The sequence below is a fragment of the Strix aluco genome, chromosome 3 (genome assembly GCF_031877795.1).
Source record: "Strix aluco isolate bStrAlu1 chromosome 3, bStrAlu1.hap1, whole genome shotgun sequence".
Taxonomy (NCBI): domain Eukaryota; kingdom Metazoa; phylum Chordata; class Aves; order Strigiformes; family Strigidae; genus Strix; species Strix aluco.
Window position 1 is genome coordinate 82,725,852 of NC_133933.1, and position 144,179 is coordinate 82,870,030.

The 144,179-nt window shown below is 43.1% G+C and overlaps 1 protein-coding gene across 5 annotated transcripts; it reads right to left on the reverse strand.

The window, feature by feature from the left end:
- Positions 1-2,034: 2,034 nt before the first annotated feature.
- PRDM1 (PR/SET domain 1) lies at positions 2,035-67,234 on the reverse strand. 5 transcript variants are annotated; one of them, XM_074819423.1, is made up of 7 exons: positions 67,043-67,234; positions 25,225-25,473; positions 18,375-18,494; positions 14,930-15,182; positions 6,029-7,137; positions 5,593-5,721; positions 2,035-5,178 (listed from the first exon to the last, which is right to left on the reverse strand). In XM_074819423.1, the coding sequence occupies exons 2-7, from the start codon at positions 25,405-25,407 to the stop codon at positions 4,603-4,605; spliced, it is 2,370 nt and encodes a 789-aa protein (XP_074675524.1). In that variant the 5' UTR covers positions 25,408-25,473; positions 67,043-67,234; the 3' UTR covers positions 2,035-4,602. The 5 variants fall into 5 exon arrangements, with proteins under 5 accessions (XP_074675524.1, XP_074675525.1, XP_074675523.1 ...); XM_074819424.1 differs by lacking the exon at positions 67,043-67,234 and adding an exon at positions 66,347-66,518; XM_074819422.1 differs by lacking the exon at positions 67,043-67,234 and adding an exon at positions 35,754-35,832.
- Between the last annotated feature and the right edge of the window lie 76,945 nt (positions 67,235-144,179).

Genomic DNA, 144,179 nt, shown 5'->3' on the forward strand with positions numbered 1-144,179 from the left:
GTTAGTGCTGAAGTCACCAAAATTTCCATCTGTGCCCACCACATCCCAGCCCAGGCAGCTACCTTTTCCCTGCCAGCCTACCCTGACCCCACACAGAAGAGGGAGACCTCTGTCTCAGGGCCAGGGCAGTTGCCTCAACACCATCATGAGTTTTTCTTAGGCCACCATGATGGCTTGTGTTTTGCAGATACCTGCCCTGTGACGGGCACATTCCTAGGCCGCACCGCATCCACTCAGCCCCAGCTCACGCAGTAATTAGCCAAGTGTTTCCTGGCTGCCTTTAATTACAGCCACAACTATTTCCCTCACTCTAACGTAACGCCTCTGAACGACAGCGAAGGTTTTGAGCTGCATCCCGTGTGGAGCGCGGTCCCAGCACGTGTCGGGATGCAGCCGTGCACCGGCTCATACCCCCTCAGTGAGTCATGTTTTTAGTTTTTAACCTCAAGATTGTAATTGCCTGCGCTGGGAATTAGCGGTGTCTCCCCCAGCACCCAGCTGAGAGACACCGAGCTTTATAAACCAGTCAGAAGGGCAGGATCCTCCTTAAATCTGTGTTTGAGTGTATCATCTCAGCTGTAATTTGCTCCATCCTGCGGCAAAGCAGCTCAGCTGGCAAAGCCATGGAAGGAAAGTGCACGTCGCCTTCCTGGGCTCATGCTTAGCCCCCCAGCATTTTCATGCCGATGGCAGCAAGGTGGGCATTGAGCCCGCCTGCCCACAGGCAGCCCGTGGCTCTGTGCTGGGGGCGCATGGCCTTGCAGGGCTGCGTTCTATGACACCCCCAAAATGGCAGGGTTTTCCCCCCTGCACCTTGCTAACGCTGTTGCAGTTAGCCGACCTGGTGGTGGTGGTGTTGCCATGGCTGAAACCCGCCGTAGTTCTGGTCACAATGCACGCCTTCAGTGGCTTCCAGCCGGCTTGGGGGCTGCCAGAAATCAACGCAGCAGCTGCTGGGCTCGGCCTCGCAAGGCTGTGATCTATAACGTGCATTGTCTTTTTATGTAATGTGTTTTATTAAACATCTTCTAAAGCTTACAAGTGTCCCCAGGACATAACTCTCCAGCACAACATAATGCTTTGCCAAGTAATGAAGTATGATTTATGGCGGTAATGGTTATCCTATGGTTTTTTTAAAAAAATTATTACAGCAATAGCTCTATCGAATATAGGAATATAACATGCTGCATTTGGCACGTTTATGACAACAGTGCTCTGGTTTTCTTAACTCCACAGTTTGGTGTTGGCAGTATTTCAAATTCTTGAGACAGATGTTTAAATGAATTTTTTAAGAGGACAGTGAAATACTTTTAAAACATCATACGGTGCTGAGTGTCTCAATATGAGCAGGAACATTATCTCTTTAACGTTCAGGTAGGGAAGGGCAGCACATGGCCTCTCTGGTTTAGATCTCACAGTAAATGATGGAAGTAGCAAATGTTGAATTAGCTTTCTGGGGCATCCTGGCCTGCTGTTACTTTTTGGCTGAGGTGGTGGAGGAACGGACACTTGACCTCCTGGATTTAGTTCGCATTCACATCTCCTTTGTGAGCAGTGAAAACAGATCCACATTTGTTTTGAATGCAGTTCCCACCACATTGATATAGGACTAAGTGGTCTCACGCTGACATTTTGAGTGTGTCATTGTGGTCCCAGTGGTTAGGGTTTCAGGCCAGAAATGATAATCATTTGGAAAAATGTAAATGAGAACCCTGGTCACATATCGGCGAGGCAGATAGCATTCAAGTATTTCCATTGAAACACTGAAAATTCTTGGGTTTTTTAAAAAAATTAGTGGGTTTTTTTAAAGGTATTGTCTAAAACTGATGAGAGCACTGTAAATAACAAAGCCAGGGTGTTCGGCTCTGGCATTGCTGTTTGCAACTTTCAGTCGTGGAAAATCAGAGCCCGCAAAGGCAGAAGTCGGCATTGCTGGGGACATCATCCCCCTTTGAGGCTGGGAGGGGAAGGCGCCCCGCAACCAGGCTGCACATGCAGTCGGTGCAGAGAGATTGAAGACAAGGGAAGCATCCGTAAAGCAATGAACACTTATATTTAATTTACATTTGACAATTTGCACATAAATAATGATGTAAACCAATACGTAAACATATGATAGTTTGTTGTTCTAGCAAAGTAAAAAGCCTGTTAACTTTGGTCAGAGTCTTTCTTAAGAGAGACAAAAAAACCCCAAAACACTGTTGATTGTTGCTACATTCACATGTAAAACTTCTAAGGGAAGGGGGGAACAGTAAAGAGAAGTAACAATTCTTAAAGCTGATGCATATAAATTCTTGTAAAATTTGTATCAAATACAAGAAAGCACTACAGGCAAATAACAGGAAAAGTGTGTGTCCAGTGACAGAGTAGTGATACTTTGGTTTATCCTACAAGTAAGTACTATATTATGAACTATTGCTACATTTAAAAGATGTCAGCCTCACAATTTGCAGGAGTGGAAATGTAATGAACTGTAGTCCTTCAAAAGCTGTGTTGACAGACTTGTATTTCAGGATCGTTTGGTTTTTAACAGAAGGCATTGAAGTGAAGTTTGCTGAAAAAAAGATCACCAAATCCTGGATTGCTGAAGTGGGCTATTTTAAAATTTGTTAAGAACATAACCAGACAGAAAAATATACGTGGAGGGGAGGTGTGTAATAATGCTATTTGTATTTATGCGAGTTGACCATGCAACTTGTTAATGGCAGGGTAAAACGAGACGAGGGGCTCATCCCAACTACTTTCCATCCTGCCCTTCACGGTCTTTTGTGAACACACCACGCACGGGTCGTATTTGGCTTCTTTTCAAGTTCTTTCAGTTACATTTTCTGGCTGTTTGCTCACTGACCACCCGCCTCCTTCTGCCCAGTACAGACTGCCGGGAGAACAGGGGACCGGTGACCCCCATCCTGCAAACAGGGTCATTCCCACTGAATTCGCCGAGTCACCACGTGTGGGTGACGTTATTCACATACGGTGTTTGCAAGTTCAGGCTTCAGCTGTGGAGCTGCGCGTGCGTACTCGCAAGCCATAAATGCCTTAGTACAACCTTCTGGTTTTGAGGTCACTGGTAATATGCAAAACTGGATAACATTTGATTTTCACACTTAGATGAAAAATAGGTTTTATTACATGGTTTGGCTCACAACTTAAGTGGTATAAATATATATACATATACATATATAGTATAGTGGTATAAATATATCTATAAATATACATGTATTCTTTGCTACACCTCAAACATCACCGTATCATCTTTGGGCTTAGCAATACAAAAAGATAAAAGGACGTGCATTCTATCTTTCCCTGTGCACATTTTGGTTTCTTCTCTAAAGTAGCAAAGCATTTAGATAAAACAGCATTGTCTGCACCACTGGACACAAGCACTGAGGTAATTGTTGTTCAACAACTTTGCAATGCCCTTTTCTTCTTTAATTAAATTAACCACAAAATGTACAAACACAAATACTGAGAAAAATCTGAGTCGTACAGGAAGGAAGAAAAAAAATGTATGTGCCAGGAAAGGACTTTGTTCCCCACTTCTACCCAGGCAAAGTGGGAGAGGAAAATACAAGTAAAACCGAACCCCTTCTTTCTCAGAGAATCTGACCATCTTTTTTATATCCCTGGAAGGCTCTGGCCAAAAAAAAAAAAAAAAAAAAAACCAAAAAGAAAGAAGTCTGCCAAAAACCTCCTTGTAGGCAGAATATTAAGAATATTTGTGTGTTTGCTTTTAAACTGCTTTTGGAAATAAAAGAATGTAAGTGATATTTTATTTTGGAAGAGCCACTTTAAGCTGATGCATTCCTTTGGTCATAAAGTTATATGACAATGTGTGGGGCTAGAGCTGTTTTCTAAAAACCTGTGGTATTGTCCACGGCAGGTAGGTGTGTGCTGTGCCACATCTGTTCTGGGTAGAGCTGCAGGTAGAAGAATCTCTCTCCTATCCTCAGAGAGGCAGGAGTAGCAGTTTCTTCCCTGCTTGCTGCTACTCTGGGTTGGTTTGTTTGGGTTTTTTTTTTCAATTCCCAGTGGGGTGATTTGCAATAAAAGTACACAGCATTTTTTTCAAACCAACGGATCTAGGATTCTGTATGTCAAATGTCCAACTTTGGCAATATGAAAAACCACATTTGTTTAAAAGACATTGGTACATAAAACATTTACTGAAACCCCAATCTTAGGTTCTTAAAACAGATGTGCAGAAAAAAATATCTACAAAGAATGGCCATAAAACAAAAAATAAAAACATTTAAAGTAAAAATTACAATGAATTTTCCAGTCATTGTAAACATTTTCCTAATTATTGCTTTTAGAATGATTAATTGCATAATAAATTATGAAGTACTATCATTGAAAAAATAATTATGGATAGATGATTGTCTTTTAGTAACTGGCGAGGCAATGCACAGTCCTTTGCCCCTTTTTATGCCCTGAGAAAACAGTAACTTTGGAGTTCCTTCTTTCAGCTGGAGAGCGTAGGGAAACTACTGTAAGCCAAGATTGCTTTGCAGCATTGGAACTATGTACAAGCAACTGCTACAGGCACCCTGACTTGCCAAGTCATAAATAAAAAAAAAAAAATCACTTTGCCAAAAAGTCTTAAGGGTCCATTGGTTCAACTGTTTCTTGCTTGACCTTTACAGGTAACAGAGGTAGTGGGTGACCGTGAGGCAACTTCATAATTGACATATCTGACGACTCGTAAAGGTTGCATCCTGAGGAGATAAGTCCATTTCCCAGGTTCCTCTGTAGAGATACCTTCAGATTAGCTCCTTCCATTTCCCTCCTGAGCATGGTCAGTATATCCTTCTCCACAATCGATGTTAAGTCGATATTGTCCTCCACTTCTTCCAACTTGTCAGCATTGTCACTGATGTCGAACTTCTCGATCTCCTCGTTGATTCGATTCAGGTCCTCCATGGAGAGGCCGGAGGCAGGGGCGACGGGGCAGTTGCCCTTCAGGTGGACCTGGAGGCTGCAGAGGTGAATGTAGCTCTTGTGGCAGTGGATGCATTTATGGGGACGTTCGCGGGTGTGGAGACGCTTGTGCAGCTTCAGGTGCACAAACTGGGTGAATTTGGCCGGGCAGAGCTTGCACTGGTAAGGCTTCTCTCCAGAGTGGAGCCGCAGGTGGGTTTTGAGATTGCTGGTGCTGCTGAACCGCTTGTGACAAACCTAATGGGGGGGGTGGCAGAGAAACAGTGAATGAGTGGGAGGGGATTTTATGGTTTAAATCGCAGACACCTAGGAGGAGACGGCAGGATGAAGCAGCAGCTTTCTATATCTTCACACTTTCTCACAAAGGGACAAAAATCCCCACCTTTTTTATTTAAATATCGATGAACAGCATTTTGAGTACGGCCGATGGCAAAACTGTATCAGGCAGATGTTGCTCTAGCAGGCTAAAGGGAACACTGCTGTCTCACAGGTGCTGCTGCACGAGGGCTGGAAACAGCTGAGATACAGACTCCAGCCCTGAGCAGCCACGGGTTTGTGACGCAGCTCCCCCCACACGCTGTACAGGGTGTGCACGAGCCCTGCTGTCCCTTCGGCCTCCAAGGGGAGTTGTCTCTGTGGTGTGTTACATACCTGACACTCGTGGGGTTTTTCTCCCGTGTGTACCAGATAGTGCTTCTGGAGGTGAGCCAGCTGCGTGAAGCCTTTATTGCAAGTCTGGCATTTAAATGGTCTCTCTCCGCTGTGTACTCGGAGGTGCACCTAGGGAGAAACAAAGCAATTAACAATTTGCAGTTTCCAGTACTGTAACAAAAGTACTTTCAGATGTTTCCTAAAGTTAGCAGAGGATTCCCATTGCCAAAATACAATGTTATCTAGTTAATTAGGTGGTGTCAGTATTAAACACTGTCTTTACAACCATGCTTTCTCGCTGGGGGGTGCCATGTTAAGCCCAGACTGATAAATAGCCTAACAAGCAAGGGAGGCCTGTCCCTACTTTTCCTAGATAGCCTATAGGGAGAAACCAGAGCCTTCCAAGAAGTCTCATGCCCTATTCTCCACTGCCTACCTTCAGATTGGAGAGCTGGCCAAAGGTCTTGGAGCAGACATTGCATTCGTACTTGATCTTCCCATTCTGCTTCTTCAGTGGGTATGGGAGGGTTTTGTAACCGGTCACATTCCTCTTACTTTTAATGAGATTCATGGCTTCTTCACCACCGGTGGCAGCCAACACCACTGAGGTAGGTTTAGGTTGCATTATGTGTTCTGAACTGGCTGCTGTACCAGCTGTGGGTGACCCGCTGGTAGGGCTGCATGGCTTGTCCTTCATGCTGGCAGCAGCGCCCGTGATAGAGAAGGCACTGTTAGGTGCTGGTATCAGGAAGTCTCTTGGATGATCAGGCTGCAGCAATCGACGGCCTCCTTCACTGGGCAATGAACTGGGGAGCGTGGTGGGGTTCAACATGTGGTGGGAAAGGCTACCTCCGCTGAGCAGGTTGCCATAAAGAGGATACATCCTTGGGAAGAGATTGAAATTGTTGATGCCATTGATATTGTTCAAAGCGCTCAGGTTATTACAGCTCATATTGAATGGAGGTAACAGGAATTTGGGGTAGTGAGGGTTATAGGACGGTAGAAAGGCAGGTGGGATGTGGCCAGGGGGTGCATATCCAGGATAAGACCCCAATCCTTCTGAGCCATACGATCCATTCAAGTAAGAGTACGGCTCTCTGTGCTCTTGGGAAGGAGGTGCCAGAGGTGAAACCGTGACCCCTGGACTGCTGTGAGGGCTTGAACTTTTTAAACTTTGGTCTGGGCTGCTCCTCCCAGAAGGACTCGGCGTAGTAGACGTCTGGATGGGTGAGTGAGTAACGTAGCTGGGTCTGTCCATCCCGTATGCTAAGGAAGCTTTCAGATAGTCTTCTGGAATGTGAGGTCGGATCGGGTAGACAACTCGAGGGAAGAAACACCTCTCCGGGCTATAGTTCTTATGCAAATCATCCAAGTCTTTCTCTGGAGTAACTGGTGAAATGTTGGTCTGGAAGAAGTCTTTTCCTTTTGGATGACTGGATTCCATTTTCAGGATTTCTTTCACACTGTGCTCCTTCTTTGGGATGCTTTTCTGATAGAGCTCATCTTTATCAGCACTGTGCTGCTTTGGATTAACGTGGGTTTGTGCTGAAATACAAAGGCAAGGTAATGATTATTTAGATATGCCACCGTCATTATCTCTTTTCAAAACACAGTTGAACTCCTACAAGTTTAATGGGAAGGAAAGGCCCCTCTTGGAGACGAGCAACCACTTAACTTGCCAAAAAACTAATTTCTGTGTGAAGAAATGCTTTCTGGTGTTAAGTGTTAATAAAAAGCACTGTTAATTTAAGATTTAATTTAAGATCTGGATGATGATTCAGTTGCAGAGTGCTAGTCTCCACTTTGCAAACTGATTTCACCTTTCTTTCCCCTTAAATTTGACTAGCTTTGCTGTTGAATGTCTATTTAAGCAGTATTTCTAATAAATGCAGTAACAAGCATTTGTTCACAATACAGGTTTAATAGAAGAACTTTGCAGAACGCAAGCTCCCAGAAATGTTCCTCAGTAAAATAACAAGGCATGACAAATCGGCTTTTGCCAAACCACAGCAGTCACTTCACCAGCCAGTTCAATTACTTACAGTACCAAAAAAACCATGGCTGGCTAGGATGAAAGCCTTCTTCAAAGAGAAGGTATTCTCCATCAGTAAACAGATCATTACTCATTAAATATACTGCTTAGGAACATCTACAACAAAGCAGACTATTTACTGCAGATTTCTGTGGCATTCAGTCTGTGCAAAACTCCCCTGCTTACAGCTGTACTTTATAAAAAAAATGCTGAAGCAAAGCAAAAGAAAGCAAGACTGGTTGGCTCCAGCTTAAGTTGAAATGTACTTTAAAAAAAAAAAAAAAAAAAAAGGAAAAGAAATATGTATTTACAAGGACAGCAAGGACATAGAAGCCAGCATCCATTCGGTTCAGTCCAGTGCATACACTGTTTATTTGTATTCAAAGACTCTACCTTGTTATCTGGACATAATATAATATAAACAGTACACTGAAAGATGTCTTCAATAGAAAAAGATGTCTGCTTTTATCTCATCTCCCAAAGTTGATAGTTATATAATCTTGAAATTATGAATTCTAAGATAATTTTATTATAGGGGAAAAACTACAAGAAGGTTTCATATTTGTGGTTAGCTCTGTGCAAGGTTTTCCATCAGGAGGTACAAGTCAATGCCAGTAGGTGTGTGACTTGAAAGTATTGCAGCCCTTTAACCAAGTTTCTACTTTTGTGACTGAGGTGAGAAACAGTTATTTCTGATTTTTGGAGGACCAGCTGAACCCAGTGAGGAAGATGGGAACAAGCAATGACCACGCCGCTTCCAATGTGGATTCTTTGCTTCACTATTCACTACCCTGACAGAATCTATCATTTGGCAACATTACCCTATAAGGCAAAGAACAGCCATTTATTAAACGTATCCAAGAAAACAGCTGCTTTCAAAGCATGCTCCTACTCATAGCAACCCACTTTTACAGCAGCATCCTTTTTCAAACAGCATTAGACTGGTAGCAAGCAAATTTAGTCTGAGATACGTGGGCAGTTTGTGTATTTTCAAGTTGCAATGAAATGTAATGGAACACAGTTATGTTCAATTAAAATACTTATGATAAAACATAGGGTGTGTTGTAGAGCAAGCACGTACACACAGAAGCGCGCAGATACTTCTCTTGATGTTAAAAGTTTAATGCAGAGCTCTTTCAAAAATAAACTAATAGCGTGTCACATTGTCTGGCATTAAAAATCATCTACTTTATTTGGTCATTTTGTACTTGTGGACTGGTAACTCATTTTCTAAACGCCCATCCCGATTTTTGAGTATAACATAGAATTCCTACTAGGTTCAAGAAGTGGATAATATTATGTACGTCTTCTTATCAGCTGCCTGTCACCACGCCAGCGTCTCAGAGCAAATATTCCCAGTGACGCTATCAGCACTGGGAAGTATCGAGACTGGGATGTACTGAAAGCTGGGCGGGGGGGTGGGGGGTGGGGGGGGAGAAGCAGGACTTGTGAAGCCTTGCAGCAGGAAAAATAAATAAATACCACCTTATCAGGCCCATATCAGTTTCTCAGTGGGGTCTGTCGAGCAGGAAGTTCAAATTGACACTTTTCTCTTTTAAAGAAAAAAATCCAGGGGGAGGGGAAGAGGAAGGAGAAGTGCTGGCACTGCTGGAAAAGTGATAGACAAACCGGGGCTGCTTCAGCTGGAGGAATGGCTCCTACTGTCACAAGGTTAAAAATCAGGGTGGGGACATATGAGCCTTACGTGCCAGAGCAAGCCCGTGAGTGACAGAAAGGAAGCTCACAGTGAGAACATAACTTTCTTTGTGCAACAGGCCCATGTCCCTACTTGACAGAGTGAAGACAATTGCTCTTTCCTTCCCTTCAAAGTTTTCCTGGTAAAGCCTTTCCTCCTACTAATTTCCATTTGTGGACGGAAGTTGCAATGTTTAAAGATAATTTTTCAAGTCTGTGACAGCGCTCTTTAGTTTGCAAGCTACCTTTCATCCATAAATGCCCTCTTGGTTTTCTCCCCTATTATCTGAGCACAAGGGACACTTGGGAACACCACAGAGATAAAAACATAAACAAGTGTGTCAGCACTGTGTAAAATAAGAGAAGGTAATGTCAGGGGCCAAGGAGAGGTTCTTATGTTTTATACTGAACGTGGATTTAAACCAGGACTGAAACTGATTGAAAGGTTTACAGCCATTCTTGTTACTCTTAAAGGAGTCATAGTTCAAAGTTAGAGGGAGGTATTTCTTATAAATAGATTTTTTTAAAACTTGTGATTTTAGACTTAGGTTCTTACCGATCACAACGTCTCCCTCTCACTCTTGAAATGCACTTCTCCCTCCCACCCCCATATACATACATACACTAAATATAGCCACATACTCTTCCAAGATCTGTCTAGTTTCTGTGGTCAGAGACACACACAGAAAAGAGGTTCATGACAAAACAAGAACAGTGCAGCTGCATTTGTAAGTTACTGATCGGAGGGGAGAGGGGGAAAAAGAAAGAAAATAACCCAGACGTGCCTCTTCAGGAGCCTGATCCACTTCTAACTAAGGTCAACAGATTATTTGCTCAGATCTGAGCTTAGTGAGTGTGCACAAGAGGAAAAGAGACAGAACTTCTGATACTTTTAAGCATTAATAAAACTTGAGCGGAGGGGCTGCCTGAAGTCACTCCAATGTGGGTGGTGTTCCAGCTACAGACTGCTGCATAGCTCTAGGCTTTGCTCTCATTTCTTTTGCTCCCAAGCTGTAGCCTGAGAAAGACTTCATAAAAACAATGACCTGTTTTTTTCTAAAAATTTGAAAAACGGTTGTAGGTAGACAGTAATTTCAATAGTAATTTCAGGAGTGAGATGGTACTGAACACTTTGAGAGTGGTGGAGCTTAATTATGCCGATTCACATTTTCGATCTAAATTAAGCACCTCTTTTGCTAGTAGAAAGAGAACCTCGAAGTTGTGAAGCAGGCAAAACAAAGAGTGTTTCCACTCAAAATGAGAACAGAGACCAACATTTAGAAGTATATAATTTGATCATCTGTTTTCTAAATGTGTCCAAGGCAGGGTCTTGTCTTTCAAAGTCCAAGACATGCCTTTGAAAACATTTTGCTCAGAGAAGGTCTTTAAGAGAGCCTTCAAATAATCCTCAATATTAAGTCAACTTTAGCCCCCAAATTCTGGTTTTGTGAAGACAACCTTTCATATCATTTCAAAATCATTTTCCTGAGCTCTTTTGAAGATTCCAGGAGGCATTTTTTTTTAAGCAAGTGCAGATGTTTCCTCTCAACCCAAACAGAGAAGCTTCAAAACCAGAAAGTGAAACTGCCCATAAACAAAAGGGAAAGCGAACGGCAGGACTTAGCTAACGGCCAGCGTGTCAGGGCCAGCAGGAAGAAGAAAAGAGAAAAAAAAAAAATCACATTTAAGAAACAAGTATTAAAAAGTTTATCTTCATAAAATCCTAAAGATTTAAAATAATATCTTGTTAAACCTATTAATGAAACAAAAAGATTGCCAAGTGTTTTGTAAATATGCAAATTGTGTTCCCTCAACTCCAACTTTTTTTCTTAAGCTTGACCAAAAAGATGTCACCTGCCCATACTTGACTGAGGAGACAAACACAACATGAGCAGCAGGAAGTTGCATCATATGATTGCAATACATGAACATTATTATCAAATAGTCATGTCCTGAGTCAATGTAATTGTTTGGGGGGGGGGGGTGGGGTATTTTTTTTTAAACTGTTACCTTCTACACCCTCCGTCCTCAAATAATCCCCCTACAATGAGGTACGAATGAAATGCTAAACTATGTGGGACCACCAAAGCAGATTTCCTCAGTCTGTTCACTAGTCCAAAAATAAAGTATCACAGACTAAAGGACAATCTGACGGCCCAGTTGAATGAGTTTAAGCATATTGAAGAAACTACCGAAAATTGATTTTTGGCCAGCAGAATATCAAAATCTTGTGCCACTGCACTTAAAACCATTTACTGGACAATGGCACCATCTGAAGGTGATGTATCTCAAATCTTCATAGAAAACAACATCAGTGGCCTTAAAACAGACAGAAAGAAGGGGATCGTTCAAAACGAGACTGTATTTGCACCTCTGGGATAATGCAGGAGTCTTGCCTCTACCACTGTTGTGCAACTCCTTGCAGGCACTTCAACATCCACTTGAAGTTACGTAGCTCCACTCGGAGCTAATCACGGCTGTGAAGGTAGGTGTGTGCTTCAGCGTCTGAAGGACTGGGTCAAAGGCCCCAGTTGAAGAAAACACACAGGACAGGGTTAAACCCATAACTAAGCACATGCCTAATTGCTGCCTTGAATCTGGATGCTTTCCTTCTACAGCGCAAACGAACTAACGCTGGAGAAGTTACCTTTAATTTGAAAGTTTGCTGTTACAGAGGCAAGTAGATGTTATATGTGGATGTGTAAATATATTTATGCTCTAAAGTGGTAGTTCTCTCATTTTTGAGGCCACTAATTACAGGAAATAAAGCCAGAGAAATTCCCTGATACATTTTTCCCTGGAGGCCCATCCCGCCCGGGTGCTTAAAGAGGAACTGAGGTGTTGAACTCCAAGACCGTGATCCCAAAACCCCTGAGGCACCTAAAGCAGCTGCCTATATTTTAAGTTGGCAAGACTGAAAGCTCTCCGTAGGTGTGTGTCCCAGGTGGCCTCTCCTGTGCCGGGCTGGGCAACCAGCCAAGGCACAGCTCTTCCAAAGCCTCCTGCGGGCACCGGCATGCTCTGCACAGCCAAGACGTGGTGGAGGGAGGGAGCTGGGCACAACTCACCACGACCATGGGCTGGCAGTGCTGCTGCCCCATGCTTGTGCCGGCATGTGTCCCAGCAGGAGGGAGTCCTGACTTCAGCCTGTGGTGGGACCTGGGCTCCAACTTCCCCTCCCTATTCCTCAGAGGGTGCCAAAACCTGCAGCCAGGAGCTGGGAGAGGCAGTGAAGCTCACCTGCTCCTCTGAGGGAAGCTGTGCCACTTTAAACAGAGAATTATTAGCAATCTGTTTGGCTGGAGAGGGCTTTCCTGACTTCCTAGCAGGTGGAGGAGGTGACTGGTGGTGGGTCCCCCCAAGCAAGACTGTGTTAAGATGTTTTGATGGGGCTAAGCCCCGCATCTGCAGCAGGCAGCAGATGAAGGATCCAAGCGATCTGGGGAGAAGCCTTCTGCACTTTATTCATAGATGAACACAGTGTGAGGGCACCTTGGCCAGGTTTGCGATAGAGAGAGGCTGGAGAGGCAACAGGACACTCGCTAATCTTAGATTTAACTAGAAGTGGCCTAGGAAGAAGGAGGAAACTGAACAGTTTCACTTTAAACTCATCTGGTTCCAGTACTATGCTGGAAAAACCATCCCTGCTTGCACTGTTGCTACAGGGCCTTCAGCAAATAAGCATCTTTGGGAGACCTCTGGATTTTTTTTCCTGTACTTTTCAAGAAAGGGCACTGAAACTTTAAAAAGCCTCAGTCCTTACAGTACCTGTAGGGTTTCTGGCCCAACTGCAGACTTTAGGCCTGAATGTGTTTGTCACAAAGATGAGTAGAAAAGACAAAAAAATTGAGCACTTTTTCTCATTTTTCTGAACTGCTATTTTCTTTAGGTGGAGGGGGCTAACATAAAATTTCTAAATGGTTTACACAGAATTATCTTTAAAAAGAAGAAAGGATATTTCGATCTCAGTGTCTGGGAAGATTGTTTTTTTGAATGTTAAGGCTGAACTACACAATTGTTGCTCAAGATCCCATTTCTTTAAATCCAGATATTGAGCCTACTTTTACTAAAATGGATTATTCTGCACATGTCCAGACCCTATTTTTGACCTGAGTAAGACTAACCAGGTAATTATTGACACTTGACAAATACATTCCTCGCTACTTCTGCAAGGCAACCTAAGATGCCAGCAGATGCAGGAAACCGAGGCTGCATTTGTGTATCCTCGTAGCTCGTGGCCAAATGTGTCTGGCTGGATTTTTGCAAACTCCTCATCCACAGGAACCCTTAATGCTGTTATCTCATCCCACCTGCAGGTCCCACTGAAAAGCCAACATTTCATTGTATCATAAGATGAAACTGCACAGCGAGTGGTGAAATGACGTATGTGCACAGATGACAGAGTCAGTGAGATTTTTTTTTTTTGAATAGAGAATATAGCAGCATAGGACATTCCCTCCCTCTCCCCTCTGCCATTAGAATAAAGCAAATTTTCTTCTATAATTTTTAGTGACAGACCAAAAAATGGTGAAAGGACGACATCCACAGAGGATAGATGTACTTTTGATTAATCTCAATTTGTGACATCATTTTCATGATGTGGGGATACATTTTAGCTCAATGACCCCCAAAGTAACACTCGCATTTTATAACCCATTATTTGTTACCAAATAACAGCAAATAGTCCTTTTTGTAAAAAAACCTGCCTGCCATTTTTCCCTCAAATCTCAGTGTAGACTCTGGCAGAAGGACAAAAGAATGCTCTGCTCTATCTCAGAGCAGCTAGCAGGAGGGGAGGCAGCCTAAGAGTTGAACTGAGAAGTCAGCAAGAATCTCTCCCTCCCTCCAAGGGGCTCTGGGTGAGGTGCTAGGCAGTGATTAAGCTATGAGTAAAAAGTGCTGAGGCTGGAAATGGTCAGAAACCACAGAGGAACACAGAGATGAACTCCTGGAAATACCTCTTCCTCCTGTTACCAGTGCTATTATTTTTGAACAGAAAACGAAAGCTGTGCTATACAGCCAAGAAACAGGGACAAAATACACTGAGCTGAAAAAACAAGTAACCAGATGAGAAGACCACAGGAGGTTTGCTCCCATACGATAAGTAAGCGTAGATGCAAGTCTCAAAGAGCATTAGGCAACAAACACGTATTTTGTCAGACACCTAGACAGAGTCATGGCACATGGCCACTTCCTTGTACAGCGAGGGCAGCCTTTTGGGAGCATGACTGGACAGCCTTTAGTATGCGATATGAAAGCAGACTTTTGCTCAACGCACTATGGGAACCGGACTTGTAAAGTCCGAGAGTAAACCAACATCTTTGGTTCTGAAGGCAGAGGATATATTCAGGTTGTCTGTCCAGAATTTCATCAGATAAAACTCAGATTGTAAACCAGTAACTGTTCAAATTTTTTATAATCTGTTTAAATTTGAACAGGCACAGGGAACTCGTTCTGTTGTGTTGAGTTTTTTAATTCCCCTTTTCCACTCCGAGCTACCTACTGTGACACAACAAACGATGCAGCTGTGTAATTATACTACTTATTATTAGATCATATAGGCAGAAGAGACATTACTAGCATTCCTCATTTATACTGTAATCCACTTACTGAGGTTCATCACTGTCAGCTCTCTGGAGGAGGGATAGTGCAGCCTCTCTGCAAAGTCTCGGCAATACCACACAAGCAGCTCTTGGTTGGCAGGGATGGGCTTTATGGTGTAGAAGTAGATGTTCATTCCATTCTGACAAGCAGCCAAGTTCTGTTCCTGAACAGAGTAGCCGGGGTTTACATAACGCATCCAGTTGCTCTTGTCCTCGTTAAATCCGTCAATGAAGTGGTGAAGCTCACCACTTGAATAGATCTGGAATAGAGAGGAAGCACTTACGAATATATATATGCACAATATGCAACACGTGCGCACAGAGTCCAGAGGGGAAAAATGATAAGCTGCCTTTTTTTTTTTTTAACAAGCAGATATTACTCAAATAAGAATTCAAGCTGCATTCCCCCCTTTCCAACTATGATATCCTCTGCATTAAGAAAAGAGATGCTTACTGAAAGGTAAGTGCACAGTCACCTTTTCCATTTCTGCTTAGCCTGTGTCTCTGCTAGTATGAACAAATCAGACCCAAAATCTGAAATGCAGAGTACTCTCCCTGAGTGAAGTCTACCTTAGAGTCCTTTTCCTGGTGCTATGATCAACAAGTGGGTGATGCTAATGACTGCAGGTCTGAGTGCATGCTTGCATTAATGCTTTGAGTCACCCCTGTATAAGACTGACTGGCTGTGCTACGTCAGAGTCTTTCTCGCCTTTTTTCTATGGCCTCTGTACTCGCAGTTTCCTACCACCTCCACCCAAAGGTTTAAACTATGCAAACATCCTCCACCCCCCCCCAGAGTCCTAAAGCAACACTTGCTCATAGTTAGACTGTAACCCTTTTGTAGAAAGGCTGGGTGAGGCAAAGATGAACTTCACCTGCCATAACTTAAGACCTGGAGAGGGGCCAGTTGATGAGAAGTCACTTTTCCTATTGAGGGACACGTTCTGGCTTGTCCACAGAAGGGAAAGAAAACATGAATCTAAAAGCTGCCCAGCAGCTTGGGGGTAAAGAAGTCCCAATCACTGACAGAAGCTATTGTTTCTTAAAGTGGTAAGAATAAGAGAATTATTTAAAAAAACCAAAAAAACCCACCACCACACCAAGAAAAATCCAGGAGACACGTTTGTTAAAAACACACCCCTTACTCTCAGGTGGAACTAGCTCCATGCTGGATGAAAAGGGGTTCCTGGGTTTCACAAAACAGATGACCGGGCAAAAGCCAGACCTTGAAGTGGAAGCAGCTTGCACCAGCAACACACCTCGCTGAGCAGGAAATGCCTTTCCGAAGGGGAGACAGAGCTTATCTCGGGGAGAAAACACTCCACAGCATGTTCCTGCCTTTGTGTTCACACCACTGTCTTTTGCACCTACCTGGCCGGGCAGTGCACCCTGCCAGCGCCTGCCGGCCAGCCAGGACCTCTCCGGGACCTTCTCCCTTCAAGAGCCGCGGGCAGAGAGGGGCGAGGCAGTCTGGCCCTTTAACGCTGGCCGTAAACACCAGAATCACTTTCTTTAAGAGTAACTTCCTGTAAACTGAGAAGGGGGAAATACATGTGGCCTCATCAAAGCGGCTTGCGAGAGATTTTGCGGTGTGTTTGTTATGAGAAAATGGAAGGGAGCCTGGCGAGTTGTGCTGCATCAAGAGGAGCCTTCGGGTTTCTCTGCTCACTCCGGCTCGCAAACTTCCAGGAACGCAGGGCTCCGGCGCTTGACGCCTGCCACCGCTTCCCAAACCGGCCCTCCACCTCTCCCACGGCAGGGCCACGGATGCTCCGGCTCCGGGGCAAAGGCACCCCACCGGGCTCCCACCTATTCTGGGGAAGGCGAGACCAGATGTGCTGAGTCATGGCGCGGTTCCCAGAAATGACGCTGGCCCCGGGCAGCCCCACTCCCCTCGCGCGGGCAAGGCGCAGGCAGCGTCCCCCCGCGCACACAGCAGATGTTCCCACTCCTGCCAGCAAGCCCAGGATGCCTTTAATAACATGTGGGAAGTTATCTCCCACAATTTCCTTTGCATATGCAAGCCTGTGTCAGACCCCTAGGAAGGAATTCATTTTCAGTGCAGCAGCCTGTCTTGAACGAATCAAGAGATTATAACAGGGAATTTAACGATGCTTAGATGGCTGCTAGGATATTATTTCTGAGGATCCCTCCACATTAAGGCTTAAAATCACATCATGGGAATGATGTCATCTTTCTTGCTGCAATATATGAATAAAGTCCTGCAAGACGGTTAGCAGCCCCTCCTCCCAATGTCTGCCATCTTACTAACAACTGGCAGGGCTAGGGCCAACGTGCCAGTCTCTTCCTACGCTGGACACAAGCTCCCAAAAAATTCAGCTGAAGGAAACATTTTATAGCCTTGTGAATGTGAAAACAGTTGCCTGCTTTGTAAAAATGCTCATGCAGATAACTGCCTGTGCAATGCTGTGTTACATTGCACAAAGATGATCTGAGAAAACCAAAGTGATGCAATTAGGTAGGAAGAAAGGGGTGTGGGGAACGTTGGTGCTTGCCCTGGGTTTCACCTGGATATGAGGTTGGAATATTGCTAAGGCAGGCAGGCACCTGGGCACTGAGGCTTGGATATACTCCCAAATCCACCGATTTAGACACAACCTAAATGACTAGAAGGCAGCAAAACAAATCCATGGAAGGAGATGGGGCTGAAGGAATGTTCTCTAACAATTAATAATGGGTCTGTAAAGGAAACTGAGGATTATGTCAACTGATAAACTGGAAGCATATTCCCCAGCACAGACTCCCCAAGCCAAAACAAACTGGCTGGTGCTCCCTTCCAGCTTATACTATGGAGTAGAAATGAGGCATCACCTCTAGCGTTTGTCTGGTATTAATGGATTTTTCCCTTCACTAAGATCTGTGGGCTGCTCTTTTAACACTTTCTGAAGCAGACTTGAAAATCTTATGACTTGAATGATATACTCTGAAGACCACCACCACTGTGTTATAGCAGCTCTATTCAAAACCCAGGAAAAAAATGTCACAAAATTTGTCGCAATCCCAGAGTAAAAAATGATGCAGCACTTTCACAACTTCTTCGTAGCTGGGAAAATCAAGGATACATGATATTTGCATAAACAAGAATGACTTTCCGCTGTGAAGAAATGCAAAATAACCTGCCCCTACAGCAAGCAGCAGAACTATTTCTTTACACCATCAAGCACTGATCCATTTTGGAAGACAGAGTCAGGAAGGGCTGTGCATCTCCCCCGCTCTCTCCACCCACACAGTCCCTACACCCAAGACAGTCAGGCTTTTACTCGGCTTAGTTCACTCCACTGCTTGGTTTGCTCTGTTCGTGCCTGGCAGTGTAGAGAAGTTGCCCCCTGCATTCACACAGGTCTGAAGCAGGAAGTGACCCAGCTTCTTCAGCTGTACTCATTTAGTGATCTGCTTACTGCAACAACATGGTGCTGTTTTTTCCTGCTTACCCGCCAAAAGTATTTTCTGTTTGCATTCTTGGGAACCGTATCGCTGGTATAGATCTCTCCTACCAGGGGTCCAAAGCGCGTTCCTTTTGGGATGTACTCTTTGCTTATAACTCCAGTGACCTACAAGAAGAGCAGCACAGGATCAGTCCATTGCCAGTAGAGATCGAAAAGTCTTCCTTCCTCTCCCCTGTCCCCCGAAACTTAACAAGGTAAAGCAACCGATGCAAGAGGTTTTTAGTGACAGGTCAGCAAAACAGAAATAAATTGGCAACCGTGCTGGATACGATATGACCAGCTTTGTTAGGTACTAGCATCTTACCGAGCATACGGAAGCCAAAGATGAACACTGTCTGAAAAACGCATTTTGTGGAAATACATTTACAAGAAGAAACAGTAAGCGAAATGTACAGAGACTGTCAAATATCTTCAGAAGTTATTTCTCCCACCAAAGGCAACCCGCAGAAGTCTAGTTCCAGCAAACAAGAATATTCAATAGCTATCAATCACTTCACTGCTACAGAGCTCACTTTTCTAATAAGTTAGGAACTGGAATGACTACTCCTCCAGATCAAAATGAAACCTTCCCCCCACCTCCCCCCGCTTCTTCACTCTATACCCATCCTGATAGCTAAAAGGAGAACAAAAAAAAAAAAGACAACCTACAATTCTCTCACCAGCATACAGTGGCATACAAAACAGAATACGAAATGGCTTTGGGACATGTACTCGCAGATCACCCTCTTATAAAAAGGAGTCAGCAGTTCCGGTAACATATGTCAAGTGGGTTTGGTCAGAAAGGCGTAAAGATTTTGATGAAAATGCTCCACTATGCTAGGTCTAAGAAATGTATTCTAGTTGTTCAGCTTCCTTCTTGACAGTAATTATACCAAAAAAAGTCACTGACCACAAATCAGGAAGCAATTCATCATTATTCAGAAGAACGTGCCTTGGAGTAACCCTTTGCAAAACACTGCTGAGTTACTGGTTTTGTCTCTCTCTGTTCCTCACCAATCTGCTTAAATTTAATGTGTCCGAACAATGTTAGAAAACCAACAATTTTGTAAACCAACAACCCCAAGCCTTTGCAAGGTTGATCCTGCTGCTCAGAGAGCGGGAAAAAAAAGGAAGGTAGAAAGCCCATTAATTTGGTATTATAACCAGACTTTCACGGCAAAATGTATTAATAGTATCCCCTTCACACATCTTGTCTCTTGTCTTTTTGTTCATCAGGACTTCAGAACAAGACAGGAACAGCAGAAGTGGTTGACAAACACTGAGAGTTGGGATTATTGCTGTCTGTACTCCACAAATAAATGTTCTTACCAAAGCAGATTAGCACTCATTAGACCCTGCAGATAGCTCACTGAAGGGAGCATTTCTTTTTCTTTGTTAACAGTCCTTCACAGTAAAGGAGGCAAAAACCCTGGACTGTAGACAGCACTTCACAAGTTAGTTAAGCCTTGTGATTTTCTCATGCTACATTTTCTTTTGTTGTATCATCCTTGGTGTGAGAGAGGGAGAGAGACAGACAAATACTTGCCTGTGTATTGGTCAAGATTAAAACTCCCAGTAAACAAACTAATGCCTAGCATAATTTGACATTAAATGTCAAAATAAAGGTGACAAATAACAGCCATGGAATCGAGGAGATAATCCACCCGGAAACAGATTTCTGGGTGTACGTGGTGGCTGTTTGTGCTTGTCTGTGTTTCAACATGTGTTTCAGCACACTACAAAAAAAATTAAATGTCAACAGTAGAGGTAGTTAAATGCTCCATTGATCTGTGCATCTGGACTGAAGAGAGAGAAAAGGGACTTCCAGAAATTTTCCTACACCTACCACAAGCTGAAACAAGCTCAGTGGCTCAGTTTTATTTTTGTCTTGCTTGTACATTTCTCATAGAGAGCTGAAAAAGGCAGATGTTCTTCTCATCTTCCCCATATATCTTCATTTACATCCATCTGCCCTCTCAAGAAAAGTTCACAACCAAGCTACAGCACACCCTACTAGTTTTACTGCATGGTAACTGGAGTTTTTTCATGGTTTTAAAATATCTTGGTCTTAATTAAAAAGACTTTAATGAAATTCTCAGAATCTCTAGAAATCACTCCTCGAACTAGTCAACTTGAAACACTCACTGAACTGGTGTCTCTGACACAGCAGATACTTTTTGATATCCACCTTACATGCAGTCTTTGCTTCTCCCCCGGCACAGCTGAACACAAAGACGATTTCTCACCCCGTACCAATCAGAAGGTTATTTTGGTGGAGGATGTTCTGTACACCCGTGTGTGCCAACACTGAAGTTTTGCTAAATCGGACTAAAGCTGTCCAGATGACTTTTAATCGAGGGTGGCTTTCGCCTCCGTTGTGCCCCCACAAGCTCAGCTGCTGTGGTTCAGGAGGGGTACCCTCCAGGAGAGGGGTGCCGGCAGTGCCAGGACAGACTGGCTCCAGGCTGCCGGCAGCCCCCTGGCCGCAGCCAAAAGGGGCTCCTGCCCTGCCGCTGCTTAAGGGGGGCGGCTTAACAAGAGGCCACAAAGTACAGAGCTGCCGAGGGCTTGTAGGCAAAACAGCGAAGGAGCTCCCCGTCCAGAGCAGAGGGGAAGCCGTCTCCGGGCTGCCGAAACGCTGTGGCAGAGGCATTTCAGAGTTATGTCCACCAGGTGTCCTTCAGCACACTGCTGCCTCGCGGCGACGGGACCTTCCGAAACAGCCTCCTGGCAGGGAAGCACGGGAGCATGACCCGAGCTGGCTCCCCGCAAATAAAAACCTACTGCCCTTGTGCAGCCTTCTGGGTCTGAACCGTGCCGTAAGGGAGCACCGCGCTCGTTGCAGAACCATTTTTTCTCTTAAGACACTTACCCCCTCTCCCTTCAAAGCTCCAAGTTTCCACACTTGCAAACGGGCCGCTAGCACGCTTTTCCTTTCAGCGAACCAGCATTTCCCGCACGGAGAGGCACTCAAACGTTAGCCTGAAGCCGCAAGGCCGGTTCCCGGCGCGGTGGGCAGCCGTGGCTCCTGCCGAGGCCGGGCCGGGCTCACCCGCTCGCTCTGCCCTGGGCCGGAGCGGGCCGGGACGCGCCGAGCGGAACGGAGCGGAGCGGAGCCCGGCTGCAGCCTGGAGGCGCGGCGCTGCCGAGAGCCCGGCCGGGCTGGCGGGGGGAGCCCGGCGGGAGCAGCCCGGGGCCGGGAGCAGCCCGGGACGGCGGCGGCGGGCCTGGAACTGACCAGGGTCCTAATACGGCGGCGGGGGCCGGGCGGCGGGCGGGGGCAGGGCTGGAGGCCGGCAGGCCCGGTCAGCAGCCGGTGGGTGGCGGAGCACATCCCGCCCCGGCCGCGGCCCCCTGACGAGAGACCGATGGGCTCCGGTTCCAAACTTGGTACCAAAAGGCGCTTTGGAACACCAACACTCCTAGACCTTTGTCTGGGGAGAGGGCGCTGGAAGTATACGACCATCCCTCTTAATTCTGCAAGGGGAGGATGTTTTGCAGTGGGACCGTGGAACTGCTTTAAAAAACCCCAAAACGCCGAAAAAAAACTCCTATTGGCTTCAGTGAAATAACAGCATTCTCCAAATGCAAATAGGGAAGGCCATCGTGTGTCCCGGAATAACACTGGTTTATTTATTTTTTTAACTACCAGTTCCACAGTTACATAAGCCCGCACAAATTTTACCCCTTCGCTCAGTGATCAGTTATCTAAAAGAGATGCCACGAAATAAAACGCTCTCAGACCACTTCCTCAGTGATCATAAGAAACAGAATAAAAGCAACAGGGGAGAGCAAGTGTCTGAGGTCAGCAAGGCACACTTTCTAACAGCTCAAAATCACAGCTTTCATCCAAATCACTGATTCGGGGTCTGTCTCTAAAAAATGGCCTTATCAGAGAAATGCAACAAGGAATGGGTTTGCTGAGGTAAGTTTCTCTCTGTCAGGCTCATGGACCAGTAATATTCAAGACAGCAGAATAACTGGCACTTTATATCGCGTAGGGCTGTTTGGGCTTTAAGAACTAAGACCAATGGGAAAAATTATTGAAAAAAACGTTTTTAAACATGTTCATGAAAAGAACATTCACATATGGCCTTCTAGAGCGTGATTTTGGCACTGCGTTTCATCATTTTTTGTCAATTGCTAAAACTGGAGGAAAGGGTAAATAATTCACGCACAGAAATAAATAATGACTTCATGTAAATCTAGCGGCCTAAAATGTTACGAGCAGTAGTAATTCATTTTTTAAAATGCTGACACATACTGTGAACTCATAATGAAAAATGTGTCCTTCAGAAAAATCCCCGATCAAGATCCAAGAATAAACAAGAGTATGATGTGTCATAGACTCCCTTGCAAATTCAATAAACCTTTAAAGAGGAGCTACTTGCTTCACAAAGCAGGCACGGAAAAGAAACACAAAAAGCAACCCTCCCCAAACAACAGCAGTTGTACTTCCTCCCTCCTAAGCAGGCAGGCAGTACTTTTCCTACTCCAAGTGGAGATAGAATACTAATCATGACAGCACTAGGATTTCATGATCTAATCATGACAGTATTAGCATTTCACAAGCGATGTATTATATATGTTTTTGTCAATAAACTGACTCAGCATTTAAAACTCTCAGTCTGATGAAGCCACAGCTCTCCCCCAAGTTAACAATGAAGACAGCTCACTTCTGAAACCCACTGGCAAGCATGCATGCATGCATCCCCCGAAGTCTTACCTCATCCTTTCACAAGGGAAAAAATCCCACCCTATCGAGCTGTCAGGACTCCAGTGGTTTTCCATGAGGTCAAAACCAGAATCAGGCTCCCTTGCTGACCCCACAGACACTGATGTGCGAGAGCAACACGCACCCAGTCCTGATCCCGCTGAACAAAATCAAACTTCGAAGGCAGAGAGAAAAATATAATGTTTCACGTCAGAAGTTGCTAGAATGCAAGCGGAATTATGCCATTTACAACTCTTTCACCCTGCAGACAAGCAGCAAACAAGTGACCTGTCCACACATTCATAGGACTGTAGCTTTCACAGAAGGTGGGGGAAAAAAGCATCAGATCGGCCCTTTCTGTCAGAGCTACCTTAGAAATAGTCAGGGTTCGAAAGTTCCTACTGCTCCTTACAGTAGGTGCTATTCAGCGCAAATAAAAGACTGGGGGGAACTCTGGAGAACAAAAGGAGGATGTCCTATATTCAGACTCCCACTAGCAAAGAGCTGCACGGGTCACATTTTACAAGGAAGAACCAGGGATCTTTCAACGACTTCTCTCTCCCCCCACCTCGTATACCGAGATGGCAGCAATCCTCCTACCCCGATTCACTGATCTGAGCTATAGTGTATGGATATTACACCTTGGTGTTTCCAAACACAGCGCTGGGAATTTTGAAAGCTCCTCGGACGTCTCCTGCTGCGGCAGCAGGACTAAACGGAGGCAGAGAGAGCAAGCAGCCTGGGCAGCCAATCAGTCACCAGTCGGCTGCCGAGGATCTGCCTGAGCTGTCGTGCTGCAGGCTCATCCTTCAACCAAGAAATCATCCCGTATCACGCAGCGGAGTGGCAGCTTTATCTCCCCCCCCGCCGCTCCACCAAAGCACGACCTATCTAATGATGCAGTAATGCAAAACAAGGTTTTGCACCTTTTTTCTGGAGCGCGTCCTTTCTCTGCCAAAGTTCTGCAGGGCAGGGCAGGGCAGGGCAGATGGGAAGAGTGATTTTAAGGAGAATTTAGCTTTAACTTCTTACCAAACCTACTAGTCGCTGCCAAGCTACATTCCACAGTGCCAATACCCTCCAGCTGGGGGTCCGGACCTACTTCTGTACGCAGGACTAAACAAGTACCTACTTTGGAAGGAAATATTTGATAGGCACGGATGAGTGTACCTCTTCTTTTCAGCTCTGTGGTCAGTGTGTTTAGCCAAAGTAGAAGCACAGGTAATAGCTGCTATACCGCAAGTCTCAGCACAAGGAGAAATGAAGGGTTGTCCCTTGGGTTATTACCCTGCCGAACATCACACCTAGCTATAATAGCTACTCTATATGAAGGAGTAAACACAAAACCAAATTGCTCATCCGGGCTCATTTCTTTCCAGCCCTTCTGAAACAACAACAAAGAATGTACCCACTCCAGGGACAAGGATAGGACAGACTCGCACGGCTAGCTACCAGTGAAGATACTGTCCCAGATAAACAAAAGTTAATTTAAGGTACGGCCACCCTTCTGTCAAGCCTGCTGCAGTTCTACCATCACTTCCTTAACCGACATGCCGGAGTTTTTAAGAATCTAGGAAGTCAGGAATACAGCAAGCTCACGAAAAGAATAAAGCAATTTCATAACCAAAGGGAAAACAAAAAGAAATAATTAAACACATTTCCAGGAATTTGTTTTTTTTTCCCTACTCTACTTTTTTTTTTTTTTTAAGTTATTTATTGGACAACCGAGGCACTTTAATCTCTGAGCCAGAGGCAATGAATGGTCCTGGCAAACAGCAGTCTAGAAATTGGCACAGAGAACTACCCCACAGTTTAAATATGCTTATTCAGATGTTGTTCAAATTGTGTGAAAATTTAACTGTTTGCGAATTGGTACAAAACCGGTTTCAGGGATAGGCTGGCTGTGATTTCCAGTGAAAATATTACATGACAGATGACCATCTCACAGTTTCTTAAAAGAGTTATTAGGGTCCCATCTTAAAAGCCAGCGGGCAGCATTTATTGGTGGTGGTGGTGGTGGTAGGGGGTGTGTGTGGGGGTGTGTGTGTGTTAAAGAATGGAAGCCAGGATGAGCACACACTTTCCAAAGCGCTGTGATTTGGCTTGTCTGACTCCAACCTTCCCCAGAGCATTGCCGCTTACCTCTTTGCAGTTAGATGCGTATTTGAAAGTCAAGTTCCTTGGCAAGGAAGCCTCTGCCTGAGTTAGGGTGCCTCCGTCGGCACTTGGATCCAACGGGTGATCATTTACAATATACGTGCACTTCTCTTCAAAATCGGCTTCCGTCCACAGAGTCATGTCAGCATCCTCCATGTCCATTTTCATTGTCCACTCTCTCCCTTTCACCAGATTCTTGAAACTCACAGCGTCCGAGCTACACTGTGTAGCAGCCTGGAAAATAAGAAAACAGCCTTTAATCCTCATTGTCCTTCAGTGTTGTGGTTTCCGTTGAGACAGCGTGACTAATACAGTAGTCTGTGACACTTTAAAAGCATATGCAGGATAGTTGGTACAGTTGAGTAATAGCCAAAAAGCAGTGTAAACGAAGCTGCTCTGACTGAAGCAGAGCCTTAAAACGCCAGCCTCAGTAATAATAAGGAGGGAACAAAAACAAAGAGGAAAAAATCCCTAGGCTGACAACTGCTTTACCTTTTTCAGACCCTTTCCTTAATGCCTCTGAGAGAATAAAAATATTCCATGCCGAAGAAAACGTGGGGTCATGGCCGTGAGACCACTTAGTTGCCTGTGGAAAAGCTGCCTCAGAAAAGTGTCACAAACAAGGAGAGGAAGAGGAAAGGAGCTGCTGTCTGCGTCTGAATGAAGCTAAAAATGGAAAGCGCATGTTGGAAGAGCGGAACCCAGCCTTGCCTCTTCCAAATGGGGAAGCCTGAACTTTCCCACCGGCTTTCAACACACAAACAACTTTCAAAACAACCTGGCCCCCCGCCTCCTCCTGACGTCCCCTTATCCTTTGGCATGGAAGGCTGAGACAGCCGACATCCTGCCAGCATCACTGCAGCAGCCCTGCACAAAGCACTGCAACACGTTATCGGGGGCCAAAAAAAAAAAAAAAAAGGGGTGGGGGGAAATAAATAAAATAATATTTAAAGAAAGTTTTTCTATCCCTTTTGATGGTACCTCCGAGAATTCCTATCTCAAAGCACTGGGCAGGAGCCTCGCAGGACAATTCCACCAAGTCCTTCGCCCCTCTGTCTATTCAGGACAGAAGCGCTGTTATCAAACCTATGCCCAAACAGGTACTAGGTCGGGCTCTTCCCGTGAGGTTCGCTAGGGACCGAAATCTGTGCCTACGCCGGTAGCTGGGAATGACGTTCAATCCCGGCGTAAAATCCCTTCGTTTTTCCTTTTCAGATACGCAGCTACTGCGAAATTCACACCCTTCCTCCGGGAACACCGAGACGCGACGACTGAAACAGCATGATCTTCCGAGGAAGAGATGAAAGGCTGCCGGACTCGGGGTTAACAGGGACCCCCGCCGGGGAGGCACGGCCGGGCCGGGCCGGGCCGGGCCGGGCCGGGCCGGCGGCAACTGTCGGGAGGCGCCGAGGCGGGGGGTGGAGGCGCGCAGCTCCCCCGCGGCCGCCTCGGGGCCAGCCCCGCGCCCCGTCCCGGCGCTGCCGTCGAGGGAGCTCCCGGCCCTCGGCATGAGGAGAGGGGGAGAGGAGGCAAACAGCGAAACTCGGGGCGGGGGGGCTGACGGCTGCGCGGCGGAGCGAAAGGGTTAAGGCTGATCCGAGGAGCGCTCCCGACCCGGGAGAGGCGGCGAGGAAACTTGCGCTCCGTCCTCCGCACGCCGGCGCGACCGGGGAGGGCGAGAAGAAGAAGCCGGGGAGGCGGAGGAGGGGGGAGATGAAGTAAGGGTGAGGGAGGCACCGCGCTCCTTACCGGGGCACAGTCCGCGCGCGTTTCCACACCGAAGCCCACCGTCGGCGGCAAACCTGGCTCATCTCTACAGAGTAAACATTTCTCCTTCCTTCCAGCGGCCGGGTCCCCGGGAGACTGACTCACACCTCCCGCCGCCGCTCCCCGCCGCCGCCGCCGCCGCTCCTCCCCCCTGTCAGACAGGTGCTGCCGCGCGCCCTGCTCTTGCCGCCGAGGAACGCTGGGGGGCCGCCTGCCACAACGCCGCGCGCCCGGCCCCGCGCGCGCCCGCCCGCCCGCCTGCCTCGCTCCCCCCGCCCGCCACCGGCCCGGCCCCTCCCCGGCTCCCTCGCCCCACAGCGCCGGAGGTGGGGCTCCACCTGCCGACCCTCCTGCCCTGAGCCCTGCCCACGCCCCCCGCAACACACCGCGGTTTAAAAAAAAAAAAAATTATTAGTAATAGTTTTTTTTTTTTGCTGCCTCCCCTTTCGACTAAGGTGGGACGGCCGGGACGGCCTCTGCGAAAAGAGGGAGAGCGGCGGCCGCTGCCCCGCGGCCTGGCTGTGGTGGGCAGGCACCTCCGTGCTTTGTGGGAAGCGTGCATGAGGCAGTTTTTACTAGGAATCTATTTTTCGTGCTATTTTAAGCTCCACAGGTCGACACGTACCCGCTTTCGTCCTCCCTCAATTTGACTAGATGGAACATCATAACAAAACGACCCCCGGGTTCCAGAACATCCATTAAAGCCCGATTTAAAGTGCTTACTCCCAAACCTTAACAAATACAGTACTTTATTTGTACTTGACCAGTTTGGGAGTTTCAGAGTTTTGACTTTATCCCTTTCCAGAGTCTCTTTCTAATCAACTCTTGTAGAAGGAATTAGGAAAAGCATTTCTGTTTCTTCCTTTAAATAAAATCTTCCCCCTCTCCCCAAGTAACAGCAGGGAAGCTCACAAAAGCAGGGCAAGGCAGGCAGCATTTCCAAACTCGATGCCTCTTTCACAGCGTGGTAAGAAAACAAGCACTGATCTTGCGCAGCGCGGTACGTAATCAGCCGTCTGGGAGCACGCTGGTGATGGAAGGAGGCTTGGTATAGCAATCAGCGGACCATGCACCCAATTTTTTTTCCTCCGATCCAAGCCAGCGTGCTGGCTGAAGGAAGGACATCCTGTGATGATGGCATACAATGTCCTGTTTGTTTATTATTAAGAGCATTCCTGCTTCTCATTACAAAACAACCAGATGCCTTACTTCCTTCAGTGGTCCTGTCTCTTCAGCGAGGCGTCCTCGGGCTCAGAGGAACGGTGATGCACAATTCCATTTATAGCCATCTACAGCCCAGTGCGAACACTAGCTGCTTCGCTGTGAGGCAACCCTACTACTTTTCCTTTTTCTCACACGTCTGCAAGCATATTTCTCATTGCTTTCCCGGCACTTTACGTGGCAGCTAGTTTCACATTCTTCTTCTGAACACATGCGCACTTATATTTTGGGGTGATCTGGGTGTTACGTATTTCTTCACAGGAAAAAGGGAGAAAGAGGGGAAAAAAAGGTTTTATGCAATTGGATGCCTGTCTGTCTCTCTGATGGGTGTACACACACCCCTTTCCCTTAACCTGCTCCTCCTCCCTCTTGATAAAAAGATGTGTGGAAAGGATTACTTGCCATTTTCGGTCTGCGATGTCGAGAATAGTATATCTGTGTAAAGACCTTCCGTATGCGCTAACACAGGAGGGCTCATGGCAGCAGACGTAAGTAGGGCAACTGCTTGCAAGTGAGTGTCCTGGCTTAACTTCCACCACAGCATAATTCCACAAGAGAGGTGGCCTGAGCACTGGGCTGAAGGATATAAATGTAATTGGATATACCCGGTAAAAGCGAGGCACATCCAAAACGAGGTCTAGGAAGGCTCTGAAGTAGGAAGAACCATTCATTAAAGGAGAGAAATCCGGCCTACTTGATTGGGTTAATTAACTGATGCTGAGTCACACCGCATAGAACAGAAAAACAATGTAGTCATACTGAAGGTGATTATTTTACCGAAAAATAGTCTCACTCTGAGAGGCAGCTGTTTCAGAGCTTTTCACTTCCCTGTTAGCTTGAAAAAAAAAAAAAAAAGGGGGGGGGGGGAAGGGTTGATGTGTTTCCTTCAGGGGCTGATCTTCTTAATGTGAAGGAGAGCAGGAGAAAAGCAAATCTGCCTTTCAAGGAACTGAGAACGCTTTTGGGCTGGAGAAGAAGAGGAAGCAGAGATTAGATCAGATCAGATGAAGTGAAATATTCGTCAGGACAACAGGAGGATGCCAATATCCCAGGTCAGTGCAGCTCTCTCCCGGGAGCCTGGGGAGGCGAGTACAGCCTGTGAAGCCTACGGACTTCAAATAACTCCGTGGCACACTCCAAGGCTATCCTGAAATTAGCTCCAGGTGTCTCAGCGAAGCTGAGCCCAGAACTACTGTAGCACAGGAGAAAGGATTTTGCTGGTGTGCAGGTCTAACCTAACAGTGCCTGATCTGAAATAAAACTTAAGTTTATCAAGAAAGAAGAGACAGAAATAAATTGTTAAGAATGTGTCCTAAAGTAAGAATAATCACAAAGGAAACTCTGCCATTAAAAAAATATATAGACTGACCTTCTGACCTTCCTCCTTAATAGAGAAACATAAAAAGACGCCCTGTTCAACCAGAAGTTTTCTGCTCTTTTATAGAAATCTTTCATACCAGTAGCTGCTATTGTCTGGAATGTGCAATTTCAAAATGTTGTTCATTTCAAAAAGAACATTTTTAGTCATATTTTCATTTTTTCCTTCTCGCTCATAGAAAACCTCAATTACTGTATTAATCAGCATTTCTCAGGCAGCTCTCTCTGCAGCAGCTTTCAGCCTGGCAACAAATCATGAATGGCCCTAACAGCTCTGATCTCAGAAATCCCCATCCATTTCCTTTGATGCTATCACCACTTCAGCTCAACAACAAGCCTGCGCAACTCAGCCTCAGCTGCTGCTGCTGCTGTTCTCCCTGCGCCTCCTGTAATTGTAAGGGGAAGAAGGAGGGAAGGGAGCTGGCTCTAATAGTTGAAACTTCTTTAGAAAGTTGGAGGGGAGATAAAATGCACACAAGAGATTAAAGCAGAGTCTCATTTTCACATCCTCCCCTTCCCCTTACTCAAACAAGGTCAGTGGCAGATTGACCACATCAAGAGTAACTACCAGACCCACCCCCATTTCCCACTTCCTGCATGTAGGCATCCTTGTGCTGGTAAACATTTGGGGACCAGTTGTGGTCATTACTCGGAGAAGGTACATGATGTAGTTGCACGACTGCACATCTTTTAAAAGCCAACTGAGAAATCAAACTCAAAGAAGAACTTGCTTTCAAGTTCTGCTGAGATACACTCGTGTTTTGGGGCCACGTTTCTGAAAACGTGGTTGCTGTCAGATTCAAGGGAGAGAGAGAGACCCAGCACGCTCTAGTGACTGTGCAACAGGAAAAGTTACAGCCTTCTTCTCACAGACTGGCCTGACCTTTGCAAAACACAGCCTATAGGCTTCAGATACCATCTCAGAGGCTTTGTATGCCCTAGACAACTTTAGCATGGTATTGCCTATAAGGAGAGAAATTAAAATTGCACTTGAATCTACATGAAGGTTTTTGCAAGGGCTTTTGGGGTGGTGTATGCTGTAGCCAGGAGGCTTTTGAATTAACACGTGCAGCTTTCAGGGACTGCCTTTAATTACAGAGCACCCTGGTCATTGCCTTGTAGCACTTCCAAATGCCTTTACGTTTATTTTTGTCTCGGCTGTGCAATACCAAGAGCAGATCTCTTGGCTGCACTCTCGGCTACTACTCAGTGCAAGCCTTAACATCTCTTGACTTCTGTTGTTTCATCCTCTCAAGAAATTTTCCTTAAAAAGATAAAAAAGGATTCAAACTAAAACACCATATCCCTTTTTGTTTCCAGCTAGGCCTTATTAAAATACTGCTCAGATGACTTATGAATAAGCCAAAACAACCCTCCTCCAATGGAAAAAACATTCTTGCAGCACACAGAAGCGAGAACTAAGCTTCAGCCATTTCCTCTTGCTGAACTCGAGTTTGAGAAGAAGGAGCCGAGGCTGTCCGGGCCTGCTATCAGAAGAGCGAGAAGTCATCGTGAGAAGGTGGGCTTCTCTTTGCTGCGAATGCAGCTGAACAGCAATGACAAAACAGTCTGAAGCCGCTCACTCTTTGTTTCCCCGGAAGCAAGCTGGGGTGAAGGTGTTGAGAAAGCAGCAGCAGAGGCTTTGTCACTGCACTTCTTTTCATTGTGGGAAAAGGCAGCAGACTTCAGTCTGGACTAAACATGAAGAGCCACCTCCTTGTTCCTTATGAGAAGGGAAATGCCTCACAGCAAAGACCACAGATGTTCCCCTCTTGGTTATCATCAGCCTTCTCATCACACTTCTGAGTGACAGCGGTCTTGGGAAAGGTAGGGATGACAGCCAGGAGCCCATACAACAACTCTTATATTGTCTTTGCATGTTTCTACCAACCCAAGTTTCTATTGGACAAGAAAACCTGAGCACAAAAATCAACCTTCCACACCCCAAACATGGGCTTTTGAATATTCTATCCATAGCAACCGAGACTCAGGAAAAATGAATTAAAACAAACCAACCCATTCCAACCACTTTTCAAACTTACTGATGACAGAAACCTGAAAAAAGGGTGTGCTCTGGGAAATTTTTCTTTAAAATAGTCTGATTTCCAGGCTGTTACAGATGAGGGATGGGATGCTATACATTTATTAGAAGGCTCACTCCTGTGAATAGTTCGAAGACATCATCCCCGCAACAAGCTCACAACAATCTGAAATAACAAAGCCACCTCAGAACTAATTGCATTCATTCAACTTCCAGGTCTCTTCCCAACTTGGCAGTCATGACACTTTTTGGGGTATTCTTTCCTCAACCTGCCTGGTAAGACATAGTGATATGAAGCATGGCGAAACTTCGGACTCTGTTCCTGCACAATTCAGTTTTCATTTCAGATACTCTCCAGGCTGCCCAATCTCGTGGAGCTGATGAACACAGCAGAAGGAGGGGGAGATCCATGGGTGGAACCAAGCCACTTTTCTCAGACAAAGAACTGGCCACGGAGTGCATTTCAAAACAGATTAACCAAAACAACAGCTACACACCATGACAAAGCACATATGGTGGAAACGAAAATATTTACCCACAGATTATCACAGATCCAGCAATGCGACTACCGTGCATCTAGGACTAAAGTATTCGAAATAGTGACTGTATGTTTAATGCTGACTAGGGAATCTGGCAGGAGTGGGCTGAAGGACCACTTTTTAAGCCTCTAAGAGTACAGTTGTCATTTCTTCACCTTTCCTACCCCAGGGTGGTGAAATAACAGTCTTTTCATACCTGTGTGTTGGCTGGGGGAGGGAAGAATTCCTCTGCTATTAAACACAACTTCTCATTAAATAGTTGACACCTTATCCTTCTTTAAATGTTGTAATGTTTACTTTGCAAAACCCAGGAAAGCTTTTAAAACAAAGATAGCAGAGGGATTCTTAAGCCGGGTGTCCTTGCTTATCTGCTCTTTATCAACCAGCTATTGTTCCTGGAGGAGCTCGTTGGGGAAGGTGGAGCAAAGGGGGTTAATGTTCAATAGGTATCTATTAGTTCCCCTGAAGGAATAGGGCTGCTGACAGAAGAGCAACACTGGGTTCTCAGCTACTTCCTGCAGAATGTGACAAACCAGAGAGAAAAAAAAGACAAGACGAGGACTGAAGCGACTTCTTTTTTTTTCTTCTGTTCCGCCCCCCCCCCCCCCCCCCCCCCGCCTTCCCTCTCCCAAAACAAGTAGTTTTAAGAAAGACATTGTCCTTAGGGGAGATAATCCCACAATAGAGAGTCCATTAGAGGTATTAAAGCATTGGCAGCGCCTGATCTACAAGAAGGGCTCTGTCCTGACAATAGACAATTAAAGCTGATAAATCTGCACTACTTGTTGCCGTTCTAATTCCTCGTAATTGTATGCTACTTGTCCCTGCCTCCTGCGTCCAGGGATGAAGCATGCTTCTTTAATCTCCAGAGTACCTGACCTAGTTCCTATGTGGTCCTTTCAGGACCTGTTTTCTTCCCATCTGGACTTCTTCCCTCCCACTCTCCTTTCTTGCTTCCCTCCCCTAAGCATTAAGAAGAGGTTACGATAGAGGGCACAGAAAACACCAGAGCACAGCACCCGGATCAATAATTCTGGAGCCCCAGACAATGCACTAATCTGCAATAACAGCTAATCATGGTCAATTTGGCACACCAGTGATTAAACTGTACTTTTCATTAGGCTCAACAAGTAGAGCAGACGCACACTGACAATTCAAATTGCCCTATCAGTAAGGGCTGCCAAACGCGTGTGCGCTTCTGTGTTTGTAGCTGCTGCATCACTAGTCTCGCCAGACTAGGCGCTTTGTGGGGGCTTATCTTTCTTCTTTTGGCGTTTTACAGACTGGGACTCTTAGCAGGTTTTTCTATAAAAAGCAAGTCCCTGCTTCACTTTACTAACATAAGTTCTCCTAGTTAAAGGGCTCAGTGGGTGAAATTGTGATGTGCTGTGCAGGATGCTGAAAAACGATTGTCACAATTACATGCGCTAACAATATTCTCGGTTTTATTTTACATCTCACAGATATTTGGTGTTTTTCTCAAATTTCATTTTTTCCTTTTTTTGAAGAAAGCTTGGAAGCCTGCTGGTGACAGACCAAAAGCATGAAAATGTGCATCACAGGACTTAAAAAATGGAAACCAAGAACAAATTACCTTAGATCTATTTATTTTTCAAACTGAACTGTTTAGCCAACCTCACAAAACATTTGGAGACTGAAGAATGGTTTGGATTTTCTTTTTTCACCCCTGAACTTGTGAACAAGCCACTACTGTGTCCACCTTAGAAATCTACACAGATATTAACCCTTACATGCCATTTTGATAGTGACCTTCCTGTCACCCTCACAGAACAATTTCTTTTGGTTACAATCGTACCTAGCGGACCCCTTTTGCAAACTGCCCTGGAAGCCTCACCCAAGAGTTTACCACAATCTTTCTCTAAAGCACAGCACCAAATTCCAGGACTCCTTGAGACCGACCTCACACACTCAGGGGTCTCCTTCTGTTTAACTTTAGCTTATCATCCTTGTATTAACTTGAATAAGCGTTAAAACTGCACTCCAAGTTGCTCTTAAAAAAAAAAAAAAAAAAAAAAAGGAAAGGAAAGGGGGGGGGGGGGGGGAAGAGTGTGGAAGATGTCAAACGAATGTAGGAAATGTCTATTCTACTATTAATATTAATGAATTCCTAATGCATTTACAACCCACTTGAGGTAAGTCAGTAGAGTTCTCCTCCTGACAGCTATTCCTCATCAAACTACCACTGTTGAAGATGTTGATGCTTTCCCTTTTGCTTTGTAATCTTTAAACCAAGTTTAAATCACACCAGAGCCTACCACAAAATAATGTATTTTATCCTAAGTGAACACAAAGCCTTGGAGACAGAGGTTTAAGACACCGCACATGCCCAATTTATCATTTTAAGATAGGAAGCTGCCGCAACAAACAAAACACCTCCTTGAAAGTGGGACAGCAGCAGATTGCGGTACAGAAAGCTCTGGGATCTTTTGTTTTCCTGGAGAGCAACAACGGGGCTTTGCAGAGAAAGACAACAGCCTCCCCTTGCTGAAATCTAAATCAGTTCTTATAGGAAAGCCTGCCAACTGCTAGATGGTAACAAAATATTGCAGATAATTCACTTTTAACGATAAAGTAGGAACAAGCAGGCATGCAGCACCCAGCAGGGGCTCAACTGATAAAACGGTGTCAAACTCAAACCATTTGTCAATTGGGCGGGATGAGAGCAAGCTGAAAGATGGACTCAGGAAGTAGATTTATCTAGTGCGACACATTAACTAGTATAAATACTAAGGAAAAAGTAAACACATTTACCCAGCACTATCTCCAGCCAGCAAAGAAAAGGCTTCTGAGCCTCAGACCCACACTGGCCATCTAACTCAGCTGTCAGCTACAACAGCAGTAGCATTTTTCTTCTTGTGCAGGGCTGCAATGCCATTTAATTCATGGTGCTAAAAGGTTTTATTAAAAGCATACATTATAATTAAGCAAAACAAAAGCGTGACTCCTCTGCTGTTCTACCCTCCTCCCTCCACCCAGTAGCCAAAACAATAAAACCACCTTGGCAGCAAACAAGTCAGGTAACATACCCCAGAGAAGAGCACAGATTTGTTATATGATCATTTACTTTGCGTCTGGCTGGCTCAAAACTGCCTTATCAGAAACTTCTGTCCCAGAGGCTCCCGAGGCAACGGAGGGGGCTGACAATGCAGGTCAGGCACAGTAAGTGGCCAGCAGCATAATGTGGGGCACACAAACAAACCAGAATAATGAAGGGCAGAAGGGCTCTTTTGATGTATGCTTTCCATTGGAAAGTCTAAACAAGTAACACAGTTTGTGGGCAGCACGTCTCTGCTGCAATCACCAGGAGGAAGGAAAACCGTTCAAAGGGATTTAGGGTGCCAACTTACAGCTACATGCATGCACCTTGTGCTGGCAACCCATAATATCAAAGGATGGCACATCACATCATTAAACCATTCTAACACTCAATCTAACATAAAACTCAAAAATTAACAGCAAAGTAAGTAATCTGCATCATGCCTCCCCCCCAAAGATAAAGGAGTTAATTCATAAAGCAAAATACAGCACAGTTCTTTGTTCAGCTGTACCTTCATGTGTCCACACAGCACAGGTTCCCCACCTCCTGCTCGTGCATCTCAGGATTTTAGTCCATATGGAAAGTCTGTCATTCACTCTCACACCCTTACACACACGCACGCATGCTCGAACACCCCGCACACGCACACCACACCCGCGCTCTCGCTCCCCAACACGCACTGCCTGGAACCGCTCCGAGGATTTTAGGATTTCCTCTTGCTAGCAGATTCCTCCCTCCCCTCGCATCCACTCCACCCCGTTCTGTAATTAGGCTTAACAAGAGCAATTAACAAAACAAACTCCTCTCCGCCTGGTGGCCTGATAATTCTGATTGTCATAATGTATTAAGATGTGTAAGCCAGTTTAAAATAAAGGTAAATTACAACATTGCACAAGAGTAATTTTGCACGTATTTTTACTGCTTTTATCATAGGGATAATGAACATCCAGCCACGCCTTTAATTTAAAACACAAACCCCAAAACTCGCGTCTGAACAGCAGAACCCAAAAGCGTCGCTTTTGGACCAATGAGACTATTTTGTTTTTTCACTAGCTTATTAGAGGGCAGCTCCCTCCTTCTATGCACAGCAAACTCCATAGAAACATATTTTTCTTTTTAGAATTACTCTGTGACCCTAAAAATCTAAGATGTAAAATCAAGTTTAAATGCATCTTCTGGCTTTACAGATGTCCATGAATAGATTGTAATTGTTCCTTTTGCCCTGCCCAGTGTCTAACGGCATGACACAGGGGACCAAAGTCTCAAAATTTTTCTGATGGTTTCTTCATCCACTTTCAGATCACTTCAGCAATCAAATCAAAGAAATTTAGTGTCAGAATCATCAAAAAACCAACAACTGAGGACTAACTGATTTCAGGTGGTCAGTGGAGAAACTCTGATGTCCTTTGATTTCAGTGAACTATGGGTCCAACCCACACAGAAAATTTACACGCAGCCTGGATTCAACTGGAAAACATCTAGTTCTTGTTCTGCTTATACACTCTGTGAGTGTGTAATTAAAACTGTCAACATAAAATTACCAAACATATCAAAATCACAAGCACATAGAAAATTCATGAGCAGAAGACCAGAAAATAAAACCAGTTTGGTATGTGACACAGATTTGAGTTCATATGAACTGAAAAAACATTCTGCTCTCTCAAATATGTATAACCTGACTCACAATACCATCTGCCAACTAACCACAAACAATAAAAAAAAAAGGAAAGAAAAAAAGAAAAGCTGGTGTATTGTTGGAATCCTGCAGTTTCTGACAAGCTAGATATGTTTTCCTAAGTCAATGATTTCATCTCTGCTGGGTGTCAACATTTGCACAAGAATAATTTTGGGGGTCAGAAAGACATTAGCAAATGAGATTTCAAAAGGTTTCATAAGAGCACAGATTGCTCAAACACAGGGAAAGGAGGGTTTCAGCTTCCAGAAGTTCACTCTTCTGCTTCTTCATTCCTCCTTCCCTGAAGCTGAGTCAAAGTTCTGTAAAAACCTACAGCAAACCATCAGATTTGCAAGAAAACAGCCTCACATAAAAAGCCACATACTTTGCACTGAAACAAATGCTCCAAAATGACAGAAAGCAGAGACTATTATGGTGCAAAAATCAGGCACTCTTTCAAATGGTGAGAGATGCCAGGTGTAGAATTGCATACAGAAACTCAGCTCTGCACTCCTGGCATATGATGCACCATCTTTTTTTACACCAGATCTCTTCCTCATTCAGTGTTTAGAAAGAAGAGTGCTGACAAAAAAGTCATTCTTCCACATTATCTTCTTTCTCCCTAAAAGGCCCAGTGCCTTACTTTTATCACAGACCATTCAAACGGAAGACAAACCAATTTTGTCTTGTATTTTTCCACTTTGCTCATCACAACAGCAACACTTGAATTGCTCACCAATATCAAATAATGACTAATCTTATTTTCACAATACCTCCCCCATATGCTGATGAAGGTATTATTGTTATTCTCACTCTGCAGAAGGGGTATGGAGACACAGTGACATTAACATCAAAAGTGTACATTAATTTTGGGATGCAGAGCAGCCAATTTACTCAGCATGGCATATTACTCTCTATGTTCAAAGCTTTTTCTTCCTGGCATCTGTGATGGCTCTGTATTTTGCAGGGCTTCACATCAGGCACCCAGGAAGATATCAAAATTAATGACCACACGCAAAAGGCTTTGCTGAGGTAAACTGGCATGAATCTTCTTCAGAAACACGGGCAGAAATAATACCTGGTTCCTCAGAGCAGAGCTCACCTGTCCCGAGAAAAGCAACACTTCCTCCTACCATGGCCGTTTTACTTCCTTACACTGCAGCGAATGAGATGGCGGGAAGAGGTGTCTTAAAGATAACATTTTATTATACCACCCCAATTCATCTCCCCTAGCAAGCTTGTCTAATGCCTGAATGAGGCAAGCAAGCAGTAGAAAAAACTGTAATTAAATAAGTAATTAAAGACCGTATCATAACGCATAAGAAGATCAAACTGGGATTAGGCAAACAACCTAAACTCTGCAGAACTTGAGTTTGCAATTTTAGTAATGTTCTTAAACAGTTTTTGTGCTGATTTTTGAAACTACAAATAGAAAAAGGAGAGATCCCATGACATGGCATCACACTGATGACCACACAGATCCTCAGTGGGGCTGGGACATTCTCATCTGCCACAGGCAGACCTCTGCAGGGAATTTAGTAGACCTGTCTCAGAGCAACCATACAGCTGTTTTTGGGCAAGCTCAGCACAAGCACTGGAAGGGACAGGACACTTCTACTGGTGGGTTTTCCCAGGTGATGTGCTGGAAGCAGAGGAATGTGCTTTCAGGCATCTTGGTTTCATGCTAGGTTTGGTGTGGAGTTTGTTGTCCCCTCCCCTCCCCTCCCCTCCCCTCCCCTCTCAGCCCATCTTCCAGACCTTGTCTCAGACTTCTGATCAGTTTCCTTGCCCAGCAAGTCCACACCTTATTCCTCCTGACCCCTCTATTAGTTTCCCTTTCCAGTCACTCCCATACCCAGGCTCCATGAAGCCAGTCTCAGTCCCTCCTGGTTCCTCACCTGCACTGCACTTCTTTCCCCTCTTGATCTAAGCAAACACTCTCTACCTCCATGTGCCCCTTCCTGCAGACTAGCAGGCCTGGCCTCCACAGCCTGAACAGCAGCATGATGTAGTCAAGTCTCCAGGCATCTCCTGGTGTTCCTCTGCAGGCACGTAGCGGTGAGCTCAGTTCACACGTTGAGCAGACATGGTGTCAAGCCAACTGGAAGTCCTGTGACTATGTTAGTATGGCACTGAGCCCGAGCTAATAAGCCCTGGTGAGAAGCCGGATATATTAGCTTGGGCTTAGCACCGTGCTAATGCAGTCAGGCAGCTTTTGGATCAGAGCTGGCTTACATCCCACCCGCTTTTAACACCAAGCTTGCTTGTCTTCATCTACAGTAACCCATAAAGATAAATCCCTCAGTCTTGTACCAACCTTACTCTCGGTTTCCCTCCTCCCTGACACTGCTGATCTCCAGGCACAGTCTCTCCTCCTTCATAATCAGGTTCCACTCTTGTCCATAGGATTTTAAAAACAGCTCCTTTTGATGACTCTCTGGCCTCAGGACAGTTTTCAGCAAGCATGCACTGAACATGCACTCTGTTGCTCTCAGTTCAGGCCCTCAGTTCTTGACCCAACAGTGTTCACTCACTGAAGTGAGCCATGATGCCCTCCTACAGCTCCTGAGGGGGGCTGCTCTGCCAGTGGTCTAGGTTGGCTTCTAGCTCAAAAGTGATTCTCCTGGGCGTGGGAATCGGGGAAGGAGGTGAGGGACAGGACTGGTATGTGTCCTGGTCTTGCTCTGACAGACACTCGATGTAAGTGAAGCACATGTACAGATCAAGGAACTCCTGGGAGGTCCTCCCAGCAGAGGGACAGTATTCGAGCATCCCTGACAACAATGGCCACCACCCTCCCCTGTCACATATGCTGTCCTTCCTCCGGCCACTGAACCTATCATTCAAACTTCTGCTCCAAAAAATGGGGGCTGTCATGGTGGAGATTACTTTTCAAAAGGAAAGTCATCGCACTCTTAATGTTAGCAACACAATTTTTGATGTGACCAAGTCCTTGGAAATGGCAGAATAGATTTTTGGGAAAAATACAGCCTGAGGAAAGTAAAATGTGAGAAACGGTCACACATTTAGTATTTGGTAGATTTATCAGCACTTAAAAGTGGGGTTTCCTAATGCAAATGGTCTGTCTTAGCAACAGGTCACGCTACCAGCTCCGCTTATACTTGAGATCAGTTTCCTGAGATTAATTTTAGGGTGAAGTTATTGAACATTCTCCTTTGTAGATGAGACTATTACCATCACACATAAATCACATACAAAACATGTGCATAGATTTCAACCCTATTTCCTGGGCCTGATATTCCTCTTTCAGTGGCTCAGGCCAATGCACTAGAATTGTATTAACTATACAGCATAGCAAGGTTTGATAAAGACAGAGAGGATGTTCCTGTTCCAACAGGTTTACATAAAGTGCTCCTTTTCATATACTAAATCCTAAAGGGCAACAGAGACAACAACAATGCTGATGCTACTATTTTTCATCACTGTTAAGATTTAAAAAATAAACAAGTGACTATCTAATTGCAGTAGTTTGCTGTAATAAAACCAGATCCTTAAGTGACTAATCTCATCACCAAATAATAATAATAAAATCATTTTGAAAGATTAATTTGCACCAGTCTGTCCTAGCATACCCCTCATCTAAAATTATTAGCACTACATGCACACAAATCAGGCAACAGGGAGTAAGGGAAGCTTGCAATCAGACCTAATGTCTTCCCTTCCTCTCAGCCCCCAGTACAGGACAGCCACTTCCTTTCTACAAATGCTTCGCTCAGATCTGTACACAAGACAGGCCACATCTTCCGGGGAGGCTCAAAGCCTTTGCAGACACACAGTTGCCTTCAAAGCATCACTGGAAATCTGTGTGGGAAGACTCTAAAATATTAAAACCATCCTATACTCTTTTCTTCTAAGCCAACAACAAACCTCCTCTAAACTTATCTATCACTTCTCTGTTCGGTTTATTCTGGGCTGCAGAATAAACTTTCTGACTACTGCAAAGATGCACAAATACATAAGCTGCACCACATGTGCAAAAGAAAACAATAGAGAAAATCTGTATGTTCTTTCTAGAAAGACAGTTCTCTTCCAGAACATAAAATTATGCATAAGCTTCTCCTCTATTACCAAAAGCAGGCAAAAAGAAGGCTGGCATGAAAATACTGTGCTTCAAAATGTAGCTTATCTGTCCTAAATCAGAACTGACTTACCTTCTGGATCAACACTCCATTACCATCTTGCCTGATTCTCTTCTCCCAAAGATAACCGCTTGCCCTCTAGCAGATTCACAAGTTATTTAAGCCATGATCTTCAGCCTTAAGAAATCCCCAACTGAAAGTTTGCTACGGCACTGGTAACCACAGCCCAGCAGCGAGCAGGAGGCGACACTGCTCTTCCTCGCAGTGCTCAGGCAGCCAGCCCGTGCTTGTCGACTCTAGACAAGAGATTGTCATGTTTTCTTAGTTTCCCCATTTCTAACCTGAGAGCTACCTTGTGCAGCGGGATGACTTTCAGAGACACATCCTTTGTACCCTCTCCTTGCTGCCAGATGTCCTCTGCAGCCAGTTCATTGCTTTCGTTTTGTATTTCACAATAGCTCAACAATTTTGGTAAAAATTCACAGACCACTACTACTGCTGAAAAAAGTATGTATTATTCTTAAAGAAGGTGGATCTGGTCTCAGCTAAATCCTCTGAATTTCTCTCATTTCACATTACTTTTTGACTGTCAAAGCCAAGCTTTTGCCAGTCCTATGCATAGATAAGTGGATCCCTCTGAAATATGGTCAAGCTGACAAGGTGTGGTGCAGTACGATTGAGATGCTATTTCCTTGAAATACCTGGCATGTTTGCAGCATGCTAGGATGCCAGAAGAGCATAAATTATCACAACGCACTGTGCAGAGAGAAGAGTGCTCTTAACAGACCTTCAGAGGCTCATGATCAGTTCCTGAGGATGGATGCTGTAACCCCACAAATAACAGCAAGTCTGGGTAAATTGGTTTAAGTCTAGCGAGGATCTAAAGACAAACAGGTACCAGAAATTCAGTGTATGTGCTGGTTACTGAAACAGACAAGACACATGGAAATATTTTTTCAGATTAATTTACATAAAAACTAGATTTGACTTTTGGATGTACAGTAAACGTGATTTTGCAAATCACCCTGTCAAAAAAATCTAAACAAAATCCATCTGCATGCTTATAAACATGTAAAAGTGTTTAAGAAACACAATATGTTAAAAAAAATCAACAATGGTTAGTCCATGCTTCCAATTATATTCTTTCTTCAATTAGTCTTGAAGAAACTAACACCTCTATTAATCATTTCAATTAACTCCACGCACCACATGACATCCGCACCAGCAGCCCATATGTTGCGTTCCAATCACCGAAATATTAAAGCCTTTTTAATTGATTGATCTAAAGAACATTCAACAGGCTCAAGGTGGCAGCCAGCCAGGAAATCCCAAAAGAAGATGACAAAAAGGTGGGGGTGCTAAACCAGCTTCCCAATTTGTTTTTCCTCTTCCTCTAGGGTTCACTAAGTTAATCCAATCACAGCCCATAAAGCCCCTTTTTAATAAAATAAATAAATAGATAAGAGAACACACATGTTGGCTTTCCCCCAGAGAAGCCCCCTCTGCTAAAGCCAGAGAGCCATCCTGTTAAGAAAGTGCGGCATACGAGGGCGCATTTTTTATCCGGCAGAAATATTTAGCTTGGCCACCCGCCAGGGAATGCTGAAAGAATAGACTGAATTAGGGGATTTACCTTCCACGTGTTTGGCACGCGTCATTAGAGGCTCTGAAGAGCTTGACTCTTTCGCTCTCTCACTCTCTGTTTTTCTCCCGCCCCCCCGCTCCAAGCTTTGAAGCAGAGAATAAAGTATGAGCTATAAGAGCAGTTGATGTGTTGTATTTCTAAGTGTTGGCACCATGGCTTTTGTTCTGTCGAAGAAAACTGATGCCCAGTTTCTGAAGGTAAATTTTTTTTTTTTAAATTTCAGTCAGGTATGGGGTGATATGTTCCAAAAGCATTCACTTTAACGCAGAAAAAAGCATGCTATTTTTCTTCCTCTCTTTTCCTAAAAAGTTTTTGAAGTTTTCTGTAGACAGATTTAAACTTGGTGAAAGTGGCTTAGAAGTAAATTCCTTAAGCGAAACTCCAACCACAGAGTATTTTAGGAGCTCATTTGAAAGGTTAGTTTTGTAACAATAACCCATGAATTGCTCTGTCATTTGACTTTTATATGCTGTCATGTGGGCTTATGTTGTTTGAAAAAACACTTCTTCACATAACTACTTTGGTCCTGCAAATACCTCTTAAGATCTATAAGCAAAACACATTAGTTAAGATGGTTGGTCCATACCTCAAGAAACCCATGCATCTTCCCAGAGTTTCTAATTCGTGAAGGCAAAGATGATATTGTAAGCTAGCCTTTGCTCCCCTTAACTTACAGAGGGGGGGGAAAAAAAAAAAAAAGAAAAAAAAATTCCAGCTGAATAAAAGCATGGAGGTCCTTAAACCAACAGTAAATGCAAATGTTTGCGTCTGGCACACATGCCACCCCTGTTTACAGGGCAGTTTTGCAGAACAACTCGCAGTGCCACTAACACCCATCCCCTGAACTGGTGTGAGTGCTGGGAGAGCCCTGCTGCAGCTGCCTCTGCCGTACTGTCTCATCACAGTATCAGATAAATACAGGGCCTATTCACACACGGGTTTTATCGTTATTGATTCAAGCAAATCAGTTTAGAAGCTATCTGTTGACATGCTTAGTCAAAGCAAGGTTCAAGCAGAGTTTCTGAACTGGTTCCGTCTTCACTTGCAAATAAATCTGGGTCTGACTTTGGTTCAGCTAAACTCATGTCACCAGATGACAGCATATGATTTTTCATCTCTCCTTCAGTAAAACTAGTTCACTGTGCCTTGCGTATCAGGAGACCCTGGGGGCTACAGAAAAGCAACTGAAGGGACAGATACTGGCCCCCAACTGAAAATGCAAGACATTAACTCCAACATCAGCAGGGTGCTGAGGACCATCTCCTCGCTGAATATAAAACACGTCAGCTGTAGGGACCTCCTCATATCTGAAGGGCAGGCCCATAGTTTATCACTTCTTAAATAAATCATTCATAATTCATAGCCAGGTTGAAAACCACACAAATAATGAGCTCTCAGTATTACTCAGCGGAAAGTGAGAACCGTAGTTTTCCACCCAAACTTATAAAGGCTGACAAGCTCAGACATGTTTTTGTGATCTCCTTCCTGGACACCACGTTTTAAGTTCAATTTAAAGAAAGCTAGGCAGCCACTTCCCCCCTGTCTTTTAAGTAAAGATGTTAACATCCGTGCTAATAATAAAACCACCCTTCTTTTATCAAAGGCTCCACAGCAATCGCAGAGGCTTTCTTTACATCACAAGGAAAAACTGCAAAAATAAAGCTGTCTAGTTCTGCTGCTAACAGGGCGGGTTTGGCTCTATACACTGCACAGATGCTGGCCAGTGGGTGAAGCACTGCTTTATGTTTCCAGTAGAGCATCTTGGCTGCTAAGTGAATCTCCAAACGACTGGCCCGGCAGCACTTGACTACTGCGTGCCAGCAGCAGTAGGAACTGCAACAGGTAATTCCCCACCGGTTGTTTCCACTTTATCAGAAAATGGAGTAAGTGTTCTGGACTGTCAGTCCCAAATGGGATAATTCCTCTGTGGAAAGACTGCAGGTTTAACAGAAAATAATTGTGAATTAAGGTGCGGGTGCTGCAGGCTCACATTCCGTGACAAAGCACCATGGGGCAGCATGTGCTTTTCCATGCTAACCCGTCAGCGACGGCGTTCAGTGTTCCCCAGTCCCCGGCACAGGGCTGCCTTCCTGTTAAATGCCCACTGACACAAAAGGTGCACTTCGGTTATCTCTGGCCTCCGTCATGTACGATCACAGGAATACGAGGGTGTCCATGCCTGTAACTGGCAACTGCCTGCCTGCTTTGACTCTTGAGTGGTTACAGCGAGGCCAAGCATATCTCAGTATTGTGATCGGTATTTTGAAACTTACGTCAAATAACAGAGAGCATTGCCCTGACAATACTAGTTCAGTGGCAAATTGCTTGATGTATTTGCCATCATTGCAAAAAACCTGTGTTTTAACACAGACTGCTACACTTACCATATTTACAGATTAAAAATAGGACCTCTATAAGTAAAATAAAAGAGCTCTTTTTTCCCCCTACATCTTCCTCTGTGTTTTTAATTAAAACCACAAACCGACACATGTATCCATCCTTCTTTCTGTTATAGTTTGGGATTCCACGCTCAAATACTATACAGATAAAACGAACCTTTATGTGCTAGCGGTTCGCAATGCAGTAAATTCTCTTTTCCAAACCTGCCGTCTTCATTAAAATCTTATTTGCTTGGTAATCTCCTTTGATCGCTAAAGTTATAAGAAGCCCCCTCCTCTTCTTTTGATACTATCAGTGTAGCTTTTGACCAGAAAGCGTGATGAATTAAATGTATGACAGATATGACAGGTGAGGAGTGCTTGGAGAGAGCTTAAACAGCAGGGATAAGACAAAGCCCCCATTTAAGAACAAAACCCCTACCCGATGGCTAGCCCGTTAATGACCAACCACTCTATTTGTCCTGGTGGATGAGGAGCAAGCTGATACTACAGACAAAGCTTTGTTAGCCAAGGGGCTGTTCTTCAATCAGGCCACACAACCAACTAATTGAAATGCCCAGTTTTCCCCCCTCAGGATTTGATATACAAGCTAGGGGTTTTGTAGGTATATAATTTTTTTTTTTCCTTTTTTTTCCCCTTATAATGTATTAATTCAGCCACCGCAAGTTTACAGCTGGACTAAGTGGAATTACAGCATATAAACCTGAAAATCTATCTGCAGGGATCCAGCTAAGCCCTGGAGAGAGACAAGTCCAGCAAAACAAATCCAAGGAATTTTGGAAGTCAATCCATTAGGATTACTAGGCCTTTGATTTTGGAAGTCGCAGGCTCAAAATATGGAAGCGATGAACACTCAATCTTCCTTCATTTTAGCCTCTTTTCAGAGAATTTATTGACCCCATTTTTTTCTATTAAAACACATTGATAAATGTGGATAGAATTATATTGTTTTTTCACTATATTTGAAATTAAGGAAGACAGGAAAATACCTGCTTTCCTGAACTCATGGTTAAGATGCCCTTTTAAACTCTCATATCTATTTTCTACATATTTAGAGTTGCCATAAGCAAACTCGTCACCCTTCTCCTCAGCTCAAGACCGCTCTCCCCCTTTTTAAAGTTCATGTTAATTTTTAGCACACTGTGCTGTACCTAAACGACAAGTTTCAGGCTCTAGTTACTTTAAACTACAGGCTGCCTCCCAGAGGTGAAGAAATCTCAATTCCCCCTGCAGACCAGGATTATATTCTCAATGGGCAGTCTCTCATTTTAGCCCACCAATCTGTGGTTAGCAGAAGGCCAGCAGTTTCCCGATATTCATTGTTAAACCCAACTGTTAAAGAAAAATCAGATTATAGGGATGCAGCAATGAATCTGACTCTGTCATTGCCTTGGATATAATGGAAGACACTAACTGAAGCAAGAAGAGTCTTCACTTTCAGAAGAAATTCAATTCTTTGTTCCTTCCTGTCCTGCCCTCATAGTGTGCTGTAGCTGAATCACAGGTGCTGGTATCAGGAAACCTGGGTTCTGTTCTTAGCTCTGTCACGGGCTTCTTACGTGGCTTCTGGCATGCCTTGTACCCTCTCCATGCCTCAGTTTCCTTATATAAAAATGCAAATATTCCTACCTATTTCAGAAAGAGTGTGGTCTAGTGGTTTAAACCACAGAATCAAGACATTCAAACTTCATGCAGTATCAATTTCTGCTGTGGCTTTGAAGCAACTACCCTTACCTATACCCAAGGGATCAGCTTCCCCTGGAAAATGTTGAATGGCCAAAACCCAGGCTTCCTGGTACAATATGCGTGCTACTTTTCAAGTGAGTGGTATTTCTGGCTGGATAAGAGCTCAGCTTACCTGGAGCGCAAGAGAAAAGATGGTCCAAGCTACAGCCAGCAAAGCTTTTGGGAGCTGCTCTCGCTAGCAGGCTACAGTGACCGCCTCTCCGAGTGCTTGTCCCCAGGCCACCCAGCGGAGCTGCACTGACTCTGGCCCTGCCATTATGGTCCTAATTCAGCATGTGGAGGCGTAAGCCTTAAGTCCCAAACCTTCACCAAGCAGGACAAAGGGCTGAAACGATGGCTTTCCCCTTCCCAAGGGAGCACTCTGTAACGTTTGGCTATTTTGCAGCAAACCAGTTGGTCTCTCACGCTCTCTCCTCCTCCACTTTTCCTCCACAAAAAACTCCCCAAAGTTTTGAGTCCATTCCACTCAGAATAAGTAGCAATTTGAAAACTTTCACAAGGCAGAAAAAGCATTTCCTGCCTGGCTCTGTCTCATGGCTCTGGCTCACTGGACACTTGCAAAGGTTAATTATATAATGCTTAGATATTCATAATACTCAAAGTCCCAGACAAGTGATAAGTGTTACTGTTACAAAGCATAAAAGGGTCATTCAGAGAGAATAACCTTACAGAAATGTAGAGAAAATATTGTTAACCTCACAGGAATAGGTGTTTCTTCACTATGGACTCCAACAAAGCTAGGCAAAGTTGTTACTGGTATCATCACTAAACCTTGTACTGAAAAAGATAGACTGATTTTTAGGAAAAGACCATATGGACTCATATCAATAAATTAAGGGGGGAAAAAACAAAAAATATTAATCCGGGGTGTTTTGGTTTTGAATGTGCTGATCTGAACGGAAGCTGCGGGTTTTTTTTTAGACAGCTTTCCAATCTCCCTATTAGATATAACGTTATAGTCTTATTACACATGTTGCCTACTAGATGTGCTCTGACTTTTATAGATGTCAACCCCATTTCTTAATTCAAGACATTTGTCTCCTGTGATCTCTGCGCCTCTGGGTTAGAGTTCCAGCCAAAGAGGTGAGCCAGCTCGTATCTGCAATGCAGCCATAAAATCCTCCAGCGCTACATCCCTGAGAGCTGCTGCTGCCCTGCGAAAAGGCCTGGATTTTGTCTGTCTGCAGCTCAGCACCCAGAAAGGACATTTTGCAGAAGGGCTCAGTGGACATCCAGGAAAACTGCTTTCAGGACCTTATCTGAAGGACAATACTTAACTTTCACCACCTGGGCCTGGCCCCTGAAAGGAAACAGTCACACTCAATTATTGTCTTTTTCTAGACAATTACTATTTAATCAAACCTCCAGCTGATATTAACTGGTGGAAAAAAGGCTATTTTTAGCCAGGACAGTGATTCCCCCTCACTCCTTTCATCTATGAGTAATGTATTTCCTTTTGCTCTCAGTACCACAAACCAGTCCACACCAGATGCTCAGTATTAGGTAAAATTAAAAATGTGGGCATCATACCCTTTGAAAGATGCTTTGAACTCAAATTAATATACCTAAACCCACTATTTAAATTAAAGATATCCTGTCTCTCTGCTGTGTAGTTTTCCCTTTTATCAGAAGGGGAATTTTAGTCCATTTAAAGGTTTTTTGGTTCAGCTCCACAGACCACACTTTGACTTAACAACACATTGTAATTTCCTTTTAGCCACAAGAATAAAGGAAATGTATAGAAGCAACACCATAATCTTGTCAAGCACCCTCTTTTGTTTCCCTGAACAAGCCTGTTCAAGAAAATGTGAAGCCTAAGATTTTTAAGACGTTTAGATCATGGAATACTTTTATTGAAAACAGACATATGTATTTTTATGCATCTACTGATGTACCCACACACATAAAATATATGCCTACTAAATTCTTTTATGGACAAGAACAGAGCAGTCTGCACCCTGCAGAGGTTTTGCAGAGTTCAATCCCCTTGCCTCAGCATTTTACCTTTTCCAGACTTTTGCCCAGAATCCATGCGGATACTTGAGAAAGCCCCACCAGTTCTCACACCCAGGGAAGTAACAACTGGGGAGCGCCTGCACCCAGACTCACCTATGGACAGGGCTCTCTAACTGCTGTCAGAAGCAAAAATGTGGGAGCAATGTGAAATACGCCGACTTCTCATATACCTCTATGTATATATAAGAAATGGGCTCCTGCACTACTTGTGCCATTTCTTTACATCTTTGATCTTTTTCAGAACACAGTGATTTAAATGCAACTGCTCTGCTTCTGGAGAGCTAAAGGACTTGATGCAGTTTGCTGAACATACTCAGACTTTACATTTTACAAGCAAACACTGTCCACCTTCACATTCAGTCTTTCCCCTGCTGATGTTGCCCTTGATGTCATCACTGACAACACACAGAGTACGGGCAGGGGTTTAAGAGCTGTCTCTTCCCTTTGGCGCTGAGCCATGGAGCTGCCAGTGTCACTGGATTGGGGAGCTGGCTTTGTTTTGGGTCCTGTAGGACCATGAGGCATGCCCCAACACACAGGGCAAGCCCTGGGGGCACCCACGTGTGTTCTGGGGGCACCCACGCGTGCGCAGGACACTGCTGCCTCTGCAGGCCCCAAGGTCTCGCTTGGTCCCTCCCTGGCAGCTTTGCTGAGGTGCTGGCGAGGCACTGGTGGGCCCTGGCAACCCAACCACCAGGCTGGAGAAACTGATGCTGAACCCGCTGTACTGGGGAGGGGAGAGGTATTAGTTGGCAGTGCTAATGATGCCAAGAAAATGTACTTTGGGACAAAGCAAAGGGGCACTTTAAGCATCTGCGAATTCTCTAGGTGCGGGTTAGACAGTGACAGTAAGGCAGTTTATCCCCAAGAGCTTTCTCCTCGCTGGAGGTGTTGAGTTAACTGGCGGTGACCTCCCACTGACCCACAGGCAGCATCTGCAAGTGGTGTGCAGCAGTGGCGGTCAGGAAGCACTTCTCCCAAACAGGGCCCTTTCAAAGCACCACTCCGAAAAGCAACAGCTGAGGTGACCCAGGAGTCAGCCGCCCAGCCTGGTCCAGCACGGAGGACGTCTCCCTTCACCCTCCTGTGGTTTAATCAATCTTCATTTGCTTTTTCTTGCTGCCATTTCCTCTGACTTTTCAAACTTGGGACACTGGTAGCTATTATTCATTCTCTTGTTTCTTACCAGTCGCACAGCAAAGAGCTGCAGCTTTCTATCAATAAATACCACATCAGTGCTTATTTAGCCATTATTTTAATCACTGTTTTTTTCTGCTCAGGTATCTCTTGAGCAAAAGCAGATTTTACTTCATTATTACAGTTTAGATTTCTAAGAGAAATGTCTCAATGCAATTATTAAATGTCACTCTGGGTAGCTGCAAAGTAACTTGCTAATGAAAACCCTGAATGGGAATGAAAATATAACTGAGGTATGAAGAAAGTAACTGTCGAAACCATTCAAGGTTAAGCAAGTATGAACAAACTTCTTCATGGATGAGGTGAAGCAGAAGGACTTATCCCTTCCACCACGAACAATGGTGTAAACACCAAAGGCTCTCCAACTTCCAGCTATAACAAATCATTTAGCTCTGGGTAATTTCAGTAATTCTAGTCAGCAACTTGCAAAACTGCAGAACTTGTACTCAGCTGACATCAATTTGAGTAATCTTGTTCCCACGTCTGATTAAGAGGAGACTGATAACATATTTTGGCTTCACAGTGGGGAGGGGGAAAGCTAGCCAGCCCTTCTCTTCCTCTCCACTTCTGGGTGGTTCAGGAGGGATGTGGAAGAAAAGGTGTTGGTGGGGAGAGAATTGGGCGGGAGATGGAAAAGCGAACAGGAGTCCTGGTAGCAGCTTTGGGTGTGGGGTCACGTCCTCTGTTCTAAGAATGGACTCCAGAACTGTCATACCTGAACCCTCCTCCCCAAACATGAGAAGGCAGGCTGTCCAGCTTGCATTAGTGGACAACAATGGTGGGGAAGGCATACAAACACGCAGCCAGTGACAAGAATCTCTCAGGTCAATAGAAAAGACAGGAAGAGTCAGAGATTTTGCGTAAGAGGAAGAGATTCATTGACTTCCCCAAGGTTTCACTGAAAGCAGACAGCAGGGACAGGAGCTGAACCCACACATCCTGAATCATAGCCCTTCATCTCAATCACAAGACCCTCCTTCCTCTTGTATGCTTTGCACTATCTACGGTAATCAAGAAAAAGACTGCCTTGCCCTCCTAAATCAGGAATTGAATACTAAATCTATACATCACCTAGAAAATCCAGATGTCTTGATGGAAGGGCAATGGGTTCCAAAGAAATGACAAACTGTGCTATTGCTCCAGAAGGAGGGTGTCATTTCCTAAGCTGGTCATCTGTGTTGAATCAAGATCAATTTAGATGGCAATAGGTTAGAAAATGCAGAGCCTTTCTTAGAAAGATGCAAAAGTGCACGTCTATGCCATGCAGCATGCTCTGCTTGCAAAGCCTGCAGAGCAAGCTCTGAGCCTGCTGACTGTGGAAGTATGTAGTGTTTCGAGTGGCATTGCTGCATCAAGAGAGTGATGCAGATACATTAGCAGCTAAGTTAATAAGCCTCACCGCTCAGAAAGGCACACAAATTCAAGTCCAGGGACATACTTATGCTGTTTCTAAGGCTACCTCAATCACTGCTTATACTCTTGAAGGCCACTGAACCTTGTTCCATTATGCAACGCAAGCATCATCTTTCTTGCTTTCTGGCTTTGCCAAGGTTGGGAAAGGCTATGGTTGTGCTCCATAAATATGTCATGAGGTAAACAGCAAGGAGTTATTTTTGAGCTTTTCCAGCTGAAGATTTTCACAGAACAAAATTGACCTGAGCAAGTTCAGGCTAGAAGTTCTTTAGTCTGAGAGGGGCTTTTCCGTCACAGCAGTGGGGCAAAAAATCCTGGTCTTGGTAAGACAGGCCTTGTTCATTAGTAAAACTAAATTTTTTATGAGATTGCCTTTCCCAGAGGGGTAAACTGGCCTGACTGACCAGGGAGACCTCCTCTAGATATCTTTTCTAGTAAATCTTCTTTCTAAAAAATATCACAATGATCTAGACATTTGGATACTTCCAGAAGGATGAACTAGTAAAGCATTATGCATATATTTTTTAGAGCCGCTCATACATAATAAACAGAATTTTCCACCTTCAGAGAAAATTCTAGCTGACTGAGCATTATACATGCATGTGCATGCCCATGAACATACACTATTTCCAGTACCAAGACCATCTTCAAGCAATTTCTCACTCTTATAATGCATTTATTTTATGTGAAACAGATGCATGTCTTTGGGGTAGGCTTTGTCTTTTAGTCTTATATTGTGAACACCCCTTTCAATTAAAATGGGAAATACAGATTTCCCTGTCTAGCTCCAAGCCTGAAGCCCACTAGCACAAGTAGCTCCTGCAGATTCAGCTGGAATCCTTTCAGCATCCCACAATAAGTCTGCTGGTTGAATTCAGGATGTTTGGACACATATAAATCAGTGCAGCTCCACTGAGCTGTGCTTGTTTACACCAACTGTAAAGAAGCTGAACTAGTAGTGATGTATCTGGCCCTAAGTTCCTTAAACAAGTCCTGAAACACCATCACAGATTTTTACGTTAATCCTATTTAATACCTGCACAGCTAATGATAAGGCCACCCTTGGTGGGACCACTTTTTAAAGTCACATAGGATGTGCTGTGCCTCGTGGGATGAACAACTAACTGAGAAAAGTAGCGAACATTACAAATTAAGATTATCAAACCACTAGAAGTGAACTGGGAGGGGAACACTGACTGATCCTTAATGCAAAATAATTCAGACTTCTAATTAAAAAATATTTTTTTAAAGAAGTCTTCCCTTTTCTTCCCGTGCCCAAATGAAGGCGGAAGCAAGCATTTCCTTTCCCAATGATGGAAGTGATACCAAGTATTATGTTAGTATTAAGTGAACTTCCTCCCATCCATTTCTGTTGAATTAATGTTGTCTGACTCAAGTGCAATTAATAAAAGCGGGCTGTTTAGATCCAACAAACTAAAGCCTTGCAAGTTTATAGACACAATTGCTTCAGGCTCCTCCTATAGTTGATCAGATACAGTGTTTTTTGAATGGACTCAAAGAAACACATTTTCTCACCTGTCAGGCCTACATTAATATCCCTGCTAACTGAACTTTAAGAACGGGCAATTAGTTTTAGTTATAGAAGCTTTCATGGGTAAGGAGGATGAGCAGCCTGTTATCACTGTCAGGACTCATTGTTCCCCTGAATAGATTTGTGTCCCAAACTGTGTGTGCCTCAGTGGTCTGACTGGAAGCCCTGCTGCAGGCCACTGCAGTGACACCTTTATCCTAGCCCCGAAACCACTTTAATGACGATGGAGACAGCAGAGGTGACCATGATCGTAAAAGGAAAATAAACTAATGCTATGCTGAGATTACAAAGCCTAACACCCATTTTCAAGCCATAAGCGGTTTGCTGAAATTTCCTAATCATCCCAATTTATTTTTTGTCTAAGATAAAATCTCCTTTTTGCTCTAAAGGGACGGTACTTAATTTGTAATAAAACACTTGCTCCTGCAAGGAAAAAAGTGCTCAGTAATGTTGCTGAATTTGCAGAAGGGGGATAAGTAAAGTTCTGGCCTTGAAGCAGCAGCCTGAAGAGTGACAACCGCAGTGCCAACACCACTGGTGGGACGCTTGAAAACAAGTCAGGGACCAAGGGTTAGTCCAGCCATTCGAACGTGACAGGAAGGCTAGTTAATAAACACCAGCTAACCCCTTCAATTACAGCAATAAATTGTTCAATTGGTTAAATGTCCACAGGTTCTGCCCCAAACACTGCTGTGAACTGTTTAATTAGCAAACTCTTGCATCACTGGACAAACAGATCTTGGCGAGCCTGGGGGGACGCTCAGCCCCTGGAGAGTGAGGGGCGCTGGTGCCCCGTGCAGCTCGCCTTCACAGGGCTCACCTTTGCAGGGCTCGCCTCTGCACCACGCAACCCACAATGTTTTCACAGCTCTGAAGATTATTCATTGATTGCTGCCTATCTTATAAAACAGAATTAAGACTGTACGGGCCAAATATGGCTTAATTGCCATTCTTTCCGCATCAGTTTTCTGTATTTTGATAAGACACCCCGCAAATTACAGCTTCTCACCTGCCACAAGATTAGATAGCTGTGCACACGATACAGGTTACGCAGCACAAGAGATACCAAATACCTGGAAACTGCATGCTGTACAAATCAGACCTGCAGATTAAAAGTCAGCAGACCTATTTCTTGAAAATATTTAACACACTAAATTTGGGATTATCTCACAAAGAGTTAAGAACATTTGAAGCCTTGTAAAATGATTTATCATTGAGATCACTGCTGGCTACAAAGGGAATTTAGAGTATACACATGAGGCATATACCACCCGTAACATTAAAAAATTTTGATACAAAAGAAGTTTTTGGTAAAAGCTATGTTACAAAAAAAAAAAAAAAGTTATTTCTGGTGAATAAAGTGTATCACTGAGGATCAATTCAGAGTTAAAGACTCAGATAAGTTTCCTTCATTGGACCTTTGATCATTTTGATGAACTGCTGATTCTACATACTCTGTTATTAACTAAAAACCACACACTGGTGCAGGGGGAAAAATGTGTGGGTTTTTAAATTTTTTATATTAATTAGATCCATTTAACAGTAATTTCATGTCTGAAAAACCACCAGTCAAAGGAGATAAGTACTATTTGTTACGTTTACACAATGAGGAGAAATTGCATTTCCCTGCTAAAGTTTTCTTAATGAACTAAAACAGAGGTAAATTTATCACAGTTGGGAGTAAAATACATACAGTATTTGCCTGTGGAAAGTTGTAAGTGATTGCCCCCTGCTCTCTAGCAGAAGTATTTATTTGGTAAAGGGCTTTAGGCAGAAATGTTCTTTCAGAACCAAATTTTTTTATAACACTGAGGAAATCTACCACATTGCACTTCTGCCTGAGAGGTTGAGCCTGGATCCTCAAAGGATACCCAAAGCACAGACAGGCAATTCAATTTACTGGGGGAGGATGGGGTTGGACTATGTCCCATCCTCCACTTCGCAGAAATGCGCAAATCATACTGTTGAACTGAATGCAGGATGCTTCTGGCTGAGCTTGCTGGCTCCTGGGAGTCCTCTCCTGAGCAATGTCTTCTTCCAGTGAGCCTCCTGGACAGCCTCAGCATCTAACTCAAGCTTGAAGATTCTCCTCCAGGTACCTACCACAAGGGTCCACTCTGGGAAACCTGTAGGTTGAGCAGTGTGTTACTGCCTTATGTTTAAGGACATACATGGTCTTGATTTCTCATGTGCATCTTGCAGAGTTAAGCAAAGCAAACTCTTAAATTTGGATTCACAGGGAGACTTCTGTTGACTTCAGTATTTTGAATGCAAATTTTAATCTTTATGTTGCCAGACCCAACAGATAAAAAATGCTGCAAAGAGACCCTTTACTGCTAACAAATTACATCAGTAATATACGTGGTGCTTAATGTCAAAGAGAGTAGTTTTGTTAAATCAGTACCATTAAAAGCTGTGTACTCACTTGCCGAATCCAGGGTTTTTAATGTCTGTGCCTCAGGAGTGGGCAATTTAGAACCACTTTTTTTTTTTTTTTTTTTTTTTCTTTAGTTTTGTAGTACTAAGCGAATTAACATCTCTGAAAAGTCTCGGGGTCTCAGGACAGGCTTTCAGTTGACACCGATTAGCATAGCCTCACTGAATTAAATAGACTGAAGCAATTCAGGCCATTGAGAATCCACGGGGGCAGGGTGGGGAGAAACTGCAAATTAGGAAAAGAATAGAGAACACAATACCAGCACTGATGTCCTGGCACACAGGCTTTTATTCTGGAGATAGTTTACAAGCAGTTCGTAACCTTTGGACTCCAGACAGTCTGTAGAACCAACACGAGGAGGTTCAAGATTTGGTCTGAACCTTCCATCCAGTACGGCACTGTCAATATTTGGAAGGTGCACTGGAACTCATAAAGTTTCCATAAAATGTATGTTAGTGAAACAAAACAAAAAAACCCTGAAACTTGCATTCATAAAGTCATTTTAGACTTTATTACTTTAATCCAAAAAGGTATTAAGGAGATAAATATCTATAACTTTGCTATGCTTAGAAGAGGGATTTCTCAGCTGATGCATTTTTGTTTAACAAACATGGAGTCCAAAAACGGCCTCTTGTTCCAGATTACTTATTTAAGATTCACTTCAAAAATTTTGATTTAGAATAATTCACAGAGATGGTCCAAATGAGATCTTTCTGCCTAAGAAAAAAGTGACTGGAGAATTCACAAACCAAAATCATCTATGTTTCAGGCCCGTCAATATTTCTTTGATGTGTTTAAAATATCTTCACTTTTATTTCCTTCTCCATTATAAATCAATTCAGTTATCATATCAAACCACACTCATGCACGAATAAGTCTGTCAAGATTTTAACAAAGTAACTTCAGGCTACAAATTAAGGTTTTGTTTTTTGATAGTCATTTTAAAAGACTAAGTAAGAAAAGATTTACAGCTATGAATTTCATTTTGTGAATGAAAGATTCTTAAAATAATCACTATGTACTCTAGAGGCTTTCATGACATGTTAACTAGAAAGTGACATTTACTATTAACTTAATTGACAGAGCTTTTGTGCAACCAAAGTCAAATGAAGTATACTGTTAATAAACAACACAAAAATAAAAGAGTTATTTTTTAATTCTCTCATTATTTTGTTTCTTGTCACATGTTTAATGCTCTAAGTCACAGGGAACTTCATTGAATTAAATGTACTTACATCCACGCAAGGCTAACCTAAATGAAGGAGTTGAATGCCCAACAATGTTTTAACAAAGAATTATCTGGTCAATAAAAATACCTTAAATGCATCAAATTCTAAACTTCTGTCCTGAACAAAGGCTGCTATTGTGAGCAGTAGATGCTATACAGTTATAAATCCATTACTTTATTCAAAGCTAACAATCTCATTTGTTTGTAGAGGTAGTTCACTTAATTCACCAAGGGAGGAAAAGTTAGTCTGAAAAAATAATCACAGAGACAATTTCTGAAGTACTCAGTATATCTCCTACTAGCCATGGTCAAAACCCTGAAATATCAACTTACGCTGCCCATAACTCTGGAAAAACAAAATACATTGGTTTTGCTCTAGGTGTGCTTTTGAAGCCTTCTATGTTGAGCTGTAGGGATGAATAATTTGCTTATGCTCAGCAAAAGTCTACTTTTCTTATTTTAAATGCATAGAGGGGATTTGTTTGCCATTAAAAAAAAAAAAAAAAAAAAAAGAGAGAGACAATTACAACTCATCCAGAACTAGCGTTTTTCTAACAGTTTAAGAAGTGTTCAGATTAAAGATACTAAACCCATTTATAAGCCAAGATGATTAATCAAACTGACCATGAAATGCTATCACTGCAAGAACTGTGCTTGCGTGAGAGGTCTCTCCCATATATAAAATGTAAATTATTTCCTTGCTAAAAGTTCAGGAAACAAGATTCTTATCCCATATGCCTTATGACAAGCAATTTCCACAAAGTTTTCAAAGCCCCCAGCATATAAGCAAGATCCACAGAGTTTTGACTCACCTGATCTATTTGGTTTTTGCCTTGTACAGAAAGCTCAAAGTTTCAGCACTATCTTGCCCCTTCATTCACCGTACAGAGTATCTCCACACAGTAACCTTCTGTGTAAAGCATGATCGTGCCTATTTCTCTCCCCTTTCTCAAAGCATGAAAGCAAAGTTACGTCAACTATCCTGAGAAGCTTTAAACTGCATCAAGCACCTGTTCAGACAACAGTCAGTTAAAAAATCAAAGTAACAGCTGAGTTGAGGTCAGCCACCCTACGAACTTCAGGACATACTCAGAGACCCCACTACCCTCATCCCTCCTGTCTTTATTTGAAAATAGCAGCTCTAGTAACGTGATGCCTTCCTTCCCTTCCCTGTTTGAGCAGGCAGTGAAAGCCCTCCTGCTGTCTTCTACTCCTAAGAAGAAAGCATTAGTCTCCAACCTACACTACAGTCTGTCTGCAGAAATAAGATAACTCATCTCACATTGATAGCGTTTGTTTAAGGAGCACAGGTTCAACAGAGCCGGTTAACCATTAGCTAGCACCCATACAGATCATATTACACTCATTATGCATACTTGTTAAGGTATTCTTAAATGAAGTTTAGTTTAAGAGAAGCACTTGGGTCAGTCAGTCTACTCTAAACACTGCTGAAGGGTAACACCAACTGCCTCAACACAGAACATCACGATGCACAGTGAGCCAGCCTTAGGCATAGGCTCCACGTTTGGAGAAATGATGGTTGTCAAACACTTCACTTACACATCTCAAATGTTTATTATCGATACCAAAAACTGCTCAGAAGGAATTCACAGGCACTAAAAACTCATACTAGATGTTTGCAGATTTAACAAATGTCCCTAAAACCAGTCCATGCAAACGTTCCCCTACATTCATCCATAAGCTGCTCAACTCTAAAGGCTGAAAACTGCATCTGTCTTCCTAAAAAATAGTGGGAAGTTACCATGCTTCTTCAAATAATTTTTTCTAGAGTCTCACAAGTTACTCACGCTGGTCAGAAAACTACTTAGTGCTGCCATTATTTTGTATTAACATAAATCTTGACAGAAACTTTAGCTGCAATAATACTTTGTCACGTATTTTGTCAAGACCAAGGCACAAGATTTATTATTGTGGACTTTTATTACAAAACCATCTAGAAGTCACCAGCAAGAGCACCGTGCCAGGCATCACGTAAATGCATAGAAAGAAACCTCACCACGTCAAAGAGTTTGTAATCAGATAGAGAAGGGAGACAAAAAGTGAGAAAAGGGAAGTGGCATTACCTTCACTTCACAGGACAAATAGAGTATGTATTGAGGCTTAGAAAGATTAAGCCTCTTCTCCTGCAACTTTAGAGTGTCAGCTATTAACGTTATAGGGCTTTTTATGCATGCCAGGGCTCACCAGCACCAGGACTGAAACACAAGGGATTGTCAGTATCCAGTAACTGAGTCTAAATCAGACGTAGGAACTGAACGTACAAGTCTCCTGTGTCCTACCCATGATTTTAACAACCCCAGCTTTACCCCATTTTTACACCTATACACCCTTCTTCTTGTGACAGTTGGTGCTAGTCTGTTCCTGGTTTATATTAATTCAAGATCCAAATCTAGTGCCTAGCTTTTCAATCTTTGTAGCACAAATAAGATTAATTTTTAATTTTAAGGCCCTGATTCAGCAACACTCAACTACGTGTTTAATTCTATCCCTATTCAGTAAAGTACTTAAGTATTTGCTTAATTCTCATTTACTCTGCTGAGACTTGAACATGTGCTTAAAGATAAGCCTCTTCTTAAGTACTTTGCTGAACTAGGGCCTAAACTGTGACCTAGGAGCCAGGAAGAAAAGAAAAAAATAGATCAATAACATTCAGTGTTATTTCCTCACAAATATTAGGCTAGCTGAAAGGAAAAGATGAAGAAAAATTAAAAAAAAATCACTTTGATTCAAGTAGTACATACAGTTAGTACAGTTGTTTTATGGGAAGAGACAAATTTTATTAAATCCTACTAAGAAACATCTCTTTAAAAATTCTCTTGTTGCCCATTTGTATCCACAAACATGCATTACAGCAATGTGTTGAACCAACCACACACTCTCAGGTACATGACTGGAATCTTGAAGTTCTTCAAGCTAGGTACCTGATCATTAAGTATAAATTAAAATTTGGAGCAGAATTCAATTGAACAAGTACAGTTGAATAGAATTCAATCTTGTATTATCTTAAGACAAAAATAATGGAGAAATTGGAAAGATACCAGGGAATGGACCTCATGCTAAAAGCAAGAAGAAAAAGAAAGATAAGACTCTGGTACTCCACTAGGAAGAAATTGCTAGAATTTAGTCATCATCAACAAAGACCATGCAGACACTGTAATACATTCCCTTGCAAAAAGGTCTCATCATGGGTGGGTCCTTGGGCCAGCATGGAGATAATACAAGACCAGGATCAAAGAAGCCCTTGGCATGTAGGGAAAATATGTCTACACATCTAAGCTTAAGCTTAGATAGCAGAGAAAGAAAAATATTACTTTATTTTAAAAAACCCATATTGGCTATTGGCTTATTTTCTTATGTATTTGTCTGCCCTACCCCTGCGACGCTGAATCATTCCGTAAAGCATGCTTCTCCAGTGGTAAGATCCTAAACTGACCAAACATACCCTTTTTACTGCAGGCTCACTGTTGAAGCTAAAGCTACCTTGCCTGTTACAAGGGTATCAGTATCAATTCAACTGGCATGGCCAGAAAATACTGGGAAGCTACAAGTCAGGAAAGGTATCTGCAGACGAAATTTATGTTCTATTTCTTCCAACAATATATCCCTATCACTTCACTGGCAAAAAGTTTTGTCAAGCCCAAGTACTAAAGCTGAATACTGCCAAACTGTAGAAAGATGCTTTCACTATGTGTGTGCCCACGCAACTAGAACCGGATGCCCCACATGACTTCCACCCTTGGAGAAACTGGCCCATGAGCATTTTGCCAGGAGAAGGGCCCTTCTCACAAATAAAGACCAAACACATGTCACTGGAAGGTCTTCTGTTGGCAAGTCTTTCATGTCAGCTGTTACTGCTGCTCTTCCTTCAGGAACTGCTGTTTCTCTGTAGTTGGGGTCACTCTTTTCATCTACCTTTTGATTTCTAGCAAACAGGAATGCTATTTAATCTTTGCAATTCCTAACTTACACATATGCTTAACTTCATGCACTGTGAATGGTTCCACTGAAGCCTGAATTACAGTACATAAAGCTAAAACATATGCCTAAGCGCCTGCAGGATTGGGGCCTAAAACCTGAGCATTTACTAGCTATTACCCTTTTGATGGATCCACCCCACTATAACGATGGATAAAAGTATTTATAAAAAAACCTTTGAAGATGAGAGATACTCCATAAGTACATGTGTGGGGTAAGGGAAGTGGAAAGGGCTAGAGACACAGATTGCATTGGCTGCCCTGATGTTTGCCATAGAAACCATACATCATTATTAGCAGCTGTAGGATTAAGAAGCCTACGTGGCTGAGGTAGTTACTCATATTTTGAATGAGCACAGACAGATAGCAGAGGATGCAGTTTCTCAGCTTCTACCTCAATTCAGTCCTCAGAAGGAAGACACCCATGAAGACACACCATTCCTTGGAATGTTCTGCGGCAGTAATAACCAGGCTCATCATCAACATGCACAGCCACCCCTGTCAACATGGCCTTTGTCTCTCTCCTGCCTGTGCAGCAGTGGTCATGGTCAACAGCTAAGAGAGAGGATGGCGAAGGGATAAAAAACATTTAATCTGTATTCCCGTTGTCAGAAGGGTAGGAAAGGTTACCTGGTGCTCCCCTTCAATCACACGCAGAGCCAGGTACCTGCTGTCCCCTCCTGAGCTGCCAGGGCTGTGGAGGTATAAAGTATTTTCTAACAAAAAGAAACTGGATCACTTGCCTGGGGGAGCCATAACATTTATTCCAACAACAATGAAAGATGGCTTTGATCACTGCAGCGGCCATACGTCTCTGATTGCAGATGGCAAGCCCACCTCAACAGTTACAACGCATGTACCAGCCTCCTTCCTCCCGCCAGGCTGGATGTCAAGCTAATCAGTTTGATCTGACAGATTTTAATTAAATTAATTAAGGCCTTTCTGAATGGACTTGATTAGTGTTCCATAGAGGAATCCCTTGTGAAAAGAAACCCTGTCAGGAAAGGCACTAATATTCGTCTCGTCTCATAATAAGAAGTTTCTTGGGTTGTTATTGGATTTTTTACACCATTAATAAAAGTACTTTATAAACACATAGTGTATGATGGTTTTGAAGCCTCACACCCAATTATATTAAATTAACAATAGCCTTCTACAAACAAACAGAAGATTTTCATGTCCTCCTTCAAGCAATTTTGTTACTCTGCAGTTACTGCCAACTCCAGCATTTCAAATACAACCACTTATTCAGATTTAAACAGAAATATGCAAAATCAAGATGCAAAACAATCCTGATTACTTCCAATCAGCCCTCTCAGAGTGGCTTCTTGTACAAATATTGGAAACTCAGCACGTGTAGAAATGTGGTGTTGGTAACACTGAGAGGCCATCTTGTTCCCCACATTGGTTTGTGCAAGAACAAAGACCATTTTTGTTCCACAGGACTTGATGAGATTGTGTTGGTGTCGGGGTTACCATTAGCCGGGGTCCTTATTTCTCCGTGCGGGAACAGGAACGACACAACACCAATGTGATGATCAGATCGTCCATCTTTTTTTTTTTCCAGTCCTCGTTACATTTATATCCTACTAAGTTCCGTACACGCACTCATCTATTTTCTAATAGGCTACAGGTTATCTACACACGCTGTTCATGCGCCTCTACAGGCATTTGCATTGGTTAATTGCAATTAGCATGTAAAGCCCAAAACTTGCCAAAAACTCCCCTGTCTCATACCCTGTTTTGCTCAGACTTGTGTGCTTTTGCTGACCACAGGTGTTTCTCACTTATCTGCTATCTTGTTTTTGCCAGCCTTATTTTGCTGGCCTTGTCTTCGTCCTTGCATTCTTCTGCCTGCACTAACTTTCCCTCAGCGCGGCCCAGACTCCTACATGTTGGCATCATTTTGAAAGGGTTCAATATGGGCAAAACCTCCTCTTGTCTGCACAGATGCAACAGCATGACCAAATTAGAAGGCATCATCTTGCTTCCCATATCACATTTGCGATCTGCAAAAGCGGCGAAGCTGGCAATCCCCTGGTGCTGGTAAATGACAAATGGTCACAGTCGCACCGTACACAAGAGATGTCCCACTACCTGAGACAGGCACAGACAGTGCACGCTAAGTAGCAGGTCCTGCAGCTAGTAATGACCACTGCTGTATCAGAGCTAGTCAAATGGATGTGTGCCTCAGAAGCCTATTAAAAAGTGACATGAAAACCTAAGTTTACAAACAGAAAAGCTCACTGTACTGCATTTACAGTAAGGGCATCCTTGACTAGATGATAACCATAAAAATGCAGGTAATTCTTATGGCTAGTTTAAATTAAATGTACTTCGAAAAATAAACTCACCTCTAAATCTTTTTTTAATTTTACCTTGTGTATCAGGCAGAAAGTGGACTTCTCTACCCACTTTTCGTACCTCCTGTTTCCCCCCACTTTGTAGGTTTAATTTAATAGTAAACGAAGCTTGCGAAGAGTTGCAAAGGATTTTGAATTCAACCTGAGAAGAAGTATCAGTGATCTTGTTGACTGAAAGGATGCTAAGAACTCAGGTGCTGAAAAACCTCTACTTCACCTACCAACACTTCCTTTTCCTCTGAAGCCAGTGGTCATTCAGAACACTTGGTCTTGAAGTGTCAAATGATGGTGAGCCCTACAAATTTTTTTCTGACAGGCTGAACAGGGGAAGGGAACTCTGAGGTGGGAAGACACTGCATTTGGAATGAAAGTAAAAATGAAGAAGAAAAAGTAATAGGAAAAGGATAGAAAAAGGAGGCAAAAAGGATGGAGCAATAAGCTAGAGAGAGAAGGTTAAGACACAATGTACTCTGAGGGAGAGAGTGAGTGAGATAAAACAAGAAGTAAGGCTGTCTTCCAAAGAAAGAAAAAATCCTGAAAAAGAGAAAATATTGTTAACAGGCACTTACTTTATTAAATAAGAAAGAGGAAAGAAAAAGAGGACGTTACAATTTTTATTCCATGCCCCTCTGTTTCTATTTTTTCTATTTTATTTTCAACATATCTGTGATGCTATATATGTCACAAGAAAATCCTGTGTTTTGCAAGTCAGCACCCATTTACTATAGTGTTTCAATAAACAAAAGCTATTCCATCTTATCTGCTGGTTAGTCTGAATCCAGCAGATCCAAATGTGTTTTCTGGTACTATTTTGATTAGTCATGGTTTTCTGAAGTTCAAATTCATTTATTCTGAGTTTGAGCCAATAACTAAAGTCTTCTCATTGTACTGAGATTAGATTTACATGTTGATGTAAAAATTCTACTCTCAAAAACATACCTAGTTGCAGCATCTGTTGCAGTTCTATTCTCATGATCACACCCAGAAAATAAATTGGCTAGAGTGTAATTCTGTCTAGTAATTTCAACAGAAACATCTATTTTGAGACTTTCTGGGCTATTTTATAAATGCTTCAAGGAAAGAAGGCAGACAAACAAAGAAGGACAGATTTGCCTTTGCTGGAAACAAAAAAGGGCTTTGTTTAATAAATTATACAAAGAAAGATAGGTTGCAATAAAAAAGACACATCCAGGAAGAAAAAAGAATTCAGTGAGACTGACCTTCAAGTTCCCTCTACTCTTTCATTAACTGTCCACTGAGGTGATCCCTGGCCAAATACGGGCAATTCAGAGCCTGTCATAGAATTACAAGATGAATTAGGGACTGCTGTCACAAATTTACAGCTACCAAGGCCTCTGCTGATTAAATTTTCCCAGACTTGAAAGTAATTTCACTGGAAACACTCTAAATGTGGCCCTAAGATCAGCATCACGACAAATGAGTAAGGGGAATAACACTTTTCCCTTCCAATTACCGGGTGATTTTTTTCACCTGTGTGATTTGTAATCAAATAGACATAATTTAAGACAGTGTGACATGACAGTGCCAGATCTAACATGGATTGTTTGCATCCTAAAAAACTGCCCAGAAAAATCTGAGTTTTCAGTTCCCTTAAGGAAAGGTGACTCCTGTGTTTTCTTTTAACTTCTGACTTGCAGAGCTTATTAAGTAACTGCAATTATCACAGCAAACAATTACTGACTCACCACAAAATCAATCGAAAAGCTAATGTAGTTGAAACTGTACACAGATACGTTCACTACAGGTGAGTAACTTCACATGCGTGAGTAGTGTCACTGCACTCAGTGGCATAACTCACATGCATAACTATTTGCAAAACCAGGGCCTCAGATTGTAGTAAACTCACTGAAGCAGAAACCAGATCTTATCTGCCTGTAAAGCACCTGGCAGTGCACCTATCTTTGCCACTACATAAATTCATTATCATTAGCATCTGAATTTTGTCAGCTCTAGCATTCTCCCCTAACCTCAAACACTGAATTTCTTCCCAGAGAGATGTTTGTGCATGGTGGATGTTAATAATATGTAGGTGGATATTTAATTATTCTGGGATTTAATTTAGAGTTGTTTCAAAAATTTCAATACAAAATAAACGTGTGTAAGACATCTGAAAAGCTTCTAAGGTCTGAGGTCTGGGTGGGGTAGGGGAAAACTTTAAAGGTAAAAAATATACTGAATTGAAATCCTGAAACACTTTGACCTTTAAACAGAACCTTCCTCCCCTCCTGAGGTTTAAGATAAGTTCAGCAAACAAAATTTCACCCTGGGCTTGACACATAATCTGCTAAATTACTGAAGAAATAAACAAACACTTTTTCCTTTAAAAAATCTCAACATCATTTTAGGGGAAAGACAGACCTCACTTATAACTACTGGCAATGGTTTTTACATACAAGGTAAGCACTCTTCGATTTTAACAGGAAATACAAACTTTGACAGAAAATGTTGTGAAATAGCAGCTCGAAGATAAGGAACTCTGAACAAAATGACTTTTGGTCATCTGAAGAAAAGAATAGTCATCTTCCTTAATCATTCCAGACTGATTGCTTCAGTTTGGTAATCTCACATTTCAATAGGTTTTTACTGCCGAACCTACAGAAACGGGGAGGGGGGACAGGAAAGGAGGGGACTGGAAGTGCCCGTCAATTCACTCAACCGTTCTGGTGCACCTCTGCTAACATTTTTTAAAAGTTGTCCAGTTTTTCCTTCAGAATGCCACCTGATTTCATTTCCAATGACAAAAAACCAACCATGAGCAAGTAAGTCAAAAAAAAAAAAAAAAAAAAAAGAGCACGATCTAGTGGTATACAGTTCTTTTTTTTTTTTTTTTTTTTCCCCCTCAGGAAAAAAAAACAAATTTGAAGGGAACATTTCCATGTTTGATTCTCGATGAATAAGCAAATCTTATTCATCAAGACAGCAGCTGGCTTTGATGCCTGCATTGGTATTCAGTGCCACTCTTTTTCTGCCTCTGCTTTCTCTTCTGAGATCTAGCCTTTGCTAGCAGACTATTTAGACAGCACCTTCAACAGTCACAAAATACTCAAATACTCCAGTGAACAGTGAAAACTACTACTATGTGTTCACCAGACCAAAACTAAACTGAAATGGAGAAAAATAAACAAAACCAATCAAAAATAAGAAAAAGGAGTAAACTCTTCCTTTAAGTAAGACAGAACTCCTAACTTACTAATCACATGCCAGCAAAGATGTTAATTTTAACCATAGTGACAAAAACTGATTAAATTACGTATTACACAAAAAGACTGTCTCATTATAATGGGGAAGAAAAAAAGAAAGCAAGCATTATTTTTTACCTTTGTCTGAGACCTTGGATATGTATGCACACAAGAACTCTTTACCTGCTCCCTTGTAACACCCACTGTCTAAAAGCTGTTTTTCTTTTATTGTTCCATAAATCACAAAAGCTCCACAAGTCAGTGTCTGGTAATACATCTTTCTTCAAATTCTTAGCTGGGTCCGTAAGGAAAAAAAACAAAACAAAACAAAAACACTCGATGAAATTTTATTTGTGTTTACCATTTCTGTAGGCAGTATGATGCCAAGTCCTACAGTGTAGAGTAATACTATTAATTTTTAATACTCAACTCTTTAAGTCAAAGAAAGCAGCATGTTTTTCAAGTCTCTGATAAAATAGACAGGAATATCAGATTAAATGACAAAAAGAGTTACAGAAATAACAATATATGATTAAAACACAAACAATGACAATGAAATCTAATCTACTCTGAATCTTCATCTCTTTCCCTGCTTGTGCCCTGTAACAGAAGACTGAATACACTCACAGTATCCCACCCCAGAGAGACGAGTCTCTCTTCACACAACATAGACCACTTTGCATCTAATAACTATGTACATTTTAAATTAATTTAACTCGGAAGAGTGACAAAAAGTACAGCTGATACTTGACTGCATAAGCACTTCCTTAAGGTGTACATCATCTTGGGGGCTGTGCCCACCTCAGGAAGTAACCCTTGGTGGCAGTTACTTACTCACAGCTCTCTCTTCGCATCGAAAACACAAAGTGGAAACCTCCCGTTGGATATAGGTGAGAACACAAAGTGTAGTCTGCTGGCCAGTGCCTAGGGCAGGTGTGAACGAGGGCCGGCCGGCCGCTTTCACACTGAGACCAGCGCCAGCAGATCTGAGTCTTTATGAAGTGAGAAAGTAGAGCAGAAGCTAAGAGGGTACATCTTTTAAGCAGGATATTTAGGAGACTCTGCAATCCTTTTACCAGACACACAAATGCAACCTGGCTGCCTTTTTTTTTTTTTTCCTCCACTCTAAAAATACTAACCCTTCTCCTGAACTAGTTGGAAGGGACTTGCGAAGGGGTGGAGTAAGGGAAATCAGTGCAGCAAGTCACCTTTCAGCCACCTATGACATCAGCCTGCTGCCCTGATTCCTTCATTAATACCTTTGAGCTGAAAACAATGGGCCTGCCATTAAGCACCACACAGTTCCAGATAAGAAAGCCCTAAGCAGATAATAATCGGTGCATTTAGCTGGATTTCAAACATTCAGCTGCTTAATCATTTCTTCCTCACTGCATGCTACCCAAACACAGGGGGAATGCTTTGGATGCCTTGGGCTAAGGAAGAAGGAGCTGGGGTGTGGGGAAGCGGAGGGAGAGAGCAGAGCCACAGGATGGGGATTGGGGGGGGAGAGGAGGATTTCATTCGCAATCCTCTCCCTGGGAAATGAAAACATTTCTTAATTGCCATTAGGGAAATAGGTTAAATACAGGCTTGGTAAGCTGCTAAGGGCTGGCTAACAGATTAGAGCGGATGGCTGTTGAAGTATACTCATTTCCATTATATGACAGGGCAGGGAATTTTTATTTTCTTAATAGTCTTCAAAGACTGTTCCTGTCAGGCACTGGGTGTGAGACTGCTAGTTAGATTTTAACTAGTCACCTTCCAGCTGATGAAATGAGGCCCAATTCTCTGGCCCTGAAGTGACTGCTTTACTGCTTCATCTAAGGAAACAGAAACTGTAGAACATGCTGACGAGGAAGGTATTGTAACATCTGCCTGCTTTGCTCACACAAAGTAACAATGACTAACCGCAGAATCAGAGAAACTAAAGACATGATGCAGCATACCTGCCACGCCAGGAAAGAAGGGGAAAGAAGCATCTCAGGATCCCCAAACACTGAGCAGACTGACAGGCTGAGCTCCGGCTTAACAGCAGTCCTGCCAGGGCTGAGTAACTCCTCACCTCTGAAACCTTAGGGCCCATGTGGGTGCGAGTGTGGGCAACTTATGAAACAACACTTGCCTACTAAGATCTTCAAAGACCTCTCCCTCTGCACATTCACCCAAGGCACTTCTTTCTGGTGGGTGTCCTTACTCTTCACCTGTAGGTTCCTCAAAAGCCTCACCCCTAGCCTACAAAGAGGATGGTAAAAAAAGTTTCCAGCAAACTGAGCAGGAGCAAATGGAAACCAAGTTTCCCTCTAAACGGGCACAGTCTTACTCATCCACAAAACTAAAAAGTGGCTACAAGCAGTACACACTGCAAAGCTGAGACACCATCCTGTAATCCTTCGTCATGCAAAACTCCCTGGGGCATGAGTGGGAGTTTTATCTGAGTAAGGTCTTAGTTTTTTAAGGAAAGCCTTTGTTCTGGGGCTCCCTAAAGCCAACATACTGAACTATGCAAACGATCACGGATTGGCAGGTGAAGTCGACAGGGGGTCATTTGAAGAACAAGTTTCAGGCAGCAATGCTGGTTTAAAGCAGTTGCCACCACCCCCCTCTTCCTACCTGCAGATGCATTTACTTTTCTCCACTCCAGTCTTCCCCAATGATAAAGAGACAAGCATTTGTACAGCTGTGTGCAAAATGGAACTGCTCCAGCTGTAAACTACTACCCTGGCTAGGTGCTCTTCCACAAGCTTTAATGGACACTCATAAACAATTCTGAGGCAGGGAACACTATGGCCATGATTTAATAAACAAAGAACAGGGACACACAGGCTACAGCCATGGCTGCAACTGTTCTACAGCACTGCAGACTACTCACCCAGAAGAGCCCATGCCCACCCTACCAGCATCTTTTAACTTCTATGAAAGGGCTGCAGCCAAGTCAGCTACCAGCAATGTCCCCTGGTCTGTCTTTTAACACCTGAACTGTGCCCAGGAATTGTCCAAAAGACTGTTGGTTGAGTTAGGCCAAAACTGCTAGCAACCATCCCCCCACCAGTTAGGAGTACAGATTTCCAGCACCCAGGGCTCCTATGCCCAGTAGACTAGCACCATTAACCCAGAGGCTCAGAGACTAAAGGTATTTTGTCTCATCAGGGAACTGAGAACAGACTAGAGTGATCTCTACCACTTTTTGATATGTCCAGTGTGTACCTGTATCATCGGACATCTTAACACAATTTAAAAGTCTGGTGCTAAGTGTCAGTTTCATCTAAGTGTAAACTTCTCCACTGCAGATGTCTGAAAGCAATTGATAAATGTGTTGATAAATGTGTTGGCTGGTTTTCTCCACGGACAGCAAAGGGAGCTCTGAGACAATGGACTCAAATTCAGGCTTGTGAAGCTGGGTGAAAAATACATCACCCCAGCTCCCTTCCCAGAATCACACTGGAGACAAAGGGAGACCATGAAATGCAGTTTGGATGTTCTCTCTTCCAAGTCAGTATGCTTGCCACAAGATGAGACTTAAATCTTGCTTACCTGTGTGTATAGACAGATACAAGATCACTGTGGAACAGCAACCGCATTGGTAACATGCTGTTGAAGGGCGTTTGCTCAGCTGTTCTGCTATCACAGATTCAGCCAGCGTGGGCAGAAAGCCCATTCATTTACAGAGCACTGGCTGGTGTTTTTCACTTGGCTAGTAATTCCATGCACTTCATTTGTGTGGAGTGCATTTCCCAGGAACACACTGGATCTTGATCTGAAGTCAACAAGAAATGGAATACCCAGCACTTGGTTCTTGCTTCCCTTTATCACCTCTCATTCAGAAATGTTTGCCTGCTTCCCATTAACTGACATAAATCCTTGGGCTATGGATAGGTATTCTTCCTGGAAGACCCAAGAATTGACAGGAATATATACACCAGGGCAACTAGGGAACCAAGGTCATAGTATGCTTGTTTTAAAGAGCCTGGGACAGGTCCTTTGCATCTGCCAATCATTTCAGGTCAAAAATTTTTATGCATGTTTTTCTGTGACCACGTATTTAGCCACAGCCAATCTAAACTAGCCACAGCACTGCCAGAAACACAACTCAATAACTAACTGGAGTATGCTTTTGCATGGTGGCTGCACAAGATATCCTTACTACCTGAATGCAGACACTCTGGATGGGTGTAAGTAACACTGGTTTAGGTCCATGGAAATTAGTAGCAATGCACACATTAGGCAAACTGAGAATGTGCCTTTTGTATGAAATTCTGTAATGACACTGAAATCTCTTTTTTAAAAAAGAATTATTAATACAGTGTTCATTTATGCTGTGTCTCCTTTTTTGGTAGAGAAAGAACAGCAGGGAAGTAACGAGGTATCTACTGTTATCTCAGACTTCTTGACAAGACTATTTTTTTTCCAGCATAGGTAGAATTCAAGACTGTGCACCCTTTAAACTATTTACATCTGGACATGCAAGCTAAGCCTTACATGCAAGTGTAAGCCTTTTCAAACACACGACTATGCTACGGTTCAGTCCTTTTTAGCAAACAGCATGCATTTATTCTTGCTCAAGACCATCTGAGTACCTCTGAAAGGCACCACATGCTAAGCCAGCACAATCCTGGTTCCCAATTAAGAAAAAAGATGCTCTCTTAAATGTAACAGAAGGTCAGTTAATGTGTTTTTTCTGTCATTAAGGAAAGGAGAGGTACTGTTTTGAAGTACTAGTACAGTGGCAAAGCAGTGGACGCACTGTGCTTTACATCAAGCACCTTCCTTGACAACGTAAGTAGCATACAGATAAATTGCCTCTTTCTGCAAGTTACAACAAGTCCAGTTACTCTGAACCCTACCTTTCGTTTAAGGCACTCGAACCTTTCGTTTAAGGCACTCGAATTCTCATTTCATAAACCCTCTAGCATGTGCATTCCTGTAATAGAACAAATTCCTTTTCCCTGCTTATTGCATAAACATTTATACCATATGTAAATTTAGAAATAATGTATCTATATTAGTGAATAGTCTTCAGAGTAGTATTGTGACATCAGATGGTTATCCTCTGATGGAGTAAAATTAGTAAGGTCAGTGGAAGAAGCAGCTTTATGGTAAGCATGGGGACTATTGCTGCAAACAGGGCTCCTGATTCCTATATACTAAATATAAATAACTCCAGATTTTTTTTTAAGTTATTCTTTACAAATTTATTTTTTTTTACATCTTGCATATCTAAAGAGAACATCTCTATTACAATATCATACTCTAAAAGAAGGAAAATTAACCTCATCAGCCATTCTGGAATCCCCCATGTTATGAATTACATCTCAAACCACACTTGGCAAACCAAAAACGCTTTGAGGAATCCAGGACAAGTAGTTGGACAGAAGTCTACTTATAATTACGTAAATATGTTGTGCTGGGAAATAAGTTGCTTGTGAATTAACTATTAAGGACAGACCATTTTTCATCAAGATGTTACTGGCATTCAGTAGCTTTACACCAAAGTAAAATGAGGAACAAATGGATCATATTCTACAATGGATGAAAATCATCTTCTCAACTACATTAGAGCAGCTCCACTGCAGCCCAGTATAGAAACTGAAACCAGATTAAGTAATGGAGAAATAAGGTGGAATTTTAAAGGTTAAGTTTTATTTTAAATAAACAGTAACAAAGTGAACAACCTGACATGGGGGGGTCTGCATTACTTAATGCCTTTAAATCAAGATTAGATGGCTTCCTAAAAGGAATTAGTGGGTGAATTTCTATAACTGATGTTCTAGTGAAGGTAAAACAACCTGAGCATAACAAATTTAGGCTTTAAATTCTATAAACCTGGGAATGTGACACACCATTACTTATGATGTGACAAAAGAGCTCCCTCAACTATTTATTAGAAAAGGAAAATTAATTTTAAAGACTATTAACTGAGCTCTTCATTATCCAAGTAAAAAAATTTTTTTTTTTGCTGTCGCCCTCCTCTCCCCCCTTTTATTCAAAACACAAATGCACAAGCCTATTTCAAGATGAGACCAAATTAATGTGGGACTGACTTTGTGCATGAAAGGAAAAGAAGCCTGAATTCCTATAAACCTTTCAAACTTTCATTCCATCTCCCTTCCCAGTTTGCACGGAGGAGTCTATTTTACAACTTTATCCATGTAATGGTCCTGCAGACCGCTTCTTCATGCCAAAATTTCTCTTTGAAGTTTGCTCTCCCATTAGCATTTCAGTGTAGGTATTCGAACTGATCACACAAGCACAGCAGAACTCCAGAACTGTCCACGTTCCATCGAATACAGTTGTTTCATGTTGCCTGTGATTTACAGTCTTAATTAATGCTCAAAAGAAGAAGAGCACATCTTTGGTGGAGCGTCCCCCCTCCACACACACGCATACCCCTCCTCCTCTTTTTTTTTTTTTTTTTGGTACAAACCAGCGCTCTCAGGGTTTTGTTGGACATTGTGCAGGATGGCTTTGCCAAGCAGAATGGAACACACTTAATACTTTTCCTTTATAACCTTTGCAATAAATCAGCTACCACTCCACTTGCACGAGAACGGCCATTAGTGTCCTGTCCCCTCCCCCAGCACTTCCCGAATTTTAAACAAAGTAGGAATAAACTGAAGCTGAGCAGAGCCAGTGAGCCCAGTAAATCAGTTTAATGAGAACTGAATCAGTTGTATGAAGTCCACTACTGAACAAATAAGGTGGACGGGAGAGGCTGAGCTTTCCATGGAGGTACTGGGGATGGGAAGCAGGAAAGTTGTGCTCACATACTTATCTTCAGCAGTGACGCATGTCTGTTGTGAACACTCTGTTCTTTAAAATTACATTTGCTGCAGCTTGCTGCTGCAATTCTTTGTTTAGATTTGGCTGTTTCCTCTCCTGTTTGTGGTTTTGTTCCTCCATGTTTTCCCACAGAAGTGGAGTTTTCTGTTTACCCGTTTTCACCACTTATCTCCTCTGAGATTCACTTTGACTCTCCATTTACCCTTCTCAGGTCTCCCCTATTTCCACATTTACTGTAAATGAACACATCTACACATATATATATACACATACTACTGTTCTATTCAAAAGCTGGAAAGCAAATAATCCTCTATTTGCAGGAATGCAGAGTATTAAAGAAACCACATCAACTTTTGTATATGACAGCATGTAGACTCTGGGCATTCAGCACTAAAAAGACCTTCTCAAAAGTGTAACACTCCCCCAACCCAACCCAACCAAACCAACGCACATTGGTTCAACCATTTCTTCAAACAAGAGGCAGTAACTTGCACAACTGGGGCCAACTATGGATTTTCTCGGTCAAAGGGGACCAAGAGGCCTTTTACCTCCCGTGCAGCAGTCCCCATCTCAGTGCCATTGTTCACTTAGTCTCATGCACTCAGAAAAAGAAGCTGATAAGATGTACTGATGAGCAAAATCAGGAATTACTATGTCCCCTTTGCACAGCGCTGTTATTGTCCTGCTCCATCCCCAAAACTGATGGACAAGGGAGAGCAGAGCCCAGCCGTTCAGATCACCTCTATGTCTCTTCCTCAGGACTGCCAACCCTCCTTCACTTGGGACTCACTAAGACAACCTCATCCTATCCCAGGTGCCTCAACCTCAGCTATAACTCTTTTTACAGTCATCCCTTTTCATCAAAATTAAGGGCTGAAATATGGATCACTTTTTCTCTTCTGCCTTCTTTGAAATAGCAACCAGGGTCCATTTTTGAGATCCTGCTACCACATGAGTCCCAAAATTTGGAACAAGATATAAACCTGTAGTGCTTATTTGTAAATCTGGTCCTGTTTCCAGAACATTACTGGCTTCAGTGTGAGCCTGACAGAAGAATGAAATTTGATTCATCTCTCTGAAACACTTAAACACCACACAACCATACTTTTAATCTTAGCAGGCCAGTCAATGAAACCTGCTAGAGCATCCTGTGCTGCTTCTCTGACAGTGAATCAATTTCTCAGATGCACTACTGCGTGTTCTTCTGGATGATCTGAAAAAAATTCAGTCTCTATTCAATTTCCAGACTTGTCAATAGGAAAATCTATTATTACTGGCACCCCTCCACCATCTATATGGCTTCCAGGAAAAGACAACTAATTAGAGCTGATAATTAGAGAGACAGAGCCCACTTTGCACCCTCCTGCCCCCTGCTTTCTCCTTTCTCAGTACAAAAGGAAGAAGAGGGTTGCCAACCTGGCCTGGGAGATGGAGAACCTCTGCCACTGTAGGCACAGCAGAGACTATTCTGTACAGTTAACGGTAGCAGGTGCTCCTTAAGAGTTATGAGCACAACATTTAAGGATGTTACGATGGTATCTATCAGATGAGGTGAGGAACAGAATGTATTTATTAGAGTTGGTTTGGAGACCCTGGTTATCTACCATCAGCTTGTACTTTATGCAAGACCAGCACTGTGTGCTCTTAAGAATTCTGTGAGTCTTACAAGACAGGCTTTTTTAAAAGCCTTGTATTAAAAAATCATGTGATTTTGTAGGAATATTAGCCATCATGAGAGAAGGAAATTAAGTGTCTAGCCTTGTTGGTGACAAAGAAAAGCCTGAAATCGAAATGCAATAGCACCAAACCCAGAAGGCTAATTAAAGAACTCAAAAAAAAAAAACCAAAAAAAACCCAACAAAAAACCAAAAAACCAACCAAAAAAAAACCAACCAAACCAAAAAAAACCAACCCAAAAAAACCCCAAAAAACCAACCCCCCCCCAAAAACCAACCCCAAACCCCCCAAAAAACCCCAAACCCAACAAAAAACCACCAAAAACCAAAACCAACCAAACAAAAAAAAAATCACACCAAAAAAATCCCACCTACTTTCATAACCTGTGAGATTTTTAAGCCAATTTCATGACCCTTGAGCTTGACTTGCAGTTCTTGGAAGCTGGGGTTTGATTATATTACAAGTGATAATCTAAAGACCCCATATTCTCTGCACTGATTTAAATTTTTTTCTTCGTTTTTATGCAGGTAAAAAATTATGTCTTGATACCCTAACTCATAATAAACTCATTTCTCCAACCTCTAGACCAATGCTTTGCTCTTCATTGCATTTAGCAACTCTCTTCTAGTGAAGCCTGTGGTTTTCTGACAAAGCAAGTGCACTCTGTGTCCGCCATTCTCAGTAAAAAAGCCCAAACCCAAATGATAAAAAAACTGGATGCAAAGCAAATTGTACTAACAAATAAGCAGTTTCAAGCTTCTGTTCTGCAAGAGCACATCGAAGAACTCAATATATATTAACACATTAATTAGGACAAACTTGGAATTTTTCTTTCATTCCCTGCTGTTCTGTCACTTCTTCTGCATCATGGGTATTTAAAATACCTGGGATGACCTATGGATTCCAATAATCCAACAAACTGAGCAGTTAAATAAAACAAAAAAAAAAGAAAATGAAAAGCATCAGAAGTCCTTGGCACAGCTAATTCACTCTTAATTCTAAATGGCTACATGTATCTCTAATCTTTAGGAAAAGAGAGAAGAAAAGGTACTGCATTCGAAGTAGAATAATAAGACAGTCCATAAATTACAGTTTCAAAGAGTTTGGAAAAGAGAAGGAGATTTCACTGGAAGGCAGCTGAAGGTTATTCTTTTCTCTCTCCTCTCATCAAAACTTTGCAGGCATCTGTAAAAAAGGAATCTAAAAATGATTTATTGTAACAGACTATCATTCTGGTCATGGCCACCAATGGGCCAGATCCAAAGCCCTCTGTAATGAGAGTCTCCCTGTTGATTTGATGGCTTTGGATCAAGACCAATGTTTGTGCATTTCTTTCAAAGAACAGTCTTTCCAAATAAGCCGGGGTTTATTTGGAATTATTCCAAGGGCTACGTGACACTTTCAAGAGTTTACATTCATCCAAGTGACTTTTAGGAGCCAGTTCTCTGGTTTTTTACATGCAAAAAGCTTGGGGGAGCGGGGGAGGGAAAGAGAAGCACTATATGAGTCCATCTAGGCTTTTCTAGATCCTTCTTCGGAAGGTGTCCTCAGGTCTGGTGGCACAGGCAGGGGATACCATTCCATCCCTTCCTGTCAGCCCTTCCTGAGGAGCAACCACAACCTACTGAAGTAGTTGTACCCAGGGGTGGTTATGAGGAGGGAATTAGTTGCACTGCCCTCCCTAGACAGTTTTAGGGCTGGGCACTTAGCTAGTGCTACATTTGCCTCATGTGTCCGGAGTGGGGCAGGTGGGAGTTTGCCTGTCACAGGGTATCTCCCAGGTAGGCTGAACCCAGCATCTTGCTGTCCTTTCTGCCAACAGGTCTATGTAGGGAACGCCCAGCATTAGGGGCACTGGTTTAGTATGGTGATCCTGAACTACCAGGGCAGCTCCTTGAGCACTGTACTTCTCCAGAGGCTGCAAGTCATCCACTCTTCCAGTTGTCTTCTGGTGCCCAATTTTTCAGAAGTGCCAAGTGACTTAGGCTGGACTGGTCTTATGACTGCTGTAGCTCGCACGGTAGGCTGAACCAGCCCTCAGCTGCCACCATGTGAGGAAGAGGAAGGAGGGAAGGAAGAAAAATGATGTAACATCTCCCTGATCTTTCACCTTCCCTGCGTGCCAGGACATCAGAGGCTCAGAGCATCCACTGTCTCTCAGCACAGAAAAACTCTTAGAACTGCATTTTGATCAGTACCTCCCTTTTTACTAGAAGTAAGGACCATCACATGCCTCACTGTCTTCAGAATAAACGTAAAGGGCTAAAGTCATTACATTTGCCTTCCTACGACAGTATCAAAGCAATCTGGTAACTGCTCTAAAGCATGAACAAGCAAAAATGAAAAACCCTTTCTCACAATCATGGGGTGTAATTATAGATAAGGCTGAAGAACAGAAGTCCCACTCACTAACTGCAAACACGATTTTTTTAGTGCTTAGAAACCCTTGTGATATGTTTAAAATAAATATCCAGCTACAAAAATACTGTTAACATTAAAATTATGTGAAAAATTCCTTGGCAGACCTCTGGGATTTACCCAACCAACATGCAATACCGGGGCGCTTACAGATATATAATTAACATAGCTTGAACCGTTCAGTACAAATGTTAAGCAGCCTGAAAATTTACAGTTTTACATCACTACTTCTGCACAGATGGAGTAATGCCATGATTTGTTATAGCAGCAGCCTGATAGAATAGCAGTGAAGACAACAGCTTTATTTACTGAATCACTAACTTCTGCATTCCGTTTTTCCTCCAGTGAACACAGAAATGTATTCATCAGGCCCTTCAGTACTGGAAGAGTATTCAGGTGGTCTTTAGGGCCAATATCCTGAGGTAGTTGGGTGCTTAACCTCCCTTAAAATTGAACAGTTTTCACGGAATCATCTAGGTTGGAAAAGACCTTAAAGATCATCTAGTCCAACCATTAACCTAACACTGACCCTTCTCAACTACACCATATCCCTAAGTTTTGTTAGTATGTAACCAACTGTATTTTGACTCTTTAGCAGCTTTTTACAGTATTCAGTTAAGAAACTTTCTGCCAAAAACCAGGCCAAAAAGCCCCACTGCATATGGACCTAGATCTACCAAATTTATATTAGCTACTCTGAGCAGAAAATACTGTGTCCATAAAAAATTAAGAAGGTATCGATTCAACACGAGCTGTTGTATAGACCTGCTCTTATTCACTTAGCGATTTTGACTGCCTCTTGCAAGCACTACTGTGAAAACTCAAAAGCACTTTTTCAAATGAAAGAAAATCAGAGTATCTAGTGTCGGCAAGCCTTGTAAAGTCCGTACATGTTTACACTTGGCATCAAATTACACACATTTGACTTCTTGATTTAGTGTGCACACTTGTGTTTTCCCTTCTTTTGTCAGAAATAAAATACAGCTATTCTTAAGAGAAGTCTTTGTTTTTAAAAAGACCTAATTTGTACTGTATGTTTGGAGAGTTCACTTTTCGCCCCACCCAGATAGAAGCCTGATCCATATACGGGGGGGGGAAAAAAGCAAAACTCAGAATAGGTTAATCTGGGTAACGGTGGTGTCTGTTTGCAAGATGTAAAAAAGAGAAAGACAGAGAGAGAACACAAACGGTGGAGTCCTTGGACAGGTTTTTTTTTTTTGCTGCATCACAAAAGCAATTCTGCTGAAACCTTACTCGGAACATTGCCTGAGTAAAAAAGAGAAACACAGTTCTTAAATTATTTTGTACTTTCCATGTATAGAGGAACAGTCAGAACTGTATGGGGTTTTACGCCTTCTTAGTAGCCAGCTTATAAACAGCGTAGCTACCAGTCTTTCCATAGGAAAAACAATGTTATGTGGATAATAATAACATGACTAACTGCTCAACCTTCAGAGGCAAAGAAAGCCTTCTACCTAAATAACGTGTGGTATCTGGCCACCTATTAAGTAACAGGCAACTGGTAAGTAATAAAAATAATCAAAAAGAAGCTTTGGATGAGAGTCAGGAATTGGGGAGCTTACACAACTGAAAAGTTTGCACATGTTGATCTATCTCTTATTTCTGTGATCCTCTGAGAAGAATATTACATTAAAATTAGATGAAATAGGGGGTTTTATTTGTACAGTGTGTCTTAAAAGGCCATCAAATGGAACACTAGTACGTAAGTGTTTGTGGAATCAAACTCATAAAGATATCAGTAGCCACAACGAAGTGAATAACTAGGTGAGACCTGAAATATTCAACATGTTTTTATGGATATTTACATGCAGGAAAAGGAAACTCATCCAAACACAGAAATCAGGTCAAATAAAAACAGTTATATGAATTCCAAGCTAATTCAGACATTACCCTATCATTGATCATTATATAAATAAAAAGCAAGTTAAATCAAACACCATTTGTGCCTGCTAATAATTTGAGGGAAAAGCTTAATCAAAACCATTTTTTCCAAATGTAACAAAGCAGGTTTGCCTCAGAACATGGCTTGATGCCCTCTGCACACAACCAACCTAAGATCAGCCCAGAATAAACCATTTATGAGCAAGCAAGCAAACAAACAAAACACTGTGTTATGAATCCTACCCTCTCTCTAAATTGCCTATCTGACAAACGAGTATACTTAGCTTTGCTGCCATGGGCAATCCTATTGAACGTCTCCAAAACATAAGCCTTACTTATATTCCCCCTGTCATCTAAACACAATATATTAATCTAGTGGGGGAAAAAAAGAGAAAATAATGTTTTATATGTGCAATACATTTTAACTCATACCTTTTTCCAAAGTGTGTTAACCCCACAGCATTTCTCCTACATTTCCTGCAGTACCTCATACAGAAATAATGCTTCCTACACATAGCTTCTCTCATAAATCTATCGCAGCTCAGTATCAAATTAACAGTGACAGAGAAATGTACATTTTCTTATTTCTATGACACTTAATGTTGGAGGCTGTTCAGAGCTACTGTGAGCACATGAAACAAGTTCAGGCCCACATAAAACCTTCCTGACAATGCTGCAAGTGATAAACTATAGATCACCTTTGTGTGATTTTCGTGTGTGCTGTGAAATTGTCGATAGCTTAAAAATTTGAGTTAATTCATGATCCTGCCTTGAAATCTCATGACTGAAAATAAAATCCATTATCTCAATACAAAGCCAAGTTAAAACTGTATCTTTCCTGATTGCAACTTTGCCATTTATTCAGAACCAGAACCTAGGACCAAATCTGTCAGAGAGGACACAGACACAACCTGAATACATTATTTGCAGAAACCCATGGAAAAGAAAACTTTGGAGATTTGTTTCCAGCCCAGATGTGAAATATCCTCCTGGGAATTGGTATGAGGCAGCAATTTGGTACCTCTATGTTCAATTTGCAGAGCTATTACTTAGGCTCAGAGGCTACCACAATAAATAGCAGCCTTATGCCTTCTCAGGAACTCTCTTTGTGTTGGTGGGAATCTGCTCAGGCAGTCACCCCTACACTGGGAAAAGCTGTAGCTTTGTTATTCATCACTCTTCCCTCATCTAAGAGATCTTAAACCAGTAGTATAGCATAGCATGCAAACTGCTTGTAGAAGCAGAGAAACCACATTTTAAATTATATATATTAGGGTTCATTTTAATGAGTTTCAAAGAATTTTTCCCATCCATTTTATTAGATTTTGGAAAATAAACTGTGACGTACTAATGAAATCCAAAATAAGAAGGTAACTACAACTGCCCTGTTTACATGAAGAACAAGAATGTTTCTCTTTAGAACAGCAAAAGAGAAAACAGCATTTATTGTATAGGAATTTATTTTTTTATTGTTGATGTGCAGTCACTTTAGCAACTGAGCTGTGTGCTTGACTTTAGAGAGGCTGCTTGTCTGTTTTAATAACCGTATTAATTATAGTTTTATGCTGAATTCTCTGGGAAGTAGAGATGTTACAACAGTAGAGGAGCACACTTCCTAAACTGGCCTTCCTCATGGGGAATTTTGATGGAGCACACAGAGGGGTACTCACAGACCCTGGCACAAAATCCCAAACTACTTCAAAATTTTGTTTAAACATTTTCAAACAGTACTAATTAGGACCTCCTGCAAATGTGGACCCAACTGCTTACAAACCAGAACTGCCACAGTACACACTCCTGTGGTGGCTACTGCTTGGCCAACACCAGGCATCATTCCTAGATCACCATAACCTAGCACTGTCTGAGATGGCTTGCCATTTTGGTCACAGTTTGTGCAAGGAAGCACCTTGGAAAGAGGAAGCTGTGTAAGCCAACACACACCAGCCAAGGATCAGTCTCTCTCTACCCTGCAGAAAACAACTCATGAGACGCTCACTGCCATTTACTTTGCTCTTCCACGACTTGAGATACTAGAGTGCTAAATGAGCTGAGGACCTGTGAAGCTTTTTTTGCTCATGTTTTTTCCTTTTTAACAATCTTAATTTTCCAATGTCTGTTGACATCTTTTAAAACTAAATAGCAAGGGTATTTCCAGTTCCTTGTCAGGATATGAAGATGAAACTGCGTACATATGGGACCCTCCCCAAAAGCTCAGATGAGACAGGTGCTGTAAGGAACAGGCCATGTTTAAGCACTACAAGGGTCTGCAGAAGAAACTATTTAAAAATGTGCTATGTGTCTTGAGATTGTTCACCTATGGTTTCTAGTTAAGACCTATAAACTCTTAAAGAATTAACAACATTTCTATGCTGGCAAGATGGAAGAGGAATAACTAGGATGTAAGACCTGAAAGTGTAACCAGAGAGCTTTGCACAATTGACACGGTGTTTGTGGTTCAGATATTAAACTGCAGTTTGATTAACCTACTTAGCAAAGTTCAGATGATACATGTGACTTTGGTGAAATTATTTTGCTGGAAACAAAAAACTTGTTTAGATGACTTAAAAGACAGGAGGATGTTAAATACTGTTACAGTGATTTAATGAGTATTTGGTTTCACTAAGACACTGGAAAATCAAACAAGATAGTTTCAGTTTGAGCTTGAATAGATTCTGATCAAAGGCTTTCAGTATTTTCAGTTTTATTTTAATAAATTTTATAATTTTTTAATTGTTGAATTTTGTTGAAATTATTAATGAAAAGTATCTATATTGTACAAAATCTGTGTCACTTTCTAACATGGTGAGTGGATGCCAGCTGCCAAGCCTGTCCTGCATGGCTCACACAAGGACGTATAGGGTTCGCTCGACAACTGAGATCACCTGGGCTTCCTCAGTTTATGCTTCACACATCAGCCTTTCAGACTGTGCCTCTACAGATAAAATACTTCAGTCTTTGTACCTCCCTCCTATCCACCTGCTAAGCCCTGGCCATGGGGCCTGTTCATTTTGTTCTAGCATTTGAATCTTTTTGATTAGCTTGTGCTTGCAAGACCTCCACCTTCCAACCCGTTCCCTGATGGCATATAGTGCATGCCTGTGGCTTTTGGAGAGCAGCTGCTTTTTGCCCATTATGGCCACGACCCTTTGTGCGGTGATTTATTTCACAGTGCTGTGTGTTTTGGTAGGCACAGTCTCACCTGAAATCTCCAAGCTCCAATGCAGACAAAGAAAAGTAACTGAGGCAAAAGAAATACACCCATTAGTAAAACTAATTTCAGAAAAACTTTGCAGCAATTGAGAATGCCTTAAAAAAAAAAAAAAAGAAAAACTTTTAGATAAAATTAGCAATTGTACAGTGTACCTCTGTCATGGTAGCCAGATGACAACAAGAAACAGGAAATCTCACTTACTTGCCTAAGTGAGAAAGACTGGAGATCTTTAGTAGACTAACTATAATTTCCCGTATTTTGTATTGCTCACTTTATGGAGCCAGAAATAGACAAGAGACCCCGTATAAACATGAAGCAGTATTACAGGAAACATGCATTTTTCTTAATTTTAGGGAGGTGCTTGCCACATTTGTTTACAGAATCACTCATTCTGTTTACAAGGACATTAACTGCATGAGTATCATTTTTCCCCTCTGTGATTTTTATACACTGTGCACTCATTCTGAAAGTAAGTCAGTGGACCCTGTTTTATGCCGTTCAAGCCTAGCACTGCAACATAGTCATACGGTGCTTCCTATATGCATTAGTTGTTGAAAGGGCTGACCCCAAAATAAAATGATGCAAATCACATGAGCGCTCAAACCGAATGCCGCTGTGCTGGGAGAAGCGGAAATGCATGAGCGCGTCTATGGCACCACAACAGCAGCGAGGGCTGCTCAGCCAAGCAGCAAAGTCCTGTGTTAGGGCTGGGAAGGAGGAAGCAAGCCCAGGGCTGGCAGCTTGGAAAGGAGAAGAGGGGGGACCAGGGGATCCGGCGTAATGACAGAGGAGAATCAAAAAGCAAAAGGCAAAACAAGAGAAAATATGTGCTAAAACTTGAAGGAAACCAGAGTGAAAGAAACAGGTGTGGACAAGCAGATAAACGATGAGGGGAAAAAACAATCAGTCATCATTCTTATTTTCAAAAATAAGAGAGTAGATGAAAAGGGAGGAGCAAGCCCACCCTTTACACAGGACACAGGAAAAGGAAAGGTGAGAAGGAAGGTCAACATGAAAAATGGAAAAGGAAAGAGGGAGAACGGAGAAAAACCTCAAGAAAAATGAAAAAATTGTGAAGTTCCCCCTCCCCCCCCCAAAGAAAAGTTCTCCCTTGTCTTGTTTTTCTCTTGGCAAAAAACCATGCAGACTGAAAGAAAGCAAGAGGATGATTACAGTCTCACAGTAAGGAGATAAAGGAGGGGAGCAAATTGGATATCAACTATATTCATCAGAGGATATGTAAGGGAGTAGTTGAATTCAAGAACACTGCAATGCAAAAAGAACACTTCTTCAAGAAGTAAAACTATCTGTCCAGCAGAATTCCTGAAATATTACTGCAAGCCCACAACTTTGTCCAAAAAAACAGTAAATAAAACTTCTGTCTGAAACTTTTCCCACCATTCCAAGACAGTTGGTATTTAATCTAAATAACCTCCTGCTGAGTGTTGATCGCAGCCTGTAGCTCTGCAATCCAGCCTCATCACAGCCCAGTCTAAATTGAGCTTTAATAAATACTCAGCTTAAATTCACTCAAATTCCAACTTGCTTAGAATATGATCTCTATTTCCGAATCTGTAATGGCTGAACTGAAAACTGAAACTTTTTTTTGTTTGGGGAATGCTAGATTTTCTTGTTGTGTCTCCAGCTTTAGGACTGTTGTGAAGACACTGCTGTTTGGTATATCTGCAGTTTTGGCTGGAAGAAATAGGATGTGTTTTCAACTACATTGTAAATCTACAGCTGTGGCCAGACTACAGTATTCCAAATGTCTCGATAGTAGGCCCACCGACACTGCATCTCAGGTAGGGGCTGAGAAGGGAGACCAGAAATGTATTTTTTTCAGCCCAGGTTCTTCCTACCTCACTTCAAATGCTGCTTTTGCATCTGGTTTGCTTCCACCCCTCTGCATTCATTTTAATGGCATAGGCACCTCACTGGCTGTTCTGTGCCTACCCTGAACCCCACTGAGCTACCCCCCCCATCATGGCAAATCCTCACTGAACAATAATGGATTTATTGACATGCACTGGGATCCAAACATGAGAAAATTAGGTTTGTTCAAACCCAAACTTCACAAGAAACTGGAGCCTAAAAAACTGCAGGCAACCTTTCTAATTACGAGGGCATTTTTAAGCTCCCTAGAGACCCTACTGTCCCACTGATAAGATACTTTTTCCTCAAAGAAAAGGGAGAGAGCCTGTTTGCAAGCAAATGAGAAGGCCTCACCCAGTCCCCGCTTAAATGCAAAGCACTTGCTGCTGCAAGAGAGCTGGGACTGCAGTTGCTCCTTCATCCAGATACATCATCCAAAATAGCCCCTTCCCACCTGCCAGATCCAATCAGCGACCTGAAAGAGGGCTTTTACGGAGTCCAGCTATTGTTTCCTCCTGCTATAGATCCAGTGACCCAACACCATTCCCCACTCCAACATAACCACACTGACTGACAGGGTCAGTCCTTGCTAGATGTCACTAAATCAACATCTCTCTGGGGTCTCTTCCTGAAGGGGGAATACGCTCTCTCGGGTGACCTTCGGAGTTCACAAGTGACTGACGCAGAAGCCCTACGCCATCCATCACTCCGGCAGGAGGGGATATTTGCAGAGGGTCAGAATGGCACGGGACTGCCGTGAACTTCCTGCACCCTGCTTCCTCGCATACCCAGTCCGACTGCTTCCAGTGATTCATTTATCAGGAGAAGGGAATAGAAGGTGAAGTCAATGAAGCCGCAGTGTGTGCGGCAGAGGTCAGGCCCAGGAGGGAACCCGGAGTGCACACACACACATACACAAGAGACACAGAGAGACAGAGAGAGGGCAAGCGTGTTTTCTATTAGCTGCCTGCTATAAATATTACCTTTCAGGTCAAATATTTTGTTTTGAAAATAGCCAAATCCCAAGGACTGCTTCCACCCATCAATCTAAAAGGAGGGGAAAGAAATGTCAATGGTTTCTTCATCCAAAAACTAGCTCAAAACAAACAAGGTCACGGCTGCTTCATGGCTAACAGTGACGAGCAACTTCTACCAGCTTCTCTTTTGTTCCTTACCCAGGTAACAGAAAAATCAGATTTCTGATGTATGGAGGAGCAGTTCCCAGGACGATACCTGGAGGAGCAGTCCCTCATGTGAGCTGTGATCTGAAGTGCCTATACAGCAGATCTAGAACTGACCAAACTGATATGCGAGGTGGACATGTGATACAGCTAATGCTCTACCATACGAAGATATTAAACCATATAACCAGAAGTAAAAGATTACAGGATAGATTAATTTGCCAGGAGGTATGAATCTCCTTCGATTAATACGTCCTTTACAATAATTGCCTTGTTTAAAAAAAAAAAAAAAAAAAAGAAAACAATACAGCCTCCTTCACCATACATTACGTGTTGCTCTCTGAGGAATATTTGGGAAAAAACAACTGCTTGGCTGACAAGTGACACCTGAGGCCTGATAAACAGCCCTGTTTTCCTTAATGCAGCTCTGATCAGAGATAGAAGGAGTCTCGGGGACACAAATCAAGAGACTGCCTTCTGAATTCCCTCAGCCTGTCCTGTTTTGGTAGCTGCAGACAGGCAAGTCCCTGGGAGCACACCTGCTGCCCACGTGCCAATGTGAGGACCACACTGGTCACCTTTTCCACTGGTGTCTTCTCTCTCCTTTCGCTGAGCAAATGACAAGAGGAGGCCTGTGCTACTCTGCTCACAGCATTGCAGAGTGATGAGGGTCTGGGCACCACAGGTATCTCAAGTTCACAATTCTGATTTACAAGCCCCTGTTTGAAGACATTTCTTGGAGAGCTGAATTTTCACTCATTTACACTAGAAGCTCAAGCATGCTGCGCTGAGTTTTGTAAGGTAGTGTGAAAACACCACAACACCAAAACCCAAAGCAACTCACTCCTCTCTAAATACACTATCATCAGCTTCATAAAGATGACTGTTTTCATTCCGGCAGCTTCAATTATATATGGTAACTCCTCATAGTGTATTTTTTTATGGCCTGGTAAATACTCTGCAGTACATTTTAGAAAATAAGAGAAGGTTAATAAAAGGAGACCACATTCCAGCCCGGGAACAGAGTGCCCTACCTGGCATGCTAGCTCTGCCCTGTGCGTCTGTGGTGTGGAAGGAGAGGGGTCTAGGCACACCTCACCCATCACTTCTCATTCTTGTACTCCCCACAGAAAAAGTGTAACAGGCAGCTCAGTGCTCATGCTCCTTCCTGATGTCCAAATATATGCATTTTCCTCAACAACAGCCATGCTAGCAGTTACACTGTATAGCTGGCTGCTAAGTTTTTATACCCCACTGCAGCCAGCACTGTATCAGCAGAGCTGGAAATCTCAGTACATTTCTGGGATGGAGAGATAAGGAGCGGGACAGCATAAATAGCTACTACCACCAGTTTGCCTGGGCCGTGCACTAGTAACTTGGCAGTTGAAACACCACTGCACCCTAACCGGACACCCAGTCTTTGGGGCCAGAGGAAGTGTTTTTCCAGCACAAGCCTGACGCCCCACTGCACTGTGCTCTGGCTCAGGATGCTGCGGGAATCAGGGAAGGCAGGACTCACAGGGCCACCCTTCCGTCCCACGGCACCCCAAGTCGCTGCACCAAGAAAGCACGCCAACGCATGCGCCACAATAGTGGCTATTCTGCTGTGATAATATGTGGGACCCCTTTAATTTTCAATAATCAAGTTGAGCATGTCCTTAACTAACTGATAAATCCCATTTTCTGCCATCTTTATGGACAGCCAGAATTCTGAAGGCCCTCTCACACGCATCCCTGATTGGCTGCCCTAACGCAAGCGGTACCTGTGCAAGAGCTGAGGATTTCTTCTCAAACAGGGCAACACTGTTTCATGGCTGAAGTATGAGGACCAATGATCCATGTAATGGCTTAATTACAGTAATGTGACTGGAAGGACATTTTTTTACTTAGTGGAATACCTAACCCCTTTTTTCTAAAACATGAAGCTACTTAAAAGGCAGTGGTAGTGTGCAAAGAGTATAGCAGATGGGCAGGGAAGCTGCCCCACTAGAGGCTCCCAGTTACTTCATCCTTTACCATTTTCCTATCACATCCACTGACTACAATACAGTATTGGAAGGTTTACCACATTCACATCTCCATGTATAGAAATCTAATTTGAAAATAATTATGACTGAAAGAGGGGCACTTGTCCTGTCTTATGCTGTCAGATCACTTATACCAAAACTAGCTCCTTTACAGGGCCAAAATATCTGGGCAAAGGAGGACTGTGCAAGAGGCAGCCTTAAATACTGACTATGTAGGTCTTGTCCCAGGCACAGAAAGGGGTAGGAGTAGCAGTGAGGTGACAGGCAATGCTAGCATTAAGAAGGGGTATACATTCAGCAGAAATATGAATTGCTGTAGGTACAGAAATTGCTACATATGCTGGGAACCAGAGGGAGACACCAAGACATTGTTTGCCACCTGAGGCACTGGTCTCTGGGCAGCAGCATTTGAGGTCCCCCTGCCTCCCCAGGCATCTCCAGTGAGTGTATGTCTGCAAAAAGCAGCTGCTATGCAATTGTTTATCACTGTTATGGCTGCTCTGGTTTACGCACTGGAATGGGATTATCCAGGGTTTTTAGGTGACTGGACTGGGATGATGACTAGCTGGCTGAGACTCAAGCCAGCCAAAACAGAGATCACCCGAGAGGTGCAGAAGGCGGGTGGGGGTGGAGACGACAGGAAGGATAAGCCTGTATCAGGCCTTCCACCCAACAGTACAGCCTTTTATACACAAATCAAGTTTGAAGCACAGAGGTCTTGTTAGAGACAAAGCTGATACTACACTAGAGCCACATCAAAGAGCGCTTTCTCTTTGTCTGTGCTTGGTAAAGAGCATGCGACCTCTTACTTCAGATGTGGATTTCTGACATTTACCATACTCTGGTCACCTCAAGAACAGGCTACTGTCGCGGCTTTACTCACTCAGGTCCTTAAGCTTACTCAGAAGCTGAAGTGAAATCCAACACGTAACAGCCTTAAGTGTGACTTTATGATTACTTATGCATGAAGGTTTGCAGGTTGAATTTAATGCAGTGGTATGGGTTTTTAACTGAAAATGCTTTCAGTTTCCTCAAGATGCATGTCTGCCTATGCTGCCACAACAGAATTCAATGGCACTGCATAAGATTCAATCTACCTAAGATTACTAATATGCAAGAAGCAGCACGATCTAAATGCTAATCTTCGGTTTATAGTCAATTCATGGGGGAGGCAGACTTCTTGAGATTACTTTTGCTATTTTTGTACTCTTCTCTCAATTCTTCCTGGTTTTGCTTGGCTACTGAGACTTGGCTTTGTATTTCTTAGTAGAGACAAATTTTACATTAAATATAACCAGACAGAAGGAGGACTGCTAGTCTGTGCATCTCTGAAGTAATAATACACATGAATCTCTTAAAAACTGGTAAGGCACTGAATACTGCAATTCAGAACTCCAAATTCAGTGGTATATATATACTGTATATACCTATTATATACAAAAGTTACACTGTATGATCATACAACTTTCACAGTTCCCTCTACAGTGAGATGAGATTCGACAGTGCCTTCTCACACAAAATTAATGCCTAGGAATTACACATATTTAAATATACAAAGCTGTATCACAGTTCCCAAGACACATCTCACTGTAAAGCAAACTCAACATTTCTTAATATAATGTAGAAGATACTACCTCTACCACCATAAAATGTTTTTTCTTTTTCCTATTATCACCATTTTAAAAAGGAAAGTGCTGAAAAATGTAGGTTTTCTGAGAGTTTACCAAAACACAACAGTTTACAAACTTCTAAAAAGTTCAGTAAACATGCTTGTGGAAACAAAGATCTCTGCAATGCTTCCAACATCAATGGTGCAAGCAAGGTACTGCTGCTTGAGAACCAGAAAGTGAGACAGGAGTTAAAATGAGTAACTTCAGTGAGATGTTCTCAATTGAGAAAAACCTGGGAAATAAGCTTAAAAGCCTAAGTAACTAAAGAAGTAAAAAACTTCTTTTATTCTGAGAATAAATACATTTTTGTAAAATAAATATGCAGTTTATTATTAATTTTAATTTACTACCAGCTCCAAATGCACATTCAGTATCTGCTTTTGCCAAGCTGACCAGTGCCAAGTACAGCACTATAAACAAGTTTACTTTTTCAAGTCAGGAGACATTCTACTACATTGCTTCCCTTTATTTTTTTCGAAACTCTGGAATGTTTGCTTCAGTTAACTTCCAGCCACACTGAGATACCAAACGCTACTACTCAGATCCGAGAAAGGGAGACAGAAAAGCGGGTGGAGGGGAGGAGAATTGTCTCAAAACCAGTTAAGACAGGAAGGGGTTTTTTTTCTGCACGGTAAAAAATTTTTGTTTTGGGACGAATGAATAATGTTAAGCAATGTGAAAGAAAATATGTCTCATCGAGGGTTCCCAAATAGTCTGCGTATTTTAAAAAAATATATGTTTTATTTTGAAAGGGACCCTCTGAGATGCTGTGCTTTGAGAATGATTAAAGAAATTAGAAGCTTAAAGAAAGTTTCAACTGAAAACTCTCCAACTCTTAACCAGAACAACAAATTGAATTCATAACCAACCAAGTTAATTTCTTTGCTTTCCAGAACAGCACATGTTGGCAAACAAAGTTATTAGTCACAAAACCTCTTTTACCCAACTCTAGCTAAAGAGCACGGGACTGTTTCCCCAAATTTAAAGGATAAAAGAGCCGCTGCGACTTAGTTCAAATCACAGTATGCTGCTCTGGTCGCCAAAGGCAGCCAGTGCTCTGCAGAGTTCCAACTACACCTTATTTTCCCTCAGCTCACTTTGGAGATAGGATAGCCAAGAGATAAGGGAAACGCATGGAAATTCACCCCCAAGGGGAGGAAGGCTGGAGGGGGGGAAAGCATGCTGGGAATTTCCTTCACATGAGGTGAATTTCCTGGGAGCTACGCAGGCTGGGGCACTTGCACGAAAGCCATATTCAGCGGCTGCAGCAGAACACAGTATAAGCCTTATTTCCATGGAGGGCAACTGGTAACGTCACTGCAATGATCAAAACTGGTTTGCCATGTACTTCAGCCACAATGTGTGTTAAGTTACCTAATTTTCTTGAATACTTCTCAAGTTAGCTTCCCCCAGCAGCCTTAACATACATAACTTCAAACCATTGGTCAGGTAACCTCAGTGATCACAGTTGCTTCTTGGATCTCTCTTTGCCTAAACACACACCACTCCCAATACCAGTTTCTTAAAGCTCCACTTAAGTAGGAGTCTCCTCCAGGTTGAGAGCTGAGGACTACTATCACTCACCTGTTTTAATTCATGACAGGACTTTACCACTACACTTAATTTAGGACCTTTGTGAAAGATTATATCAAAAGAATATCCAAGGGTTTCAGGTTTTGTTTTCATACGTTTCTTTTCCCCTATTTTCCCTTCAGGAGCATCCAGAACGCCCTGTAGCATGGTGCACCTTACAAAACCCGTGGTACTACTCGGTGTCTATTACACTTCCTCCTTGTACTTACTAGTTACCATCAGTTAGTGGAAGCAGAGATTAATTATGCTGCTGAATAATTCTTAGGAACATTCTTCATGAGTCTCAGGGGAAAAAAGTGTAACATATTAAAAGTCTATTGCTCCATGTGCTGATGCTTTACAGGAGAATTGAAGGTGACTATTCTTACACCTACCACAGCCATTTAAGTCGCTCTCCACAAAATAAAGTCCAAACTTGGATGTGCTTCAATGTACTTTGTAAAGCTTTTTCATTTCATTCTTTGGGGGAGGGAAAAAAGGGAAATTTGCCTTTTTCCAATTCCTCAACTTTGTAACTGGCAGTGAGTAACTCCCAGATGGTTATTTCCCTCCATCATCCATTGTGGTGAAGCTGACACAGTAATTCCTAGCATACAGTTGCTAGGAAAACCCCCACAATGTGTTAATTTTCATTATACAGTGCTAAAAGGACGTGCAATTGCAACTAAGGAGCCATCATGTAAAGCATTGAACACTTACCTCCTGTTTCAGCACTAAGTAAAAGCTTAGCTTCAAGAGTATGAATGATTCCACCCACTAAACCAGTACCTCTCCCAGGAGCAAAGCTGACGATGCCAGAGGAGGGGGTGCCAGTACTGCAGAGTGCCTGAGCTGCATACATTCCTCTCCTGCATCGGCAGCAGCATGACGTTGCTATAAAACATACTTCCCTTTACCATTTGACTCTTGGTCACAAATGCACCTGCGCTTTTAAGCTCAGTTGAACAAATGACAGCAAACATCTAAACTGTATATTCCCCATTCTGAGGGCAGCCAGAGTTCCCAGAGTACAAACTTACGGCATTTAGGCTGCGGATTTCAGAGCTCGCGGAGCTCACATCAGCACTCCGCCATGCGAAGAAAATTGAGGGGGAAGAAAAAAACCAAAACCTTCACGGATTTTCAGCGTATCAAGTCGTTGCAAGAGGTGCCAAAAGAAATAATTTCGAGCCAAACAGTTGGTTTGATGGCTCCGCTAATTACAGGCCAGGGCTGTTCCCGCTGCGCTGAAGAAGGCCAAAGCTTGTCCCGCAGACAGATTAGCCACTGTTGCCCATTAAGCCCAGCGCTTGAGTGTAGACAGAGACGGGGAAGGAAACACAAGAAGGCGGCATGTGCATAACCAAACAGGCTACCTTGCTGAAAAGAAACCCCCTAAAGCCACATTCTGCTTCATTAGCACATGAAAATAAGGTAATTGAATACTTCATTCTCCCATCCAGAGCCAAGATCCATCACTCATGGAAATGGAGTTTTGATAAGGTGGGGTGTTTAAATGAGGCAGAAAGAGTCTTTGAGTGTGTGTTACTTTGTTTATCTGAGAGAAATCCCACTTAAATATAAGTGAGAAAGACATAAAAATCACTTTACCATATGAGTCACTGGAACACAAGAAAGCCCCTCTGAGGATGAAACTTAAACAAAACCATTTTAACATTATTCTGAGGACAGAAGACATTATGTTTGTTGCTGCGTTTATTTTTGTATCAAAATCCACCTTTCTCTCTTGTTTTTTTTCCCCTTCTCTCCTTGAACTCTCCGTCTCACTAGCTATTTTTGCTGGCTTTTAACATCACATATATCAAGAGACAAAAACTGAAGCAACTGGCAGGGCAAGGTATTTTAATCAGACTTTTGTTGTTTTTTTTAAGTTATACATGTCATATACGCTGGTTTTGGGGTTTGATTTTTTCAACACTTCAACTGATGACCAAAATACGAAAATAAATGTAATAAAAGATGTATCATTCCCCATTCCAGACTCAGAAAGGTTCTACTTTAGTTCTTTAGCTTTGATTTAGGAAAAAAAAAAACAGGGAAGGTAAAAAATTCTGGTATTTAAAAGGCAAAAACATAAGCAGAAAGTGTTTTATCTTCTTCAGCAAGCTAAACAGCAACAAACTCATTTTCTCCCACTGGCTGATCACCTTAAGTATGAAGCACAGTGAGTGGCATTTCCTCCAGAAAAAAATATTTACGTAAATACTGCAAATAGACTCCATCCCTCAGCCAAAAATGCCTGCTATGGTATTGCCAAGTCTTTTGCAGAAAGCAGGAATTAGAGAGGCATAGAGCTGGACAGATTGCACTGTTGTTCCTTGGGTTTAAGTTAAAGTGGCATAGTTTCCTAGTTTGGAAATTGTTATGCTAATATATTATCTCCAAACATAAAGAAAAATAGTATGACAATACAAACCAACTCTCAGTCACTGGCAACCACAAGGATTTTGATAATATTTAAAACGAACACCACCCCCCCAGGCCCTTTAACAGAGATGCATAAAATGTCCTTAGCTTTTGTCTTGCTTTCTCATGTACAGACGTGATAAAACAATGAAAAGGCTTTCCTGCTTAGAAATACATGTAATAAGCACAGTGCTAGGAAAGAGCCACATTTTTACAATGCTTTCAAGGTAATTAAACAGTTCTGGTGCTAGGGCTGTGCTACCATTCCCCCTTGTCCAGGCAGCCTGCTCCTGCTGGCAGTGGAGTGTGTCTGCTCCCATGAAAAGCCAGTTCAGAAAGCTACTTGATTTTTTGTGGCTTAGTCTGCAGGTTGAGGGCTGGTAAGGCAGCTCCTATGGGATCCGCTGTGAGCCAGCTCCAGAGAGAGGCAGGAACTGGAAGGAAAGAGAGAGCTTAAGCTGTTGTGGACCTGCACCTTTTGAACAATGCCACTTTGGCCAAATGACAGAAGATGGACTGGAGCTAAACCTGAGGGGCTGGGGCAGGGTCCATCAGGCAAACATTTCACCAGCCCTGCTCATAGCCAGTGTAATGGTGGGAAAATTAAACAGGTTAGCATCTGAAGGCAAACATCCTTCAGACCAAAGCTCCAGGAAGAGATCTTTAAGGTAACTAGGTCCTACCACACAGCTTTGAAATACATACAGCAGCACCTCCTTAAAGTCAAGTCACTATTCCACAGCTTGACAACCCCAAAAAATAGAGGGCAGACACAGCAAGCATACAGTACCACCGGCTGACAAGCAACCATGCTGCTGCTTTCCGAAGATGCAGTGGGCAAGCAAAGGAGAAGCTGGGCTGAAGGCTTTATTGCAAGGGGATTACAATAGTCCAGCCTCGTGATGGTAGCAGCACGTGCTGCTGTTGCACCACAGCTGCCATAGAAAACAGCAAGGCTGGTAACCCTTTTTTGTGCTGATGGCTGAAGAGACCTTCTAAGCAAAATTAGCAGGCCACGAATTAACACCCCCTTTAGTGTCTTCCAACAGAAAGCAAAAATAAAATAAAACCATGTGGCCGAGGGTTATGTGAAATGGTGTCACAGCCCCTACTGCATATTTTCCCCACCCTTCAACTGGGAGAACACACTGTGAAAACTGTGCAACTAAAGCAAACATTTGCAAATTATACCCAGCCTGTGATTTTCTGTTGAATAAATCTGGATAAAGCAAAATGAGGACTTGATCTGGCTCTCTATCTCGGTAAGAGTATCTTAAATCAAACTGTCCAAACAGCAGTCTTTATCGCCTAGGAAGATACTGATTTCCCAGGCCTGAGCACAGTAAGCAAACAATGTGCCCCAGGAATTCATCCAGAGCAAACTGGAGCTGCAGAGCCCACAGGGAAAGAGAAAAATGTGTATTATCAAAGTGCTAATAACTTTCCACAACATGTTGAGAAAAGATTGCAAGAGGTCTTACACACATTGAGCACGGACAGCAAGCTAAGCTCTTGATGACCACTGTTACCCAACACCCCTGGCTTACTACTTCTTACCAAACGTGCCCCAAAATCAGACACACGAGTAGTTTCCCTTAGGCCATGTCTACACTCAGATTTCCATGTAAAATTCTCACAGAGCTGCTGCTGGCTTCGTTGAGCCAATGGAAAATTCTTCCTGAAATTCCCTGTTGCTGACAAAGCCCCAGCACTGAAGCAACATGATAAATTACATCATAAGCTGCCAAGATGTCTATCATGACCAAAATGTCACAGAAGCAGAAAACCACTGAACTCTCTGGTGAGGATAGTTTTGACTCTCATGTAAAACACCTTTGTTATACAGGAATCAAGTCGGATGTGTCACAGAAGGAAGCAAAAATTTGACAGTAAAAGTCTGTCTACCTTAATAAATAAAAAAAGCTAGTATTTCTAATTTAAGCAAATTCAGTTAAGATGAGAATTACTGCCAGGTATAATAGCATACATTATTATGACACAAATATGTACCAGCACAAATCCCACATAACCTACGTAAAAAGAAAGCAAGGCATAGTTCTACTTATTCTGCATATCTAAAATTATTTTTTTTTCACTGTGCTTAACAATAGAGGAAGATTTAACAGGTGTCATTGTTTCTCCCAGGTGTAATCATCTTTTTCATTTGACCATGCCATGTGAGAAAAGAAAAGCCATTTAATGAGCAGGCTGAAAGTGATGATTAATTAAACAACTTCCAGGGCCTGGGGGATCCTCCTCCATTTGGGATACATTTCCTTTAGCTGTAAGCAAGCTGGAAGGCAAAAGAGAGACTCCTCCTCAGCTTTTTGCTTCAGCTGGCATGTAGTTGTAAAGGGTCGAAGATGCTTAAGCTGGTACGCGTTTGTAAAGGCTTGAAAATGTTTCTCAGCTTACTTGTCAGCCTTTTTGGCATCAGTCACCAGCAGTAACACTCCCTCAAAACTCAAGTTTTTTTAAAAGTGCTTATAACAATATTCCAGCGCCATCCAAGGCAAGATTTGGCATTGGTTTTGATATTTAAGAGGCAGCAGTTGCTGATAGTATTTCTTCTTTTAATCACTGAGACCTGAATCTGCCGCTTTTGAACTGAATATCCATATGTGTTAAGTGAACCCCTGAGCCACCTCATCGAAGCAGGCTCATGACTGATTTTCTAGTGAAAACTTGCAAACAACAAGCAAGACGACAGGTCAGAGTTGGTAAGACATGTGGCCCCTTTCCCTTTTTCTTACTACAACAACACCTAGGGGACCTTTGATCTGAATGTCAGCAGTGAAAATACACAAACAGATACTCTCTTATTATATACTCACAGGTGTACATTCCTAAAACTGTTACATTCCATTACTTTCAGCTGTGCTGGAAAACAATACCTTCAGAAGTTGACCCCTTCTCTGATCACACCGGTCCATATCCAAGTACAAAGCATCACAGCAAGCACAGTATTCTAAACACCGGCAACGATCACGCCAGCAAATTCAAGCAGCACATGTAAAGACAGGGCCAAAGTGCTGGCCGAGGTTCATCTGTACTACTTACACTGTGCACCGCTTCTAACTCGTGGAGAAAGGGTGCTTCTCCTGCTCAGCAGGAACACTCCTGGCCCAGGCAGATGGAGTCTGGATGCCGAGAAGGCTGGGTTTAAGGCTAACTCGACTCGATTTTGCCAGTGTAGCAAGAATTAGAAATCTTGTTGAAACAGATACAGCCCCTGTGGACGTTCAGATCACTCCCCATAACAGCATGCAACAAATCATTTGTTTGGACTGGGGCTATTGAATGCAAAAGCACATCCCGTCCTCGTAGAAATAATGTTCCTACTTTTTAAAAATCAGTCTCCAGCTTTGGCAGTTTAACACAGAAGGCAGTGCCCTTCTTCTGTTAAAATATGCCAGTATACTTCAGTAACTGGAAAGGAGGAAAAAAGTGTCTCTGATTGTTCTGCGTGGTGTTTATCAGCAGGCTGGTACTGCATCTCCTTTTGTTAGAAAATTAAAAGTTGAACTGCAAGCATAAAAGCCACCACGAACCATGCAATAACCTTCAGGCATTTTAAGAGCAGCAGAGGTTAGAAGGGCAGCTCCTGACTCTAAACAGCACCTATTGTTTCTCTTTCTTCTTGAATAACAAAAGCAGAGCTGAAAGCTATTTACCTGGTTTTACCTCAGTCAGATCTCATTTCCCCCTTTATTTTCAGTAGATGATCTTATCAAATACTGTCATTTCTAACAATCGCTTTGATCAGAATTTTTTTTTTTATTTCGTCAGTAAGTTCTGTAATAGGTAACAGCATATGAAGTCACAGCAGAAGAGCACTTAGAGGAATTCAGGATTCTGTCAATGCATATTTAAATTAAGGGTAACTATTTTTAAGCTTATAGGTTAATATGCTTTCATTTTGAAATCATGAGGGCCAACTTACAGTACAAGGCTCTGATTTCGCAAACACTCCCACGCGAACAACTTGCTGTTTGCACCGTCCATGTCTTCCCCTCCCGCTGCAATCACATTCATATAACTGGACACTTAACTTGGACAAACAGGACTGCAGAGCAAGGGTGGAAGGATAAAACTTCCGATCTGCCACACTTTTAGTGTTCTGCTATTCAGTGCAGTGTGTCCCATATATTACTCAAATTGCTTATAATGCAGAAGCAAAAAAAAGTTTGATTTCAAAACAAAAACCTTACATGAGTAGGCGTCATGCAGAGTTTTTGTGACTGGTTGGGAATGTTCTGTAGTTAATATATAAAATCCTCTGAGAGCTAGCCTTAAAAAATTCTCACTACAGACAAAAGCAATTCACAACATCCAATTTCTTCCACTGTTTTACAATATTTATAAAACTTTACAAGAAAAAAAATATTTTGGGGGTGTTTTTCTCTTTAGGAACAAAGTTCACACAAAAGCAATAATTTCTAACTTTATTAATCTTTACTTAAAAATTATTTTTTTTTACTTTCTCTAAATCACTTCCCAACATCCACCTCTTGTATGCTTCTGTAATTTCATTTAAAAGGTAAAAAAACAAACCAAAACTTGAAAATATTTAAGCGAAATCATTCTCCAGTTCATAAGCTGTTGTTAGAATCTTAAGGAACTGAACAGAGAAATGGTTCTATCTTAGCTATAAATTGAATGCCAGTGAAGTATTTGCAACCCTAAAACCACCATCAGACATAACAATCTACAATGCAAGTTTATGGCATTTGATTCTTCATCATTAGCTAGAGTTTGTAAATACCATACAGAAGTTTAAGAAAACTATTAGAAGCAGTGAAATAACAGGACTTCCCTCTCCTATGAAAGCATCTTATGAATTTGTATTTTTAGGAAATTCTTGGATAAAAATCTAGAAGTTCAATTTTCCTTACCACAACATGCTATCTATGAAATCTGCCTTCACTGAATATTACATTAGCAGGACCAGGCTCTCAAGTCAGTATTCTATCAGATCCTCAGACACTATAAACTGTCATAACTCAACAGGAGCTGATGTCCCACTAGGACTAATTTAAGACGTGCAAAGTGTTTCTGACAATGAAATAGATACAAAAAAGGACTGAAAACATGTCTTCTTGAACAAGCGGAAGTATATTAAAGAGACACACATTTTTGAAAATGGCTAACTCTTACAGCTAAGTTTAGAGTTTTGTTAGGATATTTTCAGTTTCTGCAAAGACTGTATCACCGATAGAAAATAAAATCAAGACAGGCTCTGAAATGTGCTTTACTTTTTTGGCATCAACTCTTGCCCTTCTGCAGCTCCATTTCCATCCAAAGTTTTTCCTACCTACAAACGAAAAGGAAATTGACATCTGAGTACCTGTAAGAACTAAAATTATTGCATATATTATTGGTTTTCTATGTATCTTTATTGAGTCACTTGAAATGTTGTAATTACATATATTTCCTGCTTTAATAAAATGTTGGTGAAAGGTTTAGTTACTACGGTCCTTTATAGTTCTGGGAGAGCTGGCAAGCTGAAAAGAGGAAAGTAACTTTCCAGTCAGTTCAAAGGAAATGGAGTATGCTCATTTCCACTTGCAGAATCCACTCTTTATCAGGCTCTACAGACATTTCTATGTGACCTTCTGCAGTGCAGCATCTGGGCACAATATTTTCATCTTATTACTTTTTTTTTTTTACTGAAGATATTATTAGTTTATAAAGCTCAGGAAAAACTAGGCATAGGGTGAGAAGACTTTTGAGCAAAAATGTAGAATTAGACAGTTAATCACATTCTCCTCATAGCTGCTGTGGGTGTTTGTACGCGTTAGGATTTATGATTTCTCTGTTGCTTCCAAATCTGAACACACACACACACAAGTATCCCATCTTTCTTAAAAAACATCAATTTTGGGCAATCATCTAACAAACTTGATTACTTTTCTGCATTACTTAACAGAACAAGTTTTATTAAAAATATTTATGCTGAAATTCTAAAAATAGCATTATACTTCAATAGGAAAGAACACGATTTAGCTTGAACATTTTAAAGTTAGTGGCTCTCTAATCAAACACAGTTTTCCCATGTCTAACAAGAACTAGTTTAGCAACACTGTCTTCAAAAATGTTTATTAGAGGCTTGGAAGATGACAAAAAAAATCATCTATTTCTCCTCCTTCCTGCCCAAATATCATTTGAGTCTTCCCACCACACAAGATGTACACACTCAGCATTTTCAATTATTTCATATGGATGATGCAGTTTAGTAACTAAAACATTAAGACTCTTGGCAAACATAATAAATTATTCTGGGAATAGATGTTGGGGGTAATGTTTCTAAACTTCTTCACGTGACAGAAATTGCTAATAAGAGGGTTACTAACAACAGTATTTATGAACCTTTAATCACAAATACAGTATGATCAGGAAGCTATTTACGATACACCTGCATCTAGCAAGCTAGACAAGACTAGAGTGTCTCTGAATACAATGACACTCCTTTTCAAGTGTGATTTTAGAGGACAGCTACCTTCACAGGCTTCAAGGGGAGACTAGAGCATACATAATTAATAAAGCATACATCATCACACAAAAGAAAAGCCACCAAAGGCTTAAAGGAGGAGGAAAGTAAGGAAACCTTATCCCATCTTCATTCCACACTTCTGGAATGTGGGCAGATCATAGTAAAAGTTTAAGTGGCAAGAAGATTAAAGGAAAACTGTTAAAGCCAAAAAGGACACTCACATCATCTGGTGTAAGTCAGCTGTGACTCTACAGACTTCAGTGCAGATACACTGATTTACACCAGTTCATGTTTTGGCCCAACAGCTTCACAGAAGATACTATCAATTAAATATGTGCTCTATTTCGATTAAAAGCTTCTCTCACCATCAGAGCACATCTTGCCCCAGCTGGAAGCCACTCTGGCATTTTTCTTTTTGCTAGAAAGTACCCTGTAGGCAAATTCCAAAATAATAATAAAAAAAAAAAGTCTACATAAATTGTCAACTACTGTTTGTTATTATTTATCATTTTTTGGCACACACAGACATGCCAGGGACTTTACAGAAAATACTTCGAAGACAATTCCCTGCCCTGCAGAGCTTAAAAGACAAGGGTTAGTCCGTTCTGCAAACACAGGGCACCGCTTTACCGAAAATTATTCCAATTACTTCAGTGGCATTCCTCACAGTAGTAAGATTGTGCTTATTACACATGCTAGCAATTTCAGGTCTTAAGTGACAAACATGGCAAAAAAAGAAGGATAAAAGATAAAATTATTTTAGAGAGAAGTGGTTCAGACGCACTGTATCTGTAAACCTTTCTGAACCTGAACACTTTTTCTGTGCATTTAACATGACCAGTTTTCACCAACGCCCCTAAAAGTCTTCAGGGCCTTATCTTTCAAATTGTCATCATGCAAGTATATGATGCTTAGCGTGTGGTTTCTAATGTGATACATTGCTAATGAAGAGATCCTTAGCATTGGTTTTAATAAAAGGAATTGGGAACGGTGGCAACAATTCTTGAAGAGTAACACCCATATGGTTTCAAGCACAGACACCCAGCCCTGCACGGAGCAGTACAACTGCAAACTCTGACAAGCCTTCGGCCCAGCCTTCAAAACAAAAAGAAAAGTGGAACATGAGGCCAACTGTGAAACTGAAAGAGCTATCAGATTTGAGGAGGGCTGCAGGGAAAAAAAATCATAAATTAGAAGGCTTAACAACAAAGATCACTTTTAACTTCACGTCCTGAGTATTGGAAAGCCACTATCATAGTTTCAGAGCATCCAAAAAGGAGAAGTGACCTATCAACTATCAAAACACGTTTCTAGAAATAGCGTGCCTTCACATTATCGAGTACGTCTCTAAATGTTACTTGGAACCAACAAATATTTAGTTTAATGAATAGGGCAGATCCATACTGTCAAGGAATGACCGAAATTAACGTATCTATTATATAGGGAATACATATATTAAGGCATGTTCCCTTCTTTGCCCCATTTGCTGGGCCATAGGAGTTTCATGATAAGATTTCAGTACTATCTCAGTTTGGGTCTTTCACTTTCGCAAAAGCTAACACTAACTTTCATTGTGGTTGTAATATGATTGGCGACACATAAAGTAGAAAAATAAAATCTGTCAGACTTCGTCACTTGTTCAAAGTTTTTAGGAAAGTAATTGACGATTTTTATTAGTTATTTATTGTTACCTTTAAGACATATGTGGAATCTAGTTAGTTTTCACTAGCCTCAAAGGAATTAATCTTGCAAACAAAGCCACAAGAAATCAAACCTGTGACATCAGACAATCTGCATTCATGTATTAATTTTTAAAAATACAATCTTGGCCCTTAAGAAGAGCATTTCCAAACTTATCAGTTAAGCACACGGCACTATTATTTCAATCACAGCCACAAGACACAAAACAGATTATTATTAAGCACTTCAGCAAGCTCTTAACAGCTGCTGAGAACATGAGCATTTCTACAGCTTTTGGCAAGATTTAGCAGTTTTGGAAATCAGGAAGATGAGATCTAACAAAGATATTTTTAGGATCAAATCTCTCAAAAAATAAAAATTGTAATCTGAGCAATCATACATGCAATTTGCAGTTAAACTGTCAACTGTACTACTCTGCCTCTTCTTCTGTAGTTTCATATTATGTCGTAATCTTTTAATTCTACAACGGGAAAAGTCAGTATGAATACTAGAGGTACTCAAAAAACTTTAAAACTCACACTGTGAAGCAGCTAACTCTTTGCCGGTGTGCATACTTCTGAAGTTATATTAGCTGCTTTTTAAAAGTTACCTATTTCAAATTGAAATTGATGGAATAATCATTTTCACTTCCATCCAAAATGCTTTACAGGAATTACAGAGTATTTTAATTTGTTAGACATATTATACTGGCTTACCTACTTAATGTAAAATTATTTCCTCTTTTAAAGTGTTTGATAAAGATTGATTTGAAGGATACAATGTCCCACATAAATTTATTACTACAGAAAAACTTGAGAAAATGACACTGCTAGCAGTAGATTCCATGTGAACACTTCAGCATTAGAAATTCTTTCCAATAATTTAATTGGCTCTTATTTGCCTGAAAGAAATCACATATTTAGAGGAGAGAGGTATATTTTGCAAATTCTTATAGTTCATGTGGAATTAGCATTTAATAATTATCAATCAGAGCAAAATGCAGTTCATCTGAACAGGAAAGCTAGGACTTGAGTTAATTTGTCATCCACGATTATCACTTGGAAGTTCACTGAGTTTATTAAAGACAACTACTGTGTGATAAGGACAGCAGAGACACTATTAACCATGTCATTTAAATTGCTTGAGTTGGCATCGTGCCCAAGTCCTTCAGATCGGTATATCAACACACTTGTTGCTGGCAGAGACTCACTTAAAGGGGGGGGGAAAGAGGAACTCCCTCAGAACTGAGTGTGCTGTACAGATTTCTACAGTAACTCATGAGAATAAGCAGTATTACTCAGTCTTTGTATTTTTGATTCCTAGACAAGAGAATGACAAAATAATGACAATCAATTGAAAGACTCCGTTCTTCCTAAGAAAATAATGGGAAAGCATTTTTACAATTTTCATTTGAAACTACTTGAATTTGCATTTACTGGAACAGCATATTTTGCTTGTAACTGCAATGCTGACAAACTAACAAAGACACCCCCCCAATCGCTTGCTCTGCCAAATTTTATGATCCCGTATCTCCTCCCCAAGATCTCCTGCTTTCACTTCATTAAGCCTGTAGGAAGGAGAAAAGTTCTGGTGGCTGGACACAGCTCATTTTCAGAAGCAGTAAATTTATTTCACTTCAGACAAGAATTGTGCCACAAAATAACATTAACACATTTGGGAAGACTGCAATTAAGCAGATATAAAGATTTTTTATTCCCCAATTCATATCAAAATAAATACTAACATCTTTGTTGGAAACAACCTATATGTTAAGTTAGGCATATTACTTCCACGTGTAGAAAACAGTCGGAACAGAAACCTTTTCATCGTACTCTTCATCTCTCATTTTCCTAAGCTATGTCCTGATTCAGAAAAGAAAGAGTATCCCTTTTTTGTAAGGGAGGAAGTCATCATCTTAACAAGCATCTCGGTACATAAAAGCTGCTTATCTGTTTGTTAAAAAATGCTGTACTTCCCAATATCCACAACGTGGCCAGCAACAGCTCGGCATTCTCCTATTTATCACTTCCCAGCAGGAGTGTGCTGGCACTGCGGGCCTGAGCGGCAGGCAAATACTCAGGTATGCACAGTACGTGGTCCCAGAGGATATAATTGTTGGGGAAAAGGCTCTCTTACCTTCCACAAATCGTCCTCCGGCGTCTTCAAGTGAATGATCTGGAAACACAAAACCAAACCCCCCTAAAGTAACAGCATAACCCACAGCCAGCCCCGCTGCTTTGCCGTTGCCCCCACCCCACCCCACCCCCCGACCACTTTCCCACCGCTTGCGCTACAAACAGCAACTTTCCCGTGGCATTTATTTTTTACTGGTGAGCCATAAAATCGCCTGCTTGTCCAATTAATGCGAGCATCATCGTTTTCATTTACCTTTCACCATCTCCAGGGAAGGAAAGCGGAGGGGGGAAAACAGAAAAGCAAATGCATAAAAGAAGCTTCAGAAACACGAGTTTCAATTCATTTACGATCCCAGATAAAGGTTAATAGTTAAACTCATTCCTCTCCCTCCCACCCTCACAATTATTGATGCCCTTCAAGAAATGAAATGTTTTTTGTTCTCGTTTACCAGAGGCTAGACAAACTGTCAACATCTCCACTTTATTTACGGGTTGAGCAAGAGCAGTTCCTCAAACATCAACATTTTTTACGTTAATCCTGGAGAGAATCCACTTCTCTAAAACTACAAAATTTGCCAACTTCTGTAGTATTTATTTTTAACGAACGAGAGCGAGAGCCTTGAGCTATCCTCTCTGCCCTCAGAGGAGAGAAAGGGTGAAAGCGCGTCTCCACTCTCCCAACTTTAAAGCCCTTTTCCCCTCCTTCCCACTCCACTCAGCCCCTGGTCACTCTCCATCCCACCACCCTTTCCCACCCCCCAAAAATCTCTCCCCTCCCGATCCCCCACCTGCTCCACGTCCAGTGGGATTTCAAGGGAGGAAACAAAATCTGCCAAGTGGTTCCTTTCGGGCGATTTCTTCAACCCGTCTGGAGGTTTAAACCTGAAAAACAAACACCTCTATTGAATGCAAACTAAGCTTTGGGGGTTGCCGAGTTAATTCCTCGGCAGACAGCTACTCTCAGTGTCTGGTTACACAAACATACCTACAGACAGGTTGGAGGGGACTCCCTTAGAAACCAAAAGGGACGGGGGGGTGGGAGAAAAAAATAAAATAAGCACAGAGGTTGGAGGGGGGGACTGGGGAGAGCAGCAGCGTGGGCAGGCTGGAGAGAGGGAAGATACGCAGCAGGAGACAGGTTTAATATCGGAAGGGACGGGGAGAGTTAAAGCAAAAGGCAATCCGGGAAGGGGCAGAGACCCCAGAGGTCTCAACTGGGGATGGGGGGGAAGGGAGGGGGTGTCCTTTCGGGTGGCGGCGATAACAAGTTTTTACACACAGCCTAAATAAAACAAAGGAAGGAACAAACCCGGCCGGCCACGGCGGCGCGGGTGAGGAGCGGGCTGCTCCGGGGGCGGGCGGCGGCGGGGCGGGGGGGGGGGGGGGCGGCATCGGGTGTCATTGCCCACAGCTCCGCGCCCTCCCCGCCGCAGGGGAAGGCTGCCGCCGCACCGGCACCTCGCCCGCCTGCCCGCACCCGGTGTCGGCAGCGGCCGCCCTGCCTGCCCCCCGCCCCCCTACCGCCCCGCTTACCTGCCACTGCCCCCAGGCGCCGCGGGCCGGCCGCGCCCGCCGGCCGCCGACCCCTCGCCTCATCGCGCCGGGCACAAAGGGGCGGCGGGGCCGGGCCGCCCCGAGAAGAGCGGTGGTAAGAGTAACGGTGAGAGCAGTGACAGCCGCGGCGGCGAGGAGGAGGAAAATTAAAAATAATAATTAAAAGGGGAAAAAAAAAAAAAAAGAGAGAGGGAGACGACCACCCTAATAAGCCGCCGTGACTATGCCGGGGAGGCGAGTCCCTCCTCCCGGGGGCAGCGCTGCGGGGCGCGCTCCTGCCCTGCCTGAGGGGGACGCGGCGGAGGGGAGGGGAGGGGAGGAAGGGGGAGCTGCCCGGCCCTGCCCTGCCCTGCCCTGCCCTGCCCTGCCCGGCCCCGCCGCCTTGCCCGGCCCGGCCCGGCCTCCCGCGCCGCCGCCACGGACGGGCGCCGAGTGCGGCCGCGGAGGGAGACGCCGGCGGTGCGGGACCGCGGGGAGGGGAGGGGGGGAGGGAGAGGCGGCGTGGGGCGGCTCGGCGCTCCTGCCGCGGCGGGCGGGGAGGGGGCACCGCACCCGTTAGAAACCACCACCCCCCCCCCCCGCCGCCTCCCGTTAATCGCCCTCCGCGGCCTCGCTGCTTCCCGGCTGTCACATGGCTCCTGCCGCCACCCCCAAAGGGTTTCGGGAGTCGCTTCACTTTCGCTTTGGTCCCTCCGAGGGGCTCCCGGGGGGCCGCGGCGCCTGGCAGGAGCCCCGCGGTGAGGGGCCCACCCGCTGCCCCGCTCCTTCCCCCGCTCCAGAGGGGGCTGAGGGGCAGAGCTGAGCCCCCCCCCCGCCCCCTCCTCGGGGCGCGGGGCCGCGCAGGGGCAGCGGCCTCCCCTCAGGCCCGGCGGGGTGCGGGGACGCCCCCGGGCCCTCTGGGGGGGCGGTGGCAGCGGCGGCTGTACTCGCCCAGCGCCGCCAGCCCTCGCGTTTTAAGTAAGAAAAAAAGGAGAGTAAGAACAAGATAACGGGGTCCGTGGGAGGCGCGGGCTGGGGAGGGGCATGTAACGCAGCAGCAGAGGGGTGCGGTGGGGGACTGGTAGGAGTGGGGCGTTTCAGAGCCTCAGGCAGGGACGCTGTCCCTGGCTTTTGGTGGGACTGATCTCGTGTACGTCCCGTCCCCCCACAACCTGCTTGACCCCTTCCGTCAGTTTATCGAAAAGAGTTTGGTGAAAATCCCCCTGGAGAGCCGGCGCCATGCCCTGCACAGGGCCGGTCACCTCAGGCCATCTCCAGTGTCTGGCACAGGACACGGTGGTGCCTTTGTGGGGCCTCTCTCCGCTTCACACCAAAAAGCTCTGCACCCACACCTACGGGCAGGGACTGCTTGATACCCCACCAACAGCAAGTCCAGCGTCCCACATTTATGCCAGGGATGGATCTGGCCCAACCTTGTGGTTTTTTGAGCTCGGAATAAACACTTCCAGGGTGGGAGGCGCACTCAGTACAAGTATGTCAAATGCTGTTGCCTCCCTGCTTCATTTTGAAAGAGAATTAAATAGGAAAAAGGAGTTATGATTTCTGTCTTGCTCCCCTCTTTTACTGTAGGCAAGCCGTTCTCGTGGACGTGGTCCTGTATGAAGAATGAGATTTTCCATGAACACCTCTGGTCTAAATGTTGGTAGCATCCAAACCGGAGAGGAAGGAGCCAGAAAAGGTCAGTAGCCTTCTCCAGAGAGGCTCCTGTGCCTCCTCTGCCCATCACCTGCACCGCACTTGTGGGCAGGTGGTCATTAACCACGTAACGGTGCTGGTGGCTCACAACAGTTCCCAGAAGACATGGCAGCACTTACTTCACTAATTATGGCTTCACGTGCTCTGTGTAGAGACAACGTTGTGCCAAGTGAGTCAACTGGCATTATGTCCTTGTTAATGCTTTTAAGCAAGCTCTTTCACTCTGGCCTTCTCTCAACAGTCATGAAACATGGCACAACACACGTTCATCGTCTTTAATGAGCTGGCCTGTAACCACCTCCACTCAAGCCCTCGTCACAAGCACAGCAGCAATCCCTTGGGTTTTGTTGAAGAGCATGCTCACGCTTGGCTCCTCCACACCTCAGCCTGCTCTCCGCAAATCTCTGGCATGTTTTACTCAGCATGAACAAGCAAAATATAATTACAATGGGTTTTGTTTTGGGGTTTTTATTTTCAAAGTGCAGTTAGATAAAAGATTACCACCCAGAATATACATTCCAGTGACAACAAACGAAGTCGCAGCACCACACATTTTAGTATTCTGTCCTGAGGTTTCTGTTTCTGAACTACAATCATTAGTCTTGAGATTTGCTTTTAAATGGAACAAAAATGACCGTGATATTTGTGTTTGTGTTACTTCCTTTGTCTAATGTTTATCATGAGGCAAAGAGAAACACTGATAAATCAGACTGTGAACAAATGCTCTCTCAAAAACCATCCAGTGCATGGCCTGTTATTCTAAGTATTTGTTAACTTGAAAATTAAATTGCCGTTTGAGAGTATTCCATAATTTTCATTATCTTTCCTTAATTTTCCCTTCAAGGCTGAATTTGACCCCTTTCATCCATGTTTTTTCTCCCAGAAACCCCCATGAAATCAAGAGTGCTAGACAGCAAGCTACCACTAACTGGCAAGATAGAGCAGAATCTGTCCCCAAATACATAGTTCCCTCCTTGCATCTCCTCTCCAGTGACAGCATGCTCACTACCCAGGAACAATGGTCTGAAGTTAAGAAAGAAAACATTTTACAATAAGTGAAGTACAGGGAAACAATAGCCTAATTTACCAAATGAGAATAGTGAGATATCATTCCTGAAAAGAGTCCAGAGTAATCCAGATAAAAGAAGAGAGAGTGAAGAGATGATCAGGTAGTCATTCAGGCCTATCTTCTGATGCTGCCCAAAGATTAAATCTGTCCTAACAAAACAGAGCAAGGGCCTGGAATAATGTTATCATCTTCCCTCTCCTCCCCCTGCTCCCTCACCCTGCTGCATTTTTATCAAGCTCTATTACCTTTGGATGCTCAGAAAACAAAAGGAAAGGGCGGAAAATACAGAAAGTGAGAGGAAGCAACTTTACTTTTTCTCTTTTAGTTTAAAAAGAGGCACGAATCTATTTATTTCTTATCACACTTTCATCACAGTGCATTTTAATTTAAATATTTGCAATTAAAAGAACATCAGTTTTACTTACAAAAGGCTAGAATTAAAGGAATATCAGGTTAAGTGTCCATCAAGTGTCCATCATGTTTTAAGTAAATTGGAGGGCTTTGTTTGTTTGTTGGCTTTTAACATCAGAAAAAGTGGTCTCAAACAAGTGAAGCACATTTTCAAATCAACTGACTAAAAGGCTTTCCCTCCTCAAAGTTACAGTGACGAGTGCTACCTAGCAGGAAAATATTTAAATGATCAATAGCAGAATAATCCAAGGCAACCAAGCCTGCGTTTGCATGTCAAGGTACACAGAGAACACACACCAGGGTGCTGAGCAGTGAAGGGAGGGGTGAGCAAACTCAAAGCTGTCCCTTGATGTAGTTTTCACAATATTCTAATTTACCAACGTTATAACCAAAAAACAAGAAGGAAGGATAAATTAAAATGTATACCTGGCACATATTTTTGTTTCCAAATGCTTGCAAACTCTGTGATTTAAGTAGTTCTGTGGTTATTTATGATAATGGTATGCATGAGTCTAAATGGCATCCCGTTCTGAAGAAAAGAGCTGACGGAAAAGTGCTTTGGGGCAGTCTACACCCCTTTTTGTCCTTCGGCCATAAAGACAACTGATATGGACAAAATGTGACAAAAGTGTGGTGCTGTGTGAGGTGGGCTGGCTCTAGATTAAATACAGCGTGGAAAGGTGGTCTTCCTATGGGAATTGGAGAAGAGCTTTCTGTTCCTGAACTAGACAGACTTCCGATAACCTTGGTCAGGACATTGTGCCTTACTTTTTCTGTACAAGGTAAATAATATTTCTCTGTAAAGCAGTCCATGTCTCAGCAATCCTAAGTATTGTTGCTTTCAGGTTTGTAACCTGCTTCAGCAATCCCACATGGAAGGTTCTGGATCCGAAGTGGCAAGGAGTCTAGTTAAGAAATTTCCTTCCCTCTGAAATTTCAGTTACTGGTATTGAAGCTCAGTCTGTACTGAAGGACGAATTACTGTATTAGAGTCCTGGAAATTTGCTGCTTATTTTCTTTCTAAGTTTCAAACAGCTTGACTTTACTGAAGGTATTTTCTTTCAGGGTACAACCCCCCTACTCTTTTTCTCTTGCCTAGAATAGATGGGTGTTTGGAAGGGCAAAGAAATAATGTTGCAGGTCTGTAAGGGTAGTAGATGAGTGTCAGTGGTTGTTCTTGGGTTTATTTAATTTGAGATTTTATTTTATTTTTTAATTTGTTAAATCACTGTATTTGTCCAGGGTACTTAGAACACTGGATATGCTGGCACTATCTGATAGTCTGCAAGCTGCCCAGATGTGTTAAATTAAAGTTATTCTTATTAAAAGTTAAGGAACAAAAATAAGAGTGGAAATTTTCTCTTTGTAGTTTTAAAGAAATGTTATGTTGCGTGCTTGTACTCTTTTCTAGTTCCACTAAAATAAAATCTAAGTCCCCAAATTAGAACACAAATATAAAGATTTCCTGTAGCAATTACTTGAATTGGAAGGGAAAGTCAAATTGACTCTGCCACATGTGAAGAACCAGACAAATGGTCATGAGTCTTGTTTTGAATAAGTCGAGGAGGAAACAGTTCATACATTACACATTATTATTTAGGCAGTGGGTAATATTTTCAAAAGCTCCCAAGTGCCATCTTCACAAATCTGGAGACTTAATATTTTTCTGACAGTCAATGAGACATCCTAATTCACATAGGTGTCGTAAGAACGTGGAGAAAAAGAAGGAACATTATTTGATTTGTTCTACTCTAATGCTTCAGTGTTGTATTCGGTACTTCTGTGAATTCAGTTCCTGACTTGCTGCTAGCAAGCAGGGCTAAAAGCTGTCCGGGAAAGAAAGCTACTCCAGGAGAGATGTAAAACCATGGGAATGGTCATACTGGCTCAGTCCAAGGTGTATCCAGTATTCAACCTCAAATTATGGCTGCTAGTGGCTACTTCAGAGGAAGCTGCAAAAACTTCCAAAAAAAGCGTTTCTAGATTAATCATGTTTCTTCCCACATTCTGTTACTTAGAGATGAAGATTTGCATTGCTTCTAAATGTGATAATAGAAAAATAATATCTTCATTAGGAACATAACTCTCTTTATCCATATGTATTTTTTCTTTGAATTCCATCAAGGCCTTGTATTTAATGTCATCTGATGACAGTGCGTTCCGCAAGTTAACTATGCCTTGAACAGAAAATTCCTAAGATCTCTTTTCCATTTCCTCTTGTTTATGTATTACTCATACACGTCATAAGGGTGGCCAAGAAGTTCCTGATCTACCTTATATTGCACCCATTATATTTTACACATCTGAGTTATTCATCTTACCGTTTGATTATCCCATACTCCCCAAAGCAGCCATGGTCTTTTCAAATATCAGTGTTGTCTATATCACTGACAATTTGTGGTGCTTTCCCCTGAGCCATTTTATTTCTGCTCATTTCTTTTTGAGATCGTGTTCCTGGCAGGGGCTTCCCGCTGATCTACATGATGACAAAGCTTATGTAAATCTTTCTCCCACGCCTGCCTCCCCTTTCCTTTGCTATCCAATATTTAATTAGCTTCGTTTACTGTTGCTGCCCTTTGACCAGAGGTTTTCACTGTGTTATCCACAGTGATGTCCAGATTTCCATCCTGAGTCACTACAGCAAATTGAGAGGCAAATCAGTGAATGTGTTTTTCAAATCTTGTGTCTGCTGTTTAACATTTGCCAAGCTGTTGTTACCCATTCTCGTGGCTGCCTTGGGCCTCTGAAATTCCTCTCAGTCTGTCAAGCATTTGGCCAAAGTAACCACTTGCACCATTTAAAATGGATACCACTTAGTTGCACTTATCCTCCTTTCGTCTGCCAGACTGTGGGCGGGCTGGGGTTACTCAGCTGAGTTTAGGAAAGAAAGTGAAGGAGAGCTTGAAGCCTGGGCCATCTTTGTGTCAAAGGGCCAAACTTTCATCTCCTGATTATGGTCTTCCTCGTTAAACTGAGGTCCCTTGGGAAATGGTGCCTTCTCTGCAGAATGGGGTTGTAGAAGCTGTTGCATCTGCAGCCTTTTGTGATGTTTGTTTGAATCCTGCTTATCACCAGCTGGACTATGGAATTTGGAAACAGTATTTTTTTTTATCAGAGGGCATACTGAAGTGGGGTCTTTTACTTGTTCCAAAATGGCCCTAAATAACAGAAATACTAGAAGCGATTAAACAACTCTTTTTCCCTGTTTGGATATATTTGCTACAGGCACAGGAGAGAGCCTCTTCCCTCTGGATTAGTGTTAGAGTGAGAGACATTGTTAAAAGGCTAATAAAAAATCAAGGAGCCATAAATACTAAGTGATTTTTAAGTAAATATGGGTTTTTTCCAAAGGAATGCTCAGCTGTTAGTGTTACGTTTGACAGCTTGTAAAAAGGTGAGTTTTCACTGAAGAGCAAGAACAGGTCGAAGAGAAACAAAGGCATGTTCTGAGATAAAGAAATCAAGAGGTATCTGCTCCACAGATTGAAGGTGTTGCATTACCCTGTGCAATGTCCAGAGAGGGAGAAGTCTGCACAGCAAAATGGTCATAAAATACATTTTTGCAAAGACGACAGGAAATGTTTCTGTCCAAAAAAAAAAAAAAAAAAAAAGGGCAGAAAAAAAAAGCAGTCCCTCTGGTGCAGTTTCCCATCTGGTGAAACAGAGTAAGACAGACATCTCCCCCTCACCAAACTACGTATCTCAAACTCAGCACTGCACCCTGTGGCAGCAGTGTCAGACCCGGGGGAAGGCACTGTGCCCTGGGTCCCCCTGCACCCCGCAGGGGTGTGGGAAGCGCTGTCAGCCCTGCCTGCGCCCCAACAGCTACAGCACCTCCTCGGGCAGCTTAACCAAGACAGGGAGACCACACGGACCAGCGCTGGGCTTGCTATAACATCATGGCTCGTTTAAGTACGTACCTCAAAGATCACTGCCTTAGGTCTGAGAAAAAACACTTGCTGTCTCATTCTTCCCTCAGGGTTTATTGCCAGAGTGATTATATTTTCAGGAGTGACAGGGAGGCCCTGATCTATAAATCTAAGGGAGATAGAGAGCGAGCTGATTATCAGACACCTCCTTCCCCACTCCAAAGGCAATAACCTCAGCATCTTGCAAGGTTACTTTCTGGAGGAAAACAATCTCTCAGCCAGACTCTGTCTGTTTGCATCTGCTGAATTGCATTCTGTCTTCCCGATAGCTGGGAAATCAGTAGCTTGCCAACCATCCCAGAGCCCCAACCACCCAATCTTTTTTGTACTAGTGAGACAGAGGCTCAGGTCCTCACTGGATTAGGTCAGTTTGAAGGGGGTGATTTAGAAGGAAAGTAAGGGCTTGCTGGAAGGAAGATGGCTGTTCCCCACTCCCAAAATCCGGCATGTCTGTCTGTCTCCATGCAAGCACAGGGCCCCTTGTCTTTGAACACCCCCCACCCCCAATAATTCCGCGGTGTTTTAATGACCAGGAAGCCACTAGAGACTGTGCAAAATGTTACATTTAGGACAATCCAAGGAAGACCTCAGCAGTCTCCCAGAATCTTATTTCCACCTCCGGGGTAAGTTCATTGTTAGAAGGTTACCGTTGCTTTACCCCCAGGGCGAGTGGTAAACTCAGGCAGCCGGTAATAACAACAGGTCATTTAGCTTCCGAGGAGCTGCTTGCCGGTGGGAATCGGTTTTTATAAACCCTGTATGAAGGGACACATTTGAAGTAGCCCCGGCGAGTGGCTCCCAGCGCGGCGGAGCCAGTAAGGAGCGGCAGGGTAGGGCAGGGCAGGGCTGGGCAGGGCTCGGCCAGGCTCGACTCGACCAAGCTCGGCTCGGCTAGGCTTGGTTCGGCTCGGTCACCTCCTCCCGCCCCCGGCATCACGGCGCGGAGGAACGAGGTAACTTCCTCGGACTGAACCTAAACCCTTTGCCGAGGGACTTTGTTTTATCATAAAATCGTGGTCTTTAAAACCCGCTTTAAAGGTTTTTGTTTTGGTTGGGTTTTTTTTCACATAAACCTCCGGGAAGAACAAGGAAAAAAAAAAAATGCCCACTCTCCTTCCCGACACCGGCCCGGGTGCGTTTCCTGAGCATCAGGACTCGCCCCGCCGGTGGCTGATTCAGCCCTCGCCGCAGGAACCACCGAGAAGCCCCCGGTTTGCGGTGGGCGCTGCGGGGCGACCCGAGCACACGGCTGCGCCGGCGGGGGCCGTGCGTGATTCCACCTGGTGCGAGGGAAAAGAAAAACAGCCCCGGGTCGGGCTGCGCGGTGGCAGAACGGCGCCAGCCACCGCTCCGCTCGTTGCAGCTCCCGGCGAGGGCTCCGCGGCAGCCGCGCTGCGCCGCCAGCCCCGCGGCTGCGGGGGACGCCGAGGGGGCTCCCCGAGGCCCCGCGCCCACCTGCCAGCTATGCCCCCATGCTGCCGCCCCGCAGCGGCGGAGCCGGGGGCCGGGCGCGGAGGAGAGGGTCAATTAGCGCCGCGTTAATGATCTCTGCCTTCGCACCGCTCTCCTTGAAGCACTCCTCGCCGCGGCCACAATCCGCGGGGGACCGGCCCGGCATCACCTGCCGCCCCGCTCCGCGCCGCCCCGCGCACCTGAGCGGCCTCGGCGGGAGCCGCCGGTGGGGCCCGGAGCCGCTCGCACCGGGGCAGCGGCGAGCGGGAGCCGGCGCTGCCTCTCCGCCGCGGCCGCCCCTGCTTTCCCCGGGCCGGCGCGGAGCAAACCCGGGTGGGTTTCCACCACCCGCCCCTCGGCAGCACCGAGAAAAAAAAAGTACATTATTCCGAGGGTGTGTTTTTTTCCTTTTTTTTCCCCCTCTTTTTCTTTTTTTTTTTTTTTTTTTTTCCCGTACACCCAAACCGGTAGGACGAAGAGCGCTATTTAAATGCGAGCCCTGCCGTAGTCCTGGCACTATCAAACCACATTCATTTTCACATCCTTCCTAAAATCTTTTTGCCTCGGTTTCCTTGCTGCAGTTTGCGTAAACAGCTTTACTATGTAACGATCGGGAAACATAAATACACGCAAATAAATAACCGCGGCAACGGGAATGAATAACCCTGGGCAAAGCGGGCAGAGGAGAGCACAAAGTAGAGATTATCTCCCAGAGTGTGTGGTTTGTTTGTTTTTTTGTTTTTTTTTTTTTTTTTTCCCGCGAGCGGGGCGAGGGAATTTAATTAAAATATAGGTATTTTTTTCCTTGTTTAATCTGCTGCGTAGCAGCAACGTCTTGAAGAGCAAGACAAAGCAGACGGATTCGGGCGCCGCTAATTAGAAAGCAACGAATGCCGGCATTTAATAAACATTTGGGTGGCCGGTGGCGCAGAAGGAGCCACCGGAGGGGCAGCGGTTTCCGAGTGCCGTGGGGCGAGCGCCGAAACGGCTCCGCGCGGGGGCAGTTAGCGCCATTCTCCGCGCCGGGCTGCGGAGCCGAGCGCTGAGCCGCGGGGCGGGCAGCGAGCCCTGCCCGCCGCTCGCTCCCTGCCTGCGCGCAGCCTCCGCGGGGCGCCGCGGAAGTTAGCGGGAGAAACGGGCTGATTTATCCGCGGGGGGGGAGGTGTCCCTCCTCTCCTCCTGCTCGGGGTTTCGCGGGGGTCCGCACGGCTGCCCGCCCGTCCGCGCACTCTTTCTTTCCACCCGAGGATCCCGTCCCCGCCGCGAGTGGCCGACGGCAGCTCCGCGCACCCCCGCGGCTCCCCGCGCCGCGGCGCGCACTAGGCGGGGGCCACGCAGCTGGTGACAGACAGAAAGCCCCGACCTCCTAACCCCTCCTCAATCCATCTTCGGGAGATCGCAGCGGACAGCCCGAACGGGTTAAAGAAAAAGGCTTTCTCACTGCTGAAAAGGGGGAGAAGAAGCGGAGAGGCGGGCGGGGGTCGGGGGAGGCAAGAGAGGTCTGATGCTGAACGGTATTGATACAGGGTGGGAGGGGAACCACCTGGAGATCAAGCTGCGAGGGGAGTTAAACATGCAGCCATTCCTCCATCCCTTCATCCCTTCATCCCTCCCTCCCTCCATCCATCCCCCTGCCATCCCCCAGTTCTTCACCCTGGTGGCTGCGAGGTTGGGACCCACCTGGGGAGGGTGCGGCAAGGCTGCAGGTGTGCGATGGGGTGCACAGTGTGGTGCACGGTGAGGAGCAGCGTGGAGCGATGCAGACCAGGGAGGAGAGCTAAGGGCAGCTGGAGTGGGGGCAAGGGGCCGGACCTGCCTGTACACCCCCAGCACCAGTGGCCTCCCTGGACAGAGCCATGGAGGGGGGTTCACCTCCTTGGGCTGGGACTGGGGAGGGTGAACTTTTCCCCAGCAGCAGAGCCCGGAGTGGTGTGAGGAGCTGGCAAGGGAAGGGTTCCCCCCTCTTGATTTACACTGCTTTTGCTTGTCCAACACAAGGGACTGCAGCAAGTGGGGAAACGAGAGCCAGCTGAGCCCTCCTGCCAGCCTCGCCGGGGCTGAACTTGAGGTCAGTGGAGCACAAAACTCCTCCAGGGAAGGAGGAAACAAATGTTCATGGATCAGGTATCGACAAACTTGAACAAGTGGGAGGGAGAGGAGGAGAAGGGGCAGTCAGAGCTGCCTTCATAAAACTGTAAACAGCAATGCTGGGACAGAGTTGAAAGGAAATTGCCCAGCAGCTGCTTGGAGTTTCCCTGCGAAGTGCTCGTGCTAGTGAGAGAGGAGAAAGCCCTTTACGGGAAACGTGAAGTCCTCTCACCCCCGGTAACTGCATCCTGTGGCAGAAGTTGGCCATCCCCTTGCAGGTTCCCCTCCGGGTTACAGTCAGGCTGGGGGGGAAGCTGGACTCGGAGAAGAAATCTCACCACTGCTGATATGAAGGCCTTTGCACGGAGACACAATGTGCTTCAGTGTCCCTGCCCTCGCAGTTCCTCCTGCCAGGCGAAAGGTGACTGCCCCTTCGGCAGGCTGCCTCTCTGTTCAGGTACTGGGCCGCTGGCAAGGGGAGAACTTCCCATTGACTTTTACAAACTGTGAAACCTTAAGCCTGTATCAGGTGATGAGAGAAAGGGGGAGATCAGGGTGTTTCAGCACTTGCAAATCTCTTCATTTCATCACTTTAAAAAGGAATTTTTATCTCCAACCGTATTGAAGATAAATGATCTATTAATAACAATAAAAGAGAGTTCCAAACAGAGAGACCCAGGTATTCAGGTTTTTTTTAATGGACTTCTGGTTTAGGATTGATTTTCTGAACAATGCTTCAGCAATGGTTTTTCATAAGATACAATATTTGATTTTTCCACGAGATATCAAGAACAGATGCATCTAAGTAAACAGATACATCTAAGTACAGACGTTCACAGAAGGCAGTGCTCATTTTGTCCATGTGAGCTTGGAGAATGATTTATTTTTGTAGCCCTTAAGCATAATAATAATAGAACATATGTGTCCATTTTATTGCCATATTTCCAAAGTTCATGCAACTCAGCAAGCAACGAGCTTTTTTGTTTCAAGCTGGGCCTTAGACCATATACTTTATTAAAAAAAGAATTCCACAAAACCCAGAACTGGCAACACTGTGTGTGAAGGGCCAGGGAGCTGCTTTACTACAGCAGTTGTGCCTAATGTATGCGTGAAGGATCAGAACTGGCTCCTTACTCACCTTACCAGAAGGCCTATGACATCCCAAGCTAAAGCTGTATAATCATTCCATTATAAACCACACATTTTCCAGTTGTAAATGGTCACGGTAAAAACGTATTTGTGGCTTAGTTTTGGTGTGGAGAATCTCAGACAGGACATGTTTTTCCACTCTGAAATATTTTGAAATTAAGCAATTCGGTCAATTATTAGGGTTTGGAAACAGTAGAAGAGAGTATTTTAAACTTATTTCCCAGGTTTTAATACTTAGAAGTGATCTGTTTTTAAAAGTGATCTTCAATCATTAGAGAATGAACTTGAATCTATGCATTAAAGGTTAAGGGGAATTTGTGATGAAGTTCAGCAGAAACGGGAGAGAGCTCGTAGTTTTTCCTGACAGTAAGATATCGTATGTAGAACGTACACTGGAGGTAAACCATAGCTGAAGTTCCAGAAATCAATTTGGGGATGTAAAGGCAGTGAGAGTGAAAAGTTACTATGAGTCAAATATTTCAGTGTGATGCATTTATACTGCATACGATATCTCTGAGAATCTGGTTCTGTATCATCTTGTATGGATAGGGACTCTTTTAAACTTGCCAGTGAAACCTAGGATGCAGGATGTGGTAACAAACACAGCCAAGCTATGTAATAGGTTATGGAGGGAAATGAATTTTGTCATCATTCATGATGCAGTCGGTCAAGGCTGGGACTCTGTAGGCCAAGGACCTCTCTACATCTAAGGGTCTTGTGCATCACTTCTGGAAATGGGTCTCATAATGGGAGCAGAGCAAAGACATGCAGGTCCGAAGATATTACAGCTGGTCTTAGTGATCCTGGAAGTGTTTCTGAGTGTGACTGTTTTTCCCCCCTGTGATTTTATGTTTGCCATATAGACATATGTATTAGATACATTGAATGGCAGGATACAGTGAAACCCTAGCTAAAAGACCCAAAAATACAGGTGTGGGAGGAGGGCACAAAGGAAAGGGCAGGCAGGAGAAAATCACTAGGACCCTACACAGTAGATGAACTGACTGAATTAAGGGTGCAACTAGTGAAACTTTTGGAAAGGTCTGGTGACAAAGGCCAGTCAACCACAGGAAAAGAAAGTCCCAAGACTCATGACATGTCTCCATGTCTGTCTGTACTCTATCAGCAACTATGTGACTCTGCATCTGACACCTTAATTTCTGAGCCCTGGACTGGCAGGAGGCTGGAATTTCTCCCTTCTCCACATGCTGGGAAGAGCAACTACTCCTTTACAGAATGAAGGTGAAAGCTGGAGGGGGGCACTGAGAAGGGAGAGGTAGCCATTCTGCTGCATCCAACCCACACAATGCCCTGCAATGTTGGAGAACACTGAGCTCATGCTGGATGAACTGCTATGTCTGCTCCAAAAACATGCTACTATTTCTCAGCAGAATGGGTATCAGTGTGCTCCACCAAAGCCCACGGTTGTCGCTGCCAGTCTGCTGCAGAATGACTGTATATTGCATATTCATCAAGACTAGACTTCTCACACAAGCCATGTGTAATGCAGTTTCACTGTGCGTGACACGGGCATGGTCACGCTGCACATGAGTATCACTTAACACTGCACGTCATTCAGGGTACCGACAGCGCAACGCTATGAGACCCTTCCAGCTTGTTTGAAGTATCCACCATAATGCACACTGAAGACTGCTCTTCAGCTAGGGCCTGTGGCCAGACCCCCTGAGCTCATGCTTGCTGTTCACTATCATTCTTCTGCTCAGGATGTGCCCTCTTAGTGGTTACGTGTACAGGGTGACTCCTAGTTCTGCCACCATGGTGGTGCTTAGTACCTCTGGTGTTGGTGAGGCCCATGTTGAGGTGAATGAATCACAGGTTGAGGGAGAAAGTGTGTGTGGATCTGAGGGGGTAACACCCATCTCTCTGTCAATGCCACCATGCCACGATACTGCAAAAATAATTTTTAAAAAAGTTCATCTGTAGAAGTGGGAACTAAAAGGCTGAAAGGAGTAAAGGAGACTGAGAGGGAGCATGGAAAGGGAGGTGGCTGCAATTCTTCATTTATCCTTAGGTTGACATTGCCAAGAGCAAGACCAAGGGCCACAGTTCCTGCCAACAACAGGAGACAGGCTCAGCTGGCAAGTCAGAGTCAAAGAAAACGTGACAGGTCCTATATGCGATTTCTGTAAATTCTCTTGGTTAAACTAGTGACTGTATTTCTTCTTTGTCAGCTGGCCTGGTGTATGTTTGGGCCACTCCAAAGTCTCAGTTTTTGTGGTCTAGGGGTCTCAGAACAAGCAGATTATGTGCCCAGTCCAGCACAGGGCCATAATTACCTCGAGCAGCTGAAACACTGTCACAGGGCACATCATCTGGCCCTGTCACATCTCTTTTTCTCTTTCATGTGCTCTTTATGTTGCCCTTGCTAGTAAGAATCCACAATGCCACCCCTTGTAAGTATGAGTGGAGCAGCACCGCACTTCTGCTTCCCTCCCCGTGTCGCGCTTACTAATGCTGAAACAGATGACAAATGAAAATCAGTGGCTGCGTTTCAGTGTTGTGTAAAGTACAATGTTGTGAGATCCTGTGGAATGAAATGAGTTGAAAGAAAAAAAATATTAAACACTCTTTAGTTTTCCCTGTGCTTTAGTACTACTCGACATCTGCTAGCGATATTTAATCTAACTTCTGAAAGTGTGAGTTTAGGTACTATCAAATGGATGGTTCTGATCCTGGAAACCTCTTAAATGTATAGCCCTGACATACATTAATTGCTTTCATTTAAGTAAGAAGATTATTACTTTATCATCAGGTAATTGATTTAAAAGTGTTTCACCGTATGTTTACACTTGATGTGAATTGGTGTGCCCAAGGATTTAATCATTTAATAGATTTAGTCATTTAATGAAATCTGATGGTCGTTGCATTACACTAACACCTAATGATATTTATACAGTTCCTTCTGGGGAGGAACTGCACATCTCAGTTTCTGTCCAGGAAGAACATTTCAGGGATTTTAGCCTGTATTTTTGCATCAAAGGCTTTTAAAGTGATTACCGTGTGTGAAAAGTGGGCCACTGGGCTGTGCGTGCACATGCAGGAGCACATATTCACAATGCACAATTTTACTGAACGCATTGTGACATATAGCTGTCTTTGTGGCATTATCCATATACTGGTTTGCTGCATTTCATGGATTTTTTTTGTGAACCTATCAGTTCATCATCAGCTATCTTGGTGGGTTTTGTTGTTATTGTCTACTCGGTGGATGCTGGTGAAGATAGTCTCAGGGAAAATAATGAACTCACGTTTTTAGACCAGTTGTGGAGGTGAAAGACTGCCAAGTACCCAAAGTTCCTTTTGAAAACCAAATGTAAAAAAGCTTTTTACATTTTCATCTTACTGAGGTAACCAGCAGGGTAATGCAATAAAGTATACTGCATTTAGCCTTGTTCTTGTAAAACAACTTCTATTGATATGCAAGAATGTTTGAGAAGTCTTTCATTTGGCTTTGCATGTATCTTGGAGTAATTTGCAGGCAGGTAATAAGCAATCTGAGAGGTAGTCTTTAGCAATAGATTTTAAAAGTGACAAAGTAAAAATGCTTTATAAATATGTTAGCTCTGGAAACTGCCTTTCTGACCAAAATACTTTATTGCCCTTTTTACTTTGAGTTCTGTTTTAATTTATGGTTGATGACATTCATACCTTTAAAAGCAGTTATGTCAGGTTGTCACTTTCAGATGATAAAATGATTATAGTTAAGGACGTTTGTGCCTGAAATGCCATTGGCCTATATTCAGTTTGGAAATAATTTTGATGGTTTCAGAGAAGCGTTGTTATTGCTCATGAGTATACATGAGCATGGAGTTCAGTTCTTCACACATTTGCTTAACATAGTGTTATTTCTTCTCTTAGTATGCATGTAACTGTGACATAATTTTAAGTTTATAGCAGATTTGCTCATGACTATGAATATTTCTCTGTGTGTTCTACATTTATTCATCCAGTGATACTTTATCTGCTGCTACATTCCATGAACTCTTTGTTAGGTCCCAAAGCAGCATGTTTTGTATTTCTTACCCTGAAGTTACCTAGTTCTTCAGTGCCTCATAACAGCTGATAGAGTGTTAATATTGGGGGAAGCTGTAGAAAGACAGCTTCAATTCAGCAAACTGTACACTCTCTCCTACTTGGATATAAAGATGCCTTCCCCCTCCCCGCTATTGCTGTCTTCCATAAAAAAATTATTATAAGCAACTCTTATTACTTTGTATAATTCCTATTTTTAAATCAGCCATCTTCTGTTCCCCCCCCAAATACCACAAATATGTTACTCAGCCTTTGAGACAATAGCTGTAATTTGGCTATAATTAGAATCTGATCAGAGCAGGGAGAATGGATGAATACAAAAGTAATCATCAGATTCCAGAAATGTGATACCATAGACCAAATCCTGCTTGCTTTGCTAATGAAAGCTGACTTGCAAGAGTTAGATGGACATAATTTTAATCAAAAGAAAAAAAATATCTAATAATATCAGCTGTTACAGAGCCTAAAAAGAAAAAAAAAAAAAGAGCTGAGGTCTTTGAGTAGAAAAAAAAATCTTCAAAGGCGTATAAAGCATTTTGATTTAATCCTGCTAACATCTGCCTGTTTTGAACCCGAAAACAGCCTAATGTTTATCTAATAGTCTTAGTACATTTTGTAATTAAACTAATTAAGGAAAACATCTTACAGCTTTTCCCTGGAAAGACATCCCCCCCTCCCCTCCACCCCCATGACAGAAACTGAAAATAATCTCTTTTGTTTGCAAGGCACATAAAATGAATTCTCTATTTACGTGTATTTTTCAGCAAAAACCTTTCAATATTGGAGACTCAAGAAGCAATTGAGTCCTATCCAGAGGAAGCAGAAACTGCTCCCCTCTGAAACCTTTTTCTACAGAAGGAAAGTTTTTGATCTTAGGAGCTCTGCTTCCCCCCACTCTCGGCTTCCAAAGTCCATAAAAATGCTTCTAAGCAAAATTAGCTTCCAAGTCCATAAAATTGCAATATATCATTTAAATCATGACTTTTATAGCATCCTTTTTTAGTACTGGAAAGGGGAAACCCATGAAATGGTGTGAAGACATTCTAGGCTTTGAAGATGGTTAGAGATATGATGGCATTTTCAGCACACCTTCTTATTGCCATGAAATGAAAAGTGCTTAGTTGATTAGCAGGCTGATCCAACTGAGTGAACTGCAGTTAAAGTCAGGGGCAGTTTTGCCAGAGTAAGAACTGCATGAACAGCCATCCAGGGACTTCTTAACCACTTTCTCAGAACTGGAGTGCAATCTCTATTTTTTCTCCTAGTGCTCCATCTACTTTTTCTTCCTTTTTACAATTACTCCTGCTTAGACTCTGAGTTCTGGTATTAAATAATTCTAATCACCCTTATATATTTAAATAAAACAAAGTTTGCAAAGAGCATGGGCTTTTTGGCCTAAGGGTTGCTTCTGTTTTCACCTTTTGAACAGTGCTGACCCTTGTACATTCTAACTCTGCTTCATGAACAAGAAAAGTCCAGAATTACTGTTTGTGTGAGGATTATGGCATACTGAAAATAGCACATTTTGTGTTAACATCTAGGTAATATTGGTATTAAATGTTACTGATATGAATAGTGTATCTGTCTCCCACTCACATATGTCTGTGAACAACCAGGACAGCGTGAACTATAAAACCACTCATTTTCCAAGATGTCTGCAGGTGGTACATTAGACGACGTTAGGGAACTCTGCAAGAATCTGCTTCCACCGGACTCTATGACAAAACTTCAGTTGCCTCCATGGGATAAATACATATAGCCTATTAAGTGGGGGCCCATGACTGTTCTTGAGAAGCAGGATTCCCTGGCTCCCCTGGGAAGCCTGTAAGCTGCAAGTCAGGAATTGTGTCATGCTTTTGCTCTCTTGTCAGATCTGGTCCACTAAATGGTGAAGACATACAGGGTTGGAGCAGGTATTCACCCATACTGACTTTGAAGGGATTGGGATAAGACCTCTGATGAATGCCAAGGTCTATTCAGTGAATAAATACTTTTTTTGTTCCCTGCAGGAAACAAATAGGTATATTACATTAAAAGGATGTAAAGGACAGTATCTTTTAAAAATAAATGTGAAAAATGTCAATTACTATTTCCAGGATTTTTTCTGTGATAACTCTAGAGTTAAATGCTGTATCCCCACATAGTCTATTACCTTGCAAAAACATATGCTCACAATCATGATTTCACATCAGAGTGTCTGACGTGCGGTTGTTTTGTACATTGTGCAAGTGAATGGACACGGCACTGTTAATTTTCTTACACTCTTTTATGATTTCAGTGACTACATAAGGTACAAGTAGTTCTGAGAATTGCTCCTGTCAACTTCAGCTGATCTCTTCAGTATTAGAAGTAAATCAGGTCCAAAATGCTTTTCTGTAAGTATAATATAAACCCACAAACAGACTGACAAACCCGTCTTTCTTGAAACAATTTCACATATTGTTTCAGCCAGAGAGGCCAGTTAAAACAAGGAATTGAATTTCCAGAGAGTGCCAAATGTCTGTGCTCAGCAGACTCATTTTAATTAGACAGGAGGAACCTTCTCACTTGGCCAAAGAAAAACAGGCATTCGAACCAACATTAAACAAAAATGAGATATTATATCTATCACTGCTCTGTCAATTAGCAGTATTTCGTGCATGCAGCTCTCACCTTTACTAATAATACTATCCATTGGTAATGTTACTGCTTTTTAAGTGGGGCCTATGAACAGTAAGTATCAGCTAGACTGGGAACAGTTTAGAGTGAAGGTGGGATTTTACTAATCAAGTTCAGTGGACAGTGGCATATAAAAGTTTGATGTTTCTGCTTGTGTTCCTGGAGTTGTTTCTGCCTTCCTGGCTGTTAATTACATCTCTTGGTTTCTATTCTTTTCTTCTCTCCTTATATTTCTAATGTTGTCAAACTGATTAGCCACTAAATTACATTGCATTCAGGTAACAAGATCTTTGTTATTGATTTGCTCTGAAGGCTTTCTTTGACAGACAGATTGGCAGAATCCTTCATCCAGGTTAGAGAATAATCTATTTGAAGGTTTCTTCCAGATGTCACTACTATAGCAACAGCTTCTATAGTGTTAATGCTGATATTAAATAGGGTTCAGCCCTGCATTACCATCCAGCCATATGGCTCTGTTTTTTTAAACTTGAAAATGAGTTTGCTGCTTCTTCCACAGGGAGGGCTGCCTGTTTGTGTCTTTATTTCTACTACCTACTTCTTTGACACTTCCAAAACCAGATTTTAAACCTCTTAGAAGAGCATTAGGAATGGACCCAAATTCTTTTTTTTCATCTGTAGATCTGGTGAGTCTTCTTCAGCAAATTATGGAAATCTGTGACATTGTATAATTATCTTCCTGTTAAACTTGGTATTTCAGACATTTGTTGTTTGCTTTCAGTTGCTTCCTTTCCTAGGTAGGCTGAGTTGTGTCCACTTCTCATCCTTACATCTCTTTTCCATCTCTTATTCACAGGAGTCCCAGTCCAATCTCCTTCGTCTTCTGATTTCTGGAAGATCCCTAAATCTCCAGGAAAGTCAATATTTCTGGAGCCCCAGGTGTCCTCCCCCTGCTGGCAAAAATCTTCTCAGTAGGTCCTCCCTCACCCTGACACAGCCATCTTCAGTCTTTTTTCCTCCTTTTTATTGAAGTATGAGGGATAAGATTTAAGCTAGCCTGTGTGTGCTGTAACCCCATTTAATTTGTTTCAAGTAGAATCACTAAATGCACAGCAGGATCAGCCCTGAAGATCTCCAGGGCCTCCTCTGTCCAGCCCCACTAGCCAGAGCACAGCCAAAAAAGTGAATAAACCCCACCAAACCAGAAGGCAGCTGTGGTTCTGATGCCTGCACGGAGGGCTGTGAGGGGAGTTGTGGCCAAGGGGCAGGGGAGGGTGGTGTGAGTGAGAGGAGCAGGCTGGGTGCCAAGGCACGAGCTGGGTAGGAGGACACCTGCACATGGGTAGGCAGCAGCCTGATGGGGTCAAGGAAATGTGATTTCTTAGCCAGGCTCTAGGGCCATGGATTTGAACCCAATGATGGGAGTCACCCAAGATCATGCTTCAGGATGCACGGAATGCTTTTTCTTCTCGTAAAGCATTGCCCAACTGGTGAGGTACTTTATGGATAGAGTTGGAAGGGACAGGAAGGATGGTCTTGTAATTATGGGATTCAGTGGCAAATCAGGAAATCTGGGTTTAATAATCAACCGTGACACAGATTTCCTGTGTGACCTTCTCCGAATCACTTACTCACCCTATGACTCAAGTCCCAGTTTGTAATATGGGGCAACCACACTTCTTTTCTCACACCTTTTGTCTGTCTTGTCTATTTAGGCAGCTCTTCCATGGGGCAGGTGTTTCCTGCAGCTACACATAGCACCTTGCCCCAAAGAGATAATTTTAGTTTGGTTCCCTTCTCATAAGTGATATTACTTTGATATTACTTCAGTTCATACAAATTGTCATGGGTCCAGCAAGAATAATCTGAGTAGCTATTTTGACAATATGCTTCATGGCCATTTAGCTTTGAGGAGCTCCTTTTCATATGAAATAACTGTATTTCTCTCAGAAGAGGAATTCAAGTGCAGTAATAAGAGAGGTGATCCCCCTGATATATCACTAAGTAAAATCTGACATGCAGATATAATGAAAACATGAGGCAGTTTAATAATGAAAAATGTATAGTCCTGAGCTAATGGCTGAAAAATGTTTAGTGAAGGATTGCACTGAAGTAAAAAACCACAAGAAAGAAATTCAGATAGATTAAACATTGGGAATTCATTTGTAAGTCCAGACAATCTATGGTCTGTAATGTACTTTTATGGTATGACAGGATGCAAAGAAATAATTTTTTGAAAGACTTATTATCCTTTCTGGTAGGACTTGTGTAGTCTTCGTCAAGCACTATGAATCTGCCTTTGAAACTCCTATCTACCCTCAGGGTCCTTTGGTGCCATACCCACTGAGAGACGGGCAGCGGACCAGGAGTCCAAGGCTGCCTGATGGAGAATGGAAGTGCTGGCTATAGCCAGGGGCAGGACTGAATATTAGTGAAAAAGATTTTGTGAAACCAGACTGAATTGATTCAAAGACGTATCACTGTAGAAAGTAGCACAGTGGAACTGGCTGAGAAGGGCCTGGACTAGAGTGCTGAAAACGCATTGAATGTGTGTGGAAAACAAACAGTGCCTCCACATCCATAAAACAGGAGGTTGCACATAGTGAGGGAGTTGGAGGGCATTTTGGATCTGCACTGGTAGCTAAGAAATAGGACTATCTGGGTAAGAAGTATTGCAGGTGAGCAGAGCTATTGCAAGTATTCAGAGAAGTGCAACGAATAACAAATGTAGATGCTTGTAGCAGAGCCAGAGTCTCCTGGATTATGACTCTCCTCCCAGAGTTAAACAGATATAAGAATGAACTGAGTTATCAAAATGGTAATTGATGGCCCAGTATTGCATTAAAAAAAAATCTAGAAGTTTAGTGTAAAATGTTGGTTGTTACAAAGTCTCAAGGCAAAGAAAGTCTCCAGAAATCTCTCTCCCAACTTTTAGATCTTTCAGTGTCAAGGCATCTTGGAAATCTTATTATTTCTGTTTCTACCCTAACAGAATTCTGTTTCATTTTCATTTGAGAGATGCTCCTGGAGTGTGCATGCCAGTGGAAGAAACCCAAACCAGATCATGGTTCATTTACTAAAATGCCCTGTCACAGGCCAGGTAACAGTGGATGATGCTGTGGTGCCTCGGCTGTTCTTCCTAGGTACCCACCTGTGCTTACCCGGGAAGTGATCTAAATCTTCTGTTGTAGTGGCGTGTCTGAACTGAACGTGCTCGGGACTGAGTTAGTCATTTTTTCTTCTGTATGCAGATTTGCACATGACCGACCTTTTTCTGTTGTCATGAAAGCAATCCACCTTTGTCCCATCTCTAAAAAAGATGCTTCCCTTTTTCCAACAAGTCACCAACATGTAAAGGGAGATTTACTTCTTCTATTTGTGGCTCCCCAGTGGTTCAACCACATTATTTTTTTCACCACCAACCAGTTGCAATCGGTCTCAGAACTTGGCATTAAGGGACTTTTAGAGAGGTACTGCTGCTTCACTGCAAGAAGAAAAAGGTCTTATCAGCTGCCTGTGAAAGGTACCTTTTTTGTTTACTGAAAATGTTGGTTTTTTTTCACCTGTCTACAAGCATTGCCTTTTAACTTACTGTGTCTTTGGGACTTTTAAAGATACCTCCAGAGAAAGAGTCCTTCTTTACCTCAGCCCTTTTAATCCTCTGAAAACAAACTCTCACCTCATCCCAGGTAGGGAAGGGGAACTCCCAGACCTCTCTGTGGCTCTTCCAGTCTCCCATGTGTCCTGGTTGGGCACTGGCGGCCAGGCTGACTCTGAGGATGCCTCCGTTAAACAGGCAGCAGTCCTGGCCAGTCTCATGGTGTCTGAAAACTCTAAGCATAACACTTCACTGCAGATGTTCATAAAACGCTTGTCTCATGATGGTTTGCTTCTATGTTCTGTTGTATTTCACCATCTGACCCTGCTCCTGACCAGTGTCATTTTGCCACCTATCCACAGTGGAGGGATGTATAAATTGTTGTCTCACCTGAAGTGAAGGGTGTCTGCTCGGTGCTGTCCGTGAGGACAGCTGTTCTGTCCTGCCCTTGCTCTGTTTAATCTTGGTGCTTCGCTTTTGGCTTTGGTCCTATCCTTGAGGGTTTTTTCCTTTCCCATCACCAATGACTTCATTTTTTTAAACTTTTGCATGGCAGTACATAGTGTTGATTGGATTATGAGGAAGGTAGTGCTTTCACAGTTTCAGACAGGGCTCACTGAAAGGTAGGGGCCAATGGGACCAGCTCTGGAGGGTTACGATCAGCTTTTATGGGCAAGAGAAGAGACCTGAGATGCAGGGCCTGTCAATGAGCCTTTTGTCTTGACCCTTCTTCTTTTGCCTGAGATGGGGTGTGTCAGATCCCAGGGCTGGCACAGCTCCAGATCTCAGGAGGCCAGGCTGGGAGTAGTCTGATGTTCCCCATTTGCAGATTATGGCTTAGAGCCATTTCTTCCCTGCACCGAATGCTTCTTTGCATGTTAGCATTATGATACTCTTAACTGGAAATGATCTCTAACAAAGTTGCTGCCCAGCACCTAGACACATGTGGTGCATCTTAATCCACCTGAGTGTCCCAGTCAAAGCCTTCCTATCAAGCCAATTGGGACCAGCTCATTCATGCTTTTGTTCTCTGCCTCTGTGGTCTGCGATTAACCCTTCTCACGCCTTCATGTTTTATAAAACCGATGTTTTTGCAGGAGCCATGATCTCTAATGCTTTCAAAATGTGCCCACCAACATTTTATTTGAGGAGCACAGCAAGCAGGAAAGATGCTTCACGTTACCAAATTACTGGGAGCTTTGTAAACAATTTTCTGTACAATTTTCTGCTCTGTTTTCTACTGCAGTTTTCCAGTGTCTCTTTGTGCCATTGCTTTTTTAAATTTGAAGGGTTTATTTTAAGCAAACAACTCCCAGAGCATAAAAATCAACATAAAATCTTTTAAGAGCTAGTTTACATTGACCAGCTGTCACAGAAACAGAGAGAAATGTGTGGGATAGTGGTGGACAATATGTGTACAGAGGAAGGTAGGCATTTTAGAGTTGTTAAATCCTATTGCTAAGCCCAGGGCTTAACAGGCTTCACATTTTTTGCTCCAGGGTATCATGGTACAGTGAAAGCAAGCTGATGGGCTCCATTAGCATGAATGATAGCTTCCTTCTACACACAAGTCAATTTGCAGGTAAAGTTTTTTTCACACTGTCAAGAGATAAAGAAAGCTTTTCTGAAAATGTCCCGGAGCTGATCTTAGGGCAAGGGAGGGTCTCAGTTCAGTCAAAGCAAATGTTTGCTGACATTGTTCAGCTATTTTGGAAACTGTTAACTGTTGTTTTCAGCCTGACAAAATTAATAAGTGGATTCCCTGAAACTGAACATTAATCTCTGTCATCACCAGCTTCACTTCTTTAAACTTCAGAAGTGTTTTTGTTAAATTCTACTTGAATTTAAATAATAAAGGGAACCCTTCATAAAGCTCTATTCACAAAATAAATGCTGCATGCATCTTTAGAAACTATTTTTTTAAAGATTAGAGCAGTTTTATAAGTTCTCCTTGCAGGCTTCCTCTTGCTTCCTTTGCCATTTGGTTCAGCTGGGTCTTTTGCCAATGAATGATGTGGGAGAGGTGGGAGGACTTTTCAAAAAAAATAGACTGTAAAAAGAAATCAGCCCATGTGTTAGGCTATAGAAATGTAAAGAAGACATTATTAGGGCCAGGCGTAGAATACTTGAAGGATTAGATCCCAAAACAGCATGAGTATTACATGAAGCATGTTCTAGCTATTAGGCAATACTTGATGTCACTGTTTGCACTTTTAAAGAGAAGTTTCACCTGCATGCTCTAATGCATCAAAAGAGTTAAAACACACATAAATTACAGCCTAAAAAGGCCACATGTGAAAACTCTTAAGTGGCAATGCTGCTGTAAATATTTATGGTGGAGTTAGGCACCTGCATATAGCATGCCCACAATTCTTTAACAAGCTGTGATTAGAGTAGATATTATAGAAATAGTAAAAATGTAAATAAGAAATTGCCCTATGACTGATCCAGAGAGCGAGTGGAAGTGCAGTGGTGAATTTTCAGCACTTCCCAAGATAAAAAAAAATAGTGGCCTGGTCAGAGCATTTTGTTTGTGGCTGATATCTGCTTGTTTTCCCTCAAAAACTTTGAGAGTCCCAGTGGTAGCTTTGTTTGTTCCTTTTATTGCAGCTCTGCATGGAGCAGTTGAGGGTATTGATTTTAGAGAGGAGAGTTAGCAAGGCTCATGATATTATCACTCAGGCTGCCTGCATCCTTCTGTTTCCTGGGGCTTCATCCTTGAGGGCTTAATGTCATTAAAATTGATAAAGAAACTACAAATAACAATCATAGCAGCACTTTCCAAAGACTGATAAGATTGGCTACCAGCTTCTTCAGAGTGAAACTCTGGCCCCATGAAGTCACTGTTAACATCCTGCTAACCTCAAGAAGGTAAGAATTTTACTCTTCATATGTATCTCCCTGTTAGAGCATGCCATTGCTGCCCCTTCATGCTCTTTCATTTTCCATTTCATTACTGAAAGGAAACCCAGCCCTGGTTCATAAGGTACCAGGAACTAGAAGCATACAAGGAAATTGGCAAGAACTGACTTTTGGTTTATGGGCAGACGGTCTGCATTTGTAATGAAGCTTGCTACAAGAACCTCCATGGCTTTATAAAAGTTCTGTTCTCTCTCCAAGGACATCATGGGTCTCTCTCATTTATGGGCATGGTGCAGCATGCCTTGTTCACCTACTAATGTTTGCCATAGCCAGACATAACCTTTAATATTCATTTATTTGGAGGAGATAACACAACATGCTCCACTGTGGATTACTAAAGAAGGAGAGTTCTGATGAACAGTGTTTCTGAAGAAAGTGTTTGCTTACATCCCTGACCTGCAAGTTGCTGGAGGCTAGGAGAGTGTGATGGTTGGGAAAGTGCACCAGGAAAACATTGCTGTATTTTTCCTTGTTTTGTACTCCTCCAAAGTTATCTGCTTTTGGCCACTGTCCCCATGTTTTTTTCCCCTTTAGGTATGGGAGGCAGCCCATCCCTAACAGAGGCTAAAAACCAAAAAAAAAAAAAAGCCAACCACACGGAGGGAAGATAGATGAAGAGATGACACTGGAGGGGAAAAAAACCTTAAGTGATCACAAGAGGTGGTCTTTCTGAATATCATGTTGTCTTGTAGAGCAGCATGTGAGGGGGCACCTGGCAAGACTTCTAAACTTAGCCAAGATAAGAGAGGATCGCAAGACTTAAGTGTGTCTAGGAAGACTGTGGGATTTAAGGATGCCCTGCAGCCCTGGAGCAGATGGGACAGAGACAGAGTGTGAGGGGCGTTCTGTGAGCTGGGAAAGCAGCATGGGATCCACCTGGCATTGCTGACCATGGAGATCTGGTGACTCCAAAGAGCTCCCAGGTTGTGAGAAGATCCTGACAGTTTGGAGAGTTGTACGATAAGGCATCTCAGGTTGATGATGAAAAGTTGCTAGCTGTGTTGGAGCCATTGGAGGTGGTGGGAGAAGACACATAGCAATCTGCTGCAAGCTGACCTATGTTGTAGATGGGTCACTGGGATCTGGATGTGAGATATCACTCTGTCCTGGTCTTTTCTAGATAGATCATGTTTCTCAGCACAGACTCAGGTTGCAGCAAGATGGTCTTCATTTGTCACTTGTGCTGGAGAGCAACTGTGGTTGCAGGTTCCCCAGGTTTCAGCGGTCCTCCTCCTTTGACCAGAGGCTGTCATGGCCCTCTTGCAGAGAAGAGAGGGCACTCTGCTCCCAGAGCACTCCCCCCAGATACCTGTGAGATCTAAGCTAGGTCAGCCTGTGGATACTTGGGGATTTTAGGGGCAGAGTGGCAGAAGGCCTGTGAAAATTCAACTGCAGAGAGAAGGGAAGTGAATAGTGACACAGGGGTAGTGGAACTGTGAGGGCAGGGCTGGAGGGCGCACTCTGCCCTTTTTCCTTCCACCCCGCCCCCCACCTGCCCCAACCCCCCCTTCCCTTGTATAGGAGGTGCAGAGGAAAGGAGGAGCAATGAGTGGGTAAGCTCTCCAGATGATTTGAGGACCAGCCTGCACCCAGGCAAAGCTCTGCATGGTTATGGGGTGTGGCACTGGCCATGTCAGACCTTTGCTCTTGACAGTTGGTGGTGGTAGTTTGGGAGGTGGTGTCAGCTTTCTCAAGCTCCTACTCTGCTTCTCCTGGTCCAGGCGAAGAAAGAGGAGGCAGGGAAGGAGGTTTACGGCTACAAGCTGTTACAGCCAGCACATCTAGGCCCTTGTTGTCCTATTTGTCACTGGCAGAGACAGGATAGTGGAGGTGATGGACTTTTGGCCTCATTCTGTTGAACCACACTTCTATTAATCTACTTTAATTTGCTGAGCAATTTGAAACCTCTTTCTGTGAATTGTGAGCTTTCTGACATAGAAATGAAACTGGAAAGAGAAAGGGAGAGAAAGAAAAAATTAGAGCAATAGAGAGTATGTGGGAGGTTTATAATTCAGAAGGGATTATCTGTCAGTTTCTAGTAATTGTGGTGGAGTCACATTATGTAGAGCAAGCCAATGGTAGATAGGAATACTTTGAAAGAGCTGAGGCTGCCAGCAGCGTAGATTGCTCAGGTACAAGTCTCATAGCACTAATCTTTTGCAGCCCTGTCTTTAGAGTAGTCTTGCATCACTCGGAGGCAGGGATTAGGTGTGCATCTATGTTTTTAGTGCCTTTCACAGCACCACTACCATCCCAGGAGAGAAGATTACACTGCTCTGTTGCCCAAAATTCTGTTTCCAAACTGTAGAGGGTCTAAGGGACGGCAAAAACAGATGGAGCTGATCTAGGGATGCAATGGCCATCATGAGGGAAAGATGGACTCAAAGAAAATTCTTCAGGGGCTACAGCAGCACTGGTGCCAGGTTGTGCCCAATTTGTCATGATTTTTGAGATGATGTCCAAGGAATGCCCTTTGGGACACCTAGAAGTCCTGGCTTTTCATTTCACCCGTCATGGCTTCTCCTTTCATAAATACAAAATAGTGGTTCAAGAGATTTTGCCAGCCTAAGTATGTATATTTTTTTCAGTGTTTAATGGGAAGAAATAGTTCAGCAGAGAAAGGGAGCATGGGAAGAGTGAAACTGAGAGAGTATTTAGCAAAAATTTGAGTGGGTTAAACACTATCTGCCATTTCTGATCCATACAATTTGGATTCTGAGGCACTTGCTGAGTCTTGTTGTCCTGGTTTAGCTAGGATAGGGTTAAGTTTCCCCAGCAGTGGAGGGGAAGCTCTAGCCGGGTTGTTCAATACCATGCTGATGACATCTCCATGCGCCCAAGCGCGGGAGCGCGGGAGAGTCGGTGAACGCGGGTGTTATGCCATCTCTCTGCTCTCACTGCCGTATCGGTAGATATCTTGCTCTGTTCATTGTTATTATTGTTATTGTTGTTGTTTGTTGTGTTGCTGTTGCACTGCTGTATTAAACCTTTCCTTATCTCAGCCCCGGGGCTTTGTATTTCACTCCCTTTGTGGGGGAGGGGCAACGGCTGCATGGTCTCAGACCCTGGCAGGACCTAAACCACCACACTTGTGCAAGAAAATTTTTCTCAGCACCAACTTCCTGGAAAAAAAATAAACACACTCTGCAGTAAGAAAGCACACATATAACTTTTGAGCCTGAAGCTGGCATTCATAGTATTAGAGGTCTCTCTAATTTTGACTAATTTGTGAAATTTACTTATCGTTTTTGAAAGTAAGGTCATGTCCTTTATGAAAAGAAATATCGGTTCAGCTGCACACTTCTGCCTGCTTGCCAAGGTTTAATTATCAGGTTTAGTGGGGCTTCTCTCTAGCCAAGAGTGAAACAAGGATGTAGGTAACCTTCCTTAGATGCAAATTGCTGCAGCTTCTCTGTTTTCTGTTGCAACTCCATGTGGTGGGAGACGACCCTGCAACCCTTGGAGTGTCAGTCATTGCAAGTGAGGCAGTGGAAGGTCTGCACTGCCAGAAGGAAAGACTACTGAAAAGATGAACAGTTATACACAGGCAGAAGTCCTCTTCTGAGTGTTTTTCTGAAGTTCCTTACAGGTGTCATAGACATGAGCTACTGACCTAAGAGCAAGCCACTGCTAGATTGAAAGCTGATGGATCCACCTTCCTCCCTTCTCCACTGCTCCTCTGTCCTCTGCTGTGCTCCCCTCTCCACTTCCTCAGGCACTGTGTACATGGTTCCTCGCAGTGAGAGTCGAGCTAGATGGGCTTAGCTTCTCCAGCAGGGTTGCTGCTCCAGAAGGGTCTCAAAGAACCAGTTGGGAGGAACTGAACCACAGTCCCTGTTGAAGAAGGGATGTTGTTGCTCTTACCACCCACCATACCAGGCTGACTGAGGAGCCTGACATTCTGCAAGAGGAAAATCCCTGCACAGAACCGTATATAATTTGCTGTCATATCTGTTGCCAATATATTTTCATGTAGCATTTTCCTTATGGAAACGTGACTGAATACCTCACAGCCTGTGTTAGAGGTCCCAGGAATTAGCAGAATGCACTTACTAGGTCTTTTCTGGGGAATCTCCTTTTCCTCTATCTCTTGCACAGGCAGTATACTTGTACTCAGAGCCACAGAGGTAGCTAGGTGTCCACCCATTTCTCTCTATCAAGTGTAGATACTTCAGTGGGGTGCACCATCCATTCCCATGCCCAGCACAGGGATGGTCTGTATTACCCAGTATCAGTGATCCTACTCATCCTAAACCTAAATCCAAGACAAGCCAGATTTAGCCTGGTGGAACAATATGAGACTGCTCACTTGGCTGTGACTGCTCACTTGCATCCTGCTCACCTGCACTGAGTGATACTCATGTTGTTTTTCTCAAGTCATTCAAATGAGATGATTATGGGAGTTTTCCTCTCCCCTACAAAGCTTCTCAGCAATTTAAATTTCAGTTGAAGAGGAAGCTATTAAAATGTGAAGATTAGAAGTGACCTAATTCTTACAGGGAAATTTAAACAAAAGTCTGAAACTTTGCCTGATCTGCGAAGTTGAGATTTAATAAATAATCAGATGCTTGTGTGACATAGGGATGTATGTGTCCTTGGACTGGGAAACAGAACCACATTTGAAATTAAATCTGTCAACATCTATAAATGTGATTTAAATGATAAAATTCAGTGTCTTCTCCAAGAAACTTTTGGAAGAAAAGGAGACCATGTAAAAATGTTTGTTTAAGGCTCCTCAGACTTACCTTATCTTTTCTCTGAAGTATTTTCTTCTTTGAAATTAATAAATATGTTATTATTAAGGCTGATCTGCATGTACATTGAATAGAGAATGTACTCCAAATGCATCTTTATTAAAAAAGCACTGAAAGTACTGTTTTAAGTTCTTTTCATCTTTCTTCCTCAGCCTCTCAGACAACTTTATGTGAGAAAATACCATTTACAGACTACTGTACCTTTGCAGAGATCTTTGCTTGGATCTTTGGCTTCAAATCAACAAAAAGAAAAAGCCAAGCAAATAAATAAGCTCAGTCAGTCTGTCTGATTATCTAGGCACCTATCTGAGTTTTATAATCTTGATAGTATCTGGGTACGTTCTACATAAAATCAGCAGCAACAGCACAGTCTCTGCTGAATTCTCCCTCTTCAGAGTCAAACTCTGGAGTTTTCATCTTCCCATGACTTCACTGGTAATTTTCCCTATTTTTTCTCTCATATTTTGGAGAGTAAAGGTAGATTAACAGAATATGGGAGGGCATCTGTTCCAAGTTACTTTTCTGGTGAGAAGACTTTTATAAAAAGGTTTTGCTGCGTTTCCTGAAGAGAGACAATCTCTGGACTCACTCAGCTGATGTCCTCTGGACACACACTGCCCAGTGGGGTCCCGGGGCTGGAGCTTGCATCGCCTCCTCTTCCTGCAGTGGTTCTCAGGCTCCACCTGTCTCCTGGCAGCCACAGAGCTCCAGACAGGCAATGCCACATGGCAAGACCCCAGTTAGAAAATTAGGAAGTTGTCATCTCATCTCATGTATACTTAAGATATTACAGAAGTTTAAATGGGTGATTGGAAGCAATACAGTATACCTGTAAATTTACAGTTATTTAATTAAATTTCTCCCTCTTAAAAACCTGCTGAAACAATTTAGATCTTAAATTACTAACTTGGACTCTTTACTGAATAATACGTATTTCATCTTAAATCAAGCCTCCGGTCATTTTTCAATATGCCTATAATCAAACTCTGAGGTAAATAAGCTAAATTCTATAGAAACAACTACATTTAAAAAAGCAAACCTCTTTTATTTGTTCTGGTAAATCAGAACGATTCATACTCCTTATGAGTAGTCTTGATATGTATTTGAAGTAAGTTTCTAGTAACACATTTCGACGTATTTAATAAGGGAATATGGAAACGTTATGATTCTTCTATTCCTACAGGTATTATCTCCAGCAAGAGAAACTAGTCCCTGTACAGGAGATGAAAAGTCTCCTTTCCCTTTAATGAAGCCTGTTGCTATTATCCCTTTACCTCTGTGACAATAATTTTATCTTAGCTTGTTTAGGATGGAGTTATGTGATTCTCTTGTGGGTCACTTTCATCACCATCTGGTAATTATTTCTGCTGTACTTAGGCACTGACAGAGGATGGATATCTACATAGCTTGCATTTCTGCTCTCTTGCACACATTGCTGAGCAAAACACAAATATGAATAACTTCCAAGAGCTCATCTGACAGGCCCAATCCAATAAAGAAGGGGTGGCCTACAGGTTAAATGGCACAATACCTGCTGATACCTGACTTCCCGAACAGAACCCCAAACCCTGGGGAAGGGCTTTGGGATGCTTGTTGAGTCCGTGAGGAGGATTTGGCATCTCAGAGTAAGTTCCAAACTGTTCAGTGCAGTGACCCACCTCTTGCTGATATCCTGCACATAGCTGCCTGGAATTAGCCAAGAGGGACATTTCGTGCATCATGGTTTCTGGTCCTCCAGCATCTGACATGGAGGTGTTTGGCTTCCCCTGCTCCAGATCTGTCACTGTACAAGGTGTAAACTCTCTTGTGATGGCCCATGCAGCTGACCAAGAATGGTTCTTTTCTTCTGAAACTCTGCCGAAGGGATGAGATATCCCACTTCAGTGCTATGGGTACCTGTAAGGGCCCTCATCCCAGTCTCTTCCTTATATTCTTCTCCATCAGTGATCATGAAGTAGTCCTGAGAGCAGGGTCAAGAAGCTGGAGCCCTTTCTTCCTGACCCCCTACTCGGGAAATCAACTCGGCTCACTTTGGCTGTGGGGTAGGCATGAGGTTGCTCAGCTTTCATTGTCGGGACAATCCTGGCATTGTACACAGGCCTGGAGCTAAACACCTCAAAAGCTTTTGACCAGTAAAGGCCTTCTGAGGTTTTGATGGCAGCTGAACAGGGGCTTTCAGAGTGGTGGATATGGGCTATGTCTACAGGAGGTGTGGGAGCTGACATACAGCTCAGCACTGCTGCTGGGGAAGGTTGCTCTCTGACCCTCCCCATGCCCGCTACTTCCCACCCCCAGCTGTATGCTCCTTCTGCTTATTTTGTGCCATTTGTCAGAGTCTCTGAATCAATGCAATTTATAGCCTAGCAGAAATTTTACCTTGCAAATGCAAAAAAGGCTGGATGGGGCAGGAGCAGGCAGCCTACCAGAGGACAAAGAAGAGAGGATCGAGAGCACTGTGAGCTCTGGCCCACGTGGGGCTGCTGGCCAACAGCTCGGCTCGCAGCTGGGGAAACGGCAGAAACAGTGACTTCAGTCCCATCCATTTCCCGCTGCCCGTTAAAGGCCTTTTTGAATCTGGTTCAAGAATAAAAAAAAAAACCCACTGAAAATGGAAAAGGGTTCCAACCCACGTAGTGCCCGAGGCATTTTATCTGGAATTATCCTCCCGTCTAGCCCTTCTGGAGACCAGGGCTTGTGGAGGACTGGTGGAGTCTCCACCAGTGCCTGGGTTTTGAGAGTCAAATTCCCCTTTGATAGCGATCAAGATTGTTCTGCGTAGTATGATGAACCTCCCCCATCACAAATGGGCCATGATGATCTGTGCTAGCTGAGAATCTGCTTTTTATTCCTCTCTCAAGTTACATGGAAAAATAAATTTGGTAATAACATCATAGTTCCTAGAATATAAGAGCGCATCCCACAGCTGGTAACCTCTGCTGTGGAAAGAAGCAGAGCAGGACAGTGTGCAAGTTAGGACTGAAAAGACCTGGCAGGGCTGAAGGGAGCTGGAACAACTCACACGGCATCTGCAGACGCACCACATATGTGGACCAGCACTCAGAAAAAAACAAGGTTGTTAATATGCTATACTGAGAGATAATTTAAAAGCCTCCCCATAAAGAGAAAAGCATTATCCCCAGAGCACTAAAAGGTATTCCCAGCTCTGTGAGTGTTTGCTCCTCTTGCTCAGACTCCAATCCCACAACATGCCTCAAGCTCAAGCGTTGTGGAAGTGATTACGCATGCACGTACCTTTTAGATCTGCCCTGATTCAGGGCCTCCCCCTCCACCACACGTGTCTGAAGCCATAATTAGCCACCTACTTATGCAGAGGTTAAAATCTGGCCCTTAACCTCTTTCCTTTTTAGTTAAGCTTCCTGTGAAATGGGTTTAACATATATAACTGGCATGTTATTTAGAGTAATACTTCTAATGAGGTGACTAATACATGTAAACAGGTACCTAGTTATTAGCATAGGTGTATCTGTTTAACCCACCTTATTTTTACCCAAGGAATTCTTCACTTCAGAAATTCAACCGTATTGTCAGGTTGTCAAGTCCTCGCTATCAAAGATTTCCCTATTAGTAAGAAGCCTGATGCCCTAAAGGGAATTGGGCATTTCAGGTCAGTGTGTCAGGACGTGAGAGAACTAATGCTACTACAAGGCTCCTTCAACAACCTCTTTTAACTGCAAGACTTAATTGCTTAAAGAGTTTGCACTTGAAAACCGGAGTGTAAGTAACAAGAAATTACAGCAAGGATGAACCATCTCATTTGCCTTTATGTTCTTGTACATGTAAGGTTACAGTGATTACAACACTGCAGTATTTTCACTTCCTTCTGTGAGGACTTCTGACTTCCTGCTTTCCGGCTGTTGCCCACATACTGCTAGAGATCCTCAGACTTCTTCTCCGAGGGTCCTTGGGAGGTATGAGACAAGAAGCCTGAGACAAAGAGACTTTACTTTTGCTATGCAGGAGTGCACTCTGCCACTTCTCCATGCTTGTCTTTCTCAGGAAAAAATTAGAGGCTGCAATTAAGAAACTATGCTCATACTCTGAAGGTGAAACAGTAAACATGATACCAGAAAATAGGTTATTATTGCTACATTTCTCTCCAAATGAAAGTAGCTTTGTGGTAATTATGTGACAGCTCTGATGGCTGATTAATAATAACCCCAAAAAGAACAAGGGTTTCATAGCATTTGCAGTATTTAAGAAACAGAAGTGTTTGAACTCTCTTGCTTTGACACGCAACCTTGTCCAGAAAGGAGTCGCTGCCTCATCTTTAATACTGCTGAGTTGAATTATTGGCGGTTCAGAAAAGCAGCAAGCTCCACAGGAAATTACACTGGAAATACCCCACATAAAGCATTGGCCCTGGCTACCAGGGCTAAAATCTTTCAGCACCTTTGCTTATTTCCAGTGCAGGAGAAGTGCCTCAGATGCCTACCCAGATCCACCTATTCTTTTGGGAAGTTACAGGTGTGTTTTAGAATGGCTCAGCTTTGTTGCTGGTTACCTGCTCTGTGCCTGAAGCATATGGTATTGATACGAAGCTCATATGGACTGCTCATATTGCCATGATGTAGGGAAGCACAGAAAGGAAAGTCAGCTAAAGGTTATCTGGGAAAGAAACCAGAGCTGAGTGCACTTTAGAAAGTCATTAGGAAGCAAATGAGGACACTAAACGGATGCAAGGGTGGGGAAAAAAAAGCAGAAGGATGATCGAGAAGAGCAGGCAGTGGAATTAGGACATTCTCCAGATGGACTTTGTAAGGATTAGGCCCTAAGGCCATAGTTAGCTAGACTGGCCTTGGAGGCTAAGCTTTTTCAGTAAGCTACTAGTACTTTTCCCCTTAGGAAAAGCTATCAGTTCTTTTTTTAGGTGACTGAAGTTATTTAAAGTTCCCGTGTTTGTGATACGTCACATTTTAATTAACTGATTATTTAAGAACAAGCTGCAGTGTATGGTCAGTTTAAAATCCAAGTGCTAAATTTGGTCAGACCAACAGAAGAAAATGAGTATATTCCATTTGGATCTGAAGTTGGTAATCTTTTAATTCTGCCCTTTCTTGGAGTGTGAACAGTGGGAACAACAGACAAGCGAGGAGATTTTGTCCGTCGTAGTAAGAGGCCTTGCTAGAAATGGACATTTAAAACCTCAGAAAGTTCTGCACCCTATAATGGTTTCACAGGCATAGGATGACATTTGATGCTGTTGTCCCGAATTTATAGCTTCAAACCAAACAGTTTAACAAAGGAAACAAAAGAAATAGTTTATTGGCATTATTAGAGGTTCCAGCTATTGATATGCAATGACACTGGTCACAGTGTAATTGAAACAATTCTCCTACAGCCAGCGAGGGGCCATTAGACCCTAATTAGAATTGGGTTCTATTTTCTGTTCTGTCTAAATTTCAAGCTTTACAAAGAGGCCACTTAAAAAAAAAAGCCCTTTCTCCCATGTCCTTAGAGAATATTTTAGGAAGAGGGTTTTGTTTAGCAAAGGCCTGATAGTTCTCATTTTTTGAAAGGAAAATGTTCTGTTGCAGGGTAACCCAAACTTTTGCACACATCTACAGTCATAGGAAATGGCATAGGAAAATGACCGTAAATGTTTTTGATTTAGAGGTTGTGGTGTAGCAGTTATTTTAATATCTGGGAAAAGATTGGGGAAGTATAGAAGATTATATTTTTTGCTTGGTTTTTGCATGCTGTTGAATTCAGAAAATGAGAAGACCTATTCCCACCACATATTTGAATTTATTAGTAAAAATTTTGTGTAATTATAATTTACACCAAAGGAAATAGACAACGTACTGTTCCATTTACATGCAACCATAATTATTCTATATCAATAAAACAGTGCTCTCACTATTCATACACATGTTTTCAATTCAGTAAAAGCTCATAATTCAAAAGAAATTTGTGTTTCTGTACCACTACAGACATACTTTCATTTTTTACCATGGTAAAAGAGGAGTGCTCTTTGATATCCCTGGTTTAACATCATGCCAACTTTGATGTAGCTTGAAATAAAAATTCCCTTTAATTTCACTTTTCAAGGTGAGAACATCAAAATATTTTGCTTTAAGGAGACACTGAAACAATCCATTTAAATTCCTTATCTAAAAAAATCCTGTTCCTTTTGATCAACATGAAAATATTTTTTTTAGCAAATAAATTACCCATGCAAGAAGAAAAATATTTTTCAGATTTTCTTCTTGTTCCCTTCTTGTTCCTCTTGTAAGTCTGTATTGCCATTCCTCTGAAGGTGAGGAGACAAACTTGGGAGCTACAAGTGTAGTTTGTATATATATATATAAAATAACTGTCAAAAGCAGTAATCTGAGAAAAGGATATTCTCAGTAGTAAAGCGTGGCCTGAAGAGGCTTCTTCAAATTTCTCTGAAAAAGTGTGGAAGTAAAAAAAATTCTGTAAGGCCTTTTTTAGTTAGTTACCCTTTGTCAATCAAATAATAATAAAAAAATAGTCAAATCGCTGCCCAGCTGTGCAGTGTTATATGCCCAGCACTGGGAGCACCTTTCAGGTGCTCAGGTTTTACTCCCCTTGCTTCAGACTACATTTTCTGTAGAGGGTCCTATCCTGCACTTTCCTGGGTCTTGGCTTTGCTAATGCAGTCAAGAAAAACTCATAACGAATCCCAGCCCTGTTCTCTTCATCTCAGGTTTTCTTCGAATTTGCCTTCCAGGGCTTGGGCGTGGGAAACTCCCCTTTGGGGAAGTGGGGATGCCATCGCAGAGCCCAGTGGGTGGGCCAGGATTCCCCCCCCCACCCCCCCGGAGCCTTACGGCAAGAAAGGAGGAGACCTGTCCCGGGTATGAAGGGAGGATCAGCTGCCAACATAAAACCAGGTGACAGCAACATAACTGATGTGCCTCAAAACCTATCACACAAGTAATCCTGAAATTCCACTAAATACAAGATGAATAATGGCATCGCTTCTGCATATCCTTCACCTGTTTCAAATTTTGGGGTAAATGTTTTTCTCAAAAATTATGTTTTTTAATCCTTTTCCAAAGTTGAATCCCTTCAAAAAGGCCTTTTTTGGCTCATCATTTTTGGCAAATAAAATGTACAACTTGTTTAGCTGGTCAACGAATGCTATTCCATTTGCCAACAGGGATTTAGTTTTGCCTCAAGTGATCTGTAATTTCTGGACACAGGCACAATAAAATTGGACACATGTATTGTTAGACTATCATCTCAGGAGAATTAAATTAACATATATTTCAGATATTTCTTTTTTTAAGTTTGTAGTAGTCATGCAATTTTATTAAATGAAGACCTGTTTACTAGAGATAAATGTTCATATTTCTTTAGTCTGTAATATACTGCACATTCATCAGAACCATGGTCGTTTTTTCAATACAGGGAACATGCACAAACTAAGGTTTCTTCTTTCAACACCAAGCAAAAGGAAAGCATGTAGGTCTTCCAAGGCACTTGGGGTCTGTGGAGCTGACCTGTGCTGCCGTGAAGAAGGGGAGTTAGGCAATGAGAATATTGCACAGGGCAGGATTATAGCATAAGTTCAGGTAATATCTGTGGCTGGATTAATCAAAGAAAACATTTTCTCGTCTCTTTAATAAAAAAGAGTGGACTGCATCTACATGAGGTAGTTGTACCAGTGCTTTAGTGCCAGGAATAAAGCTTACCCAACTAAACTTGCTTTTTGTTTTCTTTTCAGTGCAGATTTGTCTGCTTCTTTTGCCTGCCTGGACAGAGAAAAAGGATGTCTTCAGGAACAAGTACATGCATTTTGCTGTCTGCAGGCTGCTGAGCGGGCAGTGAGGTGAATGGAGCCATGCAGACTCATCAACCCAAAGTCCTTCCATGTCTGGACAAACTGTGAACTCAGAGGAGGAAAGCAGGGGACAGTTTTGTAAGCATTATACTACCTGTAGCAATGAATTACACAGAGACAATGAAAAAGAGATGAGGGGGTCAGAAAACTGAAATTAGTACAGATGAGAAAGTCTACTGGTAGCACCAAAGCCTGAAGTTCTATCTGGAAAACAAAAAAGGTGTGGGAACTGGAAATGAGAACAAAATTTGTATATTGCATTTCAGTCCTAAATGGTGACTGAAATAATGAAAGTCTGTGTTTCCCTTCCCCCTTCCCTGCTTTTTTTGGCATCTTGAGAAAAGGGAAGCTTTGGGCAGAGCAGACATTTAGGGAATTCCCCAGTGGAAGGACTTCTTTGCCATGGAGACTTTTCCCTTTATTAGTAAGTCTCAGTCACCAGATGATCCAGACTAGCCCAGCCGGCAGACCCTTTTGCCCATCCCATAGGACCGGACCAAGCTGAAATATCTGTGACCACACTCTGCCTGCCGCTTTCTCGTGCCCCTTTCCGTGCTGGTACCCCATGGCTCCCTTCTTGCACCTTCTCCCTCCTTCTCTTATTGTTCTTTCCCCGCTGAGTCCTCTGGCTCTCTTCTCCCACTTTGCCATATTTAGAGACCTACTGAGTTATGCAGCATTCACAGTGAAGGGAGGGGGTTTGGTTAGACCCAGATAACGTCCCAGGAGAGCACAGGGTCTAAAGCGAAAGCAACTGTGGCTCACCTGCCACCCGAGTATCTGAGATTTGCTTCTGGAAACAACACAAAATGGTTTTTGCCATTTTGGCTATTGCATTTCCCCACCCTCTTGTTTGTTTTTGCCAAGAGCAGAACATGCCTCTCCAAGCTCTCCAAGGGACCAGCTCAAAATTCCCTGAGTGAAATCACATTTTCTGTTTGGCTTCAAATAAAGACCTTAATTGAATAAGAAAGTAGAATTGGATGTCCTCTATCCACCAAAGGGACTTTCCATTAAAACATCTTGCAATTTCAAATGTTTTTCTGTGCTTTAAAGTTGGGGTTTTTTTAATTTTGTGCTTCCTACCCAATAAATACTGAGATTTGGACAGAAATATTCTTGGAGCAGGCTACCATTTCTGCAACCAAAGCCATTTTAACTCTTCAGTGGAGCCAGTGCATTACCAGGGCCATCACTTTTGACTCTCTGGACCTAGTTTTCTCTCTTTTAAAATTATCTTTTCATGAGAAGGAGCACAGTATTTTTTCATGTCCCAGGTATAAAAAAGTAAGATGATGCTAGCATAGTGACAGTAATTCCTGAGGACATGATGGAACATGAAGCACAAGGTAAGGAAGATGGAGAGACAGAGGAAGACATGTGAAGGAGGCATTTGTAGAACATGAAAAATGTGATTTTCAAGTGGAAACACTGCCAATGACAGACAGCTTCATACGCATGGAAAGTACTTGCTGATTTTTTCCTGGAGATCTTTTAGTTTAGACTGGTTGATAAGAAAGGGATAAAGAACAAAACATGTGTGTGAACACATATGTAGAAAGACACTGAACAAAACCAAATAAGCATGTCCTGAATACTCTGGGGTGGATGTGTGTTAGATAGGACCAGAGAAGAGAGAAGCCAGCGGTTGTCAGACACCCTGTTGTATCATTAGCATCCAACATCATTAGTCACTACGGCTTTTTCAGCTGCAACTCAAAAAAATGTTTATCCTAATTATGTGTTTATCATAAACTTTAACTCAATGCTTTTACAAAGCTGACATAAAGAGGGTGGGCATGACATCT

Coding starts and splice junctions, on each gene's coding strand:
- PRDM1 (XM_074819420.1), bottom strand. CDS start 25,506: ATGAGGATTAAAGGCTGTTTTCTTATTTTCCAGGCTGCTACACAGTGT. Junction 18,495..25,224: donor ACGCATCTAACTGCAAAGAG/GTAAGCGGCAAT, acceptor CTCTTCTTGTAG/GTCACTGGAGTTATAAGCAA. Junction 15,183..18,374: donor ACAGAAAATACTTTTGGCGG/GTAAGCAGGAAA, acceptor TCTCTATTCCAG/ATCTATTCAAGTGGTGAGCT.